Consider the following 144,179-nt stretch of genomic DNA (forward strand, 5'->3'; position numbering starts at 1 on the left):
AATAATTTAATATTACAAATAAATAAATAAACTAACATGTTCTATGTTTTAGTGACACCTAGCGGTTACTATACTAACTAGGTAAACTGCTGCACACTAATACACTCTAGCGGCGAGTTGGCGAACTGCGGCGCACTTTGGCTAGTGAGTAGTGACACCCATATCGATGATGGTGACATGACATGGTGTGACAGTGACACCTAGCTGCGCTGCAGGACCTCACTCACTCACTAACGAATAATACTGGTTTTGAGGTTAAAATGGTTGAATTATTCTGTTTTAGGCATATGTTTACGTTTTTTATAGTTTGTCAGGCAGTTTGTATTGTAAATTCAAGGATTCTAGAGAATGAACTAGGCGAAGTGATATTTGCAAATGTGGTAAGCACTTTTATGGTAGAAATGTCAATGTTTTTGTTTTGGAAATAGGCCTAGGCTAGGCTTCAGAGTAGGGCCCATGCATAGGCATATTAACAATGTGACAATTTGTGTGTGGTTTTTATTTTGTTCAGACTGATTAGCCTACAGTTTAGCATCACTAGATTTTCTATAACTTACCAACCCTAAAACTTACTGTAAGTTAGGCCTAGGCTACCCACTTCAAACTATCAGTAGGCTAGCCTAGGCCTATCAACTTAGGTACCGTGGTACGAGTTACAGCCTTATTGTCAAACTTAAGTTATGTATTCTTGATGATACCATGTTCCATTTCTTTCATGGGGGATAGAGTCACACTTGCGCCACAGGGATGTTTTGATACTTTGCTGTTAAAGGGAACATTCATTCATTATTATCAATATTTTCTCGATTGGCCTATACCTATCGATATTGTTGTTTATCCTTTACGATCCATTATCCTTCTGTTTTAATAATTTTCAACGCTTAGGCCTAGGCCTAACTTTAAAAAAATTGAAATTGACAACTGATCTTGTTTAGGCAAAAATAACCTAATATTTGGACTTAATATGTAAACTTATGTGGGGTCTGACTTAGGGGAGGTAGCCTACGATTGAGGTATTAGTTCAAAATTCCTCCGTGAACAGCGCTGTAGTAGAGAGCATTTTGGCAATGAAGGTTTACTAATCGCAAAAATAGTTCTGTTCATAAAATAAAATTATAAATGCCTCAAATTCAATTTTATAATTTTTTTATTATAAAATTAAACTTACTATCATAACCTAACCGAACTAACCAAACTTGCTGATACAGTAGAGTCCCGCAAACTCGGCACTCGATATAACCCGGCAGTCTGGATAACTCGGCCATCACCTGGCTCAGAAAATTAGTGATTTTTTTAGTCCGAGTTAAACATGGGCTCAAGTCAAAGCATTTGCAACTCGTGACAAGGATTTGTTGTACTATATCTGATGACTTAATACCTACTTGTAAAATAAATGTAAATAAATAAGGCAGCTAAAAGGAATAAAAATTGTATTGTTCTTATTTTTAACCCTAGTTCCCGATAACCCGGCATTTCACAAACTTGGCACCCTTCCAGTCCACATTACGCCGAGTTTGTGGGACTCTACTGTAATGAAATAATATAAATAGGCTAAAGTTTAGGCCTATTAATAGAACAAATAATTCTGTTCATTAAATAAAACTAGAAATTGCTCAATTAAAATTTTATAATGACTTCATAATAAAATTAAACTGTCATACCAAACCAAACCAAACTTGCTGATAATGAAAAAATCTTAGTCAAAAAGTTAGCACCACCAGCGGGATTCGAGCCCGGGACTGTCAGCATATCAGCCCGGCACGCTAACCACTAGACCACCGAGGTCGATGGCTTCAAACCGTATTGTTACGGTAATGGTGTTCCCTCAGCTAATGAGAAGCCCACAGCTTATTTATGTATTTATTTATTCATTCCAACGGATACACCATTTACAAAATAATATATTTAAGCACATGAGTAGAATGGAAAGATAAAAATTGCATTTGAAATAACGAGAAGCTGCATATAGGCTACCATTGAACAAAACATCATTGCAACAAAAAGTAATACAACAACATAGCAACGAACAACAATAACAGATAATAACATTAACAAAGTAAAATAACAACAAACAGACAACATGACAGATAACGGATAATAACAAAAAAATATTTAATATTAATTTGGATTTCAGAAAATGCATGTAGACTTTGAAAGTATAGCAACAACAGATATCTCCTGAAGATTTAACAATGTATTAAACTATGATGACAATAACTTCTACGTGAAACATTAACAACAATCAATCTATGAATGAATAACAAGAAATAACAGATTTTGGGACAAAACATACATCATCTACAAAACAGGCATAGCAAGGATAATGTTCGCGGTTTTTCTTCTGAAGGAGGACAACTGTTCGTTGAAGAAGTCAACTTTTGATCCTACTTCGTTTCCTTGACGCTGCAATCTTGTCAATCCACGATGAGCTTACGATGAGCTGTCATCGTAAGCTCATCTATACCTCCCCTGAGTAAATACCACTTATGTGGATTATGGAAATCAAACTGTTCTAAATTATGACTTTGAACCAAAAAGGTATGGTTTGTTTAGAACAGTTTTATTTCATTACTGTAGGCTATAACATTTTTTTAAATTGTTTGTTGATAAGTTACTGATCAATATTTATTTAGCCTATCGTAGTTGTCAGCTGATATGTTTCAATTTGTTAATATCGATAAGTTACTGTATAAGTTAATTTTACTTGCACTGTTTAAAGTAAAAATTAAGAACGCACATTCATAATAGCCTAGATTCAGATAACTTAACATAATATAGGGATTTGAGAATATCTAGTTGTTTAAAACTGCCGATTCATATAGGTTTTAGTTCCCAATCACATCTTTAGATAAATATTATTTGTTATAAAAATTACATAAAAAAAATCTTCAACTTACAGTATACATATTCAGTCAGTGGTAACTTAGGTTAGTTTTCAAATGGCGTACGTAAAACTTAATACTTTTTCTGTATTATTTGATCAGTAGTCATCATCAGTTTTTTTTCTTTGTAGGCCTACTGTGTTTATGCCATAGGCTATTTGGTTTGATTTTAAACATTGCTATGATTCTTTGTTTACAGTTACATCGTTATTTTGTAGTAACCATCATGGAAACCTTTGAGGCCAATGTAAAATTTAAAATCTTGAACTTACTTTTAAACTATATAGGCATTATCAAAAATTGAAATTGTTTTCTGCTTCACTTTGCTCCGCTTAATAATTTTGTTGTTGCAATAACATGATAAGTTATGTCTCGGTGATCACAAAAGATGCTCTTAATTTCATCACTATCACTGATCGCGATGATGATGTCTTTGCGACCCAGTGGTATTGTCAAAGGGCAAAACGAAAAAACCTACTAAGTTACTGTTTATTAGGCTTAAGTATTTATAAAAACATGTTTTACTGTATTTTATTAAACCATTAATGAATTATTTTTACAGCTCTTTAGGCATGGTGATAGAACGCCCATCGATCCATATCCAACAGATCCATTTAGAAACACTTCCTTCTGGCCAGTTGGATTTGGTCAATTAACAAATGTAAGTTTCAAGTTATTGCGGCTATTCAATAGCCTATGCTTAGAAATTATGAAGGCTTGATTTTTGCCAAATGATGTCACCAATATTAAAACCTAGATCAGGATCTATGACCCCCCCCCAGGGCCGGATCTACAAAATATGGGCCCCCCTGCAAAAGTCCTCCAAGGGCCCCTAGAGCTGGCATCAATAGGAGAGAGGCCTTATTTGCAGGAGGGGAGGGGGGAATGTTTAAAATATAAGTAGCTGAAACTGAATTTTAACGCTATTTTAAAAATAAAATATTAATTGTGTTTGTAAAAAGACATTTTTGTTAATATTCGTAATTTTGTAAATTTATGAACTTAAAATAACAGCAAACTTCAAATAAAGCTTTCTTATTCATATGTCAATAGGATTTCTTAGCCTTTCAACAAGCTTTACAAATTATAAAATACATATTGTACAAAAAAAGTAAAAGGTTTTTATATAAAAATGTTCAAGCATAGGTAAATAATAATGTAAAGTAGTAAACAAATGACTCAATTTAAACTTAGTTTCTTTTTTACCCTATCATTTCAAGATAGATAGGCCTACATACAAATCATGGTCCCAGAGGGTTGGGCAGGGGGGCCAGAGCCCCGGAGCCCTGGCCCGGTCAAATGTAAAATCTTTTCTGTCAAAGATTTTAGCATGGTTTTCCAGTTCACATAGTAATTTTTGAGAGGAATAAAGTTGCTACTATGAGCAAGAGAATTAATCAAACTATAATTCATTTTAGATATATTGTTAAATGCTTAAAAAAACGGCACGGAGGCGGCTAGACACTAAATCGGGAAAATAGGGGGCCCAGGATCACTCAGCCCAGGGGCCCGTGACGGCTCTTGCCGGCCCTGAGGTCATTAGATAACGCTACAGAGGTTAGTATAAGTCCCGCCTGTACTACAGACTTATTGCTCAGCTCAACTGATAGTTGACTAAGTTGACACTACATCCACGTCAATCGGACTGTAGTGGATCTGTGAATCGCGCACTGCAGCTGGTAAGCTGACAGACTGAGCTGAGCATACAGACTGAACTGAGCATACAGACTGAACTGACTGAAAGTGACAGTATTAAACCACAGATTAAGCTGTCTACGACGAGGTCCCGAGTTGTTGACGAGTAAAATCAGTAAGGTCTAAATTTACTTAATAGTTTTAACTTTTAGCTTTGATATTGACAATATTTGTCTGTCAAAACTAAACTTACTGTCCTATTCAATTATGTTCATATGCATTAAAATAATTTTAAATTTTATGAGCTCTTTGGGCCCCCCTGCTTTGCTTGGTTTCACGGTTCCTAGATCCGGCCCTGGACCCCCCCACTCCTACTTATGAAAGATGTTTTTGTTTGTGTTAAAGATCACAACAAGGTTTTCCTTAATATATTGAAATTTTTTTCAGTGCTGATAGTTCAAAATTCAAATTCAAATATATTTATTTGTGATAATACAACATCTTGGCCTCGCCAAGTTTACAAAACTTGTTGGCAAGGTACAATTGATTAAATTAAAAATTTTTTTCCCTTTTTAACAAATATAAATATTTCTAGCGCTACTAATTCCATGGCGGTTTGTGGCAGGCACCTATCTATACATAATAATGGCAGCAGAAATGTAAAATTCTAAATATAGTTTGAAAAATTGCTTTATCATCTATCTGATTTATAATCAATGCTATATTCCGAAGTCTTTGTTCTCCTGGTTCATAGACCAGAGGTTTCTAAAATATTGAAGAGGCAGTGTCTAACTGGAGAAAAAAAGTATATTCGTTTGTTTCTTGTTTCCTGAACATTTGATGAATTGAAACATAACCTCTCACTAAGAAAAGTTATGTCCATGCAGGCATTTATTTACACAAAGCGGAGGAAAATAAAAAAAACTAATATGTTTGAGAAGCTTTCTTTGACAGTTATCAATTATAATTATAATTATTATAAGAAAATTGTGAATCCCAAGCCTATTGAGTCCCAGAACACTGTCCATTTTATTCTGTCTCAATTGAAGCTCTAGTGTTTGGATTTGTAATAAAACACAATGAGCAATTGATGGCCCTCGTATGAATCGTGGTGGCTTAAACACTGGACATACTGCTCATGCTAGTATTCATTTAGTTTTCTCTAAAATAGTTACACTTTATACTCACCCTTTCTAATTTGCAATATTGTTAGTTTTCTTTCCTGTCTTAAATCATTCTCGAAGTAATGCTCCTGATAAATTCCTCATATTTTAAATTCCTAGAGGCCAAAGATTGCTCATTTAATATTTCCTGAAGTTTTATTATTGTATAATGTTTGTTTATCGTTACAATATTTTTTTGTTTTTTCATTGTTAGTTTGTTATTTTCTTTTATTGCATTATCTCTCTTGACTCAAAATATGTTTTTCCAGACTGGAAAAGAGCAACATTTTGAGTTGGGCCAGTGGTTGCGGAACAGATATGACGCTTTGTTGACGGAGCAGTATAGTCGAGACATGATCTACGTCAGAAGCACTGATGTTGACAGAACGTTGATGAGTGCTGAGTGTAACCTGGCAGGTCTGTATCCTCCCAAGGAAGCTCAAGTGTGGAATGAAAACATCAACTGGCAACCAATCCCTGTACACACCGTTCCTGATAAGTTTGACAATGTGAGTTAAAGTACTTTCACAGTGTGTACCAGTTACCAACCATATTGTGTCATTCAAAACGTTTGTTGGCAAATGATTAAAATCTAACCCACCTAGATAGAAATGCATAAATATTACCTTTTATTGGAAAAGAGTTGTGTGTGACCTATTTTTAGTGTTAAGATCCACCCAAATATATGATCTAAGATCTTTTATATAGGTATCTAATTTATTTGTTTACAAAACTTTATGCTCATTATTTTATAAATAATACGTAAAACTAAACTAGTTGTCTGATGTTCAAGTTGTTGGCGGCAAAAAAACCATGTCCAGCATATGAAGAAGAATTTAACAGGTTGATGCAAACCGAAGAAATGCAAGCATTGAACAACACTTTCATAGAAGTTTACAAAGTATTGAACCAAAATGCTGGTGAACAGGTTACTACTATTGAACGTATTGACTGGGTCTACAATACTCTTTGGGTTGAGGTACATTTCATATCTACTGAAATATTACATTAGGCCTATTATGAATAAAGTTATAAAATATCATGAGAGTTTAAAAATTAAAAAAAATCTATGTTTACAATAACAGTTACAAAAGTCACTTATCTATTGTTTACCTAAAGACTTTGTGTACCATACAAACTTTGTACATTATTTTACTTTCCATAACTCTCTTATCAGCGGTGGAAATATTTCATATCAATTCTTGAATAATATTAGCCCAAAATGATAAAAAGTCCAAACTGCTGTGTATATATACCAATAAAAGTGTTAGTGGGCATCAGGATGTAACATGTTAGGACTTCTTAAAACATTGAATCTTACATGATAATTAGTTGTTACCCACGGCCTTCACCCCGTTTAATAAAACTATTGATTGGTTAAGTTAACCTGAAGTAAACAAAATACAGTAAAAGAAACAAATAATCACACCTGATTTTAATAAGGTAATACATCAAAAGAATAACAAACAAATAAGTACAGCTGAGGTATTTTTAACATTATAAGTATATGAAAAGTTCCCTTTAGAAAGGAATTATGACCTTAAAGGGCAATTTATGACATAATGGATAGTGGATAATGGATTTGCGCAAGGTTTCTCGTCATGACGAACATTTTAAGTATATGGTTTATGGGTGTGTGACTTGCAGTTGTTTCAAAAGTTCATGGGTACTTTTGGCTTATACAGTATATAGATAACTAGGCCTATTTATATCTTTTTGTTTTTTGTCAAGTACTTGTTAATGTTTCAGACTTTGTACAATTTCTCGATACCAGAGTGGACCAAGTCTATTTTCCCTCATCCGATGGCAGAGGCTTCTAAATACAGCTTTGTACTACCTACTTGGACAAAGAAACTGGCTCGCCTCAAATCAGGTAGATAGTTTGAATATCAGTTATTAGATAATTTTAACTAGGTCGGTTGCAGGAATTAGTTCATGATAATGTTTATCTACAAGGTGAATAAAAAGCATCGTTAGTACATTTGTGACAAAACTGTTGGACTTCAACACTTATTGTGGTGTTAAAAAATATTTTTTAAATAATAGATGTTTAAAACTACAGAAATTAAACTACTAATTAGGACAAACAAGATTTTTGATTATACCTACCAGTAAAATCAAAACCTGCTCAGTAACCTATTTAGTATTTAATTTAACCAGCAGTTGATTAATAATGGTTTAAAAAAACAGTAAAGCACTACTGTTGTGCACTGTATGTTGGTTAGTCTATGGTAATAACTTATTTCCTATTTGAGAAATTTTCTAAAATGTATTGCTGTCTACTTTTACCTCTTAAAAATCTGCAGGTACAACCTGTCGGGTACGCCACTGTCTAGTTGTACCTCCGACTAGTTGTGCCTAGGTCCGAGGTACAACTAGACTGCGATACAAGACGCACATCCCTCTAAATCAGTTATTAAAACCATAATTGATCAAATATATAATTATATAAATTAAACAACAAGATATTATAAAACATTAAGCCATTCTTATTATGTAGTACCTAGGAACGTGACTAGTGTATTGGAGTGTAGCACTTCTTTCAAGGAAACCTGATTTCAAGTCCAGTTATTAGATAGTCTAGTCATTCAGCCTTGTGACAATAATGTGGGCATGGTGGTTTGAGGTTTTATTTATTTATATTTCAAGATGTAGGCTATTTAAAAGTATGTATTTCCGTTATTCATTCTACAAAAGATGTGGAAAAAACATATTATTTCCTTTATTCATTTAAAAAAAATCAAACAAAATGAAATCGGTGTAAAATACCTGCATTTATGCGATCTTGTTTGTAGCCGAGTTGTTACCGGTTTCAACTCACATTGGAGTCATCTTCAGGCAGTTAAGATGTCTTCTCGCTTCATTCCTACAAACAAGATCGCATAAATGCAGGTATTTTACACCAATTTATAGTATTTAAATGGGATCAGAAGGCTAAAATTCAATATAATGAAAATGAAATCACAAAATAATCCCAGAGCACAAAGAGTAACATAATGTTAATTAACAGCCAGTTAAATTACTCTTATGATGTTTCCACAGGTCTGTTGGTGAAGGAGATGATCACTAGTATGAAAGACAAGAAGGTAACCAAACCAAAACCCAAACGCAACTTGAACATGTACTCGGCTCATGATACAACAGTGTCCAACCTACTCCACACTCTGGGAGTGTATAACATGATCAACCCTCCATACACGGTGTGCTTCATGATGGAACTCAGGGTCAACTCTTCTGGCGACCATCTGGTCACGGTAGGTACTATCATCAACTCTTGGATACTGATGTAGACAGCCCATCTAAATGGACCAACTGTAGCCAATTTTAAAGTTTGGTTAAAAATTTGGTTCATATTAGAGTAGTTAGTATTTTAGGTACATCAGTGGCTCAATCCAGCTAGGTTATTTTTTTTTCTAAAAGTAGCTACAAATTTAGCATGGAATTGGAATGGTTAAAACTAGTAGCACACTGGGCAACTCTTGTGGAAGTGAAGAATGTGGTGCAGTAGAAGAATATCCACTGCTCCAGCAAACAATAATTGCATATTATATTATGGGAGTAAGCACTCCTGGAAACTCTCATAGATTGAAAACTAGCTGTCAAATCAGCGGAAGCTTTTGTTTTGTCGCCCCTTGCTTCTCTGGAGGTACTGCAGCGAAATTGGCCATGATGGTCGGACGACGGTGCTCTTTTTGGGACATTGTCTTATCGGGTCTTCTTTTGTGATCTCATCCCAGTTCCATCGGATCAAACTTCTGCAAGAGTTGCTAAATGTGTTAGAATGAATGAACGAATGAATATGAATGAATGAATAAAGTGCTTTATTTTAAAATAAACATTCCTCTCATAAACATAATCAAACACTTAATAAACAATGGTCTACGACCGTAAATGTGTTAAAGTCACTCTGGAGAGGCGGGAGGAAAAGCTCACTTTCCTTCTGCGTGAGTTGCCAGGTTTGCTACAACCTTGCATCTTTGCAGATGCCTACTGGTCAAGTATCTAGATTACATCTTACAACCCAAAGCTCTTTCACGTTGTATTAGATGGGTATAGGGCCGACATTTATCATTATAACTCTGCTCCCTTATTTTTGTGCTGAATAAAACTAATTAGAATAATTCCAGATGTTCTACCGCAACTCTAGCAGTGAGGACCCGTACTTGCTGACTCTGCCTGGATGTTCGGCTGCTTGTCCTCTAGATCAGTTCATCAAACTATTGGAGCCTGTCTCTCTAACAGTCACAGACTGGGAGAAAGAGTGTAAAGTGTCCATCTTCAGTTCCTACAGCATGCTGACCATTGTTGGTAAGTGTTTACACTGATTCACCACCAGTAAAAGTTGAAGTTTCTACTTAAACTAAGTTTAAAAGTGAGTACACTGTATTTGGCAAGAGTTTGAGGGAGATATGCTCTAAATGGTTCGTAGTTTAGTTATAAATTTGATAGGATACTCTATTAACAAATAAGAAAAAGAGTAAAGGAACACAACATTAAACTGCATATTTCACCTCTTCAAATACCTAAACCTTTTCAGGTAAACAAATGCAGTAAAAATTATATTTCAAGACTTATTTACACCAATGCACGGAAATAACTTCTTAGTTAACTGCAAAACCTAACAGCTGATGATAGATAACCCTGAGATAAAATCAATCAATCATGATCCTCCCAGCAGACAAATGCTCAACTAGTCTTATCATGAATAAAACCTAATTAACATACGTTGTATACCTGGAGGTGTTTTTATCATTGACCTTTGTAACGTTTCAAGGGGATTTAAACTAGGCCTATTGTTTTTTTTCTTTGGACATAGTTTCAAACTGAAAATTTGATTTATTCTGCTTTCATTACCAAACAAATAGCTACCATCCAAGCTTTACTAACATCCAATAAATCACCAGTTTCTCGATGAAAAGTGCCATCAGCCAAAAATATTAGTGCAACTAACATTTTTTTTTCAATTGGATTTTGGTGTCGGGAAATCCGTGCCTTGGAGTGAACACCTCAAATGACTCATTGATGGCATCTTTGGAACATTTAAATCTATCTTTAAATTCATCAAGTCATAAAAGGGTTTTAGTCATGATAACGAGCTGGTCCTATGCGAGGTAGTGGAGTGATGGTAATTGTTAACATAATACAGTATACATATTTCATAGTCATATTCAATACACACGGCGACCAGTAAGTAGCCTACAACACAAGACGGTGATATCACCGCGAACCGTACTCAACGACTGACGGTTTGCTTGATGTTTCCCACGGCAAAAAACTATTTTTGATAATTATGGTTTTAACTGTGGTATAACAATGGTTTAACTGTGGCTGATTAGTTATATGGTTATATTTATATTCTACGCATAATTTTGACATTTAAATTGTAATAGGTAACATGGGGTTTATCAGTAAAAATATCTTATGATACTACTTTGTTAGTGCATAATTTATCTGTCGTTTTAAGTTGTTTGATGATTTTTTCATGTTTTATGACCCTTTTTACCATTTTTACATATTTGTTTAATATGGTGTTGTGAGTAATGAAATTGTTCGGAATTTAATGAGGAACCATATTTAAACATTAGTTTTTACCAAATAAAAATTAAGGAGCTAACTAGATAAAACCGACATCATGTCACCTTAAACCTGCCTCCTACCAGGTCTGAGTTGGAGACCAAACATCATTGTTCTTTTGGGCCCGAACCATCTCATTTGGGCTCGGACTTGACTCGTGAACCCACCGGGACTAATGATCAGAAGCCGGGACTATCTGTAATTGGACTCGTGAACCCAACTTTTAAAACCGGGTTTTATCCCTGCACTAATTGTGTGCCGCCTATCAGTTTGGTCCGCGGCTTATATAGTCTCGACCTCGTGAACCCGATTTTTTAAGTCGCGGCCCAAATACCGGTTATTTCCGGATTCTGGGCTCGGACTACGATAGTCCCGAGCTCGTGAACCGCCCCTAAGGGGTAAATACAGATAATTATCTAATGTGACTCATTGTAGGTCATGACTAAGTCATTAGTTAAGCTAGTTAACATTGGCATAAAGAAATTATCCCAAAGTAGGTTATTGGAAACATATATTGCTTTTTGAAAATTTATATTAATTTGAAGTAGGCCTACTTACTTTGGATTAACTTCTCAAGGAAATGTTAATACCTTTAATACTTTACTTTAATAAAGACGATGATTTATTTGGGTAAACTTAAAGCATATAAGTGGCTTGTGCATGGATTAAATAGTATTCCAATTACAAGTGGGGTATTAATTTAATTAGTTTGTTGTCAACTCAACAAATTTTATCTGCTTTCCAAACTCATCAATTAATAATCCACCCATTCGAGTACTATGTTTGACGCAAACTTAATTTATTATCTTAACATGTGGATTTATACTATAAAGAATACTAGTGGCTTGTAGAGACACAAGTCTCTAAAACGCTCAAATGTAAAACAAATTATTGTAATATTTAAACAAACTCTGAATCAAATTATCTATGTGTCAGGATAGATATCCCAGTACAACCTATCTTTTGTTGAAAAAAACAATTTGTTGTTTGTCTTTTGTTGATGTTATTTACAATAAATAATTTGAATGAATAATTGCTGACAAATATTAATAATATAAATAAATACAAAATAAATTACTCCAGAGGCTCATTCAACTCTGCTAAAGGCAGCAAACATGTTTGTGAATAAATATTGCTTTACTTAGGTAGCTTTGGTCTTTTGGTTAGTGACAATAAAAAAAATCCCCGATTGAATTATTGGAAATTGTTTTTGCCAAATATGAAAAGGCAAATAAAGATGTTAAATACCTGTAGTAGGCCTACTGTCTGTGATCCTGGAATTTAGGTCAGCGACCCAGGTTTCGAACCTAAAGGTTCATTTTCAAGCTGGTTACCAGAGTTAAAAACACATAATCCTCTTCATAACTGTGGAGAGTCGTTATAACACACAAGACACGAAAACATTAAACATTAAACAAAATTGGCCAATTATAATACTGGTACGGTAGCGTGCGTGGAGTCATGACTCATCTTTTGCCGGCTACACCACGCACGCTACCGTACCAGTATTATAATTGGCCAATTTTGTTTAATGTTTAATGTTTTCGTGTTCGTGTCTTGTGTGTTATAACGACTCTCCACAGTTATGAAGAGGATTATGTGTTTTATATGATTTGTTTATATTTAAATCATATACTCAAGTTTCATTTTTTCATGCTTTTACGTTATTGTCGTGTTAAAGGAATAAACGACATAGAATAAATATTCTGTATAAATAATCAAAGAGTCCAAATTAAATCTAACTTCTGTTTTGTTTTTATTTTTAAATCATATGTTCAAGTTTATTTTAAATGATGTTGTTTTCTTTATATTTCTACACATTTTAAGGTTAAGGTTGTGTAAATATATACAACTAAAATAACCTATAAATGTTATTGGTTCTAAAATGGTGTATTTGCATTCCTTCGTAAGTAAATTTTTTTAGTGAAATGAAATGAATGAAATGTGTTTATTGTCCTTAGAATTTTCACAAATTATTGACAAAGTCATACAACTGCTAAGGTTTATAACATAGTCAGTTAATAAATACAGTAAGATACAATATAGCTAACTACATAAAATGAGACACTTTACAATACACATTTTAAATATTACAATTGAATAGGTAATCTTAATCTTAAGAAAAATTTGTGGCATTGAAAATAATGGAAGTGATTAAACCGCATAACCAACAAAATCCAACAGTAAATAATTTGGTCAATTCGCAAACTCTTAACTCTACTTAAAAATTAATACCAGACATTTCAAAAAATTCATTTAGAGAATAGAATGGGTTGTTCAAAAGCCATCTGTAGAATTTTGTTTTAAAAGTGTTTTCAGGATATTTTTGTATTAAATGTATTAGTTTGTTGTATATTTTTAGTGAGATTACAATATGGCTTTTAAGAGTTTTAGACAGTCTGAAAAAATCTATGGCAGCAACGCTTTTATTCCTAGTATAATGAACATGAGAAATTTGTTTGATTAAGTTGGGATTTTTTAGAACGTATGATACAGAGTCAAATAAATAAATGTTAATCACTGTTGGAATTTGTAGCTGAATGAACAGGGGTTTACAGTGTTCCTGTTGGGGTTCATAGGATATAATTCTAACCAACTTCTTTTGTAAGACTAGAATTTCCTCTATCCTACTGCAATTGCCGTAAAATATAATATTGTATCTAAAAATGGATTGAAAATAAGCAAAGTAGGCTGTTTTAATATAATTTTGATCTATACAATGTATTAGTTTAGTCATAAGACAAATTACCCTTGAAAGCTTAGAACTTATGTAATCAATATGAGGTCCCCAGGAAAGAGTCTTATCCAGATAAATACCAAGAAATTTCACGTTGTCTACATAGCCATCCAACATATTTAATTCACACGGTCTAAGGCGAAAAACAATTTTTTGAGTTTTATCTTTATTTAATGCAGTGAATATACAACGTAGAGTAATCATATTCGATCATACTTTTATAAAATCACCAGGGATTCAAGATGTTTTGGTATGTAGGCTGCTGGATATATATTCTTTTCATTATAAGTACTGTAATTAATATGAACGCCAGGGGAATACCACAAAGGCGGGGAACTGTTCATAGGAATGGCAGTGCGCGTAGGAGAGCAAGAGTAGATAATGACGAACTTAATCAAGATATGTTACAACCCCTTTTTAGGAGACCCATGGTAGACGAGAGAAATGTAAAGATCCATGATGCAGGATTACTGGACCAAGAGTGCATTCAATGTAGTGCTCTTCATTTTAGAGAAGAACTAACAAATAATCATTTTATGACATGTTGCCATAACGGACTTATTAACCTTCCTCAGTCAAAAACTAATGTAGAACTTGTTTGTTTGAAGAGAGCCCACAACTGTATAAATTCATTCGACAATGCAACAGTGCGATGGCTTTTGCTTATTTTTCAGCCAGTGAGAAAGATATTCCAGGAAAAGGACCATACTGTTTCAAAATTCAAGGACAGATTTATCGTTCAATCTCAGATTTGCTGCCTCAACATGATGAAGACCCCGTGTATGGCCAATTGTACATTATTGACACATCAACAGCAACAGAAATTCGTCAAAGGCGTCGAGAAAATAGTGACTTAAAACCTGAAATATTGTCAAAACCAGCTGAAATTCTATTAGAAAATCCATTTGCACAAATTTACAAAAGAGCTTCGGAAGAAATGGTTGTACAATGTGACAGTGAATTAGAACTTAGGTTTGTAGACAGAATAAATATGGATCGTCGTAGGTATAATAAGCCTACTGCAGATGAAATTGCAGGCGTCTTCAATTCATCTGAAGGCGAACCTCCAATGAATTTTTAAAATTCCAAACAGGGAACCTTTTATTTATTCTCATTAACCACAAGACCAAAGCTACCTTAGTAAACCAGTATTTATTCACAAACAATGATATGTTTGCTGCCTTTTCATGTTAAACCACTGGAGTGATTCAAATTATTTATTGAAAATGACATAAACAAAAGCAAACAAAGAAGAACAACAAACTGGTTTTTACACAAAAGATATGGTGTAGGGATGCCTATTCTGACACATAGATAATGTTATTCTGAGTTTGTTTAAATACCGGTATTGCAAAAAGTTGTTTTACATTTGAGCTTTTTAGGGGCTTATGTCCCTACAAGCCACTAGTTTACTTAAAAACACACAAGTTTGCAAATGCACAGTAAAACAATTGATTTAAACTTTCGAATAGCCTACGTTACTAAACAGTCTTAATTATTATAGGAAATGTTATGCCAAGTTTTATATAGTATACAGTACATTGCAGAATTGACTGGCAAATGAGTAATTCAAAATGTGATATTGCTTACTTGCTTGATGTTAAATCATGTCACGATCAGCTGTATTGAAGTAAACAAAAATCAGCAGTGAATGGCTTCTAAAGCAATTCTTATGTAGAGAACTTTACAATATATCTAATTTTGTGTTAAAATGTTTGGAATTTCACTACCTTTCCCACCGTCACGGGATTGGGACCTTTAATTTGAGCCCTCTTCCGTCGTTCTACGACTTCCCAGTCGCCCACAATTTTGACACCAAGAATTGACTTACGTAATTAATGTATAGATGATTGACCTAAAGTAGAATTTTTCAATCTTTGGGTGGTTTATACTAAGCTAAAAGTATTTCATCAAAAAACACGCTTTAATACCTTCCCTTTAGCATCAAACCTAAGCACTCCTTAAAAGTAATGCTATTTAAATATATATCTATAATATTAAAACGAAACAGGTTTTTTTTATTTCACGATTCTGAATCAACCACTTGACGGATTTTCATGATTTTTGTGTTGAAAGAAAGATAATTTTGAGAACTAGGGAATGTCGAAGCCATAATTTTAGTTTAGGGTTTCAGTTTTTTTAGAAATGAAGTTTTAATTTTTAAAAAGCCTAGCAGCCGACGCTAGCAATTTAAAGTATTTTCAATGCTGGTTTAACTAACAGCTGGTTTATAACTGTCATTGAAATGTTTATGTTACGAGTTGTTTGTTTACAAAAATATTTTTCGTTGGTTTTTGCTTACATACTATTTCACAGTGTTGGGAAGTAGCGCGCTACAAGTAGCGACGCTACAGTAGCGCGCTACTTTTTTTGTAGCGTTAGCTGTAGCGTCGCTACTTTTAAAATTTTGTAGCTTTAGCTGTAGCTAGCTACATTTTTAAAGTAGTTGTAGCGGAATTTTAGCTACTTTTCTCGCTACATTTACATTGTTTGAGATAGTGATTTTTACCATAACCTCAACCTTACGTGAAACAACATCTTTCAAACTGAGACTGAGATTTTCAAAACAATTAGGCCTACTTTCTTGGCTTCATACAGCTGGTTGCAGCCGTTTCATTCCCTATTACAACGTTGTGTGGACATGGAGACCATTTAATGAGTGTTATCCACAGTTTTAGCTCTCGTTTCCTTAATTTACTACTCTATGATTACTGTCAGATAAAATAAAATCGCTACATGCAGACGACGTTTAAACGTTACCGGTACCAGTGACAATACAAGCTATTGAACGCTTGCAAGTGATTGACAGGGAAATTAGTAATCAATTTAGTTTCTTTGTTATATTGATAGTGTTTTAACTAGGGTTTTAATGAAAACCAACACTTAACCTTAAAATAATGAGAAAGCTGGTCTATCAACCTTTGCTTCAGCCGTTGATTGTGGTTCATCATCACAAGCCCTCCTTGGTTAGATTACAAAGATTTTTCTAAGGTTTACTAAATTAACAAAGAGGAAATTACCTGATGAGATTTAAGATATGCCTAGACTACATGATAATTGTAACAAAAAAATCTCCATATGACATGAAACTTACATTTAAAAAATAGCATAGTTTGCTCCTGCTAACAGCTTTTGTATTGGACTATTCCTAGGCTATGCTAGGGCTTAAAACGAATACCAAGTTCAATTATTAGGAATATATCTGTTTAGTCCTTGCAAGAACAAAGCTACTATAGCCAACTTGTTACATAGCCAAGTAGGCCTACATGTTATTTTTACTTTACAAATTTCAACATATTTAAATTAAAAGCCGATTTCAGGATAAGTTGCTGAATACTGTTTTCTGTACCAACTAGGTTGAAGCACTTGCCCTATGCATAATGACAATAAAGGACGATTTCTTGACATTGAAAAGTGTTATTCATAGAGAACAAGTAACTTATCACTATGGTTAAAAGTTATAGCAATGTCGTTTTTAACATTAAAAGTAAAGAAAGGTAATAAACTCCAATTTCAATAGGCTATGCTCTGTAATACAAAAAAGTATTTTTAAATAATCGTTTTACAGTTTAAGTGGTCTTAATTGTTGATATAAGACATCTATAAATAAATCTATATTAAAGAAATAAAATGAGCTTTTAAAATATAGTTTGGTTGTATGTCCTTTGAACTTAATGAAATTTACATATAAGATGCTTATGCAATATTTAAAAATAAGTACTAAATATGATGGGACACCCAATTATTTGATGCTGTTGTTGTAATGTTAGTTTTATAATGCCGACAAATTAAATCAAATCTAGGAATAATTTGTTTTCCAAGTAATGTTAGATACAATACTGACATTTCTTGTTTAAATGTTTGTTCAATAAAAATGTTGTTGCAATTAATTTTACATTTACCTAATGTGCGTGGAATAAAAAGTAACGTCTTTGGAAAAGTAGCTAAAATTGTAGCTGTAGCTACATTTCATTGTAGCTGTAGTTGTAGCTAGCTACTTTTTCGGAACTGTAGCTGTAGCTGTAGCTAAGCTACTTTTTTGGAAATGTAGCAGTAGTTGTAGCTAGCTACATTTTAAAAGTAGCTTCCCCAACACTGCTATTTCACTTTAAAATGTAGGTAGTTTTCCCTTACCGTGAAGTATCTGCGTTATCAGGAAATGTGTTATTTTGAACTAAACATCTCAAACCCTTGCGTTTAATCAAGTTTTGTCGTAAATGCAATCTGTGTAAGTATTTAGTTTATGCATTGCAAATTTCAACTCATATTTGGGAAATATTTTATCAGCAGTTTATCACTTAATTGTTTTAGATATAAGCGGTTTACGTGTTGATACTTATTTTTCTGTATGTTTGAATGTGAGTATGTCGGCATACTAAAATTTTGGTTAGTAATGAAAGCGTCAATCGGTGTAGTAGGTCTCTATAAAACTGTTAAATAAACTGCAGGGTGCAGCAGAAACCAAAGTCGACTCATACCATACCAACTATCCCCGTAGTACTGATGATTCAGAAACTTGGGCACTGACCAAAGAACCGAAAAACCTTAATGATGGGTTAGATAATAAAGTGCAGAGAAAATATACAGACCAGTTCAAGATAACGGTCCGGAGGTCGAAATAAAAAAGAACAGAGAGCTAAGAGAAATGTGTTAACACCCAAATTTAGGGATGCTTTCCAGAAGTAGGTAAAGCTTGGATGGACAGGCTGTGCATAAACTTTAAAAAAGTGTATTCCAAGGAGTACCACACGATAGACGGGAAATATCAAGTTATGAAATGCATCCTCAGACTGGAATCTAAATTTTGAAGAGGCAGGTCATAGAAGAGAATCCTCATAAAAGTTTCAGTGGTCACGGAGGTAAAATAAGGTACGGTAAGTACATAAGTACTGTAGTAGGCCTACAGTATGCAATTTGAGGTGGCATGTAGCTACTCTCAAAACCAGTGTGAATCGGTCGCCAATCCCACTTCAAGATTTTTCAAATCGACACAAATGCTGTTTTAGGGTAAAATTATCTGATTTAAAAAACATATCGCCATATTTTAGGTCTATATTCGAATGTAATAAATAGGTGGTCACGTTACATTTGTTTATAAGGTGATCTACCCCATCAAAACTGCCAGCATTTGTGTCTATGCATGTAAACTAGATGTTCTGAATTATTCCGTTTTAGTTGACAACTCGATTCCCGTACGTAGGACGGGCCACCAGCTCGTTATAATAAAGAAGATAGTATGTCATAAGTGTGTCATTAAGGAAATATTATAGTGAAAATCTAATCAGGCTAATAGAATTTTATTTAGTCTGCAGGTTTGATGTGACGGAAGGGTTTTAAAAATATTTTTGTTTGGTAAGTTTGACCTGGAAATTTGTAATTTTGAAAAACCCAATTTTCCTTGAGATTTATATTTATGGCAATATTTGTTTATTTTTCAATTATACCTATTTTACTCTAATTCTTTCTAAATAGAATATAAATTAAATACATAGATATTGTTTTGATATGGATATTACCAGAGAAAGACCTCTCCATTATCTTGTATACCTTCACATTTCCTTTTCTCCACCATCTTTAATCTTACTCCTATTTTATCCACACCCCTCTTCATCTCATAAATGCTATCTTCTGTAAAAGACGCTAAAAGTCTTATCTAGGTCTCCCTCATTGTCTTCTACCAATAACCCAGAACTCTTTGTTCTCGCATTATTCGCACATGTCCTTTTCTACAATCACTTTAAACTGTCCTCAAGCACTGTACTTCTGATCCCTCCACTCTCCTCTTTACCTCTACTTTTACCTCTTAGTACCCTAAAAAAATCCCAACTCTTCAGCTTGTATTAATTACTTTCCATAACCATTTCTGTATATTCATTGCTTCCACCCCATAGGCAACTAATCTGTTAACATGTTAGCCTCAGCATCACATTTTTTTACAAATCAAAAGGTTAAATACCTGCTGTATTGTTTGTGATCCGTTTATTAATCTGTGACCAAGGTTTCGAACCTAAAGGTTCATTTTTTAGCTCATTAGCAACTTTGAATCACCGAAAGTACCTACAGCAGGTATTTAAAATTTTTATTTATAACTAACGTGTTTCATTTTACTATACCTCCCAAAGTAAAACTCTATATAATATCTACCTATCCTTAATCTTGCAGGATCGTCGATAGTGAAAGGATGCAAGATGCTGATTGGTTTTGTTGGTCGGCTGAGTCTGTTAAAGATTTTAGCTGGTGACGGAATTACATTTGGTAATACCTGCATGACAATATCAATTGTTCTATGGGTTGTATAACAATGGATTGCAATTGCTACTAACCGCAACACTTCACCATTTGTCAGGCCTTCAAATGATGCTTTAAAACAATCTTTTACTGTACCGTTTTATGACATTTTATTTACTGAAGCTAAATAACTTTTTGCTTTTTACATTAAAGATGTAAGAACTGTTATATTGTTACTATTATTATACTTTGAAGTTAGGTACTCGTATGATGAAGTATTGCATTGATTATTAATATTTTTCAAATTCCTATTTAATTTAGAAAAAAGATTATTTGTTTACTTTTTTGTTTGCACCGCTCGATTAGCAGACCTGACACCCCAAATCTCTTGTTGGGTAAATATTTGATCTGTTATGGCAATTCTTGTCACATTAAACTTTTTTGGTTTATACAGCTTTCTAATACTTAGTGTTACTCAATTAAATAATTCAGTTGTAGTGAATTTCTCATATAGGGAATAAGCTATTATTACCGTAGGTCTCATGGTAAGACCTAGACCCGGGACCGATTTACTTTTTCGAATAATAGGGGATTGTTTTCTTATAAATATTTACTTTTTCTTCATGGACTTCCTGTGGCTGATTTTCATTTGTTTCAAGACGAACTGTTGGGTCTATAATGAGACCGAAATCTTTCCCCTTGTCTATAACAATGATGTCACTCCGCCTCACAGAGCCCTCCTCTTCTATAGCCGTGACTTCTTCATAGACCTCGTAACTTTTCTTTCTGAATTGATCAGCTATGATTTTTCTGATCGTATGGTGGCGGGTATTCCGTAGAAGACTACTAAATGGGCACTTTCCAAAGACGTGGGCAAGAGTTTCAAGAATAAATTTCTCAGATACAGGACAATGCCTGCACTGGTTCCCGTCCCTGTATCTCCCATGAAGACTTCTAAGAGGAATAAGTATTGTTTGAACTCAGCTTCTGTGAGGCCACAACCTCTAGCCAAATTTTTATTGATCTTATTACATTCTTTGAAAAGAACCACCCCATTCCCTTTGTATGGAAGTTTACACCAATTTTGATACTCTAAGTCTCGTAAGGTTTCTCGCAGTATCTTGGGTTTTGATTCGATAAATTCAATACTTAAATTCAATTTTTCCAGGCAAAACCTAATTTCTTCATCAAATTGACGAATATTAAGTAAGTAGGGGTTTCCCGTTTGTTTTAATACGCGACATATGTTTATATGTTTGATTGATGGTTCCCACATTGATTTACATAACCCAATCCCTTTGTTTATAGTACTTGTATAAAACATAGAATTTGGCATGTTAATTGCATTAACATATGGCTTAGACAGTTCCATTTAATAGTATATTTCGTACCAAGGGCTCGTCTCGAACTTAAAAACTATCTCGAGCCGGCAAAACCATTTTGGTCCGTGGTACGAACGCTATTTTTCACCACACTATACCCTATTACCACTATTCACCACTATAATAATGCACACTGATAGTCAACACAACTACAACTTTAAGGTTATGTGAAGAAATAATTTGAGGAATCAGCAAAAATAAAAATAAATAGTTGCTAGGCAACGGTGACAATAACACAATACTATTGCAATGCTATGTATTTTGATTGTGTATTTAAAATGCATTCATGTTTAAGTAAGTAAGCGGACAGCTGATTTTGCGGCCCCGGCCTGTAAAAACCTGCTCGGTCCCCAATTTACGATGACAGCTGGCATCGCCAGCAAAACGTAACTTTCAGCCACCAATTAACGTATGTAATACAGCCATAAACATCATAGTGTGGTGAAAACAATGTTAAATAATGTTTAGCTTCAGGCAAAATCGTCATTTGTTTATGTTTATGATCCATACCGGGTCTTTTTTAGTTTAGGTAAGGAAAATATTATTTTGCTGATATTGACTCAGTTTTTTTTTTTTTTTTGTTTCAGTGTTGGTAGTTCTGGTTGTGCTAATCATCGTGCTGCTTGCCTTCGGAGTTATCTATTGGACGAGGAGGAAAAGAGCCACTTACTGGTATCGAAAACTTAAAACTGACAACCTCTAACCTCTATAAATACATCCTTAAAGTTTCCAAAACTATACCTTTAACTTTATCAAACATTTTACAGGCTAATTTAAAAAACAATATTTCTGTAACTGGGTGGACTATAAATTAAGACAAAGTTATAATTGTGGTTGGCAAACAAAAACAAACTATCTGTTGAGTAATGAAGTTTTATTAGACTTTGGATCTCAAAAAGATTACTGTTTTGTTTTTTGGAACAGTTTTACTTGTGGTTTCTTTGTAGGATAATACATTTTATAGAGCTATGCCTTGTTTCATAGGAGCTGCTTTTATGCTGAAAATTATATAGTTACTGTAAGTATCTTGTTCTGTCTATCGGGGCCTCTTGCACATTGTCACCATTTTGTTGGCCCATGCTGGTGATGGCATTCAGATCGAGTTTCAGCTCAAAACCGATTTTGTACCTAATATCTATATGTGGAATTCATACTTTTGTCGCATCATCCAGACTTTTTATGTTCAATGAAATAGATATTTTACTGGAATTCGTATTTCTTAAACTTAATGGGGTTATTCGTGTTACCATTTCTGAGCCAAAAAGGTAAACAGCCTGAGTTAATAGACTTTTAGTTTGACGAGATTGTACATTCCTAGATTATTTTGTTTCTACCACATATAGCCAGCATAGGCCCACAAATGTTGTTCTAAAATGTCAGTAGTATGCACAGATACTTTTGTGTTTCTTTTACATAATTTGGTTACCTTATACAATCAATATCCGAGATTAAATAAGGTTTGTATTTCATTACTTAAAGAACTTAATTAAAATATAATATTTTATACACTTTATTTTACCATAAACCAACGAATCTCACAAAAGACTGAAGACTATTTTTGTTGTTTTGAACATTTATTGTACAGTACAAAATGTGTCATTAATAGTTGCTAGTCTTTCTGTCTGAGGAAGATATAGATTTATATTAATTGAATAGCAAAGTGAGAAAAATATCAACATCTACTTTTTCTTCCATTCTTTAAACAGTACTAGCACATACCGTTACTTTTATCTCATTCCATGTTTGCTTATTTCAGTAAATTGGGATGAAATGTGCAATCGTTATTCGTATTTGTTCAATAGGAGGAAAGAGCAGACCTCTACTGTAAGTTTTGTATCATTGTTAATGTTACCATGATTGAAATGAGTTTGTAATAGGTGCATAGCCAGGATTGCAATTCAGACGAGCTACTACCGTACCTAATAACTGAAGGGAAATCTTAACTTGATTGCTGAGGGAATGTAAAATTGGTTTATTTCTGTTGATTTATAAACTGCAAATAACTTCTTAAATATTTTGGGAGTTGCTGGAGCCCCCTAAGTGACCCTGGCTATGTGCTTTGTTTGTGATTTGTTCGTAAATGTATAAAATATTTGTCTTTTTGTACTAACGATCCAAGTGTTTGTGATTTGGTGTTTTATTTTCTGACAAAACGATTTCTTTGACAGGAGGCACTCTCTCCACCGACCCTGGATCAATTAACCAACGGTAGTTCGAATTAACTGCTTCTGTTTGGGCAAAGTTATAAATTTATTTTTCCTCCCTGAATTTTAAAACTGGTTGATTTAACAAACGTTTTCTAGGAATATAGAGACGTTCATTCCCATAATTATTGCAATAATAATATAGAATTATATCTATTCAGGTACTGTATTGCTTTTTACTTTAAGGGAAAATTAAAATGACTTTACATGTTTACATAGTTGCCCGTTTTAACTGTCCTTTTTAGGTTATGTGATCTAGGTTCGCCCTTGTGAGGGTTGAGATAGTGTTGTGAGGATTTTCGACCAATCACTGTCCAAATGTGGTACCTACTGATTTTTAATATGTTTAGTACAGTTGTATTACACATGTAACACAGTAAAAATAACATTTAAGCTTAAAGATTAAGAAAAATTAACACTTTGTTTTACATTTTTAGGTATTATATAAAACGATTCTATAGTATTAAAAAATTGTGCGTTTTTATGTTATTGTTGTTTTTGTACTTGTACACTGTGGAGTCTAAACAGTAATAATCTTACCACTATGGTATAAAGTGACTTTTCTATCCGAGTTCAAGTGTAAAGCCGAGGTCAGAAAATGTGTGTATTATGCAATTGATAAATCAAACTATTGACAAGAATGCAACAATAAGCTACAACCGATCAAAACAATTGATATGACTTTCATCGAACATGATTAAATGGAGCTCTCATAGAGTGTGGTAATGTTTCAACTCTGCTGATAGAGATGCTGCATTACTCTTTTAGTTTGCATCATCAAAATGTTGGCGATTAATTATATTTTATTTTAATTCTTGATCTATCAATGGCTTAGGTGTGGATGTAATTTTGTAAAAATTAATTAGACATGAATTTGCTTTTAGAATGGCTGATGTTGATACCCTTCATTTGCTTCATCTTCTTGCCCTATAAAGTATACCTTTCGACGCTTGCAAGATGAAGGGGTGAAAGTACTTGCGCCCCTTCATCTTGCAAGCAAAGATTTGTCTGTGAATAATGCTATTCAACTGGCTAAGAGATTCTATGCAGCTGACCTGCATGTAATATGTCTAGTTTTTAAATGTTGATTTGTGTCGGTTTTGTGGTTAACCCTTTGACTGCTAGGCCTATAATTCATATTTTGTAAGACTTTTTTTGTTTGCCTTTTAATTCCATTACCTGTTGTTGAATTTTAACTGTATTGTTTTCACTGTTTTATTAATCTGGCTAATTTGGAATAATAGGTTAACAAATATATAACAAAGAAGAGTCTAAGTATTTGCAGTTTAATTTTTTTTAACTGTCTTTTCGTTATAAATTTCCAAGTTTTCTTATAAATTGTAATGTTCTGATAGCATTATTTTAAACCAAAATCTCATGAAATCCAAAGACATATAGTTTACAATGTAATATTGAATTTAATTTAACCTTGATTTAGTTTGATAAGGTTATTATAATATATCCTTTTTAGAAAAAAATCTGTTTGTCAGTAAAGCCACAGCAACACCATTTTTTATGCTCACTGTTGTGGTTCAGCTGAAAAATATAACCAATCTAAATAGTCTTAGACTAACTATTGCTGCTACCTAGTAACGCATTGAAAAAAACTAAATTGTAGCGCTGTCGGGTGCGCTATCTGTTAGCAATGGTTGACGTCAGCTTTAATACCAGTTTTTACTCCATTATCTCCAAGCACAAATAGCTGAGAATGCTAGTCACTTGGCCAGTGGCATTCGTTTGCTCGGGTTTGATTCCCGTCTTGTGTGGCAAATAATTGGTGACCTGTGTGTTTGTAGCGATATACTACAACTACTGGGGCATATTGAGGTGTTCATCATCCTTGGTTTAGACATACAACTCGAATCATCGGATTGGGCGAATATTTTAGCGTTTTAGCTAAGTGGTTGTTAGTGTATCCTATGAACATACAAGTCTCTAATGTCCGTTTTGCTACTTTTTGTTAAAATAACCTTCCTTATACCTTAAAGATTTTAGTAAACAACGATATAAAGTTCCATAGCACTCAAAGGGTTAACAGATTTAGAAACTGATCTGCGTTCTTTTGTGGATTGCCACTAACATGTGTTTTACAGTAGACCTCCTCTTAACCGACCCTAGGTTGTATAAATCGAAAGGTCGGTTAAAACCGGCAATCCCTAAAAACTTAAAAATTGAAGTCCTATTAATTTGGAACTATATAATCACTATTCTGAAGTTGTGCGTGTTAAATTTACAAAATAAACTACATGTATACATTTTTTTCTTAAGTATTAACGATAAAAAAGGCACAAATAAACTCAACACAGGTAAAAACAAATAATACTTTCAGTTGAATAAATTATATCCGTAGGCAAGAGTCTATAAAAATCCTTATTTTAATACCATAAATTGATTCTTTCCAAATTTATCATAATACAGTACATGACATGTGTACAAATCAAAGAGAAAAGCAACTACTTTGTTACGAGACAGGATGTTTATTTATAGCCTGAAACGTCCTGTGTAGAGTCTAGCTTATTGTTCCCATCGCCAAGCATGGGAGCTGAAATGCTGATTCCTAGAAAGTAGCGGTTAAACCGAACTGTTCTACAAACAAGGTCAGTTGTTGAAACAAACTGTAATATTTTACGAGCGAGTGCGGATAGTCCAATTATTATTGTGAGGTTGGTTAAGAGGGGTCCACTGTAATAATAGTTTGTATGAGCTTTCAAGGGTCTCAATTGTTCCGAGGGCTAAAATAACATTAAAACCCTTAAAATAGAATAATAATTATTGTAATTATTATTTTTTTCAATAAGATTACTTTTTACTTTAAGAAAATGTTATTGCTTTTTATATTATTCAATACTTTTTGTAGTTTTTTTATCCTATTTACATTTTTGTGACTGTTGCTTCTCTATGGCTATTTAATTTATGGACAAATTCTACACAAGACAGCTAAAATCAGTTGACCACTTGAATTTTGTTAAAATAGAATAATAATTATTGTAATTATAATTTTTTCCATAAGACTACTTTTTATTTTAAGAAAATGTTATTGCTTTTTATAATATTCAATACTTTTTGTAGTTTTTTTTATTTCAACTACAAAAACTACAACTAGGACAACCTTTTCAACTAGGAAATACTACAATATTTTTGTGTAGTATTTCCATAAAACCTAGTGCATTATCTTCCTAAAAACATTGGTTGCATTATTTGTTAAATGTTAGATTTAGAAAGTATCTGGGACTGTAGTGGCCAAATGTTATCTCTAATTGCTTGTTTGATTTTGGTTAGTGCTGTATATTTTTTCCAGATGTTTAAACATTGCAAAAAACATCCAAACATGCTATCGTTCCTACTCGTAATACTTGTACTTTATTTTTCTCATTCTCTTGTGTATTCTTTTTTTCAGACAAGAGTTACTGCAGCATCCTCATTTGGAATTGATAATTTTGGGATTGTATGGTCCGAATTGTTTTTACTGCCCATTACATTATTAACTTAAATATGTATTCTGTAGACCATAGAATGAAGTTAACTTATTGAAAGGAAAGGACCATTCCTATTATTTTAGCTTAATTTATAAATGTAAAAAACTTGTTGATATCTCATTGTTTGTTTCCATAAGTACTTCAGTCTTAATTACAATTGGAATGTTTTTATTGAAGAAATGGATAGGCCAGTTTCATTTTATAGTGTGAATGGTAGGATATTTCTCAAGTTTAAGGTTATATGTGTGACAAAGGAAAAATCTCCTTAATTTATTAAAAATGCAACCATAATAATGTTGTTAAAGATTAAATTAATTGTTACCTTCGCCTAAATAGCCAAATGAACATGATCCAAGGTGCTTATTCATTGTCGGTAGTTTCTGATATGTTAGAAGCTTGCAAACTATATTACAACTAATTCAAACTGTATTAAAGGTTTTATCATTATAAATCAAATGTTTACTATGTGAAGTTTACTTGTAATAGGACAGGGTAGCATTATTTTGTGCCTCATAATTTTTCTTACAAACAAAACTAATTGTATGGTTTTATAAATATTAACATGTTTTTTACAATTATTAATTTATACCATTGATTCAATTTTACACTCTTACCTATATGTTATGTTATATTTAAATACTTTATAGCTTATTTAGGTTTCTTTTATTCCTCAGGTTTTTCATGCAATACTACCTATATGTTTGAAAATCGCATTTAATTATATTTTGCTCAATCATTATTTTGCTATTGTGAATACAACTTGCTGATGTTGGTAAAACCACCAATATGTGATTTAGAGATCATGTGATATTTTCTTGTCCTTTTTTCATTATTTTAAATATGTAGAAAAATATAACAGATTGAATAAAAATTATTTTTATTAATTAATATACTAGTTGTAAACTATCCTCTTTTTACAATCTTACTTGTAGTTAACTGGATGTATTATGTACTTAAACTTATCTATTTATTAGGGATGGCCGAGATTGGATTTTTAGTTCGAGACGAGACGAGATTTTTTATTTCTCATAAAATTTCGAGACGGGATTTCCCTTCTCATACACAACAAGAAATGCACGTTCGGAATTTTTACCTGATTTTGTAACATTGTTAGATGACTGTTTAAATACAAAAATAATGATAATATGCAAGAATATTTACAATCTTTTATTAAAAAACATCAGCATAAAATTTTTTTATTAATCACGCCTAACTTATTAAAAATGCCTACGATTAGGAAACATAGTGATATCAGTTAGGATAGAGTTCAACTTATCCTAAAATAAAATAAATCATAAAATAAAATATTAATTTTTATAAAATAGTTACTTGTTTTGACTTTTTTATAGTAATAAAACATTCCTCACACTGCTAACTTCTCAAATGTTATTAAAATAATTAAAGTAATATTTACATTTGAAGAATTAATTAAATAAGAACGCCTTCGCAAACGCAACTACAACACGCTCCTGTATTGCGGGTATTGCATTGACTTTCTGCAGGCGTTTTAAATTTTTTTTTTTTTTTTTTTTTTTTTAATTCTCGTCTCGAAAAAAATCTCGGCCAAAAAGAAATCTTGTCTCGTGTAACGAGATTTAAAATTTCCCGAAATTTTGAGACTTGACCATCCCTACTATTTATCTATACTATTATAACATTGATGTGGTGTCTGTCTGGGCAGCTGTCACGACTAAAATACTAAACCGATACTGCCAAAATTAAGCTCAAAGATGTCATAGGCCTGTTCACTACCCTGAGTTCCTCTCGGGCTACGCCCCTTGGATGTTCAAAGTTTTCAGGCGAGCTTTAAAAAAAATAATAATAATTATTGGTCCCCATGGAAGCATGATAAAATTCACAATGTTTACCTTTGCGTTGACATTTAAACTTTATGATAGATTATTTATTTTAAATCAATTTCAATGATTATGAAACAGATTGTTCTTCCCGTTATAAAGCACGGGTACAGCCGCTATAAAGTGGGAGAGGTCTTAAATTAAAGGTCTTGACCCCAGGGACACGGGAAAAATAGCAGAATTCCCATAAAGTTACCAGAAAACGAGATATAAGGTAAAATGTTCTTCATAAGAATAGCATTAGAAGCCATTAACAGCAGTAAATACTGCTGAATTTTGTTAACTTCCTTCAATACAGCTGATCATGATATATCATTAAGCCAGTGGGTAATATTACAATTCGATTACTCATTTTCCAGTCAATTCTGCAATGTAATGTACACCATATAAAACTAGGGATAACGTTGCCTATAATAATCAAGACTTTTTAGTTACGTCTTAGAAAGTTAAAATCAATTGTTTTGTAGAGCAATTTGTAAACTTGTGTATAGAAGATGGCTCAAATCAAAGGAACTGAACTAAGAATGGCTGAAAAATAAATAAGGGTTTCTTCTGATTTGAATGTTATTGGTGTGTTGAAGGAATGTTTGACATGAAATAACCACATTGACTAAAAAATAAACGGTTAAAGATTAAATGGAAAACTTCTGTTTTGTTAGGATTTCAATACACATGTTAAAGAGATTTCAAAACATATATTAAAGATTTATTCTACACTTTTTTGTATATTTACTAACATTGTATAATTATTGTAGGGTTTAATCAATATTTTTTATGAAGTGGAATAACCTCAATGGCCACTCTTAGAAAACAACCTGGGAATAAAGATGAAATAGGTTCCTCCGTACAGGTATTTGATCATTAAGTAAGTACTATGACAAGTTCCAATGGGCGGAAAAAACAATATTGTTTGTAGGGAATTTTAACCAGGTACTGCCTGTTGCTCCAAGGAAAAAGTTTTCAAATAATGCCTAGCATGCACGGTAGTAAAGGGAGCATCCATTCATAACAGTAAAACTTAGAGGTAATTTCTGTTTCTTAAAACTAATCAAAAATATGCATGTCGAAGATGTAAGTCTGAAGTATGTCTGAAAAGTAATTTTGTGATTGGTTTCGATTACTGGGTAATGGAACCCTAACCAGTCACAAAATAGTAAGTAATCAGTGGTTGATTAAGCCCTTTTTTGATAGAATATGTAAAGTAAATCGCAAGGAATACCACCACATAAACTTACACTAGGCTAATAGTAGTTTTTTTAAATGTTGATCAGAAACAAATCTAGGGTTAAGTTTGGTCAAGTGGATGCCTTTACTTTACACTAATTTTATTAAACCATTACAAAAGTAGCATAAACTTAGAAATAATAACTGGGTCGGGTGCTAATTTAGCGGATTTGATCAAAAACTCAGGGTATCTCAACACCTCTTTATTTGCCTTTTCATATCTGACAAAGACAATTTCCAATATTTCAATATCATCATTAACTAAAAGACCAAATCCACCTAAGTAAACCAATATTTATTCACAAACATGCTTACTGCCTTTAGCAGGGTCAAACCTATGGATTCATTCAAATTATTTATTGAAAATAACATCAACAAAAGCAAACAAAGACAAACAACAAACTGTTTTTCACACAAAAGATATGTTGTACAAAAGAAATCTATCCTGACAAATAGTTATTTGATTCTGAGTTTATATATTACTGTACGATAATTTGTTTTACATTTGAGCTTTTTAGGGACCTATGTCCCTACAAGCCACTAGTTTAATCATATTCACTCATTCATTTTGGGAAAATCCGTTATGGCTTGCTGAATTACTGATGGTTTATTTCCTGATTTATTTTTGTGTTAACATTCAACATAAAAAAATGGACTAATTGATAAAACAGTTTTAGTTCCATATGATCTTTTAAAACTTAAAAAAAACTACTATGGTGTTGGTATTTTTATAAAATAGACCAACAGTATAGTTTAATTCCTGTGTGAAAAACTCTTATTGCTAGTAAATTATTTTTTCACAATAACAGTATATACTGCATTATACTACGATGATTATATCAAGACGAACCCCTTCTCCAAATTGTTTATATTTCATTACTTCAAAGTAAAACATCTTACATAACTTTACAGAAGAAGAATGTAGAGTATCGTACATAGCATCAAATGATTGTGGCCTCCGAGTCATAGAGTCACACTTAATTTGTTTGTCACACGATCCAGTATTGATCCCATTAACATTCTGATGCAATCAAAGTCAAGTTTTCTACGCAGGTCATCTAATTGTTGACCTAGGGTCAGAAGCTAAATAGTTGTAAAAGTTTCTTTCAATTCACCTTTTCCAAATTAGAACAATGCATTATTGAATTTTGGAATAATCAGTACACATACTGATTATAAATGGTTCTACCATACTTTTATAATAAAAAATGTGTATGAATTAGGACATAATGAGGGATGGGTTAAATAATATATACCTAACTCGCCATGTTAAACTTCCCTATCCCAAGCGTGATGTATACAATTTCCTTACTTCTCGAGTGATGTAAAGTTGAAAAAACTCACTCGGTGATGTAATGAAACCCATTTAAATAACATTGAGTGCTTAACTTAAAAAGTATACCTCTATGGAGCCAACGACGTTCAACGCTAGAAATCAGCTGTGCGCTTGAATGTCATTGTTATGCTTTTAAGTATTTTCCTAACCTAGCTTTTGTTTGTAAAAGAACGTTACTGTTAGATGATGAGTGAAATGGATAATGAAAAATATCGTACGTAACCCCATGTATATTGTCGGGTCAGGTAAAATCTTGTACGTTACACGTTACGCAAGAGCGTGTTTTCATCTCTTAGGGGAATTATGCAACTCGCTTCCGCTTGTTGCACAACATTCACCTGCGTGATGTAAAAACGCTCTTACTACACTTGTAAGGTAAATAGCTATTAAAACATGGGAGTAATTTATTGACAGTAAACCACATGATCTGTGCTTTTTAATCTTTTTGTTTACGTAGTTTTTTTTTCAAAACATTTTAACATATTTACATGACACAAGTAATCTTATCAACAAATATGGTAAGCGTCACCTGTCTCGTGTCTCCGAGTACTCGGTATTTTTAATGTTAAATGTCCGTCTATCAATGTGCGTTTTCGTGTGTGTTCTATGTACTTATTTATTAAATGACGACCTTTATATACGGAGATGAATAACGACGCCTTGTACGGCCTGATGATGATTCCCTGTGAATTAAAACTATAGTTGCCACAAGCAACATTTTTGATTACTGAATGCAGGTATTTAAATTTAAACCATTATAAACATGGTCAGGGTTGGAAATCCCTTCATACTCAATAAGCAGGTTTTTTAGAGGGGTCTCAAACTGGGAATGACTGTGTTATTAGAGGTGTAGGTATAAGGGAAATCATTCCATAAGTAACAAAAGCAGCATAGATAAAACATACTTCCTTAGTAGATTTGTCATCCTTAACAGGCTGATCCAATACACATTATGTTGTAAACTGTACTAGGCCTACTCTGGGAATGACGGGGAGCGAGCTGGCGTAGTGGTTAGAGCGCGTGACTTCAGTCCCTGAGGTCCCGGGTTCGATCCCTGCCAAGTCACCAATGGATTTTATCTAAGTGATAATGTGCCGCAACCCCTAGGTCTAGCCTGAAGTTATAATGTGAAAAACAATCCGAGGCTCATGCCTAGCGTCCTAGGACAAAAAAAAAAAAAACTTTGGGAATGACAAGTCCACAAATAGATCGAGTACACCTGCGAGAGCATTCCTCAGTCTACATTGAGGGTATTTACTGCTTCAAAGAATAGTTGTTGAATGTATGCTTACAGCTTTGAATATGTGCAAATTAAAAACTGTTCCTCTTGTAGTTAGCTAATTTGATGACCATTATCAAACCATTTGAGCTCCAGGGTAATAATTTATTTAATTATACTTATGTTACTTTCTCCCCCTAGGCCTACATAGTATACAGTATGGAGAAAGTATTGTTTTCGTCAACATTTTCGAGTTTGAGTTTTGAGTGGATATATCCGTTTTGGGCCCCCCTCTGAACCCAAAATAGTGTTTTTCAGAGTGATGTCCGTGTGAGTTTATGTCGATGTTACAGAGCAACAGACCACACTTGTTGTCCAATTTGATGAAATTTGGTACGTAGGTACTAATCTATTATATCTTCAGGCGTGTTTTCATTTTTTCCAAATTTTTATTTTTAATGATGATTTTTCCATAAAACATAAAATAACAAAATATTCTATTTTAGGAGAAAAACCTGTTTTGATTAAAATTTATGTGTTACGGACCTTATAATTCTAAACAAAAATAGTGCAACCCCTCATTGCTCTAACAATTACGGTTCAAAAGTTATTGCAGCTTTTGTGATTTATCCCTACAGAATATCATAGTCACTCCCACTGCTTACCTATGATGAAGGTTGTTTACAAGCTTATGGGAGAAAGTATGTGTCAGTTTGCTGATACGGTCTATTAAATTTTATTATTCCCTGATACAAACACAAAAAATTAAAATTGTCACAAAAAAGTATTAAATACACACTGTTAAGTTTCCATGTACCACGTTTTTATAGCTTACAGACGCAAATTCCTTCCATAGAATAATATAAATTCAAATTTATTTTAAAAATTGATATCTTACTACACATGGTAGTCTGCTGTAGAACAAAGAATAGTAGACATAACATTTTGCAAGTTTGTTTAAACCTAGTTATGATTAATGGTATAAAGATTTTTTCTTTTGATGTTAAAAGCAAGTTTTATGGCTGTCAAAGATATTAAATATGGTACTTGGTTTTCCAAATTGAATTTCTTCCAAAATTGCTAAACTTGTTTAGGAATCGTGAGGACCTCTTGAACCAATGAGTAGTCCATACACTTAAAATTTTGATATTGTATATTTTTCCAAATAATAGGAAATAGTTTTTTTTATATATTTTAACTTTTTCTTTTTAGACTTCCTTTGGCTGATTTTCATTGTCTCGAGACGAATAACCGTTTCAAATATTACAAGTAACGTCTTTTTTTTAAAAGAAAACTATTTGCACAGAAAACACTGATACAGTATAATCTCCTCGATAACAAGAGTTATGGGAATTATAAAATAAGACCTGTTATCAAGGTTGACATCTTACCGAGGTTTGCAATAACGTGTGATGAGGGGTAAATCAAATCAATTGGAAATTTGGAAATGCTACTTTTTAACAGGGTAGATTTGTTATCGAGGTTCTATATAAAAATTAACAGAAAAGTTAAAATAAAAATGTTATAAATTCACATTTGTAGCCTGTGTTGGATCAAAATAAAAAAATGTTGATGCCACATAAAACAAAAACAACCAACATTAAATCTAATTACTGATTTAAAAAAATATATATGCCGTATCAGATAAATAGTAAAAAAAATGTGGTTGGGAAAAAATATGGTAAGCGTCACCTGTCTCGTGTGTCCGAGTACTCGGTATTTTTAATGTTAAATATCCGTCCATCAATGTGCGTTTTCGTGTGTGTTCTATGTACTTATTTATTAAATGACGACCTTCATATACGGAGATGAATAACGACACCTTGTACGGCCTGAAGATGATTCCCTGTGAATTGAAACTATAGTTGCCACAAGCAACATTTTGGATTACTGAATGCAGGTATTTAAACCATTATAAACATGGTCAGGGTTGGAAATCCCTTCATACCGTCAATAAGCAAGTTTTTTAGAGGGGTCTCAAACTGGGAATGGCTGTGTTATTAGGGGTGTAGGTAGGTATAAGGGAAATCATTCCATAAGTAACAAAAACAGCATAGATAAAACATACTCCCTTAGTAGATTTGTCATCCTTAACAGGCTGATCCAATACACATTATGTTGTAAACTGTACTGATGTACTGATACTGTGGTAATGACAAGTCCACAAATAGATCAGGTACACCCGTGAGAGCATTCCTCAGTCTACATTGAGGGTAGGCCTATTTACTGCTTCAAAGAATAGTTGTTGAATGTATGCTTATTGCTTACCTTTGAATATTTGCAAATTAAAAACTGTTCCTCTTGTAGTTAGCTAATTTGATGACCATTATCAAACCATTTGAGCTCCAGGATAATAATTTATTCAATTATACCTATGTTACTTTCTCCCCCTAGGCCTACATATGGAGAAAGTATTGTTTTCGTCAACATTTTCGAGTTTGAGTTTTGAGTGGATATATCCGTTTTGGGCCCCCCCTGAACCCAAAATAGTGTTTTTCAGAGTGATGTCCTTGTGAGTTTATGTCGATGTTACAGAGCAACAGACCACACTTGTTGTCCAATTTGATGAAATTTGGTACGTAGGTACTAATCTATTATATCTCCAGGCGTGTTTTCGTTTTTTCCTAATTTTTATTTTTATTGAGGATTTTTCCATAAAAACCCATAAAATAACAAAATATTCTATTTTAAGAGAAAAACCTGTTTTGATTAAAATTTATGTGTTACGGGACGGACCTTATAATTCTAAAAAAAACTAGTGCAACCCCTCATTGCTGTACCGGTAACAATTACGGTTCAAAAGTTATTGCAACTTTTGTGATTTATCCCTACAGAATATCATAGTAACTCCCACTGCTTACCTATGATGAAGGTTGTTTACAAGCTTATGGGAGAAAGTATGTGTCAGTTTGCTGATACGGTCTATTAAATTTTATTACTCCCTGAAACAAACAAAAAATTAAAATTGTCACAAAAAAGTGGGTTACTGTAGTATTAAATACACACTGTTAAGTTTCCATGTACCACGTTTTCATAGCTTACAGACGCAAATTCCTTCCATAGAATAATATAAATTCAAATTTATTTTAAAAATTGATATCTTACTACACATGGTAGTCTGCTGTAGAACAAAGAATAGTAGACATAACATTTTACAAGTTTGTTTAAACCTAGTTATGATTATTGTTATAAAGATTTTTTCTTTTAATGTTATTAGAAAGTTTTATGGCTGTCAAAGATATTAAATATGGCACTTGGTTTTCCGAATTGAATTTCTTCCAAAATTGCTAAACTTGTTTAGGAATCGTGAGGACCTCTTGAACCAATGAGTAGTCCATACACTTCAAATTTTGATATTGTATATTTTTCCAAATAATAGGAGATAGTTTTCTTATATATTTTAACTTTTTCTTTATAAACTTCCTTTGGCTGATTTTCATTGTCTCGAGACGAATAACCGTTTCAAATATTACAAGTAAAGTCTTTTTTTTTAAAGAAAACTATTTGCACAGAAAACACTGATACAGTATAATCTCCTCGATAACAAGAGTTATGGGAATTATAAAATAAGACCTGTTATCAAGGTTGACATCTTACCGAGGTTTGCAATAACGTGTGATGAGGGGTAAATCAAATCAATTGGATATTTGAAAATGCTGCTTTTTAACAGTGGAGATTTGTTATCGAGGTTCTATATAAAAATAAACAGAAAAGTTAAAATAAAAATGTTATAAATTCACATTTGTAGCCTGTGTTAGATCAAAATATTTTTTTTTTTACCAAAAGTCAGTATCAGAGACAATAATTGTCTCTGATACTGACTTTTGGTAAAAAAAATCATTCTTATGTTAACTGATATTATAAAAATAAAACTTTCCCAACCACATTTTTTTACTATTTATCTGATACGGCATATATTTTTTTAATTATTAAAATTATATTAACTATAAAATTATAAAAATATTAATTATTAATTAATAAAAAACATTGGTTGGTAAATTTCTAAGCTTGCAAAAAAGAGCTGTAACCAACACCAAACAACCTAATAACCTTTAACTTTTAATGTAGCATATAGCAAAGACATTACAATGACTAACTTATGGCCTTCTATAAAAAAATCCACAATTTCTTCAAATATGTAATCAAAATACAGTATATTGATTCCCACATTTCCAAAATTAGCATATTTTTGTTAAATTAAATGTAAACAGATAAAGTATTTTCTTGTTTGAACTTATGATCCATTTGTATTGCAGTATACATAATAAGTTTTATTTATTTACTGGCCGTGAGCGCAGATATGCTTATCTTGAAGATCTACAGCGCAGTATTGTGGAAGGCCCGACCTGCCACTGCCATATATATATCACAGTGATCTTGTGATCACCTCAAAACTCTGTGATGGTTCCCTCATTCAACATTGTTGTGGTGCTTCTCGCCTCAGCTTCAGCGGAAACTTTCGACAACAACTTTGGTCAAGTTGTGTTCTCCCATGTGGTAGGTAAAATTTTAATTAAATAACTTTATTTCTTTATTTTTATTTATTTTATTTGTGTTTTTACACTATGTAATTTTTTAATGATTTTAATGATTTGAAACTCAAAATATCATCATTTCTCTCCAAACCATATTCTAGAGGTTAAAAAAAGAAATAATTTTGTATGTTGAAGTGTTGTTCTATGCCCAACAATTACGGAGATAATAAAAACAAATGTAAATTAAAAATTCCCATGTTTTTCTAACTGTTGTAGTTTGCTTGTTTATGGATATATTTTAACCAAGTTTTTAAACTATGTTTATTTAATACTAAGCTATCAACATTGCAATATAAAAATGCACCTCAATACGTTCCCTGTAGCAGCATACCTAACTACTCAACTAAATTAATGTTAAGTTACTTAAATAGGAAATAAATTTGACAATTTTTAGGGGATATTTTAGTAGAAATCCAACCAGGTAAATGGAAATTCACTAGGAATTTCAATCCTTCATTTTTTTCAGCAGGTTTGCTGCGGCAGGGTATTTTATATCTTTTTTTAAAAACGTTTATATGTTAGAACATGTTATTTTTGAAAAATTAGTGAAGCCCCTCTAAAGTAAGTAACTAAATATTTGTATTCTATGAATGAGATTTTATTTCTAAAAGATCCTTTACTTTCAGCTATTTCGACATGGAAGTAGAATGCCGCTGGAATTCTACCCAAATGATCCTTATAAAGACTCTTCAAACTGGCCTTTCAAAGTTGCTCAACTAACAGATGTGAGTAACTGTGGTGTTTTTGAATTTTAAGAACAATGTTTTAGGAGAATTATACACAAATTGTGAGTTTACTATACGTCCATTGCCTAAAATAATGGTCTAAAGCATTCATCCAACATTGATCATATTGTACCTAGTTTGTGAGAGAAACAAAATTTGCAAAGTATGTACCGGTATGTTAAAAATAAAACCGTGTTGGTGTTTATACCTCCCAAAGAGATATATTCATTCACATAAGGATACAATATCTTTCTTGAGATATGATGCACATAAGGCTACAAACAAATTGTTTTTGGCAAATCCAATGTTTTGATCAGCAAGAATAAAATCCATCTTAACTGTGTTATACCCTTTTGCCAGTACAACAGTAGGACGCATGTGAAACAAATCTCTCTAAACTTGAACGTTTGGTAACTTCAAATGCCTCATGATTGTTGTAGCGAACACCATCAACCTAGTTTCTGGATTAAGTTTTTTTTTGTTTTGTTTTTTTTTGTCCTAAGACACTAGGCACGTGCCTGGGATGGTTTTTCACATTACTTCAGTCTAGACCTAGGGGTTGCGGCATTATCACTTAGATAAAATCCATTGGTGATTTGGCGGGATTTGAACCCGGGACCCCCAGGGATCGAAGCCCCGTGCTCTAACCACTACACCAGCTCGCTCCCCAGTTTCTTGAGTAAAGTGAAGCAAGTAAATCTTAATTTCACAGACCCTCAATAGTTAGGAGGGAAGACTTCTTACAAGTGTTATGGAGGTCCATTTAATATTCAATACTTTTCCTCCAAACCTAACCTTTCAGTACTGAAAGTTGCTTATGTATAACCCTAAATTTTTGTAACAGATGGGCAAAAAGCAAGAGTTTGAGTTGGGACAGTGGCTGCGACGTAGATACGACTCGTTTATCAGTGACTTTTACAATCCAGAGGAGGTCTACGTTCAGAGCACGGACGTTGACCGTACATTGATGAGTGCAGAGTGTCTAATGGGAGGTCTATATCACTCGAACAAGACTGTACATAGTTGGGAACCAGTACCTATACATACGGTGCCTGGTCCCAGTGACTGTGTAAGTATATGAAAAAGTATGTGAAGGAAACGGTAGATACTTTATTTAAGCTGCTAACAGTATTTCGAACATATAACAGTATTAAACATTTGAATCATCTTATAGTCAACCCATTGGTGACCTGGACTTAGTACCAAAGTCAAGTTATATATCTTTAACAAACCTGTGGTTTCAATAAGGTAATATATTTTAATTATGTATGGACAGTTTCATACACCTTATAAAACATATTTTCTGATTTTATGAAAAATTTGTTGAACTAAATTATGAGATAGTTTTTCACAGCAAGGTGGGAAATTCTTAAAAAAATCAACAGAAGTGCATACAATTTGTACTCTATTATACTTATTAATTAATTAATTTATTTATTTATTAAACATCATCACATTACATCAATTATCTTGACAGGTGATTTGTCACAAAGTCTAATACTATACTACATTTTAAATAATAAAATAGCTTACAAAATAAATAAAGCAAACAATAAGCTACAAACCTATGGGAGAAGTAATATCTTTCAAATATACTCATCTTCCAGATATTCTTCTAACAAGTAAAATGCCCTCTCCAAAAGGAATTTTTTTGAAGATAGTTTAAATTTAGAAAATGAGGCAATGTTTTTAATCCCAGCAGGTAATTTATTGTAAATTTTTGGCCCCATATACTGAGGGGATAAATGAAAGATTTTAAGCCTATGTTGAACTGGTTTTATAATATTTTTGAATCTTGTGTTATGTGGATGAGATTGTTGACATTCCATGAATGTGTCGAAATCACTTTTAACCATTAATGCCAATTTGTAAATATAAGAGCTAAAATAGGTTAAAATTTTAAAATTAATAAATAAACCTGTACAATGTGTTCTACGGGAGACTCTGGCCATTAATCTTACAGCTCTTTTTTGGAGAATAAATATTTTTTTGGCCTGGCTTGATGAGCCCCATACAGCAATTCCATAATTCATAATCGATGAAAAATATTCGTGATATACTACTATTTGTGTTTCTAGATTAGTAGTATCCCGAATTATTGTGAGAACAAATGTTGCTGAGCGTAGTCTTTTTGATAGGTTTTTAATGTGTTTTGCCAATTTAGTTGTAAATCGATTTCTATTCCCAAATAATTTGTTGACTGTTGTGAATGAATTGTAGTTAAGTTTGTATTTACAATTATTTCTTGGTTAATATTGGATGCAGAAAACTGAATTAGTTGAGTTTTTGCCACATTCATGGACAGGTCATTTAGGGTACTGCAAACCAGTCCCCGAGGAGTTTAAGAAAATTAAATAATTAAAATATAATAACAAACAACCTATATCCTTGGTCGAAACTGGCACAAATGTTTCACAAGTGCTACCTCCAGATAGTACAACCTACCTCCACATAGCTCAATTTAGTACAAATAAAACGTCCAGTCAAATTTCTTACAGTGGCTCTCTACACCTATTGAATTAAATATATGTATTTGACAACATTCAAGTAAGTGAAGTGAATGATCATGTCTTAGTTTTTCAAGAATTTCTGAATCCTTCAACCAGAACTGACAGTTTTAAAGCTATACCCATGTAGCACAGATGGTTGGGCCAACGTTGGCCAACTGTGGGACAGTTGGTCGATGGTTGGTTGGAGCTTCCACAACCAACCAACCGTTGTCCAACTGTATATCTCGTAGTTGGGCCAACCAATATTTACAACTGTGGACCAACATTGGTTCATTGTTAATGAAATACATTAATATGCATTGCTGGGTATCATACATCAAGCCAACCGTTGTCCAACCGTTTTTCACTCCGTTGGACCAACAAAAGATACTTTTGTTGGACCAACGATGGTCCATAGTTGAGTTTACACGACTTTCATTCTCTGGGTCTAGCTTTCACAACATAATTATAATAAAATATCTGGTTTTACAATACCTTTATCAGTTCCAAAAGTTTCCAAAAGTTTTTGGAACTGATAAAGGTATTGTAAAACCAGATATTTGATATATTACAGTTCCGGGGCTACAACAATGAATTTTAATAATTATAATAATGCAAATATTTTTAAAATTAATATTCTTTAACTTATTTGCAACAATTTAAGGGGAAGAGTAATTAATCATATAACAGGCAATTATAATAGCATTAATAATCTAACGGTAATTAATTAATCCATATTCAAATACCAGTATCCTCTCTAACTCCAAAAAAAAAAAATAATAATAATAATAACTACTTATGATGCCTTAACAGATTAACAGAATCATATTATACTGTGTAGTATCAAAAATGTTTGAAGTATTGCGACCATTGCAACTGTCGGCTACTCTTTCACCACTTGAAAACTCTCTATATCAACAATCACAGATAGCTCAGTGGTAAAGTAAGAGGCTCATAAGTCGAAGGACCCGGGTTCGAGACCCGTCTGGGCCTAAAAATTGTGTTCTAGCTTTTTTTCAAAATTTGTTTTTATGAACTATTTAATCAATGTACTCAACTAATAATTATGCTTTTCGTACTAAATCTTTATTATTTTGTGTGAAATAAAACGGTTGGACAATGGTTGGCTGGAAAACAGTTTAAAGAGGTGACATTTCTACCGTTGGCCAACTGTGTGGCTCCACAATTTACCAACGTTGGCCCAACCATCTGTGCTACATGGGTATTTTGTTAATTTTCAATCTTTAAAATACCATAAATTGTTTTGGACATTATTGTAGCAGAAAACGTGCAAAAAACTGTTTAATATTTGTAAATACAAAATTAATTTGTAATTTTCCTACATTACATTCATGTCAACATTTACAAAATCAGAGAATATAAACACAAATGCATTAACAGAATGAATAAACATTTCACAAGCACATATCCTATTTTCTTTTATTACAGTAAACCAATTAATTATAAGATATGATGGGATCAAAAGAATAGTCCGAATAATAAATTGCAATAACTTAAATGTGCAATGCCACTCATGTACACAAAAAATATGTATCTTGAATAAAGTGAATTTGAATCTTGAATCTAGTGGGTAGAGTTAAAAAAATGATTATGCTTATTATCCTCCACTGAGACTGTTTATCACTTCTCTCTGCTAACAAGCATGAAATGCTGGTTTGGCATGTATTGTTTACTTACTAGATCATTAATATTAGGCGATTAGTTCCTCCAATTCAACTGTTGTTTTTCTGTTTAAGTCCTGAAACAAGCTGTTTAACATAATATTTCTATCTAAATAGATGGATTTCTATGGCTATTTCTATTTAATAGTATCACTGTCCAGTTTTGACATTGTATGTCAGGTGAATTAAATGTTTTCTCTGATGATTAAGATTTTCAATATGAATTGATTTTTTGTTTTTATACTATGTTTACATCCATAACCAGGGGTATTTTTAAAACCACTGGGTTTAGTCAAGACCACACTAAAAATAACAGGCCGTAATGCTCGTCAAGCATGACGTCAAGATAGAAGACGGCAATGACGTAGGTATTTATTTATTTATTTTCCAAGGAAAGATTAAAACAAGCAGCTGATCACAAATGGCAAACATTACGTCATTGCCGTCTTCTATCGTGACGTCATGCTTGGCGAGCATTACGGCCTGTTTTTTTTTGTGTGGCCTTGGTTTAGTAAATAAAATACCCATTGATATAGTAGCCTCTCTGATCCAAGTGGTGATGATTAAAATTAATTAATTGAGAATTATTAGTTTAATTTCATAAAAAAGCACAAAAACAATAGTTTAAAAGATACAAATTGTTATAAAGTGTTAAGAATATATAATATTATCTATTACCACCCTCATGAAGTAATTTAGTAACATATGAAAAACAGTTTGCAAACAAATATGGTGTTCCTTAAAACCACAATTAATATAACAAATTTGTTCTTGTAAAACATACTTAAGTGTTAGTGAATATCAAATTTTGTTGATCGTTGTTTTCAAATACTCCTCCTAATACCCAAATGTATGTTATTTCTTTTTAATTTCAAAAAATAACATTAGCTTATTCTATATTTTTTTAGTTATACTTATATGTTTTCTTACAATTACTTCATGAGCTAACAACAGATTTATTTATTTTTATGATGTTAGATGCTGGCAGCCACTGCGACGTGCCCTTGTCCTGCTTACAACATGGAGGTCGACAGAGTGCGCAACCTTCCTGAGGTTCAAGCCCTGGAGAACAAGTTCCAAGATATGTATGACTACGTGTCCAACCACACCGGCAACCAAGTGAGGGACTTTGGAGGCGCGATCAAAATCTACGACGCACTCTCCATAGAGGTTGGGTTTTGTTACATTTGGTGGCTTAAAGCATTGACTATAACAATAATAGAGCAGCATTTATACAAAACAATACAAAAAAACTACGAGTTTGGCTAAATTGGTGCACAATTTCTTTCAACTTTGAGGGCTGCTTATTTTCTTCCGAATGAAAATGTAACATTTGAAAAAATTGACAGTTCAACACAAGGACAATTTGTTGAAACCTAAAACAATGAAGTTAACCTAATACTTAAAGACGAGTTTAAGATTGAATAGTTTTATGAGCAATACTTTATAACACTTATAGGTACAATTTAAAAAATGAACTAATAATATGACTACAAAAGAGATAGAGCCTATTTGGATTTTGTAATTGTTTGTTGAGAAATCATCTGGAAGATCTGGATTCAGAATGGGTATTATTAGGTGATAACGTAGGCCTACCTAGTACCTATAACTATTTTATCACAAAAAGAAAAAATGTCTAAGTAAGATAAAGATACAAAAAGCTGCAAAGTTATGATTAAAATACTATTTTTTTTCTTCAAAGGACAGATCAGTTAAGATTGTGTTGTTCGAGACACTAGACAAAAATAAGCTTATATAGCGATGACCTTTGTTGTTTTAATCTTAATTGCAAATCTTCATGAGAAATTAACTATTTGCAATGGTGTTGGAACTGTAACTTAAGGTTAGATTGTTTTAGAAGAAGATAATATCAAATCAGTTCAACATTTTATATAAGTTCTTCAAATGTAAATTTAATTGAAGAGAATTTCCAAAGTTGGGTATTGATTTTAGTGTTTTTTTTTATATTTACTCATAAGATAAAAAAATATTTGATCAAAAATATGTTTTCTAAAAGAAAAAAAGATAAAAAGGCTATTACAAGGCTAACTATTTCTTGAGAAATTAACTTATCCCCTGTACAACATTTATCCTTACCTATCATAAACAAAAATAACCTAAAGTCCTCTTAATTGGAAATTATAGTCAAAATCAATCAAATATCAACTATTTACTAGTGACTATTTGCAGAGTCAAGAAAGTGAATTCTAACCACTGAGCTACCAAGGTGGTACATTTATTTGTTTTTTCGTTTTTAGGAGGAATACAACAAGACTATTCCAGAATGGGCCCGTTCTATTTATCCAGAACCCATCAGGACGGCTGCGTTGTACAGCTTTGTCCTTCCTACTTGGACCACACAACTTCAGAAGTTTAAAATAGGTTGGTGCAAAATAATAATGGTAATTTAATAAATAATTGTATACAGTCTTCTCAAAAAGGATACCGGTAACAGAGTAAGTTTTAAAACATTTACCTATTTCTCTTTATGGAGGAAAAGAAAATTGATATAAAAATGTATTTCTTGAATATAAATTTATAAAACACGATTTATGGTGTGTTTCTTTAAAGAAAAATGATATTAGAAGCAAACTAAAGCACTCATAATATTTTTCTAAAAAATCAACTTTGTTGTATTATCTTAAAACATATAATTTTTACTACCACATTGTACATGTGTTAAGCAATCAAAAAATTCACAGCAGGGCAAAGTCCTCACAATATTAAAGCTTTTGCACTAGAATGGTAAAATATTGGCTTTTACGATCCGGAAGACTACCTATTTTAGATAGTCTTGACTAGTCAGCTGTCCAGCTGTACTGGCTGGGGTCTTGGATAAGCTTACATTGGTTGTCCTTGTTAGGTACCAGTACGTCTGTACTGCTAAACATAAAAACACTCAATCACAGGGAAGGCCAGCAGCACTGGCCAAATCTTTATTTTCACACAATATGTTGTACGTTTTGATGTGTCATAATAGTCGTTTATGCAGCCATTAATTATATAATAGTACAATAGGCTATGTCAATATCAGACTCACAAAGTAATAAGCTCCCAGAGAAAATAAAATAAAAATAACATTATTTTTATCTTTTTCTTAACCAATACAAACAGGTTAATGGGCCAAACTAGTTGTAGGCATAACGTAGCTGATTTCTAAGCATTGGGGGAGTAAAAAATATTGTCTTGAAAAAATCTTTTAGAGTTCTCTTAAATTAGGTGAAATTTAAAGCTCTCAATGAGGCTGGGAGTTTGTTGAAAAACTGAATCTGCTTGTAATGATGGCTATTAATTGATTTATTGCCTAAATTGAGGTAATTTGGATTCTGCTTATTACTGGTATTGTATTTAAGTATTGAAGATATGTCCATAAATGAGAGTTGGCTTTCCTGTGTGCTGAGTAGAGACACTTTGAAACTAAAATAACTTCAAGCTGGTAGAATGAAACCACAACATGATTGCTGGAAAAACAGCCAGTGGTACAAGTGACATGAGCGGCAAGGAAAGTTGGTGTTAAGCCTTTTTAAGCCTTTTCCGCACTGTTAATGTAAAAAACACATCTTTAGCAGCAACTAACCAACTGAGAGCAAAGGGGTTAAAATTCTTAAAATAAAAGCCTCTAATTTATCGCTACAGAGTATTTAAAGTTGAATTTCAATTCAAACTCTGATATTAGCTACATTAGGATGTTTAGTACAGCGTGTTATGGTTTCCAGGACCCCTTCTCAAGGAGATGGTGGGACATTTCCAAGCAAAGCGCAGTGGATCCTTGTCACCAGATCGGAAGGTTTGGTTCTACTCCGCTCATGATGCAACCATTTCAGCTTTCCTCAACACTCTCAAAGTCTTTGATATTCACTTCCCTCCTTTCTCAGCCTGTGTTATTGTGGAACTGCGAAAAAAGAGTGAAGAATATTTTGTCACGGTAAGGAATAGTTTGATACATTTCAATTTCAAATTCATTTACTTATCAGACCACAAAAGCTTATTATTATTTATAATGTCCGTGCTTTGTAATGGAAATGACACTGAAGAGAAAAATTTGATTTTTAAATCTGTTGTATAAAAAAGCAACACATCCGCCCTTGGTTTCAGGAACATGCTATGATTTAATTTTCAAATTATTCGCTTCCTTAAAAGTTTATTTGGTTGAAAAACTTACATATAAAGTGAGTGGTAAAAAATAATCGCACAACATAGGGTACTGTACTAAAGCAAAAATAGTTTATATTCATTTTATGTCAAATTGATATGTTTTACCCTAACTACAGAACTGTACTGCATCAATGTAAATGAGAAATCAACAACATATAATACACAACAGTCATTGTTTTTAACCTTTCTATTGTTCATTGTATTAATTTACACCCTAGTTGTTGAGTAAAGAAACAGAGTTACAGATTTTTAAGGATTATTTTACATATTTCCCAGTGGCAAGAACTAGAATATTTAATTATTGAACAGTTGTTACCTTAGCCTTTGTTCTTGCAGAAAGATGTTAAAATCCTTCAATATATTTCGCCACAGTGTGTGGCATCATCAGGAAGACAAGAAGAACTATTTACACATTTTATATACGGCTCGCGTTCGCGAAGTCGCCACAACTTAAATGTCGGTATATATTTATTCCTTGTCACAGATAGTATTGGCCCTTTAAAATCAATGTTAAGTCTCCCAAGATTCAAGATTCAAATTGTCTTTATTCAATATATAACATATATAAAACATATATGTATCTGAATAGAGTCAAAATCTATATATAAATCATATACATTAAAACATAAATCTACGCAAATGTCCATTAAGAAAAGTAAATGGAAATTCAAATAAAATATTTTTTTTATCTACAAATTCTTGTAATGAATAAAAAGGATTTTTTATTAAAACATCTTTTTAAAGTTTTTTTGAATTTTTTGAAATTTCTCTCCTGCCGGATGCTTATTGGTAAATATTGTAACAATTTAAATCCTGCATAAGTGGTTTTCTTTGTATAATATTCTAATTTATGCTGAGACAATCTAATTTTTAACCTAGTATTGTAGTTATGCCTGGAATTGGAGGATGTTATTAGTTCCATTTGTTTCAAAAAGATGATGGTTTAAAGAATATATAAATTATACAAAGTTAAAATTTTCAATTTATGAAAAATATTCTTCACTGAGATGGTTTTCCATAATTTCATAACTGTGTGAATTGCTCTTTTTTGCTGTTTAAGTACTTTATCAAGATTTGTTTTTGTTGTTCCACCATAGACTGTGATTCAGTATGAAATGTGGGATTGAACTAATGAATAATAAATAATTTTTTAAGTTTCCAAATCACAGACTCTGGTTATCTATCTCAGAGCATAGATACCAGAAGATAATTTGTTTACAGGTTGTTGATGTGATCTTTCCTATCAGAGATTTTCATCAATGATTAAACCAAGAACTTTAGTTAGGCCCACTTGATCTATTCTATCTGATTTTAAGAAAATGTTTGGCTCAAATTTGACTTTTGATTGTTTGGTTGAAAATGGCATTAGGTTTGTTTTCTTTTTATTTACTAATAGATTTTTTTATTAAGTAATTTATAAGTTTATTCAGCCATTCTTAGTTCACTTCTTTTGATTTAACGTTATCCCTGGTTTTATATAGCATACAGATACAGTACATAGAATTGATTGGCAAATGAGTAATCCATATGTAATATTGCTTACTGGCTTAATGATAAATCACGATCAGCTGTATTGAAGTAAATAAAAATCAGCAGTGAATGGCTTCTAATGCTATTCTTATGGAGAACATTTTACGTTATATATAATTTTGTGTTAAAATGTTGGGAATTTCACTATTTTTCCTGCCATCTTTTCGCAAAAAATTGTCTTGCGTAATGAATACACAGATATACGTCCGTGAACGCGATAACTTGAGTAATTTTTGTCTGATTTTGATGAAATTAGGTTTAAAGGTGTAAGGCGGGATAAACTTGAATGGGTTTGCGAACGAGCATGATCGGACCATGGGAACAGGGTTTTATGGGGTAAAAAATGGCTTTTCTCATTTTTGACCTTCATAACACAAAATTTCCCAATTTCTCTCTAGTCCTTTTTAAAGAGCTTAAAAAAAAAAACAAATGATTTACTGTATCAAAGTATTTTTGTACGGTTATTGATAATGGAGAAAATTCAAAAAGAGTAAATTTAAAATTCCCAAGTTATTCTTAAGGAAAATATTGTAAAATTTTGAAGTTTGCATGTTTATTGATATATTTTGATCAAATTTTGCAAAATTTTTTTATTGTATACTAAGCTATTAATATTTTACAAAAAAACCCACATTAATAGTTTCCTTGTAGCAGCAAACTTAGGTACTCGTTAAATGTAATGTTAATATAAAGTTTACTCTTTCATAATCATCTATAATTAATATAGGACGTACAGCAATATATTTTGTTTAAGTTATTGAGCTTTTGGTATTTTATTTTCCCAGTTGGTCTACCGTAACAGCACAGTCAGTGAGCCCCAGCTGTTACCTATCAAGACCTGCAGCACTCTGTGTCCTCTAGACCAGTTTATCGGGCTGGTACACCCTCTGCTGCCTGACGACTGGGTTCAGGAGTGCCAACTGGTTGAGGAAATGACAGTAAATTATCTCTGGCTTTTTGGTGAGTAACACAAACACTCAAACAGTTACAATATTCTAACTTAACACTTTCAAGTGTGTGCTCTATGTTTATTTGGAAGTCGGAGCTAAATAGAGGAGTCCCAGCTTCACTAATAATTAGGTAATGCTGGCGTAAATAATTAGGTAAATACCCCCACTGTAGCAAACCTGCAGACCTTTTCATTTATCCAATTGGATTTTTACTAAAATAAAAATAGTTCCTTAAATATGCCAGATGAATTACCTATTTAAATAATTAGGTTCAAACAGTACAGTAGAACTGCTTTAATCCAAATCCCCGTAATCCAAACGCCTCATTGCTGTACTCTATACACAGTACAGTAGTTCTTTATTGTTTACTATACCTATTTATTCATATACGCACCGTAATTGTTTCTAATGTAATGTACAGTACTGTTTATTCACTATGTTTACTACTGAATTAAATAAAGACTGGACAGGGAAGAAAAAAAGTTTTCGTTTTTTTTGGATGGGGGAAATGTCAGTAGTAAAGTGTATAGTTAATAAATTTCATTTTTGTGTAGTCGCGAGTCACTTAGCATATAAATAATTTACCTTAATTACGTCCTGTTACTCATGTACCTCCTCTAGAGTGGATTTCTTCAGATCCTCGTCAAAAATATCAACTAATTATCACTCATATCGAGGTTGTCAAAATATTTATTACGAACAAAGACTGTTTAAATAGAACATAAAATTAAAAAATTTAACTACGACTGTGGCCTCAGATGTGCACTACATGATTGACACGTACGGACTGCCCTGTTCTGTTTAAACAATGTTCCTTTGTTTGTTCGTGATAAACGTTTTGACGACCTCAATATGAGTGATAATTACAGTAGTTAATATTCTTGAGAAGGGTCTGAAGAAGGCGACATTTTCGCCGTAAGGATTGTAATCCACCCTAGTGGAGGTAAAGGAGTCACAAGACGTAATAAAGGTGAATTAGCTTATTATTTAATAAATTTGCTGAATTTGATCGAAACAAGCTATATAAAAATAACATACAAGCAAACTTTTGTACAACAGTTTGGCTTCTCTCCATAACAATTGTATTAGAATTATAAATGTAGTTTTTTTATTTTTTTTTTTTTTTATTTTCTCAGTCACCCTTTATTGTACAACCCTTCTTTACAATACTTAATAATGAATAACACTTCTGAGTAAAAAACAAGCTACTATCAAAATGATTGATGATATTTACCATAAATCTTTACAAATTCTTACACTAACTGTAATGCTATAATTTCATAAACTTATGAGTATTAGTAAAATTTATTGATACAACAAAAATAATAATAACACACACCATACCACATAATTGTAAATGTTTGTTACAGCAATTGCAGCTGCAATTGTCTTTCTGATCTTGGTTACAACTCTTCTGATTGTTTACTGCAAAAAGCGGAAATGCTCCAGAACCTATCTGACAATGCCCTACCCTTACCAAGGCGGAGGTGTCAAAAACAACCCTTATCTTCATCAGGCTTTTACTTATAATTTGCCTAAGTAAAATCACACAGTCACAATATAATGTATTGTACGGATATGAATTAAGTTAAAATCCACTTCAAATCAATTTTTTTCTGATATCGACAATTTTGTTGTAAAAATCAAAATATCTTAACTTGACGAGTTAACTGTGATAAATTTGTTTACTTTTGAGGCCTGATCAAAAAGGCCTCTCTTTTCTAAAACTAAAATAATAACATAGGAAACTCCCTCTCATTTAGATGCATTTTTGTCTTTAAATGGTTCGGATGGCTGCATTTGACATTGATTGGCATTTGACTTGAGGACTTGCATGTACACACATTGCTTTTGTCATTAACCACAGAAACAAAGAATCCAAACCCTGTTATCTGAATAAATCTGAAGTAACTAGTTGGGTACCTATTGTATATTTGATTTGATAAAATCAGTTTATTTACTTTTCACACATTATGAGTGGTCTTGAAATTAAATGTATCTACATCCATTTTGGTTTAGGCTTTTGATGGTTTCAGATTTGTTTTCCTAAGGTGTCAAAGTGAGAGTGAGTTTTCTTGTTTTTAGTCATAGGTTACAGGGTCTAATTTAGTCTTAAGGAAAATACATTTTCACTCTGTTGTTAGTCATATTTTATTTATTTAACAATTCTTTTATAATAAAATGTCAAAAGTTATTTTCTTTATTGTTTCGAACCACAAAACCCAGTTAACAAGTTGACTCTGGCTATTTTAATACCAGTATTATGGTATTATAATGATTAAGTAAGTATTAGTTTAATATCTCAGAGACCATTTGGAAAAAGAACAACACTATTTTGTAAAATAATTTAAACATTTAATTAATATAAATATACAAAATACAATTTAATTTACATGAATGGACGGACACTTAAATTTTAGTACACTTGTTGTAATATAGGTAAGTGCACTTGGTTTAAAAAATAATCAAAGACAAAACATATTGATTAAAAATACATTTATCAAAATTTCAATTGTGGAATAATGAAAATATTTTGAGAAAACAATTTAATATAACTTACAAAACACTGTTTTATTCACAAGAATGGACGGAATACTTAAATTTAAGACACATCTTCTTAACAAGGAAAAAAGCTAAATATTTAATTTATATGTTAGAACCATATACACAACCAAGGAAAACCATTTAAAAAAAATCTAATTCGGAGGTAAAAAGTCTGCCTGTTTCTTTGTTTGTAAAAGAAAGACAGGAAAACAACATTTAATAGAAAAAAATACCAGCAATACTGTTTAGTAAAAAAATACATAAAATATTATTAATAAAAACTTAAGAAAATATATAAAGAAAGCAAATATAAAAAAATACAAATTATTTCAGGAGCAATACTATTATACTATGCATTTTCTTTTCCAATGTATATACATTTCCATATGTAGGTCTGTGCATGTAACAAATATAACAAAACACTAATTTACAAAAATAAGATGTATTCACTAATTGGTACACAAAGGAACACTTACACATTTAAAATTATGTGTATTTGTTTAATAATACTAATTTGAACCTACAGCAAATTAAATAATTAATGTGCGACTTGATGATAAATAATAGCATGTTATAATAGTTAACAACAATATTTCAATGGTTTGGGAATTCTGATGAACATAAATCAGAATTTGCTATTTAATACATAAATTGATACGTGGCACATATTATGCATTAGAAAATATGAGGATGAAAATACAAAACAGCTTAATTTACTTGCTCATTCAAATTGTACCAATCAACTTGAATTAAGACGAGTTAAGGTTATTCACAACTAGCCCGTTAATTTTATAATTTTTTTCTTTCTCAACCGGAGTTGATCTTCATATAAAATCTTAGACAATTATTAAATTATACTGTCTTATAAGTCCAACTTATCAGCTAATCATAAACACTTAATAAAACACTGTATTTTTGAAATATATTACCATTTTAAAACACTATAAAAATATAACTTATTAGGGCCTATTGTTCTAAATATAAGATTTAAAGATAATATTTCTGTTTGAATTAAAAACAAATTGTACTCAGTTTGTACTACTATACAAAAATTATAACAAATTCACAATTTTTTTACACCAGTGGTATTTACAAGAGGTCATGAGAGAATAAATGTTTACAAAAGGGATTCACAAAAATAACAAAACAATACAATATTTAGATAAACACTGCTAAAATGTGAGTCAATTAAAACATAATGTAAACCAATACATTGTGAGGTTAAATAGAACTAATGATTAAATTTAACATGCCCATAATGCAGTTTAATGATAGTGTAAGAGCATAACCCATAATACTCTATGGAAACATAATTACATAAATACAAGTTTTACAAATCACACATTTGACATTTAGAGCCCTAGGAGCTTGCTTGTGAATATGTAACAGACTGCAGCAGTACTGCAATATCTGCTTGATTCAGATATTATCTAGAATATTTTGAGTGGTAACAGATCACTAACCGTTTCAGATCTAAATCCAAATTCTCAGAAGTGTAAACAAGAAATGAAATGCATTGTGTAAAATTATAAATACATTAGTTTCTCTTAGAGTTTCAATCATTCACTTTGCCTATGCCTATTTATAAGCAAATAAATCAAGAAGGCACATACTAATAAAACAGAATTACTTTTGTAAATAATATACACACAATAAAACTAATGATCCTATTTTATTTTTGGGTAGCAGATACATTTGGCAAAAGTTAATCCGACTAATTAACATGTTTGACTCAAATATAGCCTACCTATTCAAAAAATTAAGACTTGCCTTAAAAGGTACGATGTTGAACTATATAAAAAACCTACAGTACATGAAGGCACTGAGTGCTGTCAGAGTGGCGATACTGGCTATGTTGCCAGAAACTGTGGTTGACCCGTTACAACCATCCTCCGCACAGTAACATTCTTCCCAATAGATTCCGTTTTCATAAACACCCCAGTTGCAGACACCTGTAACTCCAGTGTCAGCCACTGAAGCGCATCGTCGGATCACCTGTCTCCACCGACCATCCCCTGGAAAGAAACATTTAAGAATGATCATTCAAAACCGCCTCAATTTCATTTTCAATCCAGTACAGAACAATATTATGAATTATAGTTCACTTTCAGCCATTGTCATGAATGATGAACATTTTTAGCAAACCAGAAACCTCAGAATTTCGTTGACTAGGGTCCACCTTCAGTCACCATTGCTGGTTCAATCTTCCAGAAGTTTTTGTCAAAAGCTCTTTCCATTATGTTTTTTATACATTCTTAGGACAAACATGCATGAAGAAACCTAAGAACGGCCCTCAAGACTTGTACTTTAGGCAGATGTGGAAACGGTAGAGGTAGTCAGTAGGGCCTACAATAGTAGTATAGTTATAAGTCAAGAGCACAAAAAACTAGCTGCTACATAGCACAAATTTTGGTCGCTAATAAAATTAAAATAATAATTGTAATGAATACATAATAAAAAGTGACCATCGTTATGAATAAGAATTTGAAAGTTGTCCATGTGATGATACAAAAACACAGAATAGCCATTACAGTATAAGTAGTGTGGTACGTGGACAAGCCAAGAGTGACTGTAGTGATAGAATGTGTTTGGTGTTGAACCAGTAATGTTGACTTATTAGCCACAGACGGTAACACTAAGCTACTGTGTTCAGTAACTAGGTTCTTCTCTGGAGCAAAATTAAATTAGAACATCAAACTATCATGGTGAAATTTAGCACAAAATTTTATACTACATTATTAATGTTTCGATATCTAACTTAGGCCTAGCCTACTTTTGAAAAGTGACACTGATAAAACACTATAAATAATTACTCAACTCCCTTTCTAATTATGAAATCTCAATGAGGTGCATCTCATCCCATAGTTAGCAAATTTTGTTATATAGAGAAGGAACAATAGACTCACGATTGTTCAAAAGTGGATTAACCACACTGCATATGAGACGGGCCCAAAAAAATCTAAATGAAAAAATAAACAAGCAACAGCCAAGTTATTCAACATGACAGGATGCCCATCATGCAGGCAGACTATAGAGTTACGGTTGTTTACTTCACGAGTCACCAATTACCACCAATGAGTTCATTCAATTACTTTCCGTGGGTTTTAATTTTTGCCAAGCCTATCTATACATAGTCTCTCTAATATTTTTTTTTTTAAATAGGTGTGAATATGTGTGAAACAAAGGTAAAACCATATGTACACTGCATTTAAAATATTTTATTATTACCTAAACCTGTACTAAAGCATGTCAATGTTAGTTATTTCATGGGCATTTTAGGTTAGGTTTCCATTATCCACCATCACTTTACCATCATCCATTTATCATCATGGATGAACTGTTGATTCTATAACAAGCACAGAAACCGAGATTAAATTCCATTCATACAATTCGACGTTCCTGAGGGGAAACAATCAGGGAAAAAGTTTTAAAAACTAAAGTCAACAAAGAGTGGGAAGGGAGTGAATGTGCCTAACTTAGAAGACAAAAGAAAAATAATACCTACTTATAAAAAAGTTGAGCTGTGAAAATATGCATGAACACCAGAAGAAACGGACTAATATGCTCAATAAAGGCCATAACAAATAACTTATATTTTAAATTGTTGGGAAATCTAGTAGTAGTATCCATGCATTTTTTGAGTTTGAACAAGGCTAAGAGTTTTAACAAATTTGATAGAGACAGTGTCTTATAGGCCTAGTTTAGGGGCTACTTGATAAAATCGCATTGGTTAAGCATCAGTATACTTACAAATAAATCCTCGGGGGCCTTGTTGCGTTATCTTCATGCAAAAGGACCCTGGAGCAACAGTTTCGTCACTATTACAATCCACAGCTATGTGCCGGTCCTTCTGAAACTTCTCGTATGCGCCGCAGTTGTCCTCTCCCTTGGGATCTTGATGAGAAGAACACTGATAACAACGAACTGCATCGCCTGCAAAGAAATCACAACATGAGATTTGAGCCTGTCTGGAATCAATTAATTGGCAAGTTTACAAAATTACAACCTACAGTAGTATAAAATTCAACAAAATATTTCTACACTAAGGCCTATATTAAAATTATGCAATGGGTGAGCTAAGGGCTGGCTGGGCAATGCTAAGTAAAGAGTAAGTTACAGTAGGTAGGCCTTTGTATTGAGATACATAATTAGAAAGGGGGTTGAGTAGCCTACTGAGTAACTGTAATGTGTTTTTTCGGTATCACTACTTCAAAAGGCAAGCATTTATTAAATAGTATTTTGCAGTGTCTTACCCAGGGTTTTAATTAGACAAAAAAGTCTGGAGATAACATAAACTAACAACTCGGTTCATTATGACCTCCCATCCTAACATGAAATAAGGACTAGGTGCAAGTGGGCATGAAGCCCATATATATCCCCGTAGTGAGACGACATTCTCTTTAAAGAAAATATTATTGACTAATTATTCACTTAAGAAGTGTTTCTTTAGTCAATGATTTTAATCCACAATAGGCTATTGTTAAATCTTTCCCTCATTCACAAGTTTGCGAATTCAGAAAATTCCCCTCGATTCTGAACTATCCATTCATAAATGTACCGCTTTAGATTGTTCTAAGCTTAAAACGGAAGAACAAATATTCAGAACTATTCGAGGAAAAGATTGGTGAGGCTCCATATGTCTGCAATTTAACTCCTAAAGATAATGCTTGTCCAGTATTTTTAAAGCCAAGGATAGTTCCTTGCACTTCTAGATGAGGTTGAAGCTGAATTAGATCGGTTGGAAAATCTAAAAATTATTGAAAAAATGGACAACACACAATGGGAAGTCCTCTAGTCGTCGTTCCAAAGCCAGACGGGAAAGTGAGGCTATGCTTTGAATATAAGAGTACTATTAATTCACAGCTTGAAGAGACAAGATATAGCCTAGCTACTATAGCCTACCAGTCATAGATGAAATCTATATATATAAAATCCAATGTATGTTTGTTTGTTTGTTTGTCCTTTATGGACTCCGAAACTGCTCGACAGATTGTAATGAAACTTTCAGACATTATCTACTCTCGAGGAACCTATCTAATGAAAATGTTATCTTTTGGCATTAAAACGGCCCCAAGCGAATTTGCCAAGTTCATTGACACAGTGCTACAAGGACTTGAATACACCCTTGCTTATTTCAATGACATTATAATTTGGGGTTCCAAAAGGTTGCTTACTTGTTTGTCTCGTCTAGAAAAAGTTCAGTTTGCATGCCAACAAAGACAAAAGTAGATATTTTAAAGAGGAAATAACATATCTTGGTCACAAAATCAGCAAGCAAGGAATTCAAAAGAGCCTGAAGAGAGCGAAAGCTATTTTTAATACCCCTAGTCCTACCAATTTAGATAAGGTCATAACATTCATTGGCTATGTTCCATATTAGGCCTATTCAAAGTTTATTCCTAATGTATCAACCACTATGTATCCAATTTACCAACGCCTTAAAAGGAAAAAAAGGACGTTCCCAGTGGACAGAAGATTGTGAGAGAGCTGCTAATTAAAATCAAGGCAGCGATTGCTAGTTTCTAGTGATATATAAATCTATATAGGTTCCCATGGTCACATTCGTCGCAATAAATACCATTTGTTTTTTTAAGCTCTTTAAAAAGGTGTGAAAAGAAAAATTGATAAATTTTGTGTTTTAACCCTCCGAGTGTCATGCGTCGCTGCAGCGACGCGTAACGCACTTTGTATAGTGTCGTGCGTCGCTGCAGCGACTCGCGAACACTGTTTACGGCAAAGGCTCTATGACTAACTGAATCGGACTGTACTGGATTGAGTTAGGTATCGTTCTGTCCGTAATATTCTAAGCTTTCTGCAGAGGTCTGTCTCTAAGCACTATTCATTTTAGTTCCGAAAATATTGTAACAGACAGCTGACTGAGCTGACGTGCGTGTATTTGTAAACAGCTAGGTTACCCTCGGACCGATGACTGATGTGTTTTATTACGTTTATCATTGTTTTAGTGTTAAAAATCAAAAGTAGTGATATACGTGGTGCATTATAAGAAGATTTAAGTGGTTTTGAAGTGCTGGTTGATGATCCTGAAGAAGTAGGTAGTAATATTGATGTAAATTATCAGCCAGATTCCTAGCTATGGTTGGGCTATGCATTCTTAGCTAAACGCTATGTACTGAAATCTGTTTTTTGCCCATAACTTTTTTATTTGCAAATCTACTTCCTTATATTATTATAGATTTGTAATCCTCATAAAATTTAGAACAAAGTGGCTATTTTCAAATATTTATAGGCCTATAATTTATACAATTTCATTGAGCGCAAACTTATTTTTTTTGAAAATTTTCGAAATTATACATTTTTTTACCTAAAAAAATTTTTTTTTTTTAAATCTTCCTTATGTTTTATATATAATATTGAAGCCCAAGATTTTCCAAACAAAATGGTATATAGAACAGTATAATTAACATTGTTTTTAAGCTTCTCAGATCAGTTTTAATAAAACCTTGCAAATGAGCAAAAAATAGGCTGACATTAAGGCCAAAACACGTGACACTCGGAGGGTTAAGGGTTAAAAATGAGAAAACCCAATTTTCACCCCATAAAAGCCCCCTTTGAACCCCGTTCCCATAGTCCGATCATGCTGCTTCGCGATCTCATTCAAGTTTATCCCGCCTTACACCTTCAAACCATTTTGTCAAAATCTGACAAAAATTACTCAAGTTATCGTCTGGATGGACACACACACATATATATCTATACTTACCACTTACCATCTTTTTTGTACATTTACCGTCTTGTGAGTAACAGTATAAGCATAAATATATGTTTTAAGTGTTAAGAAGACCTTTCTTTTATTTACTTTCCATAAATATATAACTTATATATATATATATAAAGTTGAACAATGGTGTTTTTGGCCTGTGGGGACATAAAAATGGAAAATTAAATCGGTCCCCGGGCCTATGTAAGTCTTACCATGAGACCTACGGCAACAGCTACTTCCCTATAGGGAAATTCGCTAAAACCCCAGAAAATTGGACAAAACTTGTAATGCAAGGTAATCTTGCATAAAAACACCTAGGCCTATATTATCCTTGAAGAATTCAGCCATAAAAATCGACATAACATAGGCCTAACAGTAATTGAAATTGTTCATAATAACGATTTCATACTTACTAGTCGATATTAAAATGCATGATACCAGGCATACAGTGAACGCAGTATATCTTAAATTGTGTTTCATTTTTGTAGAGAAACAAAATAATATGTGTTTAATAATATAACAAAACGTAAGTAACTGACACTACTATTGAAAGTAAACAGAAACACCAAACAGTCCAACAGCCCAACCCACTTTTACAAGGCAGACAACATCACGGGAATTAATCGAATCGTGTTTCAGGATCAGGATACTGTATAATATACATAAAAATACACGGCTAAGCTGAGAGAAAAATCTAATTTTATAACAACATTATATAGAGATATGCCGTATCTTATAAACATGTCATATAAGTGTGTTAAATATAAAGGTTCTATAAGCTTGTGCACGGCCACAATTGCTGATTGTATATGTTACACTCAATCTCCGAATTCGGACAATGTCCGAAATTTCTACCCACTCCGCGATGTGGATAGTGTGAATTACCCACGTCGCGGAGTGAGCATTTTATTTCGGACATTGGCCGAAACGAAATGCCCAGACCGCGTTGTGGGTAAACTGATTTACACAAACGCCGAAGTCAAAACCTTCTTCGGCGATTGAGCAAATTCAAAATACCCACAACGCGATGTGAGCAAGAGGGATTGCCCACGTCGGGTTGTGGGTATTTCTAGTTTGCGCAAACACCGACTGGTAGTTTATAAACTACCGTATACCCATAACTCTACATAAAATCCACAATCACTAGGTAAAATAAATAAAATTTATGTTTGTGATTATAATTATGTATAAATAGCATTTTAGAAAATACAAGAAAACAGCAAATTACCGAATGGGAACAAATACAAAAAGGTCCATTACACATACATTGAAATTATGTTTTTCCGTTTTACAAAAATAGGAGTAGCCCTCAAACGCCGATTATCACACAGTTCTAGTTACATCTTTCTTTTACTTATTGGCACAAGAGGTGCTGCCATGACATTTAGAATTGCATTTTACGTTTGACTTAATACATTTAAATGATTAACTCAAACAGTTCTTCTTGCAACCACATCTTATAAAACCTTGTTTTTTTTTTAAGAGGTGGTCGCCAATCTTTTAACCTCTGATTTGCCCGTCCACATTGGCCTCTGACGTCTTGATTGGCTCGTTCGACAGACCAAAACAATATCTCACAAGAGGTAATCACTGAACATATATTAACTTGATCACGTGCGTATCACTACAGGACAGCGACAGTAAAGAAAACACAATGCAGGTGCAGGTCTGTCCATCCTAATCGTAGATAGTGCAAATGGTGGGGATGACATGCCTAAACGTAAATTCGGCGTTTGCACAAACTAGAAATACCCACAACCCGACGTGGGCAATCCCTCTTGCTCACATCGCGTTGTGGGTATTTTAGATTTGCTCAATCGCCGAAGAACGTTATGACTTCGGCATTTGAGTAAATCAATTTACCCACAACGCGGTCTGGGCATTTCACTTTGGCCAATGTCCGAATAAAATGCTCACTCCGCGACGTGGGTATTTCACACTATCCACATCGCGGAGTGGGTACAAATTTCGGACATTGTCCGAATTCGGAGATTGAGTGTAACATATACATAATTGCTAGCAGCTATATCCGTGCCTTGCATCGGAGCGGGGTGCGGGGTCAGTATGCAAAAGAAACAATGTTGGGTCTTTGAAAATGTCTTAAAAATGGTTTCACTCCTACCATTTAATTATAAGTAACGAAATTGGACTGAATTAATTAACTTGATAATAGTACGTTTGTGTTTACTCGATTGTGAACACTTATTTAATTAGGCTACCTAGGCACTGAGCTATAATTCTAACTGGAGGTAGCCATGAATGTCAAAGATGCGTGTCCCCAGCGGCGGGCGTCGTGTTTGCGTGAGGCGGGTGTCATAAGAAGCCATGTTATTGCTATGACAAGAAAACTCACTGCTATACCAACCTAGTTATAAGAAGCATGTTATTGCTATGATAAGAAAACCCACTGCTATACCAACCTAACAAAATCAGTGACACGCTTTTGACAGACTTCTGCCATGGCAGTGCTACCTCCGGTTATAATTTTAGCTCAGTGTACCTAGGATACAAAACCAACGATAGATTTTAAAGTACGTATTATAATAGTATAATTTTCTAACATATTTTAGTGAAATCATAATCAAGCAAATTGTGGCAAAAGCTGTGGCAGGGTTCCTTCCATCATGGTTATTACTATTACTAGGTGTACGATGCGGTTGTCTGCTTGCATTATTGAGCGGAGCTGGCTTAATCCAATACTTTTCTAAAGTCAATGGTACATATGTTCCTGGTAAATGAGATTAAATACTTGCAGATCCAATACTTAAATACTTTTTCAATGAAATGGTGACCATACAAAGTAGGTATTTTAAGCCAAGTATGAATGGAGATGAGTGTAGGATGAGTGTAGGATGAGTGGTGCCATTTTGTAGTCTTTATGTTAGTGACTATAAGGTTATAAAGTTATAAGGCTGACATATTCCTTAGACCAAGTCCCCACTAGAAAACTAGTGGGGCCTTGCTTAGACACAGCTGTTAATTAATAGCTCATACAGCTAATGGCAACCAAGGGACGTTTATAGTGAAATCCGAACCCCGAACCACATTTTTGCCTTGGTATACGAATTTGCATGAACCAAGTCTATGTTTTATCTGGTTATTATATTAAATGTCTACTTGCAGTAATGTCAATGATACATTTGGTTCGCATAATGGTTACGGAGAAAATTAAAAAAAATGTAAACTTTGAATTCCCATGTTATTCTTATAAACTGTTGTAGTTTTGCTTATTTTGATCAAATTTGGAAAACACACTCATTTCTTACAAAACTATTGACATTTTACAAAAAAAAAAATCAATTTTTTACCCTCCCTGCTGCAGCAAACTTAAGTACTCGTTAAATTAGTTCTTAAATAGGGAATAAATGTGATATTTTTAAGGAGGTATTTTAGTATACTAGCTAGTCTGCAGGATTGCTGTGGCGGGGGTATTTTCTTATTTAAGAAACAATTTTGGTTTCAAACTAAAGCTTATAATGTCCTCTTTGGGCATACCAATTTTTGTCTTAACTCACGGCAGTTTTCATTTACCTAAGTGTTTTATCAAAGCTTGTCGTAAAAATCACATTTTCAGAAAAGGGAACTCTTGTCGGCCTATTTGTAAGATATTTTGTTCTCTGTAAACTGAACTTTGTTGTAGTTCTCTAAATTTCCATTAGAATGCATTAGAGTTCATTTTTCGGCCTAAAAGTCTGTTTATAAAGTGAATATTAGAAATGGGACCATCTTTTCGTTAAGGGGAAATAACTTTGAGCGACAAGAGATACCTTTTCTCAAACCGTGCAGAGTTGCAAAATGATTTATTTCAACCGTTTACATCTTCAGTTCGATATTTTAACCGATACCGTCGTTAAATGAGGTATAGTATAACCATCGAAAAAAACCCGAATTTCGATATTGCGTCGACCTTAATTACTTATATTGGCCGTACTGAAAATTTTGCATTGCCGACAAGAGGTCCCTTTTCGCTTTCCACATCACATAGATTGTCTGTACGAAATGTATGAATGGTAATACCACTTTTCATAATGTCACTTATTTTTATGGGGTGCATAGAGTAATTTTTCAATTTAAAGGTGTTTGAGGTAGGCGTGGCATGGGAACGTGAGTGACCAACCCTGGCGGTGGCGGATGTCAGTTACTTACTAAATTTAATCATTTAATGTCAACTGTCAAACGAGTAAACGAAACGACCGATATAAGAGCTGTTATTGTTTACCAAACCTATTATTTGTGTTTCATCCGTAGCCTAGCCTGACCGAAAATTAACTAACAGTTATGGCTCTCTTCAGGACTTTATCTCTTATAACAGTTGTGTCTGCGGTTTACTTTTTTCACGAAGGTGAGTTTACTAAATAAAATAATGTGTTCCTATCCTAGGCCTACTCAAAACATAGGACGTTTTGGCTAGACGTAGTTTTCCCATGATCGAGTTTTATCTCTACCTTACTTCTCTGTGTGTTTAACCTAAGAAAATCTGCACATTTAAAAGAGTGGGAGGTCTGTTCCTATCCTAGGCCTACTCAAAACATAGGCCTCTGACGTTTTGGCTAGACGTAAATTTCCCATGATCGAGTTTTATCTCTACCTTACTTCTCGGTGTGTTTAACCTAAGAAAATCTGCACATTTAAAAGAGTGGGAGGTCTGAACCTGGGTACAGTTTCTTAACTGGGCTATGCTAATATCAATTGAAACTATTGAATTGAAAATATTGAATAATAATCAATATTTTTAAATATATCTATTACTAAGTTAGCTGTAACCCGCGGGCTTTGCCCCGTTTAACTTCTTAATTTTCAAGATTATCTCGTTCGCATGGCTCAATCACGTCCTGGTTGAAGTTTGTTCGCTACGCTCACTCACCTTTAGGTTGGAGCTCGTTCGCTACACTCACTCACCTTTAGGTTGGAGCTCGTTCGCTGCGCTCACTTGCCTTCGGGTTGGCTCGTTCGCTACGCTAACTCGCCTCCAGGTTGAAGTTCGTTCGCTACGCTCACTCACCTTTTGGTTGCAAATTAGCTGTTGTCATAAATGTAAAAGAAATAATAGTGCTGCACCCTGTTGGTAATCCTTGTAACTTTATAGCCAAAGTTACTTTTTTATCCTTTGAACATCATAGAACAGAACCAACTTGTTTAATTGAAACAGCTGTTAAGATTCAATAATTCCATTTCTCATAAGGTTAACATGGGAAACTCCAGAGCCACAGGGGCGGAGCCCAAAAGGATTTTTGAAATAAGAATATGCCTATATGTTAATCGGGAATGTGAGCTATCATCATGCCAAATTTCAGCCCAATCCGGCCAGTATTTTTCGCGTTCACTTGTCACAAACATACATCCATACATCCATCCATACATCCAAACTTTCTCATTTATAATATTAGTAGGACTAGCTGTAACCCGCGGGCTTTGCCCCGTTTAACTTCTTAATTTTCAAGATAATCTCGTTCGCATGGCTCAATCACGTCCTGGTTGGAGCTCGTTCGCTACACTCACTCACCTTTAGGTTGGAGCTCGTTCGCTGCGCTCACTTGCCTTCGGGTTGGCTCGTTCGCTACGCTAACTCGCCTCCAGGTTGAAGTTCGTTCGCTACGCTCACTCACCTTTTGGTTGCAAATTAGCTGTTGTCATAAATGTAAAAGAAATAATAGTGCTGCACCCTGTTGGTAATCCTTGTAACTTTATAGCCAAAGTTACTTTTTTATCCTTTGAACATCATAGAACAGAACCAACTTGTTTAATTGAAACAGCTGTTAAGATTCAATAATTCCATTTCTCATAAGGTTAACATGGGAAACTCCAGAGCCACAGGGGCGGAGCCCAAAAGGATTTTTGAAATAAGAATATGCCTATATGTTAATAGGGAATGTGAGCTATCATCATGCCAAATTTCAGCCCAATCCGGCCAGTATTTTTCGCGTTCACTTGTCACAAACATACATCCATACATCCATCCATACATCCAAACTTTCTCATTTATAATATTAGTAGGACTAGCTGTAACCCGCGGGCTTTGCCCCGTTTAACTTCTTAATTTTCAAGATAATCTCGTTCGCATGGCTCAATCACGTCCTGGTTGAAGTTTGTTTGCTACGCTCACTCACCCTTTAGGTTGGACCACCTTTAGGTTGGAGATTAGCATAGCCCAGTTAAGAAACTGTACCCCTGAACTCATTTCGAATAGACCAATAGGCAATAATTAGGCTAACTGAAAATAACTTGTGTGAACCTGGCAATAACTTGGCAATAAGTAGTGCACGCGCCCGCTAAAATCTATTGCTGGCCGTTTTGTGGAAAAATACGTCCGCGAGCCATATTACCGATGATGCCAACAGATAGAGGACACTTTAACGGGTACCCGACAGTATCAACATCATGTACCTGGGGGATTTGTTATGGGGGGTAAAACCAGCAATAAGTAGTGCGCGTGCCCGATAAAATCTATTGCGGATAACACGTCCGCGAGCAATATTAATGATGATGCCAACAGATAGAGGACACTTTAACGGACACCACAGTATCAACATCATGTACCTGGGGGATTTTTTATGGGGGGTAAAACCAGCAATAAGTTGTGCACGCGCCCGATAAAATCTATTGCTGGCCGTATTGGGGAAAAATACGTCCGCGAGCAATATTACCGATGATGCCAACAGATAGAGGACACTTTAACGGACACGACAGTATCAACATCATGTACCTGGGGGATTTGTTATGGGGAGTAAAACCAGCAATAAGTTGTGCGCGTGCCCGATAAAATCTATTGCCTACCTTATTGCAGAAAAATACATCCGCGAGCAATATTACCGATGATGCCAACAGATAGAGGACACTTTAACGGACACGACAGTATCAACATAATGTACCTGGGGGATTTGTTATGGGGGGTAAAATCAGCAATAAGTTGTGCGCGTGCCCGATAAAATCTATTGCCTGCCGTATTGCAGAAAAATACGTCCGCGAGCAATGTTACCGATGATGCCAACAGATAGAGGACACTTTAACGGACATGACAGTATCAACATAATGTACCTGGGGGATTTTTTATGGGGGGTAAAACCAGCATTAAGAAGTGTGCGCGCCAGATAAAATTTATTGCTGGCCGTATTGCGGAAAAATACGTCCGCGAGCAATATTAACGATGATGCCAACAGATAGAGGACACTTCAACGGACACAACAGCATCAACATAATGTACCTGGGGTTTTCGCGAGCAATATTACCGATGATGCCAACAGATAGAGGACACTTTAACGGACACAACAGTATCAACATAATGTACCTGGGGGTTTTGTTATGGTGGGGAAAACCAGTAATAAGTAGTTGCGGTGCGGGCGCCCGATAAAATCTATTGCTGGCCGTATTGCGGAAAAATACGTCCGCGAGCAATATTACCGATGATGCCAATAGATAGAGGACACTAACGGACATGACAGTATCAACATAATGTACCTAATTTTAATGTGCAATTAATTTTTAAGTAGGCCTATTATTAATAATAATACTAATGTGTAATTTTATTTAAGCCTAAGAGGATATTCCGCTGCAATCATCACAAAGTTAATACAGTAGAGGTTTCCTGCTAAAAATGGGAGCCCTTCGGCTAACATTCTCGTTCACCGTTTGTAGGAATCATCTTGTGGGAATTCTTTATTATAGGCTAATAACCTTAAAAAAACTGCCCATTTCTTCTAATTGGTGGCGTTCTATGACTTTTCTATGTTTCCATAGTTTGAAAATCCGTTCTTTCAAGAATTGCTCAAGAAATACAACAGCATTGTGTCAATTCATTTTTCTTATTTGGTGAAATGTATCAAATTGTGTAGCTTAGGCTTTCTCGATTTTTTCCCAATTTTAAATAGTAAATATTTAATTTCCACCAAATCAGTAAATCTTTACATTGAATTGCAAAAATAAATATTATGAGTAATTGAATTATCCAGCTGATAATAATGTAAACAAGGATGTTGACGTTTTGACAGAAGACGACAGTTATAACAACAACAATTTGACGAGTGCAGTTTGAATGTTCCGTGTTCCGTTCTGATACCAATTCTGCTGTCCCGGGCGCGGTGGTGGGGGGTCTGGGTCCTCCATGGACGGTCTCGTTTGCTCAATCACCGAATAATGTTTTAACTTCGGCATTTGAGTAAATCAGTTTACCCACAACGTCTGGGCATTTCGCTTCGGCCAATGTCTGAATAAAATGCTTACTCCACGACGTGGGTATTTCACACTGTCCAGATCGCGTAGTGGGTATTTGGACAATGTGCAAATTAGAAGTTTGAGTGTAACATATATACCGTACAATATTTACCATTATTGTAAATTGCTTGGATCATCTTTAAAAATATGACAGACAAATGGTAGCCTGCTCTTTGCAACAAACATTGTGAGGGAATTCCTATCGCACAGGGTTAATTTACTTTACTTAAGTTAACTATAACTCTGTAATTAAAGCAATTATTACTGAGACCGAGAGTCACTTTCATGTTTGCATTATTTACTTTTTAATGTAATTTAATTTATGTTATCGTTATTATTAATTTACTTAAAAAAGCAAGCATTCAAGTTTTTCTCTGGAACTGAACTTTTTGGTACTCTTTTCAATATGGATAGCCTTTGGATTACCAATAGGCTTTAGCCTATTGTATATATAGGGTATATATAGGGTTTAGATATTTGTGTTTTTACCAATTATATTTTTTGTAGCTAATATTTTTAAAATTTCATTACCGGTACCGCTTAAATTATTTGACGGCTAAATAAAGGCGGAATCGGGGATAAAGGTCCCCAATATCTATAACAATCTGTTTAAATTTAGTAAGGATTAGGTTTAGCTTTATCTAGGACAAATATTAGGCTATTTACAATAATACAAACACATTCAACAACATTATAATTGGTTTCTCACTGAGATTGTTTACCAGGCCCTATGAGCTCAAAATATTTGCTTTCTTTCAGGATTTGGTATTAAATGCTGGGTTTGTCGATCAGACTCCGATCCTAAGTGTGGGGATCCATTTGATAACTCTTCAGTACCCATCATAGATTGTAAACAAGAGAAAGATCTTGAGCATATTCCAGGAGTTCGCCCTACTATGTGCAGGAAAATTCGACAAAAAGGTATGTTGGCTCAATGTTTATACAGGGTGAAACGACATGATTCTAACTCCATCTGATTGGGGTTGTGGGGTTATGAGAGTACTGGTTTAAAAGCACAAGTGGAAGTTTCAATAGACAAGGAGAGTTGGACCAGTGTTCCTGATAATTCTATAAAGTAGCCTATGTACGGTTGGGGAGGGATCAGTTAAGTTTCTATTAACCAGGCTGTATGCTAGTCCAGTAGTCTTGCAGTCTGAGATATTGATTTTTAAGTATAGGTCTATTGAAACTGTCATGCCACTGTGTATCTAAACCGTCCAATCAGTTGTGTCGTTTTGCATCCGAGTAATTTTTGTAACCATTATGATTGAGAAAGGTTATGTCATGATTATCTAACCAAACCTCACTCCGCGATCGCTAAATATGTACTCTATTTTTATTTATTTCCAAACTTCTCTCTTAGTCATCCACTAGCAGGCAGTTTCACCTGGCACTAGAGATTACAGCATTGAGCCGGATTTGTAAATTTTGAAATTTCATAAATAGTTGATACCTTGATTGAAGTTTTCAAATATGACAACTTATGAACTATGTCAATTAGTTGACCTATATTTCAGTGAATGGAGAGTGGCGATACTTCAGAAGTTGCGCTTATCTTGGAGAGCCTGGGATACAGGGGGACGAGCGCTTCTGTTTGATGCGCACAGGCACCTACAACATCTGGATGGAGTACTGCACCTGTAATACTAAAGACGGCTGCAACACAGGTTCATTGACAGCTCTCTCTTCTCTCGCAGCATTTGTTTTTGTACTCGTTACATTATTTAGGTAGGCCTAAGCAATAGAAAGTTACAATCTAATACAAGTCTGATTGTTGGCTTACGAGGTTGAACAAGTTAGGTTTCTTAAGTCTCAAAAGTAATAAGTAGTGATGGGCTGATTCCAGAATTGGTTGATTCCAAACCCGATTCTAGAACATTGGTTTTGATTCTCAATTTCGCACCTAATACTGATACCTTTATAAATACATTTAAAAAAACATAAGTACTTCTCTATATCCCTACAAATAAAGGAGCATGTTATTGATATTTAATCTTTAAGAGTCCTTGTAGGCTAGGGGCCATCTTGGATAATTTCCAACAGCTGGTGAAGAGTTATCGCTTAAAAATATTTTTCAAACACCAAATTAATTATTATTTAAATATCTAGTACACTGTAAGATTAGAAAAGTTTTGAATTGTTCTCCAAGGGAGTCCATGGAAGCTAACGGCCATCTTGGATTTGCCCGCCATAAGAGCAATGTTAATTTTTAGTTAATTTCAAATAGTCGCTGTAGAGTTATTTACCATCTCAAAATATATTTTCTTTCAAACACCAGTGTCATTTTGAAGTAAATATCTCTGAGTACACTGTAAGATTATACACTTTCTTTATAGTTTTATAATTGTTTGACGACTTAGAACGTCTAAGCTCCAAGGACTCTAAATTTGTACAATAAGATTTAACTGCATTGTTAAAATTACATCTAGATTAGGTTAGCCTATAAGGAAAATAAGATAACTTCATAAAGACACGCATCATATTTTATTGAATTGAAACAACAAACACCGGTTTAGGTTAATCAATATCACTTAAATTACTTAAAGAATCACAAAGGAGTTCGTCACATCAGTCAAACGGAGATCATAACTCATTTTTTAACAATTCACTATTCACGCGTACAGCAATCAACAACATCCCCATTCCCAAACTCACGATAACTGCTTCAGTTCAATCAGAGAGAAACAACATATAACGATAAGAATACATGACTAAACGAGCACCGTGTGATTGACCACGCAACTTAGTGCCTACAAACTCGCCCGATTTGGGCAGGTGACACTTATACACATCAGAAAACCCAACCAATATGGGGTTGGCGACACTTAGAGGGTTAAAGGAACAACCATTGATTGTATTTACTCACAAAGTGTGTTTTTAGTCAATGATATAGGTAAATTTATCTGCTCATGAAATGTACACATCAAACCTATCACAAGTTAGAAACACAAGTTAAACTAGTACCATTGACCATATACTGTACACTTTGTGTGAATTATATTATATATTCAATGCTTGTGGCAACATTGCTCTCGATCTGACAACATGGTTACAAGTGATAAGTCCCTATCATTTAACTTTGTTCTACTAGTTGTTAGTTGATCACGCGATTTGTTGTGAAATGCAAAGGCATACTATTTTTTATTATAAAACGAATGTGAGCTAATGAACATGGAATTATTTATTAGCTGACTTCAGAGTATTCCAAATTAACTATGATGTACCACTCTTTACAACCGTCAATGTTAGTTGAGTTTTGCATCATGATTAACCTTCTTTTTTAGAATCGGTATCAAGTACAATGAAGCAAAGTTCGAGTATCAGGGATTCTTTGATACTGCTGGTGTAGGAGGTATCGAGAACTGGAATAACGCCCATCCCTAGTAATTAGGTTATATCTGATTTGATTTCAATTGATTTTTTTTTCAATTTTGATTCCAATTTTTTTGTATATACGGAGGCTAGTTTAAAATCAGGACACTTAAAATGTGGTTGATTGATTGATTCATTGATTGTCCCTTAGTTGCCATTAGCTGTATGGGCTATTAATTAACAGCTGTGTCTAAGGAATGTCGGCCTTAGTCACTAACAAGACTACAAGATTGCGCCACTCATCCTACACTCATCTCCATTCATACTTGGCTTAAAATACCTACTATGTATGGTCGCCATTTCATAAAAAAGTATTTAAAGTACTTATTGGTTTTACATTTGCTTTCATGAAACATTTTTCCAAAGTTTTGACCAATTTTAGAATAAAAATGTACGTAGTTGAGTCACCGGCAGAGTGCTCTGGATGTAAATTACTTATTTCCATCATATACGCAATACCAATAATTAAATCAAGCCGAACTGCAAGGGTAACTGATGGTAAACGAATGCGTCTTGTGCTTGTGTAAATTACATCTACTATCACAGTAACAACTAAGGGAAAACTATAAATAAAATCTAACTTAGAACTTAGACTGCAGCCCAACTTGTGAGTGACTGATGCAACTAGATGTTCTTGATAATAAAATAGCTACAGGTGGTCTACATAGATCTGATGTCTCCATCTACCTGTATCCAAAATTTAATGATAATACCTACCTAACTCATCAACAATTAGTAAGTATATGTGGTTAATTTGAAGTATATTTTATTCATGAATCTCTCTTGAAAAAGCAGCTATCCCTTGATATTTTTTCTATTATTAATTATTTTGCAAAGAACAAAGTGTGTTCATGTTTAATATCATAGGTGTTAGTATTTATTGATAGATATTTAGTGGATTTCAGATCAACTTAGCTTTGGATGTTTAGTCAGTCCAATATAGCAAATCATTGTATTAATATGCTTATGTCAATAATAAGCAGCAATCAATTAGCTGCTATATTATTAAACATTCCGCCCAATCTGTATTTAATCTGTGAGATACTTAAAGATATTATAAATGTTATTTAACTTTATTTTACTAAGCTTTTATGAATGCACAAGTACAAACAGTTTGCCTTATCAGCCAAAAATAATGTCTGCGTTTTGTACAGTTACTTTTATTCCATAGTTAACTGAAGCCATGTTATATGTTGTGCTTATTGCTGTAAAATGTAGTTTATAGTCAATTTATTGTTAGTATTAATTATAAAACCATGTTTATGGCAACAAGTTTTGATCGTGTTAAGTAATTAGACTTTAAACAATATAATTTATACTGATTAACTGTTTTCCACTTTAACACGTTAAGTGCGGTCGCGGGATGGCCGGCCGCGGAAACTGTAAATGTGCTGTGTGGTTGAGTCCACAAAAACATTTTAATTTATTAGTTTCATCCAAATGAGAGGTATATTATAGCATGTACTGTCAGTTGTTGTGGACCTAGTTTTACAAGAACGCAATAGATAGCAGTACTAAACAAAACTGCTAGCAGGCTCTCAGTATTGCCAAATGGAGGGAAAAAGCAGGGGCAAAAAACCCAGATACACCATAAACAAATATAGAAAAAAAGGCGTTAAGTACAATTTTGAGGTTAGGTTCCTTCCACAATGCTTCACTACAGTAACTCAATTTCAATTTCAGCTATTCAATTTTTTTTAGGATTTGTTTATTATCCTATTCCACTTCTCTAAATCCAAGCCAAAACCACATACTACATTAAATTTTGAGTGGTCTCCTTCACTGATAAAATAGTCGGATCTGGAAACGAATCATACTGATTGAAGTATAAAGTTGGCACAATAATCGGCAATCGGACACAACATTCCCCAGGCAAGGCTGAGCTCAGACTGAAGCAAGGTTGTTGGCATTTGAGGAGTATGACACTTCCTGCCCTGTCTCAGTGGTGCCAGTACCGCGAACCGGTGAGAATTCCTGCACTGCATGCTTAACGTGTTAAACATTATTTCCTGTTAATGTTAAAGGTTGAATTTACCTTACGTATGCTTCTACATTTTTGCATTTAAAGAAAAACTCACTCTCTGAAATTCGCTTGTAATTAGCAATATTAACATCCATCTAAGTCATTAATAACACTTCTAAAGTACTGATAAATCCAAACAAACTACTGTACAATCCTAAACTGTTCAAAGAAGCAATGAATACTTTCTTATAAACAATGAATAACGAGGGACAGAAGGTTGAACGTCATTAATGAGCCAAGCAGTTGTTTTGAATTTGTTTTTGGTGAGCGAGAATTGAAAATAACTTATAATACCTGAGATTTGTTTAAATCAACCTTTAAACACGATTGGTAAACTAGAGAAGCATATGCAAGCTAAGGAATACATATTTAACAATGCTGTAAATGTTACCAGAAGTATAATGGTTGGTACCTAAGACTCTTATCTCATGGAATGTCATAATTTTTTTCTAAAACAGTTCTACTATTTATACACAGATTTGTGTTTAGAGCTACAAATATTTCTCACAGTGCCTTTATTACCTAAATTGTTCCGAACTAAGAATTTCAATTTAGAGTGAGATTTTTCAACAGAATGTACATTTTTTCCCATTTGTGATAGAACTAGCTTTTATTCTGGAGTTTTAAGAAATCCAATCCACATTATTGTAAAACACATTGATGACAATCTAGCAAATTTATGTCTTTTTATCTTTGTAATTAATTATATAGATACAGAATATAAGCTTTAGAAATACTTACAAAATGAAGTATCCTAGGCACTGTATTTTTGCACAAGTTTTTCCACAAAAATATACTTAATCAATTGTTCATTCTTATTCATTAGTGTTATGTTATCCAGCCGTAGTGTAAATTTTATTGTTAAAACTTCATCATCAGCAAGGTAATAAGTGTATCAGGTAGGCTAGTTACAAGGTTGTGTTAACTATGCACAATTTTGAATACTGAAATAGTCTAGCGTATAGTAGAGACAGTGAAATTAATATCTGGGGCCAAATATGCAAATAATCCGTCCACATCACACACAAGTCAGTATATATATTGATTGTTTTTATTGACGAGAGTTATATAAATAGTTAATCAAAATATCGATTTTACATTATGTTAGATAGGCCTGCCTTGAAATAGTGTTTAAATTTACTTCAATTTTAAGGAACTAGATTTCACTGTGAAGTGACTTCAATAAAGTTAAAGTTAAGTTTTGCCAATTAATATTATAACTAAATTTATAAGGATCATAGTGGTGCACTACTATACACAGTAGTGGTGCATTGAGATACTCACTTAACTCAAATGTAATAGAAAACGTAACATGAGTACTACCTGTCGTCAACATTATCCATTTTAATGGTGGAAAGCCATGCTTAAAATTGTTGAAAAAATAAGACAGCATTCTATTAGTTATTATAGTTTTTACTTTATAGTTTTACTTTATAGTTATCATATCAAATGTCATTGTATAAACAATAAAGTTTGTGTTAACTGTCCATGTGAATAAATGTATGTTCTTTTTTACTTATTTTTAAAGAGTAGTGTCATTGACTATACACAGAATAGTGTATAGTCAATGGTAGTGTTTAATCTGTCATGTTATTATATTAGTATGTGTAATTTTTAGTTGTTTATTAGCAACATTTATTGTAAGACTTTGCCTTTTTGCAAGTTAATTCTGTGCCTTTTGATAACATTATATAACATTTTTAGACTGCATTTGATAAGTTATGTTGTATATTGATAGTTGTGATTATATTGTAAAATATGTGTACAGAATGTCAAATTTGTGTTTGTAATTTTAAAATAAAGTAAAACATTTTTACTGCACAATTTGTTTGTCTTGGAGTTCTAGTACTTATTTGATAAATTTGAATTCAAAAAATATTTGTTTGGGATTGAAAAGCATTTTTTAGCTTTGAGTATGGTAAATTTTCCAGTCAGTTTTGCAAAAGGCTAAAACACTGCTAAAAGCTGTCATCAAAGCTACGTCTCCCTCAGATTCACCCACCGCAACATTGCTAATATTTCATTAATTTAGTTTAAACTGAATCACTGATTGACTACTCTTTAACTTGACCGTGTAGGTTATTTACAAATTATTTTAGTATACAATAATCTAAACACAAGTCCTTCCCAGGCTGAGGCTCTCAACAGCTGTGTCCACCGTTAGGGGAATAAGGCCCTGATTTGTGGGTCTATGTTGGTGTGGGGCCTGGGGTGGACGCCCCCCCTTGGTATGCCACTGACCATAACCAAGCTATAGGCTACTTGCCAACTTGCACAAAAGGCAAATGTGACTGTAGACAAAATACCAAGACTGAAAAAGGCTAATGATAAAAAAAAAACAAAGCTTATATTTAACTACTCCTGGCATGAGCAGAATCGTTCTAAAACTCATTGTAAAATAAGTGAAGGATTTGTGGCGAAATGCGGTAGGACGGATGTTTATTAGGATACCTGGGCCCAATCTTGCTGCCCATCCACTGCTAAATCACACACATTTCAAGTTGCTACTCGAACCTTTTTTAAGCAAACGTAATAACATCGTCAAAGTGCACAATAATACCTTAGCTGCCTATTACAGCCAGCTTTTATGTTTAATTACTTTTTATTTAATAAATAGCGAACAGAGATTTAACTAGATATTTGGACTAATAGAATTATATATCTACAAGTATCTAGAATTTGAATATGAAACATTGTGAATTAGACCACAACCAACTTGGCAACCTAATTACATAATTAATCAAATTCTCATTGCCCTAGTCTACACCCTTTCCCAACCCCTATAACTGTATCTACTCATTCTAATAATACTCATCGATACAGAGACGCCAATCCCAGGGGTGCTTCCACTAGACTGCTGACTACTCGTGGTGCGTTCTTTCGGCGAATTTTGGTGTGCGCGCACATATAACTAAAGGCCTGGTTCCACAGGATGCGGAATCTCCGCCGTGCGGTGCGATTTTTTCCGCTGCGGAATTAAAACGTTACTGGTTTAATGGAGTTCCCATGTATGCGGTTCCACTGACTTGCGATTCCGCATCCCGAAATTTCCGTTCCGCATGGCGGAGAAATCATACTGGTCTGAGAGCAGTAGAAGTGCGGATTCCGCGAGCGGAGAAGAGCCATCAAATATTGTGACCGTGCAGTTTCATTGACTTGTGCTGTAAAAAGAGTTATAGATGAACGATTATAAAGTAACACCTATAATCGCAACACCGATTTTCAACAAACTTACTGTTAAAATAAATTATTATAATACATTTAACATAAACTGTCGAAAATGGTAGACCTGACGAACAATTATCCTGAGATGTTTGGGTATCAAGTGTTAAACGGGATCTCGTGATTGAAACGCCTTAAATTTTGTTAAATAAATAGCAAAAGGCCCCTTCACTGTCTCGATTCTTAAATATGTCACTTCAATCACTGTGACTTGACGCTAACAAAGATAAAAGATCGACAACATCATCATCAATGGCATCATATAGCATCAAAGCCAAAAGGGCTTTCCTCTTTCTATCCATACTCGTCGCTAGTTTGGACAGAACTGAATATCCGCAACGTTATTTTCACAGTCTGTAGAACCACCCCTCTAGATTTTTCGCTGCGTAATTTTCCGTTGTGAAAAATTATGCACCGCATGGCGGAGATTCCGCATCCTGTGGAACCATAGCTCTCTGACTGTCTCGAGTCGTCTCGGTGATTTCACACCTGTACGAGTGCTCCGCTTGTTGTAGTAGTGACGCTACAGATTTGATTTGTTAGCCTCGAGATCACGCTTAAATGATGAAATTCACAATTTTTCTGTTGATTTGATTTACCCACTTGTCTCTTTTTGTCAAACAATACAATAATACCACCTGATATCACTACTGCTGCTGCTGGAATCATCAAACCAAGATAACTGCATGAAAATCCAGATTCACACCACGGGACAGTCGAAGCTGATATCTTTCAATATATTGACGGTAATAACAATAAACGTGGCCGCTATAGCATCCGCGGCTGTGTGAATTGGCGCATTGCTAAGGCTTGCATGGCTTTTATCCAGCCATGCACACCTCGTGGAGTTGGGAAAGGCCTTTTGTGAAATGTCAATAGATTGTTCCACTGGGACTAAGATGTGATTTGATCCCTTGATCTAAATCCGTCTGCTGGACAGAGAGACAACACTTGTCCTTTAATCAGACATAACAATCTACTGCGCAGTAATTACTTGTAAACCTTTCATCTTAGAAATGTGAACCTTCTCTCCTTGGTTACAGCATGTGTCAGGTTGGCACAGGTACAGTATTCAGCTGCTCTTATAGTCGAGTAATGCTCACAAAAAACAATTGTAGGTAAAGGTTTTGGATTCCAGAATCTCAGAATAGTAAATCTAAGGTAAATGATGTGTTTAAATTGAAATGGATTTGTTTATAAGTCCAACATTAAAATTGAGATTAACATTACAGTACAACATTAACATTTCGCATTGATTCATGCACTTCCAGCTTGCATAATCCTTCAAATGTTAGGATAGTTCCAGTTTTAACAATAAGCAAATCTGAAGACGTACTTGTAATTTTCATCCTTATATATTTTTCAGAACAGTACCAATTAAATAGGTACATACATTGGTTTTCAGCTCATTGTAAATTCACAACAGGTTTCTCCGCTTCTTCAACCACCTTAAGACTATTATTTTAATTGCGTTCTATTGTGTTGCCTTTTTTGTACAAATAAATGTATATCTTTTTATAAAAAAGCATGCCTAGCTTAAAATTATTGTCAGTAGTTTTATGACGAGATAAATATAAATTTTTAAATCTCTTATAATCTTTATAAAACTTTTAACCATGCAATTTCTTATGATCTATGTATCATTTAGCATTTAGTTTGTCCCGACACCGGACAAACTAACCCCGTGTGCATTGCCAAAGCTTTCAACTTATCCAGTAAAATTGTGAAACTGATGTCAAGAAGGTTTCTATCTTCTTCCTGTTTCAATATAGACACAAGATGCTGTGCTTCATTCTTTTAAAGCTTACATGTTAAACTCATAAGAATTATTTCATTGATTGGATGCTATAAAAACAGTAAGATAATTTATTACAAGATTTAAATTTTCTTTTATAATATTGTAAATGATTTGAATTTTACTCAACCACTAACCTTATAAAAATAAATTAAATAGATTATATTTTAGCGGAGTAGGCACTCTTGCTTTATAGTTTTTTATAAAATAAAGTATGGACTTGCACATTAAAGTATCAATTCTATTTAGTGGAACTATAGTACATTTAATGTAGATGAATATTATTAGCACAAAAGAAAAGACAACTTTATTACAAATTTACAAACCATAATTTCATTTTGCATAAGTTTATCCTCCAAACATGATATAAAGAAATAAATAATACCAAAATGCATTTATACTTATCACTAACATATATACAAAGGACGGAATACTGATATAAGGTTTTGTCAAAATTACAATTTGAATGTTATAAGCTTAATTTATTTACAAAGCTCAAAACTCATATTTGGTTAAAAAATATGTTATCATTAGACAAAAAACAAATATTAATATAAATCATCTTTGAGTTGAATCAAGTTGATGATAAATACATTATTTTAACTTATACTCTTCTATTTAACTGTAAATGTGTTTCTTTGATGATAAATCATACATATTATATGGTAGAATTCTAAATCAACTAACTTAAGCTATCTTACATATTGTTTGAAAATAAAAAAAAAAATAGCATAATCGCTTATTTAATATAAAGCTTTATGAAAACGCATTACAAGTAAATTCTTTTTTTACTATTAAAATGTATTTGGTAGTGAAAGCAGATGTTTCAGTGTCAATTTTCATACAAATGTACATTGTATTTACATGTGTAACAAACATTTACAGATAAAATGTAACTTAATATTTAACCGGATACCTGTCCCTTAAATGTATACTATTATGCAAACTAAAAATCTTAAACTCAAACTTGAATGTCACCATCAAAATCTTTCCGTTACCTGGGGGGGAATGGATACAAAATTTTTACTTCATAAACTCTTGTAAATTTAATATTTAACATCTACTGCATGTCGTAAAATATCATCACAATAAATAATGTTATGTAAAGTAAATAATTATAAAAGAAGCATGAATTAAACCAAATCTTGCTTGAAAAAAATCTTTTGGTACATTCTTTTATCAATTGAAGTAATTAAAGTGTATTTTTAAATTTTTTTTCTACAGTATACACTTTCTTTATATAGGTTCATTGCAAACGCTGGGCCATCTATAAGGCTGCGGCCACACGAGCGTTTTTTCACGCACAAACGCAGCGTGAAAACACGCGAAAAATTAAAGTAGCATTGAAACAAATGGGCGCCCGCTACTGCGGGAAAACACATTGCGTGTGGCATACCTCATTTCATTTAATGCTGCTCATATTACTTGCGTTTTTTCACGCTGCGTTCTTGTGTGAAAAAACGCCTGTGTGGCCGTAGCCTTAATATTTACTTAAATAATTGTATATCAAAAAGTTAATTTAATTTCATCCAAAACATGAAAAAAGAGTTATATATTAAATTTAACGCCTAAATTATTACAATCTCTGTGATATATTGCAGTTATTTTTGGGTGGTTTGTTCCATTAAAGTTTTATTGTAACTGGATTGCTCCCAAAATGTTATTTATCAAATAAAAATATTGAAACCATCAACTGGTAGGTCCGGTGTTAAAAGACAGTAACAGTAAGAATGAACACCATCATGGTAAAACATTGCATTGAAAAAAAATTAATAAAACATTAGAAAATAAATTGAGATGTTGGAAACAGAAATATGATCTATGATTGGAATATTAAAAAATAAATAATCAAAATTTGTTTTGACAGTCCCTTGAAGTTTTACGTTATTAATAAAATTATTTTTGAATAGAAAAGGGTGCAAAACCTCACATTGGAACTTTAACATGGATCATCAGTATTCCACAGATACTCTCAGTTGAAAGCAATCCAGTTCTTATACAGTATCTAAAGATGGTAACAATGATCTTCAGTTGTCAGCAGTCAGATATCTACTGACGGAGATTGCTGCGAAGAGAGGAAGAAGACCGTGCATTGCTGCAGAGATTGATAGAGAATCTGCGGAGTTACAAGAGTCTGTGTTACAGGTGCTGCAGTATTCGACCTTGACAAAACAAATTACAATTTTACCTATTGCTGTTACATATATTTTTTAAAGTTGGATTTTAGTTAACCGATCAACAAAGTGAAGCAACATAAATATACGAGTATATTTATTTCACATCTATATTGTACTTGTAAGGGTTTTCACGGATTATATACATAAAATAGGCAAATCATATGAAAGAGTTATACATTACTGATGATTCTATTGTAAAGGTTAAAAAGCCAGTTATATTATGTGTGTCCCAGGGGCGTCACACAAAACATATTGGTGGGGGAGACACTTGGTATTTCCCAATTTATTGTACACGGATTTCCCAACTATATTTCACGAATTTCCCAACTCTTTATTATAAGGATTACCCAACTTGATTTGGTACCGTTCTCAAATTTCTCAACTATATTACAAGGATTTCCCAACTAATTAATATAAAGTTTTAACAGTAAGAAGGCTATTTTACCTTTAAATTATCTTTTTAGCTACATACACCAATATAACAAGATGTGAAGGTTTCTCCCACATTATTGAGTTGACTGTCAATCTTCATTTTTGATTGTGTCTGAAGTGTCTCAACAAATGTTAACAATGTAGGTCTACTGATCAATAATACATTGAGTTTATATCCTTTTAATTTTTTGTTTATAAAAACTCAGGGGATACAGTAACGTGCAGCTCAGAAAGAAACTTCCCTTAAAACCTTGAATTAATGTAGCCTATACTACAGGTACGGTACATACTATACTATAGTTACTCAACATACTGTATGAAAATTCCAACAATTTTACTTAAATTTTTAGTCTACCTAAGGATTAAGGGTAGATGTCTGCTTGGTTAGAGAATAAATCTTTGTAAAACCTAGAGCGTAAATGAGCTATGCACTGAATACAGGTATGGCAATGTAATCATTTGCATGCAGTGGTAGGAAAATATATGTTTTGCCAAAGTGCAGTAAAAACAGCTGTTTTAATACATACATGGTGAGTCTAAGTGACCCTTTTACTCCCTAGGGAGTAATGAGCCTTTTTAGTACCTAGGGAGTAAAATCACAAATTTATACAGTAGACCTTTCTAGTTCCACAGACACCGGTTGACAAGGTTGAATCAGCTTCCTTCTGGCTGTTTGGCTAGCAACTATTACCTCCCATCCCATCTATATTTTACCTTAGCGTATGAGCTGACGGAATTTTCTGAGCAAGGTCCACTGCCATAGTCGTCCGTCTCCCAGGTACAAGAGCGAACCGTGATCAGTTCATTGTTTACTGAAACATGTCAGTTGGTTTAAAACATTTTTGATATAAGGTTGTGTAAATAAATTATTATTTGGTACTTAATTACGTAAACAATATTGATTTTCGAATCTCCTTTGCTCCATATTGATTTTGATTTTAGCACAAAGAGAGCATTATGAGATGGAGTATAAAGATGTAGCTTTATACTCGATCTCATAGTGAAAATACCCTTCATGTAATTTTTTTATTCAAGTAAAGATGTTGATACATCTTATTTTAACCAACATATTGAACTTATTGATATCTTTTTTTATAACAGCCTCTAAGCAGTGACTCATACAGGTTGGTGTGGAAGTCTAAGAAAGGTCAAAACACTGTAAGAATAGCCTAATTACCACTCCCTCATGACAACCCAGTGTTCAATGGTCCGACTTTTATTCTATCCAGAGCACTATAATGTAAAGGAATGGACATTCAGGTTTGGAAGTATCTGATCTTTAAAAGGTTTTCTTGCTTTAAGTATTGGTATTAGTATTCGAAAGACAGTTTAATTTTCTATATTTTCAGTGATGATAGAATATTTTATCATTACCTAAAATTAAGGCCAATTCTAAAATGCAGGTAGCCTATTTAAAGTGCTAGTTTGTTTCATTTTCTGCAAGGATAACTATCTGATCATTGTATATTTTTTTGTTATGTAGGTTTGTATTTAGGAGAATTTTTGAATCTCTGTACTACAAAAAATTAATATAGTTTACCGTATACATTGTTTCCTTCTTTAAAAGTCTTAAAATTATTATAAATGTGGTACAAGTGTTGGCAAATAAGAAACAAAGTAAAACAAAAATGTTAACGTAAAGTTTGTTTTCAACCCTAACGAATATGCCTATAATATATTCTTTAGAGTGAAATGCAAATTTGTCAAAGTGTTACTTGTAAGGTTGAAAGCAAAGTAAATTAACATTGTAAAATATGTTTTTGTTCTTGTAGTGGGACAGCATTGGAAAATGAAAAATGGTAATATTCTGTGGTTCATGACATGTCAAATGGTTACTGAGCCAAGAAGAGGCACCCAAGGTTACGTTAAGGTTAACACAACCTTCAAGGTATAAGTTGTTTAACAAGTTGAGTTGTGGTTGAAACTTTTCTTCCAACTCTCTTAAATAAAATTAATAATAGGTACCCACACTTTAACTGTACTATTTACTCAGCCATTGGATATATTGATATATATTATATTGGTGTTGAATTTAGTAAATTTGATTTAAATTTTTGTATTACAGTAGTATGTCATCTTGTAATTCTTTTTGTAACCTAGTACCAAAAAGACTTTGAAACCTGATTTAAAAGTAAAGCCTCAAATACTATACATACAAAAAAAAATACTTTCATATTTTAGTTATTTTTATTTTATGAGGCCTTTTGCCATTTATGTTAGCATTGCCAGACACATAACAAAAACTGCGGAAGGTTTTGTGCCGTGTTTGACGATGGGGAAAGGCCTCATAAAATACAAATTACTAAAATATTGGTGTAGTATTTTTTTTATGTATTGCAAATATTACCAGTTTTTAATTTAAGACACAAATTGTATATTAAATCATTATATACTTTGGCAGCCCAAACTTGATTGAGAATCCTTACTTGAATTAAGTTGTTATGAATCTTCTTTGAAATCTTGCTGAGTTAAGGGTTTTTATCCCTACCAACAAAACAATAATTAAATTTCCGGTATTACAACAAAGTTAGGTATTCTTTTCTCAGTCCCAAATGATCAGCTGACCAGAGCACATCCAAATTTTACTTGATTCTTATGTTATCCACGCCTACTTCTGAAAACCCCTAATTTCCCCATTATATTCAAACTTTAATCTGTTAAACATTCTCCTCACCTCTCTGTTTTGTCTTCTTGCACATGGCGATGGACTGCAGGTAGGGGCTCTGGGCTCTCTCCCTGTCACAGTCTATCACTGCCAGATGGGTCATGTTGAAGGGGTCTCCACATCGACGGTCCACGTCTGAAGAACACACCCAGCATCTGATGCTCTCTCCTGGCAAAAGTTAAGATTGGTATGAAGTTACAACTAATTTTAATGTATCAAAGAGCCAGTATACTTATGCATTTGAACCCCCAACATCAAGTCACCATACACCTACTGTGGATGTGTGGTGTTTTTAACACTTCATGTAGAAATTAGATACATTTTATGCAAGTAAGTCAGTGGGACTGGAGTGATTAAATAGTGCAGGTGGTCACTAATCACTCCATTGAGATAAAATGGGTTGAAACTGCTTCAGCTTGTCTAGTTATTTGGATCCTGGGGGAACTTTGTAGGGATGTAAAAAAAACAAAAAGTTTAGTCGTGAAATAGTTATTTGTGTAACTAGTGGGTGAAGTAGCACTTTGCTGCACATTAGAGAAATGTTTAGCACGAGCTGTAGGCGAGTGTGGAAAGTTTCTCGAGTGCAGCAAAGGCAGTTTGCACTCGTGTTACACATTATTTTTTCCTACAGTTACTATAAATCATATATATAATTAGTCTTTCTTGTCTTGTAAACACTGTACAACACGTTTTTAAGTTAGGTTAAATCCAAACATTGAACGATGGGAAACGCTGCACCAGCTGATCGTAGTCGTAATATCTTTAAGTGTTCCCAACTTATTTTCAAGCGTACACGGATTAAGTGCATAAAAGCACGCTGTTGTGTTGTTTGGTTGGAATACTGGTGTTCGCCAAAGTAAGGCTTTCTGTTCTGTACTATAATCTGTGCAAGGAAGCCCACTTTATTTATTTTATAGTGCCACACTAGACACTAGACATTTAAATAATGAAAAATAAATTCTCGCAATAGAAAAAATCCCAGACAAGGAAGAGGCAATCAGTGGTATTACTATTATCTGTCAAGATAATAAACTAAGGGTTGCAGGCCAAAGGTTAATTGGTTAATATTGGCTCTTAGTAGCCCAGTGTTCCATTATTGACTACTTAATGACTCATTGCAAGAAATGGTTGGGTGAATGGGCTGATAAGTTTTTAGTGATCCAATGACCCTGTTCTACTTCTCCAGTAATCAATCACATTTGCATTTTTCTATACAAACTATGATCTATAGGAATAGATATTAGATAATACAAATGCAGGAGTATGTTAAGCTATGGAGGTTGGAATAAATATCAAATAAAAATATAGTTCTTTAACCTTGTACACCCAAAAAGTAGAATATTTTCCCAGAAACGTAACAATGTTGTAATGGTTCATAAATTAAATTTTGGAAAACTATAATTTTTTTTCTTTATTTTTGGAGAAAATTTTGGTTAGAACAAGAAAAGTGAAAGAATAGATCAGAGAATAACATGAGAAACAGTCAAGGTTACCAAGTGTTTACTGCAGTAGCTGTGTGCGTGTGTTTACCTGTGTGTGTGTGAGTGTCCGGACTCAAAGTCCTTGTGTTTCTGTGATTATGTGACGTCCATTGTTGTGGTGGCGAGTATCGTGTCAAAGTTGGCACACCTGTTTCCGGTAAGGTGGCATCACTGTAACCTGTTCCGGTTTTTGCGCGACACACTCTAATGCTACTGGAATAAATAGGTGAGGTAAATAAGATGCGTATTAGGAGTTTTGTACACGCAGATCTATAACATTGAACTGTAAAAGGTGGTAAATAAACGGTAAATAAAAAATTATGGACAAAAAAAAGTAGTGTTGGTAAATAAACAGGAGAACCATACACTGCTTCTATTCTGACGATTGAATAAATTCAAATAAACTTAAATTTAGTCCAAATAATTACGCTAGGGCATATTATGAGCATCACGTCAGTAATAGCTCACAAGCAGCTAGATTTTGTGTAGATAAATATATTTGTTTGCATTGGATTTAATTTCAACACAAATTTTATTTTTATACCAGTTTCAGTAGGCTACATTTTACTGAAAGTAAAAATAATGAATTGATTGTCCTCTCCTTTTCTTCGAAGAAGCGTTAAACGTAATGATTACTACAATCAATTTCAAGCCCCTCATAAAGTTGGGTAAACCAAATTTCTGTGAAGTGATGATGTACGGCGTGGCATTGCAATTTGGGCAAAATGCAAGAAATCAGTCTTGACACGGTTATGAAACCCTTCAGCCAGTGGAGCTGCAAGTGACTCAGCTCAGCCCTTGGACATTGGATACGCTCTCTCCTGGAACATTGGAACGGAACTGTGGACTTGGACGTGAGGGAGGACTGCGCAAGTCTGAGGCAACGAATTGGCGGGAACCAGGCAACATATTGGCGGGAACGTAAAAAAACCCAAGTAATTTACTTGTCACTCAAGAATGTTGTAACTTTGTGGAATTGGAATGACGAAAATTCCCAAAAGGTTTGTCAGCATTTGTCTCACCAAACATAAAGTGTTTTCATTCTATTCGTAAATCTGAATCATATGTGTCCGTTAGCACGAAAGTCGAGCAAAAATGATCCGATTTCGATGAAATTTGGTATAAACGTGTAAACCTACATTTATTCGAACGAGTTCGCGAATCAGCATGATCTGACCATGGTAACGGGGGTTTATGGGGGGTTTTATGGGGGTATAGATTTTTTTTTTCATTTTTGACCCTAAAAACAAAAAAAAATTCGATTTCCTTCTAAACCATCATGTCGAGCATAAAAAATAAATAATTTAGTATAGTGAAGCGCTGATTATGCCTAACGGTTACGGAGAAAATTAAAAAAAAATATAATTTCAAATTCCCATGTTATTCTTATGGAGAAAATGAATACTGTTGTAGTTTACTTGTTAATGGATATGTGTTGATAAAATTTGGCAAATTTATTTAATTCATCATATACTATTGACGTATGGTAATGAAAGAAAAAACACTTTTTACCTTCCCCGTAGCAGCTCGTAGAAGCACTCGTTAAATCTAATGTTATTTAAATTTGGATTAAATATGTCTTATTTATGGAAATATTTGAGTAAAAATGTAATAAGACTAGTTGAAATTCGCTTAGTCTGCAGGTTTGCTGCTACTGGGTATTTTTCAATCTACTTAAAACTTTACATATGTAAAAATCCTCATAATTGGTGACGTAATTGGAGCTTAGGTGCCGTGATTTGAGTTGCTGTACGTTTTTGAATACGGGCAGGATGAATAGTTAGCTATAAATATATTAATATATATTAAGAAAAGAATAGGCCCTAAATTACTTTCCTGGACCACCCCATAATCGACAGGCATAGGATCACTGTCTGTACCACAAATTGTAACAAATTGAGCTCTGTTTGAAAGATAACTCTTGAACCATTCCAAAGCACTGCCGCAAACTCCAATTGTTTTTAACTTGTTGAGCAGTTTTAAACGATCTACGGAATCAAATGCTTTTTTGAGGTCAAGAAATATTAATATAGAACGTTTTTTGCTGGAAATGGTATCGTACAACTCTTTGTTTACATCAAAAAGAATATCTGAAATATTTTTGTCGTGACGGAATCCGTACTGACGCTCACTGAGAATGTTATTTAAATGGAGGTAAGCAACCAATTGATCTTTGACAGCCTTTTCAATTATCTTAGTAAAAATACTCAACAATGAGATTAGGCGAACATTGTTGATTTCGTTGGATTTATATAATGGAAAGACTTTAGCCAATTTGTAACAATCAGGAAAAGTTCCTGAAGTTATGCTTAAATTAACAATGTGCAAAAGTGGAAAGCAGAGGATATGAAAATTTGCTTTAAGGACATCGGCCGAAATACCATTGTAACCAGGCGCGGAACCACCCCGCAGGCCGCAGACGTAGCGTTGTAAGTCGTGTGGATGGTCGGTTGAAGCGTAAACGTCGTGTCGAGTTGGTAGTCACAGTCATCAACCAATAGGGCCCCACTTGGGTCTAGTTTACTGGCCAGTGAGCTACCGACGTTAGAGAAAAAAATATTGAAATCATCTGCGACTTGTTTATACAATGTTGTAGATAACTGAGTGTTTGATGTAAGTTTATCTATTGGAAACGAAATCTTTTCTATTTATTCTGCCGGCCAGTTCATTGACCAATCTCCAAAACAGCTTAGGGTTATCAGAGGCTTCGTTTAATTTTTGTCGGTAATAATTTTGTTTAGTTTGCTTCAGTTCTTCACTAAGGTTTTGTTTAAATTCTTTATAAAAATTGATAAGCTCAACATTAAAGGGTTGTTTTTTAACTCTTTTACTTAATTTATCCCTCACTCTTATTTGTTTAATCAGTTCTATGGAAATCCATGGTTTGAGTTTTTTAGCTCTAGTTTATCTATTAATAATGGTTTTAGTAGCAGATTTCACTGAATTAATAACAATTCTATTAAAATAATTAGAACAAAAATGTATGTCATCATCACATTGAACAATGGGGTCCCAGTTGGAGTTAGTGAGGTTATGTGACAGTAGTGTATGGTCCAGGTACGTGTGAGCACAGAAAACGTACTACGTTTTCTGTGGTGTGAGGCACTGTGTCAGTGAGAGAAGTGTTAGTGTGTGGTGTGTTTGAGGAAATAGTGAGACCAGTGCTGTAGTGATCTGTCATAGAGCCGTCTGGATCACAGCTGATTTGACCTGAGAAATGTTTTTGTGTTTAATGCAAATGTGATCCAGACAGCTTGCTGTGTTGTTAGTTACTCGCGTCGGCTTATCAACAGGAAACCCATCCCCAAAAATACATCTAAATATAGTTCTGAAGTTTCATTTATTCGAAGAAGGTCTATATTAATATCACCAAGGAATATACACGTTTGATTTCTATTTAATGCTTTCATGTATCTCTCCAGTTCACCAATGAGATTAATTGGATCACTGTCGAAGGTTCGGTAAATGGCTAGCATAAATGGAAAGGCTTTCCGCAGTGCGTGAAATCCAACGCAAGTCCAAGTTTAAGCAGTCTTGAAAGTGTCTCTTTACGTTTTCTTAAAACTGGTTTTAAGAGGTTTGTGGTTTCCTTCGCCTTACTGGGAAAGTATTAAGCAAAGCAAGGTACAATACGAGAATGGACTTTACTGATGCATTTCAAGTGCGGCAAACTCAAGACATCGCTGCCTTCACAGTCGGTCGCGCTACCGAGCCACTGAATCAGCAAACTCGACTTTTGTTTGTTATGTTATTAACTATTTATCGTCCGTCATATGGTAATGCGAAAAGTAATGGTTCTCAGGGCTTTCTTCGCATTTCTAATTGACAATGAAAAGCTTTCACTGTTTCTATTATGTCGAGCAGCCAATGGAAAATTTGTCTCCGATTTCTCTGTTGCAATGCCAATTTACTGAAGCGAAACATCAAGATTCAAATTACATCTGTGATAGTTTGTAGAAAGTAAGTGAATGGGGGTTTCTGCAATACAGAAGGTAGAAGTCAACGTTAGTTTTTAAAAATATTTTAATTTGTTTTTGTGTTTAGTTTGAAAACCAATAAACAGAAGAATTTGATTGTATTGTAATTGTATTAGATCTATTGTCTAATAATACAAACTCAACATTTCAAGTTAAAATAATATGTAATAAAAATTGTATCTCTATATTTTTATCTAACCAAATAGAGGATATTATAAATTTAGTCTTCGAGTAAAAGGCAGTAAATAAACGCTGTTCGCCACTGACGAGCACGAGAAAAACAAAATAGCTTTTTACAAAGCATTCAGTTTTAAGATCGCCTCCCTAATTAAAATTAAATTATTTATTATTTAGACCTAATAGGTTTTTGCGTTTCACAATAAATTATTTCTCATTTAAATTATTAGTTTAAGCTGTATTTTTAACTTCTTATCTTTTAAAAATATGATAACTCGGGATTATATATTTATTAAACTGTACATAGATTATTCCAGAAGTAAAAATTCTGAAAAATAAACTAGGTACAGTATTAAAGTAAACAATTCTTTTTTTCAAATGTATTTTTGGGAACATTGTATTTAAAATATGAAAAGTGTGTTTTACTAAATACTAAAGCAAGCCCCGTGGTCGAAAATTCGACAAAAAGTATTTATTGTGTAACATCTCTAGGCCTGTAAATAAAACATGTGTTTGGAATTTCCTTAATTTGTTTTGATTTTCTGTTAATCGCCTATTATTTCATTGCTATATCGGCACCAGCATGGCAACCCATAAGGCCCATGTAAATTTTTAGGATTTTAGGATTTGTATATTCAATTTTATATTATATAGAGGTCATCCAGTGGGCGAAAACTCGACCAAAAATAATGTAATGTTACAGACTTCTCTATTTTCACCCACACTGTAAATGAAACATGTAATGATTGTGTAGCAGTCTTCCATTTGTTTTGATTTTCTGTTTAAATATCGTTGTTATTTCGTCACCAGCATGGTAACCCATTAGGTCCAAGTAATTTTTAAAATTTGAAATTAATTTGTTGTGCTTATTTTTGAGCCTATTTTAATTTATAAAGATATTCTGCACATCTAGGCAAATATCTCTCTAACAGTATGCGTAGATTTTTATGGAGAATGTTGTAAAATGTTCTAGTTTGCTTGTTTATGATTATATTTTGATTAAACTTGGCAAATTTATTGATTTTATACTTTACTATAATTATTTTACTTAAAACACATTTTATTAGTTTCCCTGTAGCAGCAAACCTAGGTACTCGTTAATTCGAATGTTATTTAAATAGATTAATTGAAAATCATGCCAGGCAAATGGAAATTAGCTTAGACGGCAGGTTTGCTGCGGCGGGGGCATTTTAATAGATAAGATATGTCTCTCACCTGATCTAACGAAGAGTACAAGCAGAGCGACAGAAGACAACAGGAAAGCTCGCAAGTAAGCCATGGTAAGTCACTGTCTCACTCAACTAACTGACTAACTCACTGGAGTCGAGAATGATAGTCAGTACACCATGGTAGGGGGAGGTGGGGGGGGGGGGGTAAGTGAAGTACAACAATGGTCCCCCCTCCCTTCCCCACAACAGCTGCGTCACTCGCAAAGCATTGTTGCGAAACTTGTTTATATCAGACCTGAAACATTGATTTTCACGACTTTTTGCTTGTTAATAACTGGTATCATGGAACGTCGCGTTATTTTTTATTGTTCATAAGTAAAAAATATGATAATAGAGATATGGTACTATTTTGTATGGCTTTTTGTGGACTTGTATGGTGATTTTAACCATGCCTTGCAACAGGTGACAAAGCTAATCTGTTTGACTGGTTGGTTGTTAATTAAATATTACAAGACAAATTAATCTAAATTACAGATATTACTAAAAATGTTGATTCTTTCAATATATATGTTGGATGCCTGCTCCATCTTCGAATTCTCGAGCAGATCTCCATTTTTTCGAGATCTTCTCAGACACATGCTTGTTGCCTTTAAAATTGAGCAAGTCAGTATCGTTCTTATCCAATTAACTACTAGGCTGTACGGCTTAACCCATTTTTCTGACAATTTTTCAGCTAATGCTCTTATTAGTGTTTGAAAATCATTGCCTAGGATTCCGCAGACTGATGTTATCAAAGGGGTGAAAGAGGCATTATGGCTCTCACAGGCTGACATATACTTTCTTTTCTTTTCTTCTTCTGCTTTATTTATGACATTGTCATGAGTTTGGTTGCTTGTTAATTACTTATCAGGGAACTTATCCTAGTATCACAATACCTATTGAATATAGAAACACAATTAATTGTATTGCAGTGTTTAGCCCGGTTTTAATAGTATAGCGTTTTGTCTAAGTTACTTATTGAATAGTCTTGTTTATTTGTTACTTGAAACCTGTTTTATACACATTTTTTGGACCGGTGGTTTTAGAAATGAAATAAAAATAATAACAATCTAAATTTATTATTCTAAGTAGATGCTGCCCTCACAGAAGAATTATTTGACGTAATGTACAAATTAAATTAATACAACTAATACAGTAACATTTTTCGATTTGCTAAGTGATTTTGATTACATTTTGCGCAAATAAAATAGTCTTGTTTTTAAACTCATTTCGTAAATATTATAAAAATAGCGCTTATCCATTAGGACTATATACGTAATTGCAAAATACTGTGTTAATTAATATCTTTCCTAAGTTACATAGAGGATTAAAACACAACAAAGAGGAAAGTAGTTTGATTGTTAAAACTTGACTGTAAGCCACCTTAACATGAAAATGTACTTTTCAGACAAGGCTCTATCTTGAAATTACAAGTGACTCATTCGATCGTCTCATTCCGGTACTTTCAATGGATCTACAGAACTAAATTACATTTTCAACCATTATTGTTCTATAATCGTAAATACGTTTTAATTGTTTTTTCAATGGACTGTTATCCTACAAAACCTGTAATAACCACAATTCTCAGCTTTCAAAAGTAGTTTATTACTATCAGTAATAAATTATATATGGAGCAAGCTTTTGGAGATTAACCTATAAAAAAGCTTCGTAAAGCAAGTAAGCTATAAACAAAAACAGTTGATTATCTGTAACAACTGACCGAAAAGTTGTTAATGTCGAATAGCTCGATCGATTTTGCCTAACAGTTTTTGTTGTTATTAAATCCTGCTTATACACACTCTGTGATGTTGTGTTTAATTTAGATTTTTTTTAAATCAAAACTCAAGAATCGGACTCGAGCACTTGACACAAACTTCGCATTTCACAGTTGGAAAATACTTGTCAAAATGACTATTCATACACACATCAGGTATACCAGGATTGCAAAAAAATAATGACAATGGCTCTCAAAACATGTATATTAGCACAAAGCTACAAGGTGACCAATGAAATTATATTTTGAATTCGGTGATAGAAGTCCCACCACTACCAATATCTAACTTTCCAGGTCCCAGATTCACCTGGGCTCGTGCACCTCCCAAAGCACCTCTTCCGTAACGCACGTCACCATAATCGCCCATTGTCGACCGTTTTTGTGCAGGAGAAATTAGAACAGTTAAGTTGGTCACTCGAGTGACTTCATGCAGCTAGGGGCCCCAATAATGCTAGTTATTAAATGGCATATCTCCCAATCACGTACATAGGAATTAGGAATGTACGTTTTTCTTGTAATGTAGTCCTCGACAATTTTTAAAACAAGTTTAAAAAATGGACATAATTGTTTAGTGAATTCATCTGGTCATTATCATAGCCTAAACTTGGTTATAGTTACTACTTGATAAATATTGAATTGTGTTGTTTTAAAATGCATACATTAATTTAATTACACTAAACAACATTTTTTTAATCAGTGACAACATTGGACTTTATTCAACAAATCAAACTATTTTGAGAAGACTATTTTTAAATTTTACTGATAAATTGGCTCTTTACAGTCAAAAGTTTGAAGTCTACTTATTGTAACAAGTACTCATCCATTTTTTAAGTGGCCCTATGCGACGTAATTATCTATCACGTTGTACAACATCTTAAAATGTAAAGTGTTATTTTACATTTTAAGAATTGCATTGATTTCCCCTGAATATTTGAAAAGATTTTTCCAGAAGAAGGGAAATCACAAAAGAGGATAACTTATTCATAATACCAGATGGAAATGTATAAATGTATAATGGATAAGAAGAAATGAGCAAGGCCCGTAACTTTTGATGTCCCTCAAGAATCACTACTTGGTACTATTTTCTTTGTTGCTATTGATTATGTAATCTATATATAAATAGGCAAGCATGTTTCTTTAAAACCTTTTTTCTCACTTCGTGTGCATCGCAGGTAAAATCTACGCATACTGTTAGAAAGATATTTACCTGTAGATGTGCAGAATCCTTTTATACATTAAAATAGGCTAAAAAAAGCACAACAAATAAATGAATTAAAATTTAAAAAAATACATGGGCCTAATGGGTTACCATGCTGGTGTCGAAATAACAACAATAATTAAACAGCAACTCAAAACAAATGGAAGACTGCTACACAATCATCACATGTTTGATTTACATCTGGGGTGAAAATAGAGAAGTCTGTACATTACGTTATTTTTGGTCGAGTTTTCGACCACTGAATGACCTCTATATAATATATACTAATTTAAAATTAATTTCGACGAGTTGACACCTTTGCTAGTCCCAATAAATTAGAGATCTACTTAGCGACAAGTGACATGGTTTTTGTAATTAACAGCGATTATCTGAGGAAGGAGCGGAAAGTCCTTGGGTTTACCGTCCTGCGTACTGCGTCCTGGCGCGCTCCACTGGACCGACACAGACGTTCTTGTCTCTTTAGATCCGTCCTAAAAGGAAACTAATTACATTCTTGGTGAGTAAACACATTTTAATAACTATTCAATGGAACGAATATACAATATTCAAACGAAAACTGTTAGTATATTGGTTCCTAAACTACGCTGTGTAAAATGTGGCAGAGTTTAAGCGAAGATAAAACAACAAACGAGAACGTCGAGAACCACATAATGAGACGACTACAATATAAAAATATAACCAAATGATGGAAATATCCTACCACTAATATAAATGAGAAAGTTTGGATGTATGGATGTATACGTATGTTTGTGGCAAGTAAACGCGAAAAATACTGGTCGGATTGGGCTGAAATTTAATGTGATGATAGCTCACATTCCCAATTAACATATAGACGCACTCTTATCGCAAAAGTCCTTTCGGGCTCCGCCCCAGTGGCTCTAGAGTTTCCCATGTTGACCTTATGAGTAATCACATTTAAAAGGAGTAAAATAGTTTCGTCAGCTGTTTCAAATACACAAGTTGGTTTCTATGGTATTAAATAGCATTAATAAGTTATAAGGTTTACTAACAGGGTGTAACTATTTTATACAACAAATGTAAAGACCTCTTCCCGTTGCAAAGCACAGGTACAACAGCTAGTACTTAATATGGCGAGTTTTCCACACTAACTTTCACCTCAATAGGGGTATATATCTATTATACACTGAGACGAATTTACATTTCAAATGAATGATATTGATCATACTTTTCAGCCCAAAGATTATAGTGTCCACCTTCTCATAACACCTTAAGGTGGGTCAATTCTGTACATAGACAGCATGTTGTCACTAGGTTATAATTTATAAATGTTTATCAGGCATTTCGATTATATCTTGTCCTTTTAGGTTCCATTCCATCGGATGCAGCTTCAGATCCAAAACTACGTGAAACTTGTGTTATGCTAATTAGTAATGGACAGTTTCTTCAGGAAACCTTATAAGAATAATATCCGGGCAGGAGGGTAAAACTGTTTTTTTTTTGTAAAATGTTAATAGTTAGTAAGAAATAAAAACATTTTCCAAATTTGATCAAAATATGTTCATAAACAAGCAAACTACAACAGTTTACTTATTCTCCATAATAATAACATAAAAATTTTGTATTTACAATTTTTTTTATTTTTTTTTTATTTTTTTTTTAATTTTCTCCGTAACCATTAGGCGCATAATAACGCTTCAATATACTAAATTATTTGTTTTTTAAGCTCTACAAAATGGTTCGGGAATAAATTGTTAAATTTTATGTTTTTTGGGTCAAAAATTGGAAAACCCTATTTTTACACCATAAAACCCCCGTAAACCCCCGTTCCTATAGTCCGATGCTGGTTCGCGAACTCGTTCGAGTAAATGTAGGTTTACACGTTTATACGAAATCTCATTCAAATCGGATCATGTTTGCTCGAGTTATCGTGCTAACGGACACACATATTTATAAATATATATATGAATTTGAACGGATGGTATTTTTAGCCTCTAGGGACCTCAAAACGAAAACAAATCGGTCCCGCGTCCAGGTCTTACCATGAATTCTATGGTAATAGCTTATTCCCTATATGGGAAATTCGCTAAAAGAGATCGATGTTAACAATTTAAAAGATGAAAAATACAAAACATCGTGTCACCAATGGACATCTTTAATAGGTTTTAAAAATCAGGCTTACAATGCTAAAAAGTTCAAAGCCTCTGACGATTTGAATTTTAGGAACACTAGTAGAGGCGGGCGTTGCTCCGGCACTCCTGTCTTTGTAGAGATAATTATTACCATTGTCACTGCCATAGGTGGCATTGGCAAGCACGAATAGCAACATTAATATTGATGGCGAATTTTCCAACAAAGTTTGATGTGTAGATGAACCAAACAATACCTAGCTGTCACTCGTAGACTGTCTGACAGAAGGTGAGGGAGAAAAGTCTCATAATAAAAAAGTAGAAAGGTTTGTCATCCCTGCGAATAATTCGGACAGCTACCTGATATCACAGTGGTTCAATTAGTGCTAGTCTTTTATTTGGACAAATAAAAAGTGTGGGAAAAGGGTTTCTGTTGTTATAAACTACTGTTAATCCTCAAATGTGTTACTACATAACCATACATTAGTTGGTGGTATCGATTAGCTTATGCTGTGTAAAACAAATGTTAAACTAAATTAGCTGAGTCTGAAAAATTGCAATGATTTGTTTAAAGTTCATTTTTGGTGATGGAGGGTCTATTGCAGACATTTTCCCGGAACACATTTTTGTAGATGCGTTGTAAAAATTGTTGTTTTTTACCAATTGTGATTGAAAATATCCGCAATAATCCCTCGAGTTATTATTTATTATAATAATGAAGCTTAAAATATCATCTTGAAGTAAAACTCAACATGAGGACTGAAATTGAGAAAGAATACACCATTGCTCATGGATATTAAATGTAGACATACCAACTAACCCAGCTGTAGTAAAATGTTTCATTTAGTCCCATGGCACACACCACCTAGGTCGTTCTATCGCAGAATAAGAGCTGAGAGTGGCTTCCCTCTACTCTGTGGTGCTACGGCACGATTTTGTTTGCCGTAGAGGCTTACGACCAAATTCATATGGCCAACAGACTGCGGTCTTAAGGTTTACGTTTTTGTAACAAAACTCAATTGTTTTCAATCTGTGTGGATATTACACCATTTGACGAGGCATTTTTCTTTTTCCTTGTCAAAATGAGCCAGAGGCTTATTTTTACTGCAAAGAAACACTATGGGATGGGGTAACATTTGATGACTTGAAGATTAATAGGTAATAGGTTTCGTTTCTGTAAATTTACGATGAATAAAGATTACCTTGGCATCCTGCTGGACAATGTAAGAGATGCAATTCTGGATGATCCTAGTGAATGGTTTATTAGCTATAATTTTGAATTTTCTAAGCTAATTTAGAATTACTGACAGCCAGTTAGTAGCTGTAGATATCTCCGATATGCAACCTAACAACAACAGCCAATTATTTATGTGATACGGGCCTATGGTTCAAAGATATCGGTCAGACTAAGGTCAGACTACGGGTTGTGTTGGTTTTCTGACACGGCCAGATTTTATTTTATTATGATTTCCTGTCCAAGGGGTTGACCCTTATTTGTGGCGCGAGTGGGTTTGGAGCTCTGACACGACACGAGGCCGCAGCTTTTAACAGTCTAGTACAAAAGTATGTTCCTGTCAAAGCGAACTAATCCCAAGTACTATAATACACATTGGATAATCGTCTTTGACTCCGCTTTACTCAACGGAAAGGAGGCTATGTATTAATCACTACAATTATAGTTAACAGAGGTCGACTGTGAGGAAGAATCACGAGATCTTAAGTTCATTCAAATAAAAACAGAACTGTAATTTCCATCTCAATAAAACATACATTCTTTGTTTTGAACCAACTTGAACTTCTATACTACAATACTACAATGCTTGATCCAGATAAACATATTTTTATACTTTTACAATTACAAAAGGACATTATAGTTTTCTATTAGAGAAATAGGATATCGGTCAAGAACTATAGAAACGGAGGGAAACGAGGAAGAGGAAACTGAGCGAGGCGGCCTTCTGATGATGATCAAACGTTTCAAACGAGAACGGCTGATCAAAACAATCTGTCGTAGGCTACGAGAAACATCTGGACACGGCTGAGTAGAGCACGGACAGATCAACGCCCCTTTACTGTTTAGTTTAGTATGTTTGGAAATCACTTTAATACAAATCCGACACACAAATTAGGAAAAAAAATACGTTTCTCGTAGATTACCTGTTGAATTAGCCAGAGTCGACATTTGCGTAAGAATTAATCGAGGACAGCCCAGTCAAGTTTCAAATATTCGAAAAGTATTTAAACCTTTCTTAGGAGTATGATTGAGCCGTCAACTGTTGGCCTGTAAACGAGAGCTCGAAATATTTAATTTATAAACTACATTTGTTGGTCCATTCAAATACAAGTACTTAACAAACCTGCATTCCACAGAATACACGATATTTTGATAAAAGTACTGTAATAAAAATTTTAGTTCATGATTTACTGTACACATGTAGTGATGCTATTGTAGTAAACAGTAGCATATAGCATATTCTTCCTCTGTTATGATTTAAGCCTACCACAATTTTCTTTGTTGCCCATACGGTTTTGATACTAAAATAAGTTGAATCTATACTTTTAACATCTCACGCATATTACTCCTCAACTAGTTAAGACAATATCTAAAAGTGAATTCTACTATCTAACATCTAGGTGTGAATTTTTATTTAACACATTCACTCCCATGTAGAGAAAAGCCATACATACGACGGCTAGAACTGGACCTGTTAAATCTTATGTTAATCATGAAATCTAGAACCGCAAAACTTGTTAATATAAAATTAATTGTATCAAGACATCTGCTTAGTAAGTCTCTGATTTCACAGCATCTTTTAATCTAGTTCTTCATACAAGAACCTTTCCTTCAGACGGACAGTCGTATACTTTGAGTATCACGTACATTTTATAATCCCTACCGACCCTACCCCCATAACAAAAGTGGTAAACAGTGCAAGTAAGTCTACTTTCACTCTGTCAGCCTACTACGCTGGACGCCCCCCACAGACCTGGCTATAAGAAATAAACACCAGTGGCTGAGGTAATTGTCCATGTCAAGTGAATTAACCCTAGTTACGCCCACCGTCTTTGTGACTCTGGTCTTCCGGCAGACCACCCCCCCCCCCCTCCTCTAATGTCTCAGACCATTAATTAACAATCATTTCAACAAAGGAAACTTAAAAATCCAATCTCCCGGCCCTTGTTAATTTCTACAGACTCTATCACAAGTTTTAAGTATGGATTTTGCATCTAGAAATGTTAAACAGTGTTTACGAATCGATGTCTTTGGATACAACTCACGAATCACGTAAATTAATCCACGGATGTTTGAACATAAAGCGGTATGGATCATAAGTATAAACAAATGACGTCACTGGCCTGAAAGTAAACATGTTTGTATTATTATTAAATAGAACTGTCAAAATAACCCCCTCGCAGCAAACCTGCAGACTAAGCAAATTTCCATCTACCTGATTAGATTTTCAATTAAATCTACGAGGGATGTTTTTTAAGTAAGTACCGTTTTTTAAATTTCTCCGTTCCAGCGCTGCGATTGGCATTTTCGACATTTGCGCTGTGTATGGGCATCTATTGGTAAGCCCTATCCGGAAATTCGAGAAAAATCGGCCATGTTTACATCCGGTTTCGAGCATTCAAAATGGTGCCTCCAATTGAGACTGCCCCCGACTGTAAAGTGCGCGCTGTAACTAGATTTTTAAGTGCTGAAGGTGTGAAAGACATTGAAAATCGTCGAAAGATTAGTGAAATGTATGGCAAGAACATTATCAGTGACGGAATGGTACGCAAGTAGGTAAGGGCATTTAAAGGCGGCCCCACCAACGTTCATGATGAGCAACGCACTGGGTACGGGGACAGTAATGACGCCACCCAGTGCGTTACTCATCATGAACGTTGGTGGGGTCATATTTAAATGCCCTTGCCCACTTGCGTACCATTATGTCACTGATAATGTTCTCACCATACATGTCAGTAATCTGTCGATGATTTTCAATGTCTTTCACACCTTCAGCACTTAAAAATCTAGTTACAGCGCGCACTTCACAGTCGGCGGCAGTCTCAATTGGTGGCACCATTTTGAATGCTCGAAACCGGATGTAAACATGGCCGATTTTTCTTGAATTTCCGGCTAGGGCTTACCAATAGATGCCTATATAAAGCGCAAACGTCGAAAATGTCAATCGCAGCGATGAAACGGAGAAATTAAAAAACGACACTTACTTAAAAACATGCCTCGTTCAATATCATTAGGTTTAATGAGTACCTAGGTTTGCTGCTACAGAAATTCACATCTAAAGGTTCCGACAGAAAATACATTTAGGTTTCTGGTTTTACCGAATTTCCCACAAGGCCGTAGGTCTCATGGTAAGACCTGGACCCGGGACCGATTTCCTTTATGGTTTTGATGACCCCAGAGGCCAAAAACACCATCCGTTCAAATTCATATACAGTATACATATACAGGGTGTTTCGAAACTCCGTGAGAGACACATTATTCGTGTCCGAGGGAGTATGATTTGTTGGTTATTTGTGTTATGACCCTATTACCAGGTACATTTATGCAAAGGAAATTAAAGTTCTATCCTTTTTGTCTTTTGTAACTTTTTTATAAATCCTATTGGTTTTCAGTTATTTAGCTTTGCAAAAATTAAAACGGCCGCTATTTTAAAATTATACGTAGAAACTTGATGCTTTGTAAAAAATAGTTCCTATTAGTCATCATACACGTACCAAGTTTTAAGTTGGCACCTTAAGTAGTTTCAAAGTTATGGGCAGTTATGTAAAGAATACATACACACCGACATACGTAAATCGAAGCGAGATGGGCATAGTTAATGTAATATTTTTGTTTGGTTTAGACCTAAGGAACATGTCCACGGAGTTTCGGGAGAAAGTTCCGTAACATCCTGTATACTATGTGTGTGTGTCCGAAGCATGATAATTTGAACATAAAATTATTTGATTTCGATGGAATTTGGTTCAAACGTGTAAACCTACGTTTATTCGAACGAGTTCGCGAACAGGCGTGATCGGACCATGTTATGAAAAATATATTTAATGGAAAATCAAATCAGGCTAATGGAAATTCGCTTAGTCTGAAGGTTTGCTGTGGCTGGGGCTTTTAAAACTATATAAGAATAAAGAAATGCACCCTCGAACAATAACAAATAAATACACTTTATTGCTTTGCCTTACGATTATGTATATAGCCTTCAACATCTGCTTCTTATGCCAGATTCACTTCTTCGACCTAGCACTTGCCCATCTGTCGATTCGCACTTGTAGATATTTATCATCGCTTTCTTCCACCTCTTGACATTTATCAAATGACGTTTTAGGAAGTGCTGATTTCTTAGCAACAGCCAACGGTTCATCAGTTTTTGTTGGCTTGCTCTTTAGGACTGTGGACTTTAATGGTTTTGAAGTCTTGATATTAACGACCGGTTCTTTTGTTACTGGTGGTTTTTGTTTCAAGGCATGCGTTGGCTTGCTTTTTATGACACGGATGGTTCTGGGTGAAGTTGCTTTGGAATCATCTTCAGTTTTCACATCTGAACTGTCAGTGTTTATTTGAGTCTTCATGTTTTGAATTAGTGATTCAACATATGCTTGAAGTTTGGCATCTTCTAAAGAACTCCAAAAACCAGATTTCTTCGTTTGAAAATCGCCCATTTCAAACTGTTCTGAAAGCCCATCTGTGTGTTGAACGGACTTTGATTCAGTAGTTGAAAAGTTCGATACTTGCGTACATTTGCTTTTAGTTGCTACATGCGATGTCGATAAACGAGACTGAGAAAGATCAACAGGTAAAGATAAGCTATCGTCACCCTGGGAACCATTTTGGTCCAGAGACTGTTCTGATGGTGAATCAAACTGATCATAAATCTTCCTGTAATGTTTTTGTTTTGGCACAATAACCGGACCATCCTTCCGAATTATTCCTGCTACTGAGTTTTTGATTTTTATCGAAGACATTTTCTCCACAAAATCAGGCCTATGCAAAATTGTTCTGCTTGGCTTTTCCTCTATGTCTATTTCTGTAAAATCTTCGTCATCAAGGTTTAGTCTGCTTCTCATTCTGCTAATGATAGTTTCAATGTTGGTTTCATCGATTTTTCCTTGCTTCACTACAGCTTCGCTTAACACTTTCTTGACAGTACCAAATACTTGCTGTTGCATACGAGATTCTGTCCGTGAACAATGTGATGTTTTAGGTCGTGGTTTCAGGCTGAAATGCGATGGAATAATCTCGTTTTGGCTGTTTTCATCATAAAGTGAATGTCTCTTGCTGATGACATTACATTTTTCCTTTTCTATCAGAGATCTAGGAGATGGTTTAGGTGCCTGTTTTCTCTCACTACCTCTTCCAGCTGTTTTCCGCGATTGTTGATCAGCTGTTCCACATTCCTTCATAGTGGTTGGAATAGTTTGGATCCTCACTTTAGGCGATCGTATTCGGCTGAATGAAGTGTTGGTGTACCGCTCACTGATTGTGTTATCTTTGTGGGATTTTGTTGGCGACTTTTTTACTGGAACATTTTGGAAAATCATATTTTAAGGATAAATAAGTTAATATAGGGTGCATAATTATTTTGTTGATCATTTTTACTTTTTGTTATTTCTAATATTTTGTGTACGGTATTTAAAAGTTTTATAATGTACATAATAAATATTTTATCTTCCGATCCTTTTTTGGCTTTATTTTTTTGCATATGAACTAGGACTCGTCAGTGTATAACACTTTAAAAATTCATCAAGTAAGTTATTTGAGTCGCCTACATATTTATTCTGCGTCTTGCTAAACCTTTTTTGAGCTAACTTGGGTATCTTTTAAACGACATTACCTGTTTGTGAAGCTGCCTTGGGTCGCTCTAAAGGTCTCATTGGTCTCGGAATACTGGTACTCTATCAACACAATAGTTTTGTTAAATTAATTATTTACCTATTATAACATGTTAACATGTTTAGTCAGCAGTTAAGGTTACTAACAAACATCTAAAGTTTCTGACAGAAAATTCATATGCGTTTATAATGGTTTTTAGTTAAAAAGTTGGTAAATGATTAAAAGATAAAACCCCGTTCTAAAATAAGAAAACACAGATTATATAACCTTATTGTAAGTGTGTGTGTTGTGGTGGGAGAATCATAACATAGTATCGACAGTAGGTTACAGCGCTCGTCTATCAAAAGGTCGCTAGACCGATCCTGAGAGTCTGTGGCTTTTTGATGCTTTGAAACTAGATCTATAGATGTTATAATAGTGACCATTAGACTTTGATTCAATGCTCCTGGATAATGAAACCGCTGGTCTTAGTCACAGATCATCTCACACCATTCTACACTCAACCTTTATTCATACTTAGGTTATAATACGCTCCTAGGGGCGTCCCTATTGTCAATGATTGATAGTTGATTAACAATAATAGTACACTGATAGTGATATTAAGCCAAATAAAAAAGATGTTATTGTTTAAAAGACGAAGCCTAAATGTTTGTATTTCCTCCCGAACAAAGTTGTAAAATATTCTCGCTGCATGAATTTGAATTTGGCTGATTGGGTTTTAGCTAAAATATTTCCATAAACAAATCATACCTATTTATTTCCCTTTTACCAAAACATTATGTTTTAACGAGTAGCCTACTTGGGTTTGCTGCTACGAGAAAGGTATGACGTTTTTGATAAATATTAATAATACATAATGAGATTATTAAATTTGCCAAATTTTTTTTTCTACATAAGAATAACATTGGAATTTTAAAAGTGCAGTTTTGGGATATTTTCTCTGTTTCCTTTAATTTTACGATAATGATTAAACAAAAAAATGGTTATGGTATTCACATGGCTGTAACTGAAATTGGGCAATTCCAAGTTTTAAGCGTAAGCATGTTGAAAAAATATTTGTTGAAGAAAAAAACATCAATACCTTATAACGACCCGGTCCCATGATCTGATCTTGCTGGTTCTCGAACTAATTCAAGTTTATTCATTTTGCTACACCTTCATGCTAAATTCATCAAAACTCGACGAATATTACTAGAGTGGTTGTGTTCACGGACATATAAAACAATTCTAACCAAGTATGAAATTTAAAAATTTATACGAATAGTGTTTTTGGCCCCTGAGAACATCGAAATGAAAAAAGTAAGTCGGTCCCGGGTCTATTAGGTCTTTCCTTGCTGTCTACGGTAATAGCTTCTTCCCTATATGGAAATGCGCTAAAAGCGGTATTTGTAGTAAATATTTTGATATTTTGGTTTGTTCTCATGTGTGTATTACTTTTTGCCGCATAAGAATATTTGGCACAGGTTGTAGGCGTGTTTCTCTCTACCCATTATTACTTTAGATTACTTTTAATTAAAACAAAATGTTTACCCTTATCCGAGTTCTCGGAGCGGGCTGAGGTGTTATACACCCATCTTCTGGCTGCAGTAAAAGGTATTTAGACATTTTCACCTGAAATAACATTAATTTTGAATTGTAACAATAATTATAGGCCTATAACATGATAAAATAACAGATCCATCTAATATTTCAAAGTCATCAAAATAAAAAAAAAAATGGCGGGTTTGTGGTTTGGACGGGGTTTACTAGTTTTACTCATAATAGGTTTGTATAATTTCTACAAGAACCATATTAACGTGATTTAGAAAGCAATAATTTAAATCGGAACTATCTAAGCAAACCTTTAAGTTTAATCCCAGCACAGATTAATATTGTAAGAAAAATATATTTTTCTAATTATTCTTTTACTTCTTAAACTTTGTCTATCAAATAAATGTAACTAAATGTTCAAAGGTCTAAGAATATGGAAGATAAACGAAGCTGAAAAATAGCAGTATTAATTTTTGTATATTTGTAATGTGCTTATTTAAAATACGATAACCAAAGGAATCTAAATCATTGTTTTCAAAACTTCATAAATCCTTATTTGCTTACGTTATTTTCAATAGTTTTTATTTGACTACAATCTTTATAATATTTGGGTTAATTTAGCTTCCACACTTTGTTTATTATTGTATTATTTTTTGTTTTATTGCCTGTGATTTTAGAAGGTATTTTCGGGTCTTTTCCAGAGAAGAGCCGCCACTATTTAAACTGGAAAACCCACAGTAAGTTAGTTTATAACTTAAATCACACGGTTTTTTTAAAATCTACTAAACAGAAATCCTCACAACAATCAACAATAACAAAAACCATCGAGTCTTTTTTTTAATGTTCAGGGGGCCAATACAGACGTCTCTCCAGATTGCTTCAAATATATTATTGTCTATTTCTACGACAACTGAACCTGACTTTCAATAGGCACAATCCGTATGGTTATTCATCTATGACTCTCTCAATACCAGGTACTCATTGGAAAACAATTTAATCGTGTAGGGAAAATTTAAATAATGGCAGCCCTTTTCTAAAAAGACAGGGTATTTTTGTAAAGAAACTGCCCAAACACCGTTACAATTATGCGTAATCGTTGCAGGCTTTGTTGCAAGCAAAATAAATTAAACAGAATTGTAAAATGTGCTATAACTGATTACCATAAGTCTATGTTACCTGCTCGTATATGGTCAAATTGTACAAATAATTTTGAGTCTTGACAATGGGTGACTTTGTGTTGTTTGTGTTTAAGCACTCAAATTTTGAATGGAATAGTGTTACTATGCAACATAACACATTTTAACAGAAACAAACTTGTGGTTATTAAAGTTTGCACGTTTACTGAGTGACTGTCGACTGCCGAATGTGGTTGGAGGGGGGGCTACCGGGGGGCTTGGGGTGTGTGGGGCACCCCCCAATGAAGTAGGAGGGTCTGGGCCTATTCCCCCGGGAAAATTTGGAATTTTGTAATTAGCAAGTGGGCATTAAAAAAATTAAACTGTGACGACTGCATTAATGAATTTTAAAACTCTGTAGACTACGGCCATATCCTCCTAAAAGCCGTTTGGTGACTTTCTAAAGCCATTTCTAACGTGTAAAACTGATTGCAAAACCCTCTCGGTTCCCCATTTATTTGTAGACAATTTTAAAATTAACTATGAGATTGCATTCCTTAATCTCAAAACATATTGTAGGCTACGGACATATCCTCCTAAAAGCTGTTTACTGACTTTCTAAAGCAATTATTAATGCCTATATCTGTGTCCCGTTATTTGTCTTTGTTATGAGCAAGTACCGTTAACATAAAAAAATTAAACTATGACGAATTTGCATTCGTGAATTTCAAAACATAAGCCTACTGTAGACTACGAAGCCATATTTCCTAAAATCAGTTTCTGAGTCCAATTGTCCTACCCCCCCCCCCCATTTAACCTGTTATATGTCATGCAAGCAAGTAGAGACGTTTTTTAACCTTACATGTTTATCCATTTCATAGAGCTGTCACAATGTGTATAGTATCAAATTCAGTAATAACATTGACTATATAAACTTAAACACTTGTGTTTGTATAGCCAATGTCAATGGTAATAGGCTACTGGTGCTACCGCTTTATTTTTATTTATTTTTCCAAGGTCCAAGGGGGGGGCTTTAGCCCCTGTAGCCCCCCCCCTGGAACCGCCATTGGGTGTGTGGCAAGTTTTGGCGGATACGTTTCTCGTAGCAAACGAGGTAAAGACTGGCCGTAATTTAACGTCGGTCAAGTTTTCCTCGTGATTGGTGATTTGGTGGTATTTGAGCCCGGGATCTTTAGAGACTGATGAAGTCCCACAGTCCTACCACCAGACCAGGCCCAGCAATGCTGGACTCAGGCGAGCTCAATGTTCCCGGACTACTAAAAATCTCCTGCTTCCTGCTTTGATCTCGGATGGCTAAAATCCCTTACTTCTACTCCTAGATCTAGAGGGAACTAGCGTGGAACCTTTTAGCGCATATTACTTCGGGCTAGGCTTTTTATATTCCATTTGTACTTTACTTCTCATTTTCTTCTGAAGGCTAAGTCCGATCGAGATCAACCTTCTTCGCCCCAAGAAAAGCCCAAGCCGAAGCCAGGTCCCATCTCCAACACTCCATAACCCTGACCTATTGGCTAACCACGACCACGGATTTTCTAAATCTAAAAACAATCAATTTAGTTAATTGAACTCGGTATAAAGTGGCTAGACACATTAAACAACCGATGTGATTTGAATTTAAAAAAAAAATTTGAATTTAATTTATTGGGCAATATTAATGTAGTACACTAGTACGGTAGAGTAATTAGTTGTCAGTCCTACTAATAATATTTGACTAAAAACTCGGCTTTTGTACAGTCAATATTATACTTTTTACAAATCCATTTCTTAACACGAATTCGTTAAAGGCACACTTGTATGGTAGCCCGCGTTAATGGAAAATAATCTATACAGGGTTGAGGTTTAAATGAGCCCCTCTACTTTTTTCAACATTTCTTAATTAAGATATCAACTCCGGACTACGTCAGATCACTGTGGAGTAGTAAGTACTTCATTTTTACTGGGTATACATTTTTGACCACCATCTTGGATCCTCCATATTGGATACAAAGTTTTTTTTATGTAAAGGTAGGGTTACGCTGATTACAATGCCACAATTTGTTTTTTTAAAGCTTGATACATTCTAAAATTATAAGGACTTTATTACTTAATTTTTAAACGTCCGCCATCTTGGATCCGCCAATTTGAAATGTGATAAATTATTTTAAATATGAAGGTGGTGTTGTGACCCATAATTTTGAATTACTGTTTTGTGCTGAACTCAATGTCACAATCCGTTTTTCATTTTCACATTTTGTTTTTGAAATATTGATATTTGAAATGAAATAATGGTAATATTTAATCAAGAAAGCTTGATCACAAAAAACTGATTGTGGCATTGAGTTCAGCATAAAAAAGTAATTCAAAATGATGGGTCACAATACCACCTTCATATTTAAAATAATTTATCACATTTTCAAAATGGCGGATCCAAGATGGCAGAAAAAATACATCCGTCATAACCAAGTGAAAATGACTGGATGGTGTATACTTATCTTTATCCATGCACTATTTTGAGATTATATGGTCTTAGTGTAAATACACAATGTTAAAATGGGCTAAAAATAAAGTTATAAAAAGTTCTCATAACTTTAGAATGGATCAAGATTTTTAAAAACAGATTGCAGCATCGTAGACGAAAAATCTAGTTTGAAACGATGGGTCACAACTCACAACCCTACCTTTAAGTTTGAGAAAAACCTGTATCCGATATGGTGGATCCATATCCATATCAAAAACCTATTTATAAGTTATTGCCATAGATCTCTATATAATACGACCGTAATTGTGAAATTGTTGTATTATTTAGAGATCTATGGTTATTGCACGTTAAATCCTGCGTTATTTTGAAACATTATATAAATTGTGTTTGATAGTAAATAAATACTCACTTATTCACATCTTTTCAAGCTATAATCATAGATAAAACACACTCCTCCATGTTACCTCCCAAGTTACCAACCGGTAATTATTGAGGTACTCCCAAGTTACCTCTTATTATTTAGACAATGAACATTGAAATTTTATGTTCTGCTCCACTGACAATGTCAATGCATGTTTTAAATGTCCATGATCAATAAATGATTTGATTTGATTTGATTTGATTTGATTTATCTATGATGAAGTACTTACTACTCTACAATGATCTGACGTGGTCCGGAGTTGATATCCTAAAAATGTAAGAAATGTAGAAAAAATAGGGGGGGGAGGGGAAACTCATTTAAAACTCACCCTATATTGTAATAATAATTATTTATTAAATTGTATTGATTAAAAATTTTGTTTTCCTATCTATGGAAAAGAAATTTTATTATAGCTTTTTGATAATCAATGGTCTAAACGTGAATCGATGTTTTAATACTGGGCTTCAAACTACTTATAGTCTACTACCTGTATTAAAACTTTTTATAGCTTCTCTCACTCTGTTATGGCAACACTGAAAAAAAGAACATATGTTTACTGTTGATGTTCGTGTTCGTGTACGTGTCCCCGTGTCCGTCCGCTCTCCCTACCTCACCACAACAACTGGAACTTTTGCACTTAGTCTTTAGATTGTTGATAAATTTGCTGATATTGGCTCAAGCTCAAACCTACTTAGACAATGGATATAATTAATTCCATTCCAACTCATATGGTAAGTAAATTAAATTATTTTTTCCTGTTGCAATAAGTTAGTTATTTGTTGTTGACGCTCGTCTTAGGTTAGGTTGTTCTGTATCGGGTAACTGAGAAGATTTTCAAATTACTGTAAGTACGGTAATACGTTTTTGTGAATAGAACACGATTAGGAATAGGATAGGAACGATAAATCAGTAATACAATAAATGGCAGGAACCAACCTTAGGTTAATCACAGGTTACTTTTAGACATTTTGCTCTGCTCAGGCCACTAGGACTTAAGCTAAGTTTTACCTCTAGGCTAATACATGGACGCTAAGATGTTCATAATTTTTTTTAAAACCTATTAATTTACCGTATGGTTATTTATTGATGGTAGGCCTAGATACTAAAAGGCGAAACTTTGGTAGGCCTAACCCACTCTAACAAATAGGCTAAAAAAAAAAACACAGAGGATACACGTCCGGTAACCAGACGTGGATTAGGCGTCCGGTAGTGACGTCACCGGGTTGTGGGGTCCCGGAACGCCATTACCACAACGATACGATGTGCGGCCAGCGTTGTACGTGGTGTAGTGGATAGAGTGCTCGGCTGATATCCAAGAGGTCCCTGGTTCGAAACCCATCGATTTCTTTAACTTTTTGTCACAGGTTTTGCTTTGAATGTAGGCCTAATTTCTTCTTAACTGTACATCTTTTGTTAGAATTTTTGGCATTTATAATTTTATGTTCTGAAGAGAATTGAACCTTCATTTGATTTTTTTCATTATCAGCAAGTTTGGTTGGTTAGGTTAGGTTATGACAGTAACTGCCGGATGCCTAATCCACGTCTGGTTACCGGACGCGTATCCTCTGCGAAAAAAAAAAAAAAAAAAATATGTTAACTTATCAGTAGACAGCGATTATCACACAGGGGCGGCTCCAGAATCTAACTTCAGGGTAGCAAATGGTGGTCTGAGGATTCCACCCGAGGAACATGCTTAGCTTTAAACATGTGTTAGGCTATAGACTCCGTTTTACTAGCAACTGTTACACTTTTTCCTTCAAAGAAATCATGCTTTATCACACGTTGTAACACCGCCAACCTTTTATTTATGTCACTTTTCATGAGATTGTGTAAATAGATTCATCCCAATTTGCCAATTAATTAGGCCTACCTACATTTATCAGAAACTCAATGGACTAGAGGTTGTAGACTACTTCAGGGACTGGCCATCTCTTGATCAAGCATAAATGTGATTATCAATTCTGCTAGTAAACATATTTTATGTTACATTATTCAAAATGAAAAGCAAAACGTATAAGTTAAATATAAAGCACAAAATTTTTTTAGTGGGCCAATCATTTACGGTATTTGGTAGCCCCTTGGTATGCTTAGACTATAAAAAATAGCCTAATACAGTATCAGAGTTCATTTTCCTACTACTGGATATTGAAAATTTTAATAATAAAATAAGCAGTTACCTTGTTCAATATCCTTTTGTGCTATTTGATGACGACCGGTTTCGTGACAACAATCACATCATCAGGTCAATCCTCGTAGAACGATTCGTTAATACATAAAGTTTTTACCGAACACAAGACGAAAACACATTGTATTTACAAGATATTTACACGGAACGCATCGCGATGGTTTCTCCGTGTAAATATCTTGTAAATACAATGTGTTTTCGTCTTGTGTTCGGTAAAAACTTTATGTATTAACGAATCGTTCTACGAGGATTGACCTGATGATGTGATTGTTGTCACGAAACCGGTCGTCATCAAATAGCACAAAAGGATATTGAACAAGGTAACTGCTTATTTTATTATTAATACAGTATTATGAACTATTTAAATACTGTATTTAATAAGAATGGTGGGACATGGGGCATGAAATTAGGAAAAGATTGTTTAGGTTTTAATATCATCATTTTTTAATTTTATAATAGTTATTCACTCATTCACCCCAAGAATGGATTACAAAACAAAGTCTAATCTTCTATCCCTCCTTCCACAGAGTATGGTACATAAAACTAAACGTATAAAAATTACAAATTATAACTAAGGATCGTTTATTGCTCATACTAAGTTAGATAGCCTAAGTTACCAAAAACTAAATCTCTGGGGTGGGTTGGGGAAGAAGTTATGCCCTATTGCCCCCGCCTCTGGAGCCGCTCTAGCGAGCTATCAGTAATAGAGGGCGATTGTAAAAATTGGTGACTACGTACTTCACTAATCATATCTCATACAATGCTTTATTGATAGGCTACAGTAGAGTAAGTTAACTGATGTACAAAGAGTGAGAGTGGACAAACCACTGAGCTAGATATTAAGTCTAGCATAGCCTACCTAGACCTATCCGGAGGTAGGCTAACTACTTTTTAGAAATTTAGGCCTACCTACTTCAAATGTGCTGTTGGTTTGAAGTTACGTTATTATTTCTTTTATGTACAAATCATTCAGTGTTACCACATGACCAAAATAAAATCTCATTTGCTGGATCAAGAATATTCAATTTAACTGAAGTTTAATCCCAACTGAATGTCAAGAACAATCCTCCTTTTATTTAATGCTTGCATTTTTTAAATAGTAATTTGAAGTGTTTTTCTTAGGATTATAATTGGCGACAGGTGAAATCTACTCCTCGGGACCGAGGCCAGTCCGGATAACGGATTTTCCGGTTAAATGGACGTCCCCAAAGACTCGTTAAAATGGACCGTTTAAATGCATACTGTATACAGTAGTTGACTTAAATTTAGGAGAGCTTTGTGTTTAGAAGCAAGATCACTGGTCTCAAATCTTTCCAACGAGAACAGTCGTTTCAGTACCGCCCACTTCCTGCCGATATAGTCCGGTTAAACCGATGTGCTGATAAAAATTGTCTGTTAAAGAGATGTAATTTCTGCTGAGTGTAGTCTGGTTAAATCGATGTCCGGTTAAAAGGTGTCCGGTTAAAAGGTGTCCGGGTAAGAGGGAGTCTACCGTACTTTATAGAATCTAGGCTTAGTATTTTTTTCCCAAATGTTATAATAACAGGTGGGAAGTTATTAAAGACACATCCTAAAAATTGTATAGCCTACATAACAATTTGAGAAAACGGTGTTTTAACTTCTGAAGACTCTGAAACAAAATGTACTTAGCTAATCAGTCCCTAACCTAGGTCTTACCACTCATATTTATAGCTAAAGCTATTCCCTATTGGGAATTTCATTTATGAAGAGGTTTTTAAGATGGATTAGTTATGATATGTCTAATACCTTAGTTTTGTTTCAGGACTTTGATGGACAGAAAAGAGCAGAACGTCTTTCAAGAATTATCATAACCTTGTTTGGTGTAAGTATAAAAAGCCATTTTTAGTACTACAGGTGAACCTAAAAAATCTGACTACACGGTACTTGTTAGAAATGTATAATTAAGTTGAATTATAAGGGCTAGCAACTAGTTAAACTACTTTTTATTGTTAGGAATACATGATACAATTGAGAAATATTTACTCTGATATGAATCTTAACCGAAAATTATGAATGTAAAAACTAGGTCTCTGGTCTGGCTGCTTACCATTATTTAGCTGAAAATTCTATGTCAAACAATACAATGTTCAATATTATGTCTAAACCAAGGATTATCAACAACTCACTATGCCCCAGTGGTTGTAGTTCATGCTACAAACACACAGGTCACCAATTATTTGCCATACAGGACGGGAATCAAACCCGAGCAAACGAATGCCACTTGCCAAGTGACACGCCCTAGCCTTCTCGGCTATCTGTGCTTGTAGACTGAGGAGTCAAAAACTGGTATTTAAGCTGACGCCAACCATTGCGAACACATAGCGCTACAGCAGGTTGTTCAATGCATTACAAGGTAGCAGTACGTTGGACTATTTAGATGATATTTTTCAGTTTTACCACAACAGTGATCATCAATTGTGTTACTGATGCTTTGCTCCAAAAAAGTATTTTTCCTAAAATGGTCGTATTATAATAACATCAAACTAAATCAAGGTTAAATTCAATATTCAAAACTGTCTTTTGATTTTATGAGATTTTGGTTTCAAACAATGCTATCAGAACATAAAAATTTATAAGAAAACTTGGAAATTTACAAGAAAAACAAAGTTTTATTTAATGTTTACAACAAATACCCGGACTTTTCTTTGTCATATATTTGTTATTGTCTTACTATTCCAAATTAGCCTAACTTATAAAATAGTGACAACAATACAGTTACAATTCATCAGGTAATGGAATTAAAACGCAAACAAAACAGTCTTACGAAATACGAATTATTGGCCTAGCACTGAAAGGGTATAAGTTAAATAGACTTTGTATATTGTCTATAAAGATTTGACAAAAGTTGGAATAAAAGATATAAAGTTAGAATTCTCAGACAGAATTTAAATCCCGCAGAGGAGAATTGTTTTCTCAAATTATGTATAATCTGACTAATGTTTATGATGCTGTAAAAAAGCCTATTTAACTGTCGGGTTGGCTGTATTGACACATAGGCCTAAGTAAAAAGTAAGAACGTGTAAATTCAACATGAACCTTTTAGGCCAATATGTTAAGAATACCATTTAACACGTTCACTGCTGACGACTCCGATCTGAGTCATGCCTTACTGGCACAGCAAGCACGCGACTCTGGTCGGAGTCGTAGTGCAGTGCTACACAAGTTTTTCTACTGTGACCTCTGCATTTATCAGGGATCAACTAAACTATGTCAGCATATTGTGCTAGTCCTATACTTTAATTTGCTGTAAGTTGGGTTTAGGTTGGTATTAAAATTTCCCGTATAATCCCGCCTGGCAACGCTTTTTGTTTTCGGTGATTTTCTCTCTCATTCTTGCCTTGGTATTAACGAATTGGTCTAATTATCTGGATGGTACTGCGAATAGTCGTAGTACTCACTAGTGCAGACGTTAATCAGCACCAGGGAGTATCGCATCCACAGTGCATCTGATCTAGAGATCAGATGCACTGTGGATGCGATACGAGGTCACGAACTGTGGATATTTATAGAGCTATAAATATCCACAGTTCGTGACCTCCTAGTAGCTTGATTACAGGACGACGCCAACATCCCAGTCTCCTGTAATTAATTTTACTTCTAAAACCATTTCTCAAGATGTAATCTTATACTGTTTTTACAGGCAGTTGGTCTAGTCTGGGGTTACATTATTCAGCAGTTTTCGCAGACTGTGTACATCGTAGGAGCAGGCTTCGCTCTAGCCGCCATTGTAAGTATTAGGTTGAATAAATTAAAAAAGACCATATCAAAAGGATTCAACATAACAATCGGTCCTGTCACTTGGTCTGGAACTGTTAAATGTGTTTGAGTACTTGCAGACATGATAGAGGGTAAGAAGGGGATGCAACATGATGGGCAGCGCATGCAAAGAAGGTTTTTTTGACCTTGCTTGCCCTTGTCATGAGGCAATATTCTGTATCTTACTTTACAATTTAAACCCACTCAGGTGTTTCATTGTTGTTTTGTGTCTTGTTAGAAGGTAGGCTAATACAATGCAGTTCCATTCAAACTCAAGGAAACTTTGCTGTGTCAGTTACACTGAAGTTATCTTGCATCTTCTTGTGTTGGGCCCTTTTTATGTGTTGTGCGCAATATCTATTTTTGTGTCTAGTATCATAATCTCTAACAACTTTTGATCATTGATTTTTTAGGCAGACACTTAAGTAACCATTTATAACACAATCATGCCACATCTTATTGATATAATGTAAAAAATATTTAATTAGCTTAAAGCCTTATTTAATGTTTAGGTAACAATTCCTCCATGGCCGATGTACCGCAGGAAACCTCTGCAGTGGCAGAAACCCAGGACTGAGGGTGAGGGAGAATCACATCAGAAAACAAAAAAGAAAAAGTAACTTTCTCCAACTTTGTCAAAAAGATTTTTTTATTGTTTTGGGGTTGTATTTTCTTATTTCTGACTTGATGAAAGGTAATCCTATTTAACACAAAACATATTCTGCTATTGTCACATTTATGAATGTTAAACATTATTTCATGATTATTTAATAATAATTACAATAGTCCTATCTTTTATTGCGTTCTCCAGTGTCCGCACTTCACTTTGGGTTTGGTTACTTAGGATTACTTCATGTCGTGGATTAAATTAATTTTCTCTACTTCTCAAAAGACTTATATTATCCTAGGTAATTTGTGTGATAATGGTACACTTGTTGTTGAAATGTATAAAATGGTCATTGCACTTATAACGTTTTAAGTTATTAAGTACATTATTATGCTCTGTTGTTTTACTTCAGTATTAAACTCAAATTTGTAAAAAGTCTTTTGGTTTTTCTTAAGCAGCCAATTTGTTAAAATAATATGAAAAATACCATCAAATATTCTTAACCCTGCTGTAGGCTTACAGCCCTAACTCTGTTGTGCAGCTTTTTGAAAGAGGGGATTGAGCTCCCGAAGCTTATAATCCAGAGTCAGGTTGTTCATTGCACATCTATATTAGTTGGTGTCCTTAGATACCATCTGTGGCCAGGCTCCTGGTAAGTGCCTGCAGTCTACTATCCCTTGACTCAGGCCCGCTGTTAACATCTGATGCGATGTGGGCCCAAGAGGTAGTTGCGCTCCTCCTCCTCCACGCCGACATTAATTTGAATCATAAAATGAAAATAGGCAGTTTACAAGTTGCATGGGCATCTGCAATATAACAACCATAAGGCTCGTTATATTGTGTATACTTTTGATTCTAAAAAAAATTACACGCATAGTAAAGTAAAAACAAAAACGTAATCCACCAATGAAATATATAATAAGTTGAATTTTTACTTACATACACATTTATATTTCCAATTTATATTTGCATTTATATGTAAAACTTGTAAAAAAGATTGAATTAAAAAAAGTGAGATGTAATTGCAAACATTTAAAACTCTTAACAGCCAACACCTCAAATTACTGGGTTTTCCTATTTTTTTTTTTTTTGTAAACTCATCATCTTAAGTTCAGTTTTCAGGTATACATCACTTTCTGTTCAAATGATCATTATGCCTAAATGATTTTAATGATACTGTAGGCTACATATTTTAAGAACTTTTTGTAACGCTTTTTCACTGTCCTACATTTTGCCACCCTCTTTCTAAACTCACTGCCTCTTGGATTTCTGCTTATTTTGCAGGAGAAGGGTGTGATATTACAATTTTAAATAGAACTCGTCAAACGTAAATACAATCATAAGCAAGAACACTACAGCAACTTTATTCGCTAACGAATTGATAATTTGTTTATGATCTGATTTCACAAAAGGAATTTACATTGGTAAGTGATGAAAATATGACATAAAAAATTAATAGCCCACATATAAATATGAGGGAGAACAAGTAGCAACATAATAATATCGCTACCTTTTATTAGTATCTTCACATAGGCATATTAAATGCAATCAGTGGCAGTGATGAGTCAAGCGTGGGAACTGAAGTGAGGAGAATTGTACTCTGGAGCAGTTTAAAATATTTTCCAAATATTTTGCAAAAAAAAAAACTTGTGCCCCCATTTATAGCCTTGGTAAAATTTATTACCTTGACCAGGAAAAAGCAATCAAACATTGAAATTTGTTTAGAACCAAATCCAAAAATTGATATTTTTATTTTTTACTATAGGCCTACTTGAACAATTGAGTGGGTTCTACAGCAGCTCCAAGGGAGAAACAATGCGCCGTTTATTCACAATTTGATAGTAATGGATAAGTATTTAGCTCCAATATAAGGGTTATTGAATTATTCTCCCAAGTGGAGATGTTTAGGGATAATCTAAGTATAACTACAACGAAAAACGAATTTAAACTATAAAATAATCAAATGTATTTCTCATTAATGTTTTCATGACAAGGAACCATATTGGACAACAAAACAGACAGCTGATAGTAAAAACAACATTCACGTCATCTGAAGTATGACAATTACAAATAAATAATAAAGGCAGGCATTTCCAACACTTTCCCTTATTTGCATAGTCATGCCGAGAGTCCGAGATTTTCTTGCAGAACTTCGTATAAGCTGCGTTGAGACGTCAAACTGCCGTAGAACCATCTTCTCAACAGCTGAGATGGACAATATTGATCGAACGACCTCCAGACGAGCAACCGGGCTGAAGGTTTCGGCATAATCAATACCAGGTCTTTGCGCACATCCTTTGATTACCAATCTCGCTCGATATTTGTCAACACTTCCATCAGGATTGCGCATGTAGTTGAGGGATTGCCGTAATCATATGGAACCTCAACCTCTCTAAGACTATCAAGGACAACGTTAAACCCTTGTAGGCTTGAACACACCGATCTAAAAGCAAACTCAACTCAAAGTACTTCATCAACTTGAATAGACATTTTTGATCGCCTGCTGTTGCCCTCGTAATGCATTTAACTTGTACATAAATTCTACATACTCCCTAATTTAATTCAATAAGACAGTGTGTAAAGTGTGCATCCACTTTGGAGGGTATTTCAAACTGAATATGAAATAAGAGTAGGTGTGGTAGAATGGAGTGTGAGATGCTAAGCCGCTTTAACATTTTTTTTATGTCTCAACAATTTATTAAATCTGTCAATTGACAAAGAATTTTATAGGAGCTGACCCCAACAGCAGAAACCTAATTATAGAATGCTATTGATATGTGTTACGAGTGTCGATTTTTCTTCATACCATTATTGGCAACTTGGACAAAACAAATGGCTGCAAATAGTTGCGGACTTAGAAATAGCATTCAGGGAAGTAAATAGCATAGGGGCTGGTGTCAGATTTGAATAAGCTTGCATGGCCGCAACTGGAGCTCGTTGAAGACCTTAAATTGTTGACAATCGTTGTATTAAGAGTAAGTGAGCTCATCCCTCGCTCAAAATCACAACATGCTACTATGGACACCATGAGAACCAAAATGATGGTTGAAAACGATGTCATCAGTAAGACTTTTAAACCTTTATTAGACTTTTCCTTCACCATCAGATTCCGTCTTAAGCCACCATGCAAGCAAGTTGTATGTTAATGCTGACGCCACCGTGTTCCGCTCACCATATATGCCTGCATACCATGAGGGACGATTTGCTTCAGTCAATGACTCCATGGTGTCTACTTTTGGGGAAAACTGGGAACCCTTCAGGAATTTTATATTACCTTGAAATATCCTGGATAACTCCAGGAATTAACCCAAATATCCGGTAATCTGAATCTCGGTCATCGGAAACATTGGTGTAACTAAAGACCCATCACTGGAGATGCTGCTATCGCAAGACAAGAATAGCGGTGTAGCCAAGAGAGCAAGATATGCTCACAGATGTAGCTGTTTCGGGGAGATGATGACCAGTGTTGCCGACTGCTAGATGTTGCCGATGCTCACGGATGTTGCAGTTATTGGGGGTGACAATTATTGATGTCACTGAGATTGCATGGAATGCTCATGGTTGTTGTCGGGATCGCAAGACAAGAACAGGGGTGTCGCTAAGACAGCAAAAAAAGCTCACGGTTGTTCCACCTATCACGGAAAACGATTACTGGTGTCCCCGAACTGCAAGATATAGTTACGATTGTTGCCGCATTGGGGTAGAGAATTTTCTGTGTCGCTTTCCCTACCTACCAGTAAAATTATGTTTGAATATGCTGTATAAAATATTATTCCTTTGTAAAGTTTTGTTTCAAAGCTAAAGTACATTTTTTAATACAGCAGTTCAATGTATTTTGTGATAAAAATTATGATTTCTAAAAAAAAACGAGTGACTCCAGCACAAGCTCACGCATCTGATTTTTATGTTTTCAATCTCCATAATGACACACACTAGATATTTCCCACTCACATCTCTCTCCAGCAATCCCCTGATTTTCTCATACAGTACTACTACTGCCGACCATATTCCCGCTTCCTCAGCCTCATAGGACCAGACTCCTCGTGTTTCCCTAATCGCCCCTTTTAAGTGGTACGGCTCCTGCAGTAGTGGTACCTTCTGATTCAATACTTCGTCCACCACCTGCCTCGTGACTTCCATACACCTCCCCACATTCCATTGTCTAAAATTGATCATTTTGGCTTAATGACCCTAAGTAGCACTTTTCAGCCCTCTGATAGACTTCACATCTTGCATATAGTACTGTGTGATTTGCCACTCTTCCTTCCTTTGCGTAGTTGACACACTTTTTGTCCTCTTGTCTGGCCTTACACTCCTCCCACTTGTGATTTTGCACAGAATCCGCAAGTTTGTTTTCCTGTGCAGCTCTTGCCCACGTGCCCATATACATTGCACTTAAAACATCTAACCATGTCCATGTATTGCCTCTAACCTTACATCGTTTCCATCCATAATACAGCCTTTCCCTCTCCATTCACCATCTCAAAATAGTCGGACTGACTTCGACAGCCCAGTTCTCAAACCTCTCCTTCCTTCTTCCTGCTCCCGGGACCTGTCCCTCTCTTTTCTGCTTAATTTTTCTCCTAATCTTAATTGCTCTGAGGAATTCTTCCTCCTTCGTACCATACTCCTTGACATTTTTGTCCCATATTTCCTTCATCACCTCTTGCTCACTGTTTCCATAGACAAATAGAATAAATATAGATCGTCAGCTGTGCTGCGGTTAGCATAAGTTTTGGCGTCCACCGCTAGGTTTGCCGTGTAGTTACGGCGCACACCGCTGCAGCGTCTGCTGGTCGCATATGGCTCCTGCGCTCCCCACCTGCAGCTGTGTGCGCCGTAACTACACGTCAAACCCTAGCGGTGGGCGCCGGAACCTTCCTTTGACAGTCTATATTTATTCTATTTGTCTATGCTGTTTCCTACTTCTATGTCATAGATCAACACCATTGGGTACCTTTTCTTGCCCTCTCTCATCTCCTACCCTTCATTCTTTAATCTTTCATTCTCCTGCAGCTTCTTTGCATCCTCCCTACTATTCACCTCTATGACCACTCCTCGTCTCATCTTAATTATATTCAACGTTTACCCCTAGGCTTATTTCTCACAAACATCGTCTTCACTTCTTCTGGGTCACATCCTTGTTTCATCAGCACAATCTAACTTCTAACCTTTCTCTCACTTTCAATTTTCTCCCTCACTTTCTTACTCCCACTTGTCACCAGCGCATAGCTCTTCTGCCCGCTTCTCTCCACACTATTTTCACTAGATCCAAGCGCCTTCACCACCTCCTCTATTACTTCCTTCCTTTCTAGGGGTCTTCCCCTCATTTCGGCGTTTTCTACCTCTAGCTCCGTTAAGGTTTTCTCTATGGCTTGCGTCATTACCTTGTGCTTGGCAAGGTGCACTTTCCCTTTTCTTAACTTGATCACCATACGCTCCCTCTGATTTTGCATTTGTTCCAGGTAGTTCGATATATTTTCTAATTTAGACCCTCGTATGCACTCTTCGGCCTATAGGTCTTCCTCATCATCCTCTGTATTTGTATTTATATTTTTCTTTAATTCGCCTTCCTTTTCCTTAGGGCTTGCCTTCCTTTTCTTTTTGTTACCTTCCCTTGCTGGTTCCCTGTCCATCTCGCTACCTTCCGCAGTTTCTTCTTGACTTTGTGCTTCTATCGTCTTTCTGCCTACCGGCGACTTCTCTAAACTCTGCCTCCTACTATGCTTCTCTAGCATTTCCCTCTCAAACTCCTCCCTCTCACTTCTCTGTTCTTCACTCTCCTCTGATTTCGCACTCTCGCCTACACTTTTATCTCCGACTTTAGTTTTTTGCGTTGTTGTCATTTTGCCAATCAAAATGGCCTCTTGGCATCTGATCGGGGACTTGGTCCTTGGGACCCACCAGGAATATTTTTCTCTTGAGTACTCATGACACTTTTGCAGTTGGCTCCTCTGGTGGGGCTGCCACATTAGAGGAAATGGGCCACACCCCTTAGAATAGTAAGATTTAAGAAAGAAAAGGTACCCGTTCCCCTCGGATCCTCTAATATGTCGGACCCAGAAGATATACAAGAAGAGTGTGACCAGAACACTTGTGGTGACGGGCTAACCACAGGTTGAATCCTGCCGTTCACCCGGCCACAAGCTTAGGCCAGGAAAGATAGAAAGATTTGGGAACCCATCTTCGAAAGGAAAGTTGACTCCGGGCCCCGAAGAGGGAAGAGAGCCATGCCCGAGTTAGTAGTGTTGCCACTGAAGATAGGCATGACCCAGCTAGGGTACCCCTTTGACGCCACCCACGAACTCACAAGCGTGAGCCCCTGCAGTATTTTTTTTTGGTTTTGTTTGCTATTTAAAAGAAAACTTACTGACATTAGTAATTATACTGGCTACAATGTTGGTATCATAAAACCAATATTATCAATGGTGGGCGAATATACATATGGACATCTTTATGCAGCTATGGGTAAGTGGGGAAACATTTTTTGAGCACATTAAAAAATGGCCAGCTTCTGATATGATCAAATATTTACAAAATGTTATTATATCAAAATTTTATTACCAGCCTGAGTAATTCCATTAGTTACTTAAGCTTTTGGTTGGGTCTTTTAAGCTAATCGAAAATCATGATTTTTATTAGTTTTAAAATAACTTCTGTAATACCAGTACTTGACGAATGCTTGATGTCGAGCAACAGGCGCACTAGTAATAACAAAACCATCTCCATGTATTAAATCCCTACTGTATTTTTATGAGGTAACATTGGAGTTGGCTTACATGTTTTGACTGAATTTGATGAAAATCTGACAATTTGCATAACTGTTATCTTTATCTATAGAAAATACACAATTTCAGCAAATTTCCTACATAAGGAATAATCTATTACCGTAGGTAAGAAGACCTAGCACCGGAATTGATTTACTGTTTTGCTTAGAGATATCCAGAAGCGAAAAAAAAAACTATCAGTTCAAATTTGTGTGCGTCCGTTATCACGATAACTTGAGTAAAAATGGTCCGATTTTGATGAAAACTGGTATAAGTGTGTAAATGTAAAAAATCAAAAATATGAAAACTATGTTTTTATAGCTATAATTCAGCATGATAAAATTCTCTAATCTAATTCGGTCTGTCTTCTAAGTAGCAGGACCGCAGGGCCATATTTTTCAGTAAAATAAATTTCACAATTTCTGATGGATCACCATTGTCATAGTTTGCGATTTGATTTCCTCACTTCAGTATAGGTTTCTAGTTTCAGTAACCCGTTAAACACTTTCCCTCTCAGATTCAACCTGGAAAAATTCACCAGCTTTTGAGAATTGCCTAAGAATTCCAAAGTAATTATTCTTATGTAAGCAAATTAGTAATGATAAACAAATAATATAAATATGGAGAATCTTGACCATAAAACACACTAAATAAGCTATTTAGTTTGCCTTTTAATAGTGGAAACTCGTAAACACACAGAAAGTTCTCCCTCCTCTGAGATACTTATCGGGTTTTGTCCACAACTACTGAGGTTATCACATAGCCTTCAGCAATATTTGGAATTTTTATTCCATTGTCAAGCACAGCAACCTGTATGCAATATTAAATTTTTAGATAGACGCCAAAACACCAGGGTGCACTTAATTTAACTCGATGATGAGTATGAAATGGATGATGATAAAAGCCCAATGAACATAAGTGGATTCAGTTTTGAACCATTAAAAGTTGTCTTACTGACTTTTCTTCAATTGGTATGACTTTAGTGTATAGTAGAATCCATTGGTAGACCTAAATATAATATGGGGTCATCAGTAAAGGAATGCAAGACCAGCGTGGCAGTCACTGTTTGCCAGATTGTAATTGGTTCTTGTCGATTTACAGAGCCAAGCTGAATCAGGCATTCGAGGAATCTGAATTAATTAGGCAGCTCGAGTGTAGCCAATTGCAGCAATATCACAGCTGTTGAATTCCCGCCGTGGCGGCTGTAAATGGCCATGGAGTACAGCAGCTACTAATTTGTCGATATGTAAGATAGTGTAATGGAGCGAAACATTGCATTTGTTAGTATAGTTTGTTGCTGGTCTTGTTTTGATAAGTAATATAACAATCTTAAAATCAAAACAATCTTCATAAAACAGTTTTTTAGTAACATAGTTGACAACAAATTATTGCTTATATGGTTATCCTGCACTTATATTAGCCTCTGAAATCCGTGCTTTAGAGTAAAATGGAAACAAATATACATACAAGTGTGTCGAAACTGGTCCCACACGGACCACTGATCTTTGACAATCAATTATTTTTCAAGCATGGTATACAGTATGAACAAATGTATTACAATTGTACATTAGCAGTTTTTTTAAAACAAACTTCCCAATCGATCTTGGCTAACGTAAGGTAAGATTCGTTACCTTTCGTTTCTTTATATTACCACCATGATGTAATGTCGTAAGATTTCCATATACTGTAATAACGACAAAATCAAAAATCTTGGCTAAGGTAAGGTAAGATTCGTTGCCTTTCGTTAAATTACCACCATGATGTAATGTCGTAAGATTTCCATATAATTACGAAATTTAAAATGTTGGCTTTTAACCCACTTGTAAGGTGGTTTTTCTTAAACCTACAGCGAAAAATAGCTTTTTTTTAGATAGACTCACAGATTTTACTTGAGAATTGGATCTCTACTTCTGTCCAAATATTAAAACACAGCTCCTGCTTATACACGACGCAACCTGCGTGCAAGTATAAACTGCAAGTGGCCGCCTACCTATTACAGGCGCTTTCAAAACACTCGTGTTGCTGCAGGCTAGCATACAAACAACGGAATAAATTAATTGGAATGTTTTAAGTGCTTAAGTAAAGGCTCTTAAAATTAGATTTCCCGTATGAAAAAGATCTTTACCTATACTATGATGGGTAAACACATATTATAAACACAGCTTTTTCGCCTCTCAGTATCCTCCATATTAACTTTCGTTAAGATGTTGGCAACATAAATTGTTAAATATATATTATCATGTGTTATAGGATGAATTTGGTAGGCTATTAATGCTGGCACCAAGGTTATTAAAATCAAATAAGAATATACTGAGTCCCGGATTGAACTTCTAAGAGGGGAAATTCGCTAGTAAATCAGACATGTTTAAGGTAATATTTGAGTACAAATCCAATCGTTCCTTGTGTCTGTAGGATTGCTGTGGCGGCGGTACTGTATATCAAAATGCTAAGTTACTTTAATTGTATATTGAAGAAAAGGAAATTTAGCATAAAAGTGTGTAAATGCATTTTTAAAGATTAAAATATAAATTTAATATAGATTACTATATAAAACATCCAGCATTTGTGTATATTTATTAACATTACGCATTCTATTTAACAGTCTAATCATGATACAAAACGTTTTACAAATATTAAAATCACTGCATGAACATCATTACACAGAAACATTACTGTATATCTGACTGAAATTTCACCAAACGTAATACTGACACCAACTACAAAAAATGTGGGTTTAGTTTAAATAAATAAAACATTCACAATACTTATTGAAATTCCGATCATAGGTTAAATTGAAATTATTATAATCAATTAATAAAATGGGTTATTGCAAGTCAATTAAAAAATGGCAATCATTGTACCATTGATTATAATAAACAAGGTATGTACAATTATTGACTATAAAATCTCAAGATTCAAAACCTGATGTGAGGTAATATTCATCATAAAAACTAAATGTTAACAATTTAAGTTAAATGTTAGTTATAACATTCTGAAAATAAAACTAATACATCGGAGTGAATTTTTGTTTTCATAGAACCAATTTAATTTAGCTCAATTATTCAATCAACACACTTATTGAGAAGCAGTAAATATTATATGTTAATTAAACTAGCTGCTGTACCCACAACACTGACTGAGCTGAGCTAAACACTGGCTGATACGACAATGAAGAGAAAATATTGATGTTTAAATCTGTTGTATAAAATAGTTACACATCCACCTTTGATTTCAGGGACAAAATTTCATTGGACCTCTTAGTTTGAAAAATATCTTTCTTTCAAGCTAGGCTAACTTATAAAGGCTTCCTAGTGAAAATTAAATGAGGTGCTGATGCATGTATGAAAATGCTGCAACATACGATTTTATTTTCAAATTATACGCTTACTTAAAAGTTTACTTAGTTGAAAAAACCTACATATAATAATTTGATGGGTAAAAAATTATTGCACAACATAGTGTAGGCCTACTGTATAAAGTAAAAAAACAGGATTTTACATAAAATAGACAGGCCTATGTTGTACCCTACCTACTGAACTTCTGTCAGGAATCATTACCTGCAATTCACTATGTTAATATCACGGTAAGCAAAAATCAAATAATGGAAAACTTATATTACATATTTTAAGAAAGCCAACCCTCATTGCAAAGCACGGGTACAGTAGCTAGTATACCAATAAGTTACAGTGTTCTCATAATCATAAAACTTAAGAATCTTGGGAGCAGAACCTGTTTAACTTCTGCTCTTTGAACTGTCATATATTTAAAGCTGACTTCAATCAATATATTTGTTTATACAAATTAAATTCTCAAATTAATATCTCTGAAAATGAATGAAAACAATGAGATATGCACCATAATAGCGTGATGGATCCGCCATAGAGCAACCGAGGTGAGTAGACAATATCATGAATTATTATGAGGGAATGAACATTGTAGGGGCTCGAGAACATTGAAGATACGAAGTCGGGGAAGATGGAAAACATCTACAGTGTGTAAAAAATGTCTCCCCCCCCCTATTTATTTTTTTTATTTTTTAAAATAATGAAATATCGTTTGGGGAGTGATAGTAACATAACGTGAAGTTTCTTTTGACATAGTTAAAATTTTTGAATTCCCCCCCTAAATGGGGGGTAAGGGGGGTAACTCAAAATTTTTAAATGTAAACCCCTAGCTTGTGACACCTCATTTGAAAGAGCATTAAAAAACTAGGTAAATGGTGAAAACTAGAAATTTCTATCTAATTTATAACCGGAATTACAGCCAAAAACGCTCAAAATTACAATATTTTTGGGAAACTCAAAATTGTAATTATTGCATACACCCTTTGAGTGACCCCTCATTTGAAAGAGCAATAAAAATCAGGCTTATGTTATTAAATTAAAAAACTGTTACTTCCTACAGCCAAAAATTTCTTACAGCTAATAAATTATTATTTTAATAAAATCTTTTATTTCTTTATTATTGCAAAAGTGCAAAATAACATCTTTTGAAAAAAAGTGAAAATGAAATGTATTGGTTATCCACAACAGAGCAAGTACAAACTAAAAATTTAAGGTTATTACAATAAGAAATTTTCGTGAACATGAGTTTGTTTCATTAGATGACCTTTGCTCAGCCGGTTTTCCCTGTTTGCCCTGGCATGGGTTTCCTCAACTCATTCTGTCAATGAGCTGTTACAGACAGGTCTAGGTCAGTACTGCAGCATAAATTCAATTTCTATTTAATAATAACAATTATGTAACTATTTGATAACTGTAAAGACTTTTTTGTTCATTAAAATTCTCTAAGGTTAATAATTAATTGTTAGTTTGTTGCTATTTAGTTAGTCAGGTTTTTTAATTTAGTTTCTTTATTCAATAGTTAGTTTTTTGTTAAAAGTTTATTAGAAATTTTTAATAATGGCTCGAAGCAAAGACGATAAGGTGGAAATGGTTTTAACTTTTGGTGCCTCGAATGAAAACTACCACGAGACAGAAAGGAGATTCAACGAAGCACATCCTGATCGACCAGTGTGTCGAAAATATTTGAGGGAACTAATTGGCAAGTTCAGACGAACTGGATCCGTAGCTAATGCTCCAAAATCAGGCCGAACATCTTTAGACGAAGAAACACAATTTGAAGTTGTGGCAGAATTTGTAGAGGATCCTCAGCAGTCGACTCGATCAGTTGCTACACTGTGTGACTTATCCCATCAAACAGTTCGAAATATTTTAAAGAAAAATAAATTTCACGCTTATAAATTTAAACTTGTCCATGCATTAAACGACGATGATCCAGACCGTCGACTTCAATTTTGCGAAGAAATGGAAGAACTAATCAAAGCTAATCCACATTTCGTGTATAATGTAGCTTTTTCAGACGAATGCACTTTTTTTGTTAATGGAACTGTCAATAAACATAACTGCAGATACTGGGATACTGCAAACCCCCATGTTTACCGGGAATCCTCAACGCAGTACCCAGAAAAATTAAATGTATGGGCTGGGATGTTGGGTAATCATATCCTAGGACCATTTTTCATCGATGGCAACCTCAATGGAGAACATTATTTGCAAATGCTTCAAGAGTCGGTTTTTCCAGCCATAGTGGAAGTTATTGCACAACATCCACATGAGTTTGATGAAGATATTGTTCACTTCCAGCAGGATGGCGCTCCCCCTCATTTTCATCGACAGGTCCGAGCATTTCTAAATACACAACTGAATGGTCAGTGGATTGGCAGGCGTGGCCGGATAGAATGGCCAGCACGGTCCCCCGATCTAACACCTTTGGATTTTTTTCTATGGGGGTTTATTAAATCGACAATTTATAAAACTCCCGTACAGAATATTGAAGACTTGAGACACAGGATTGTTGAAGCCTGCAGAAAAATCACTGAGGAAACATTCCATAACGTGAGGGAAGAGTTCACGTCTCGTTTATTTTACTGTCAGGAAGTAGGAGGACTTCAGTTTGAACATTTGCTGTGAATTTATTTGGTGAACACAACATCGCTACTGTTATTTCGCACTTAAGGTTAGTTTGTTAGTAAAAATCATAAAAAACCATCTAATTACCTGTTAGAAATTATTAATCCTTATCATTGGCCTGATTTTTATTTATCTTTCAAATGAGGGATCACTCAAAGGGTGTATGCAATAATTACATTTTTGAGTTTCCCAAAAATATCGTATTTTGAGCGTTTTTGGCTGTAATTCCGGTTAGAAATTAGATAGAAATTTCTAGTTTTCACCATTTACCTAGTTTTTTAATGTTCTTTCAAATGAGGTGTCACAAGCTAGGGGTTTACATTTAAAAATTTTGAGTTACCCCCCTTACCCCCCATTTAGGGGGGGAATTCAAAAATTTTAACTATGTCAAAAGAAACTTCACGTTATGTTACTATCACTCCCCAAACGATATTTCATTATTTTAAAAAATAAAAAAATAAATAGGGGGGGGGAGACATTTTTTACACACTGTAGATGAACAGAGACAATTTGAATTTGTGATAGAAGAGAACCAACATGAGGGTCTGTGACCTACGGAATAAGAAGAAAGGAGTAACGATATAAATTAAGAAGTTGCATGAGGTATCATAAACGCTAATCCAGTAGGCTAATAATATGTTCGTAATAATATTAATCTTGTTGTGTATTTTTTGTCATTCTTTAAAATGTAGTCAAGAAGAAATTAGGTTTTAATGCCCACCAATCGATAAATACAGCAATAATTTAGAACAGTGATAAAACCTGTATTCTTAAAATCCCTCTTAAAAATCGTAAAATTTAGTCCGTTTTATCCTCAATCATGCAAAATGTACCATGGCAAACTACAATAAATTATACAAGAATCATCAGGTTTTAAAACATTTTATTGACGTTAATGTTAAACAAATACGGATATAAAATATATCAACAGAAATGAGAACTCTTAAATTTTTCATAGATACCCCTACAAGTGCTCAATGTGCCGCCCATTAGCCGTGGAGCAAGTTTCCAATCTATGCTGTAAATTGTCCCATACACCGGCTAGCATCGCAAGGATGATTGATTCTACGGCATTGTGAATTCGTTCACGGAGCTCTTGAAGTGTTTGAGACATTGACAGTATAAAAACTTTGTATTTTACATAGCCCCATGGAAAAAAATCACAAAATCACAAAAAAGATCAGGAGATCTACGGGGCCATGAAGGGTCAAGTCATCATCGTTACATCTGCCAATCCACCTCAGTTTTAAAAGAACTCTTGCGCCACGACTGCTTTTACATTTTAATACACTTCCAGAGTCCTTTAACTGGCGATACCACGTTAAAATGCTTTGGTGTGTAGTAGGAATCCGTCTAAAATGACTCTGAAACTCATGCTGGACGGTTATTAAAGATAAACTTGAGTCACAATGAAAACACATTTTTTTTCTTGAAGTGTAATTATTTTGAAAATTATGCAAACACGTCCAAGAAAAAACCAAGTCTGATTATTGAACAGCTGATTATAAAACTTGGAAACATGCTTTTTAAGCACATGTTTCTATAATATCAATGCGAGACAAGAATTGGGTGAGGTACATGCCATTAAAACCTGATGATTCTTGTATAAACGCCCTGTATTTACTTTAATTTTTAAACATTATTTTCAGGCCAAATTATATTTTATCAGTATTTCTACTGAAAAAATAATTACAAATGTAGTTAATACCGAAACTTCTCAATAGAGCTACAACTTTTGTTTCGCCATGACGTAAGGCAGTAAAGATGTAGTGTTGAATTAATATTTTGAACTATCAAGTACTATGTATGTTAATTAGGTCAAAATGGATGCCCAGGCAAAACTACATTCCGTGGTAACACTTGCTGGTACTAATTTACTTATTGATGACCCTAGAGGCCAAACAAAGTTGTGTTCAAATTTATATATTTTTTTTAATTTGTCTCCGTTATTTTATTGGGAAAATGGTATTTCCCATTTGAGACTTCAAAAACCCATATTTCGTACCGTAATTAGTTCTGAAACCATTTGGCAAGCTTAAAAAATACAAACAATTAAGCATGAGTAGTGCTTATTCAAGTATATTGAGGAGTTTTTATGTGCTTACTGGTTAAGGAGATAATATAATAACTGCATATTTAAAATTCCTTTGTTTTTTAAAAGTCAACACTGTTATTTGCCTGTTTATGTTCCAATATTTAATTAAAGTTTGTGCAAATCGATTGATTTCTTACTAAACTACTAACATTTTACAAAAAAGCCTGTCTTCCATTTTGAGCAAACCTAGGTACTCGTTAATCTCGATGTTTATTTATTTATTTGTTTACGGTATAACACCATTTTTACAAGGGTTGAAATTACAGGGTTGACATGCTGATACAGATACAATATTGAAAGATTGAGATTAGATGAACGAAAAGTGATAAAAGAGTGAAAGTGAAATGTGAAATACAATTGCTTAGCCTAATTAAATTTTCTTCCCTTCTGCCTTTTCTCATGCTTTTTTCCATTTTTTGTTGTTTTGCATAATTTATTGACAGCCAGATAAGAGACTAACATTACATGCAATAGAAAAGACTTGGTTGAGTAGCAAGCATAACAATGATGTTATTGAAATAGGGAAACATACTGTGATCCTGACGTATACGTTATTCTTTGTTATAGATGTTATGTTATGTAAACAATATTTTTTTTAAAATCCAAAGATGCGCATAGACATTCGCTTAGTCTGCAGGTTTGCTCTAGTAGGGGTACTGTATTTACTGGAAACATCTATCAGTGCCTTTCCCACCAACTATGCTTACAAAACCATGACTATGCTATGGCTTACAAAACTGTAAGATAGGAAAATTACACGAATTAATCTCGATTAATGTTTTATCATTTAGGTTTAATATATTTGGCTGCATAAAAATAGTCGGTTATGTGAGACTTGCAAGGGCGTGGTTCTGGGCTTTTAAAATCGTACTCTTACAGATAGGAATTTGGTGTAGGTAGTTATAAAATGCCTACTTGCAGGGAACCACACAAGAAGCTTACCACTGCACGTTGCGCACGACTATGCTTATAATGAGTACAGTATACCATATGGCAACGTTTACGTTGTAACGCCTGGCGTCTGCGTAACAACCTCCATATATATAAAACTCTTGATAGTCCTCATGTGGTTGCACTCAAAATGTATGTAATTTGAGAGTATGTATTCAGCTGCATATATTGCTTTTGTAAAAACTACATCCTTAATATTTGTCTACGCTAACTACTTGTCTAAACACTGATTGACTGGTTGTTTCTCGCACTCTTCGTGTCTCGTCCTGGTTCTCATCAATTAAGCGACTGGTGACCGCCGGCGATCACGACTAGCTGCTGTATCGCATGACAGTCCGGACACTGGAGGTCGATGGTTCGATCTGCAGCTTCCCACAGACCAGAGGAAAACTGCACGCGTGGAAAAGGTCAATGATATCGGTCGCTGGTCATGGGAAATCCATGTTTAACTTAGGTAACGGAACTTGATAGCTGCTCAGGTATGCTATTTTGGAATTGATTGCGGACATTTCGCCTTGTGATTAGTAAAAAAGCAAAGTACCTTGACGTTTTAAGATCCGAAATCTGATCCAGTATATGTATGGGTGAGTGTAAGCTGTACAAACAAGACAAAACAAGAGTATCGTACATGTATGCTGCCAAAGCTTGAAAATCATCAAATGAATACCGTAGTACACTGTATAGATGGAAAATATGAAACAATAAACTCCTGAAAGTAAATTAAGACCGCCAAGAAAGGAGTGCGCTTGAGTTTGTTTATGAAGATTATGAATTAACTCCCAATGAAAGAAAATAGTGATTACTTTTTCTAGTTAGTTTTGTTTAGTTATATTTTTAAAGTTAGATTTTTATAGTAAAATTTGTTAATGATGGTTACATTGAAGTTGTCTAGGTCAGGTGACTGGACGTTACGCAGTAGGTACGCAAGCTTTCGAAGCGACGAATCTGCTTTGCTGAAAAGAAATTCCAAAAACTACCTATAAATTGTAACCACTTAAGTGAAAATATTCCAACAAATTATCCGTACTTCCTGCTGATGAATAAAGAATACAAACCGAAAACACAATCTTGATTAGAAAAAACTAGTTCAAATCAGGCTGAGTAATTTCCATAACAGCTGTAAGCGCTGTTATGAGGTCTATTAAGGACACCTAGGAGACAATTAGGTTCATTAAACGGTGACTTGTCTATCTCGAGTGATAGTATCGCAGATGTCACGATTCTTACTTCCGGCGAAGGCAACACTTCTACTTCCGGTGGTTGTAGTGTCGGTGTTGGTTAATCCCGTGTAGACTTTGGTGGTCGATCGGAAGTCAGTTGGTAGTAGGCGAACGGTAGGCTATAGTGGGTAAGTGGCAGTAGGTTGGTGTAGGCATTTTGGTAATGTTAAAAAGAATAAACGTTTCTTGATTTGCTCTAAATAAACAGATTGAACGAAAAGAAGAGTTTTAATATCCTTTTGTGAAAGGACCAAAATGCTGCGTATTTTAATCTGTATATGAATGAAGGACGAACATAAAATGGAACAAGATGTTACTGTTACTTGTTACTGACTGTTACTGATGGCTCTACACAGTTAGTACCAACTATTCAAAGCTTAACAATCAAAGACAGCTGGGTCCCCAGCTACAATCTCTCTGATTATTGTAACTTAAACCACTCAGTATTATCTAATCTTCTCTAACATCACTCGAACTACATCTGAGGTAGATTTGGTGTATTCAGATGTAAAATTACCTTAAACTCCCCTAAGCGTGTCCTTTCAAAAATTAAACTTCCCACGCATCAGCCAGCAGTCCCCTGGGGTCTTGGTCCCGGCAGCCTCAGCAGCCCTAGACAGCGCGGCAGCAGGACACGGTAGCCGAGCCGGTCACCGTCAGTAGCACAGTAGCCTTTATTATTATAATACGCTAGCGTGTCTCACGCGGTCGGCTCGCGGCGGGCGCTGCCTGCACCACTTTAAAATTCCACTCTAATCGGACCGACACTCCCCCACGGCTTGAGGGCGCGGGCCCCAAACTATGGGAAATCGCCAAAACGCTGTGAGAAACCGAATCTGGGTCGCATGAAAGTGATCAGAACTGCCATCGGAGAATCTCGTCGAATAGAAACAAAATGGAAGCTTAATAAATAATGTATGAACTGTAATTGTAAACCACAAATGTTAAGCAATCAAGGGTTGTTGAGCTATTGCATGTTGTGGACATGTTTGTAATGTACACAGCTAAAGACAACTCTTAATTTATTTATATAAATTGGTTTAAATACCTGCTTCTATGTAATCCAATAGTTGCAAGGTCACGCAACTAGTTTCAAATTCATGAAGAAGTCATCTTCAGGCGTCCAGTGGATGTCAAAAATCACGTCATCAGAAGGTCGTCGTTACACTTAATGTACATTTTTTACGTAACTTGTTCGTGTTCGTGTGCGTGTTTGTGAGTAAATGTACAATGTGTGTTCGACGACATTCTGACGAAATGATTTTGACATCCACTGGACGCCTGAAGATGACTTCTTCATGAAGGTGAAACTAGTTGCGTGACCTTGCAACTATTGGATTACATAGAATTAGGTATTTAAACCAATTTATATATTCCACGTAATCCGGAGGCTAACGTAAAAAACTGAAATTATCTGTACGGTTATGCAAAAGGACTGTATATTCGTGTTTACTATCTACGCATTTTTATCTAACCTACTTGAAACTATTTTAACTAAATATATAACTACGCATTTGTACACTATTGCTCCTTGGTATTAAAAGCAAAGAATTAAGTTCAAATCATAGAAGTTACTCTAAAATAAGGGAAACCATTTTGTTGACAGCGCAGTCAAACGTCACTAACACAAAATAGGATTTCGCTTTCAGAAGTTTCCTCGCACTTGATTTATCATCCTTACTATCATGCTTATCATGCTAAAACATAACAGAAGGTAACATGTGTAAGTTAATATCATGCATGAGCATGAGACTTCAGGTACGAGTATAACGATACAATCGTTCAAAGTCCAGATGGAGTTGATAAAACTCCATACATAGGCTAAGCGTCAACGTGTTATATACAGTTTCATGTAAACCCTATGCTTGCAGTCTTACAAACTAAGTTACACAATCGTGACGCAGGCACAATAACGTCAACGTGACGCGTAGCAACGCAACGTAACTAGCTCTCATTGATTAGACTTGAACGCCGGGTCGTACTGAAGGCGCCCTCTCAGCTACACGCCCAGCTACTTGACGTTACATTGTAATGATATTACTATTACCTTCACCCAAGAGGCTTGCCAGACAGACGCAACTGTAATCTAGGCTTATTACTAATAAAATGAATACAAAAATGCAAATTCTTTGGAGTGCTATGCCGCTATGCACCTGGTATATGCCGTTGCAATTAGACAGTTTATTGTCTGAGATATTTTACTGATTTAGAACTCAGAAATATGGTAGGTCTACCATTTTTAATATTTGTATTGTTGTATTTACCTTGCAGCTATATGCAGGCTTATTGTCACAACTGTTTTACTGATGCATAAATTACAAATGGTAGGCCAATCTCTTGACCTTTTAGTTGCTAGTCTACGCCAATGTCATTTGTGCATGATGGAATCACAAACACTTTAGGGAAGTGGTGCCAACCCCCAAAATATTTATGGATACGTTCTTAGTATCTTAACAATTTCAAAATTGTAACAGTTTGTAATTTCATATAAAACGATACAATTTTTGTAACTAGACCAGAATATTATCATACGGAATATTGCAAATAAAAATTTGCCCGAAATATACAAGTTTAAAAAATTTTAGTAGTTTGTGAAGGCTATGTTAGAACCGTTGTAGGAGATTTTGATTGGTATCCAGCATGCTTAATTTAAGACAGAACGGGAGAAACCCATTTTCCTCATGTACATGTATTGAAAACGACATCACCCATAATGCAATTAATTAAGGTAATTGGTAGGTTAGTTGCCAATTTAGTTTGTTAAGGCTTGTGCGTCACTTATTGGCGACAACAGATTAACACTGTTTGTTTGATTAAAGGAAGATGTTGTGGAAATTGACTCTAAATACAAATAAAGTTATAGCTTTTGTGTAACTCAATTAGTTTTACTTACTTAGCTGCTACACGCTATTCTACTATACAAAAAATAAAAACCAATATCGCAATGAATTTAGGAAACATGTTATTCTACGCAGAATATGTTAAAAATAACTTTGATAAAGTAGAGTAACAAATTATAATTTTTACAAAAATAACAGACTTTATCTTTTGTTTTGTGGAGATTAACTCTAGATTTATTAAATCTAGAGGAATTTTAGTCACATTCTAGACTAAATATCGCCGAGCAAGAATAGTCTCAAGTTTCGTTTTCCCGCATAAATAAATTACCCTGCTATTTTACAAACTATCGCTAAATAAAAATAATAAAACCCAATTTTGTACCAACCTCAGACAGAGTGTCTTATAACCACATATAAATGATCTCAAGTCCACCGCCGCTGCGCCGCTCTGATCGCACGTGATTATTTCGCTTGTTAACTCAGATGAATGTCTGATAAATCGGACTACTTCTTCGACTTCAACAGAATCGCCACAAAAACCCGCGTCTTCTGGGACCATATTCCGACGATTAAATAATATCAAGAACAAGGGTTGCCCCAGGACCTGATGAGATTCATAGTTGAATATTTATTCATTTTATAGCTACAAAAACCCTGGGAAACAGCTCCTGTACGCTTTCATGTTAAATTAGATGGACGAAGCCTTGGGCGACAGCGGCGGCGGAGGCCTCACTCGGTATAATCCAACAAGGGAGGGCTAACAAATACTTATTTGAGTTTCTATTTAGTAAATGGGTTGTTGAGTTTCTATGTAGGGTTATTGGTGGTGACCTGTGTGTTGATTTTTCCTATTATTATTTTTTATCAGGAACGCCTCTATTGGGAAAATACCTCAGGCCAGTACCGTGCTCAGCTCAGGACCGTGCTTCGCTCGGAGTAAACATCGTTTGTATAATTAAAGAGTATTCTGTTTTCTGTGGTATTGATACACATGTTTTATAAATTTGTCTGGACTATCTTACAGGGTGAACCAGTGATATATTGGACTTGTTTGCATCTATGAATGTTTTACATATCAATCAACATGTTATTTTTGCAACCAAAATGACCGAAAAGTTTAGATGAAATATATGAAAATATACTTCGATTATTGTCTGCAACAAGTACCTGATTTCCCCGCCCAGATTATACGTTAACAAAACCACTATGCACATTTGTAAAATAAAATGTATGTTTATTTTATTTGTTTTTTCGTGTTTCTGCATAGCTATTTAACCAAATAAAAACATCCAGTTCTTAATAATTGTTTATCTTGTAGTTAAACAAGCAAACAGAAAAAATAAAAATAATGTTTTACACTACAAAGAAAATAAACACAATGAGTCACCATCAGCCCACTCCAAATGTTACCATCATGCACATAAAACACACAACTGGAATATTTGATTTAATTCGTAAAAATGGAATAGGAAGTCCACTTGCACTAGTCTAAGTCAATTATTTCAGTACATCCTACTGTTAATGTAAGGGTGAACATCTAGCAACATTTAGGCACTGTTTGCAGGCAAACGTGGTTTTTTAAGCGTAGCAACACTTGTGACAAACTTTAATATTGACTTTATATATCGCGTTCAACCGCATCGAACACAAAGGGTCCAAATTATACCAAAATCGCAAACACCGCCCCCGCGGGGAGGTCGACGACCCATATCGCAAGCTACGGTAATCGATGGGAGCTGATCGACCCGGTAAAATATCGACAATCGAGAGCCATTACTGGCCATAAGTCAGGTGGTAATTTGCCAAGTCCACACCTCGATGTGTTAGTTATCGCAGACACGGGAACCGACTTTCAGCTGATTTAGCCGCGATGTTTTAGAACCAAATTACACGATTGCCTTCCTCGGTTTCGTCACAGCCCCTTTGTGAGACGGTTGGAGTAAGTTTATTTTAGAGTTTTAGAAACAAGAATATTTTGATAAAGGAAAAATGATAAAAGAAGTTTTGTGTCCCTAGAAAAATAAAGACGAGTTTACTTAAGTCGTGCTTTTGTAGTTTTCTAAAACCCTATTTGAAAGTTTAAAATCAATACTAGTATGATTGCTGCTTCTTTTAGGAATTTGCGAGACGAAATTCTTACCCTTAGGACGATGATACCAATATAGTTGCATAAGTATACGATGAAAACTGATTTTATGCTCATAAATATGTTATGTGTGTATTTGAGAGAAATTACCAGGAATTAGTCATAACGTTGACTGCTAACCTTATAGGCAAGTTATCCGAAGAAGACATTATTAGTATCACAAAAAAAGAAACAAGTACAACTAAGCATCAGTAAAGCTCAGCCCTATAGATCGGAGGGCAGTAGGATTACAACCCTCGATCACCTGTAACGGTGCCTTCACCCCTTCAGACCATGTTAAGGCAACATTCCAACGCAAATCCGACACCAACCCTTAACCCCTTCAGCTCAATAAAACAATCCCCTAGGCAACGTGATACAAGTTTTTTAACCCTTCAAAAACGCCGAAGTTTTTTGCTCCGTCGGGGGCGGTGGCCTACTTCTCGCGGCGTATTCGATATCATTCACGATAAAAGAATAAAATTAACCCTAACTCAGGCTATCGAGGAATTCAAAATTTGAATGAGAAAAGATTACATTCTTTTGTAATTTAGAATCAAACGTATAAACACTATTCCTTTTCTTCTTTCGCTTGACTTGGGGCTTTGAAGTAATCTTGGAGATTTTGAAACTAGATATCATGGGTACTAAGCATATCTATACTTATTTAATACGCAAGCACGATTTTTGTGACAATTACTCCTCCGAAACTACTGAACCGATTGACACGTTTTTGTTGTCATTGGAAAGAGCGTAACTTGAAGTTGTGCAGGAAACTTTCTTTTTAGGTAAATAATTAGAGAGTGAGGCCCTAGGGCCCTTTAAAGTTTCGTATTCCTCCATAAGATTAACATGGGAAACAAACATTGTTTTGAAACTCCAGCTGTTGTCAGAAATTAAATATTAAATTATTCGTTTCCATGGAAGCATGAGAAAATTCACAATGTTTACATTTGCTTTGACATTTTATTGTAAACAACCAGAACTGTCAAATTTCTACTTCACAAATTCCGACAGCTGATCCAAAAAAACGTATTTTCCTTTGACCATGTAAAACAACTATTTTTTAATCTTAAACTTTTGGATAGATTATTTATTATAAATCTATTTCAATGATTATGAAACAGATTTTTCCCGTTGCGAAGCAAAAATTAATAGTGAGAAGAAGAGCATATGTAAAACAGTCAATGTGTAAATTATCTATGTTGTATTAAAAATGTGTTTAGTTTTGGATGTTGGTTTGTGTTGAATGATATCGGTTATTAGTTATTGCATTTTTATTCTAAGGATTTGGCATATGAGTAAGCCTATGATAAATAACACCATTTCAGAGTTCTGCCAGTTTTTGCCTAACTCTATCCTGTAGAGTTTAAAGTAGCCTACACCTTATTGTCTACATATTGGCTAAACAACTTAGGTACGGTACTTTATAAAAGCTGACAGCCTTTTTACGTTAACTTAATGTAAGCTTACCTTTTCCCGTACATGGGAAGATTGATTGTTAAAAATTAACCCTTTAAACTGGAATAGGACTGTCATGTAAATAGTGAGTATTTCCTTTAGTTAATAATCTTATAGTTGACTCTTTTAAAATCATCAGAAATTATGACTGTTATTAGTTTTTAAACAAGTTATTTGTTTATAAATAACTCCTGTACTTCTTTGCAATTGCTCGATTTCGAGCAACATGTACACTAGTATGATTTATTTTGCTTGTTTTCAAGGAATTCAAATACAATATGACAAATTCAAGGGTTGTGAATGCAGACGCCTCGGTCACTTATCCAACACAGTGCTACATCCAATCCATATAGCAATGAAACAAATATTTAGGCGTTTCCAAGATTCAGGAATTGTAATTGTAGGGCTAAATCTTGTATTGGAATTCCGTAAGCGTATACAACTTCAGATCATATATTGCAAATATTTTCCCTTATAAGTTTGCTTTGAAATTTATGGATCAGACATCGATATCGAAACAAACTACTTTTGTCACTGAATAATCGTTTCACTCTCAGTTTTCATTTGTATACTTTACGCTCAAGGTGTTAAATAGAGTAAAATTTCCCCAGAAAATTAATAAAACTCTAGTATTTGATGTTATTGGTAGTGCAGAGCTGTAAAGTTCTCAATAGTCATGCTTGGTAGTTCAATGTTTACAAACAATCCAAAATTAAATAAATACCTGTGCCGCAGCAAACCTTCAGACTAAGTGAATTTCCATTTCCTAATTGGGTTTTACTTAAATATCACCATTAAATTGTCATATTTATTCCCTAGGCCTATTAAAATAACTAGTTTAATGAGTACTTAGGTTTGCTGCTACAGGGAAGGTAACAAAGTGGTTTTATAGTTGAATAATAATAGTACAGAATAAAATAAATAAATTTTCAAAATTTTATCAAAAGTATCCATAAACAAGCAAACTACAACCGTTTATAAATTCTCCATAATTTACAGTTTTTTTTTTTAAATTTTCGCCTTTGTTTTTGAATCTCTACAAAATGGTTTGAAAAGATTGTATGTTTCAGAGTCAAACATGGGAAAACCCATTTTTACCTTCTAAATCCCCCCTTATAAACCTTGTTCCCTTATTAGTCCAATCATGCCGGTTCATGAACTCGTTCGAAAAAAAAGTAGGTTTACACGTTTATACCAAATTTAATCAAATTGGATCATTTTTGGTCGAGTTATCGTGATAACGTACACATATATAAACTATAAATATAAATTGGTCCTGGGACCAGGTCCTACCTAGAGACCTACGGTAATAGCTTATTACCTGTATGGGAAATTCACTAAAATGCAAATGGTCCACTTAAAATGTTACATTAAAAACATGGTAACTTTATAACATGACTGACACTCTTTCTAGGGCGTAAGTTACGTTGCCAGCTTCATTGGCCTGGAGATGAAAAGGAGGAATTGCCACTGGAGGCTGAAGAAAAAGGTGGATAAATGCTGAAGTAGTTTAAAACAAATCAAATGATTTATTGGTGTGAGCTGAGGAAGACTATGCAGAAAGTTGGAAGGTCAAAAGATTGGGAAGAACATTGGCAAGTACTTTTACTAAAGTATTGTAGGCAGATTAAAAAGCAAGCAAACCAGCTAGGAGGAGTCAAGCATTTACCTTCACTACCCGAGGCAGGAGCTTAACTCTCTGAGAATCTCATGTGTGTCTTAAGTTTTATAATTATTTATTGCCCGCACAAAATCTGCTGATCCTAGAAATAAAACTATGGGGTTTTAATGTCATTACTTAAATGTTTTTGATTTGTATATGTTTAAATTCTGACGTCTTCATCTCACCACTTATTCCTCTACGTCACACTCGCACACTTTGCTTCTCAAACTCATCACGCAGCCGGTGACGTAATGTTCGCACCTTTGCCCCTCGAGGCTCGACTATCATCGCAGATAGCCATATTAATTCAGTTATTCATCTCCGCGCTATATCGCACCTAATGAATCGCGCAGCTGCTAGAAGCGCTCTATAATCAGCTGGCGAGTGTGAAGTGTGAAGTGTGAGCCAGATAGGATCATTACACAGGCCATGCCTCACCCGAGACAACAAGATTTGGGAAGCGAGCGAGTGTTTATTTATTGGGCGAGGGCGCCTATTACCGCTCGGGCGCTCACCGCTGGCAAAGTGTCGGTCCAGTCACAGTATGCTTATGTGAGATGACAGTGAGGGCCGTTCAGAAAGTCTTTTGAATTTGTTTACTTTCAAATTCAAATAGATGTATCAATAATGTAATATAAGCATGACCTATGTAAGATTATAAAAGATGTTGGAGAGGTCCAATTGACAGTAATACGGTTGTTATTTTTATTTATACGAAATTACACATTTTCCTGGTTTCAAGATGCAGTTACTTATTCAACAGAACGTTTGACAGGCAAGTTTGCATCTCATTCTGTGTATATATTACAAAGTTATTGTAACAGTTATACTGTATACTAAATGATTAATCCATGACAAATCATTTTAATATACTACAATTATAAAAATGCTAATCGAGTAAAATACGTGAAGGGTTTTTTCTTTCGTGAAATGATTTATTTAATTCCTGTGAGAATTAGACGTAGGCCCGCTGAGTGGAGCGGCAGCCGACACCGTCAGTGAGATGAAGAGATTGCCAAAGAGTCATCATTGAGTAGAAAACTTTACCGCTTATCAGATAGTTTGGACGAGATGATCCACACATTCGTATTATGCATATTTTGCGCAGCATGTAGGTAACTGGTAGCACTGGTACTGTACTGGTCAAAGGTGCCTGTTGGCTGGTAGCTGGTTTTCGGATGCTGGTAGGTGGGAGGTGGCCTGGTACTGTACTGGTCAATGGTGCCTGTTGGCTGGTAGCTGGTAGCTGGTAGTCGGATGCTGGTAGGTGGGAGGTGGCCTGGTACTGTACCGGTCAATGTTGCCTGATGGCTGGTAGCTGGTAGTCGGATGCTGGTAGGTGGGAGGTGGCCGGGTATAATTAGACGTAGGCCCGCTGAGTGGAGCGGCGGCCGACACCGTCAGTGAGATGGTACTGTACTGGTCAATGGTGCCTGTTGGCTGGTAGCTGGTAGTCGGATGCTGGTAGGTGGGAGGTGGCCGGGTACTGTACTGGTCAATGGTGCCTGTTGGCTGGTAGCTGGTAGCTGGATGCTGGTAGGTGGGAGGTGGCCTGGTATAATTAGACGTAGGCCCGCTGAGTGGAGCGGCGGCCGACACCGTCAGTGAGATGGTACTGTACTGGTCAATGGTGCCTGTTGGCTGGTAGCTGGTAGCTGGTAGTCGGATGCTGGTAGGTGGGAGGTGGCCGGGTATAATTAGACGTAGGCCCGCTGAGTGGAGCGGCGGCCGACACCGTCAGTGAGATGGTACTGTACTGGTCAATGGTGCCTGTTGGCTGGTAGCTGGTAGTCGGATGCTGGTAGGTCGGGTATAATTAGACGTAGGCCCGCTGAGTGGAGCGGCGGCCGACACCGTCAGTGAGATGGTACTGTACTGGTCAATGGTGCCTGTTGGCTGGTAGCTGGTAGGTGGGAGGTGGCCTGGTATAATTAGACGTAGGCCCGCTGAGTGGAGCGGCGGCCGACACCGTCAGTGAGATGGTACTGTACTGGTCAATGGTGCCTGTTAGCTGGTAGCTGGTAGTCGGATGCTGGTAGGTGGGAGGTGGCCTGGTATAGTACTGGTCAATGGTGCCTGTTGGCTGGTAGCTGGTAGTCGGATGCTGGTAGGTGGGAGGTGGCCTGGTACTGTACTGGTCAATGGTGCCTGTTGGCTGGTAGCTGGTAGTCGGATGCTGGTAGGTCGGGTATAATTAGACGTAGGCCCGCTGAGTGGAGCGGCGGCCGACACCGTCAGTGAGATGAAGAGATTGCCAAAGAGGCAGCATTGTTTGCCAAGAGCTCTTGAGAGGTTTCATAATTACTCAAGACATTCCGGCGAGCTACAGCTACTGGAGACCCTCTGGCCTACATCACGTGTGGTCTTGTGTCTCACCCTGTAAATGTTTAGTGTTTGCATCTGTTGTTGATACTGCAAGTAGACTTTTCATATTACTGTGAAAACTTAGGTTATTTGACGTTTTTTTAACGGCTGTGGTAAAGTTTGAGTACACAGATATCGTATAAGAGCTCTTCACCCTTTAGGAGTAAATTTAATTCAAGGGGTTTTAAATTAGATGACCATAGTAAAATGATTATATATGTAAGTGTGTTTTACCCTTTGGGCAAGTACTAGTTTATACAGATATAGTTTAATTAAGTTAATAATTTTTGCTAAAGGGAAAACGATCAATAAATCATAGACATTAAAATTCTACCTATATAGGCTACTATTTATATCGGGCAGAATCGTATCATAAATCTGTTTTCAACTGGTCTACACTTCATGAGGGAGTTTACTAACTCGATTTTTACAAAGGTAGATTTAAACTTGAACTACACATTTTGTACACTCATTACTCTACTAATGTCTAAAATACTTATGTTAGTTGAAAATGCAAACACGAAAACCCCTATAAGTAGACACAGACGTGTTTCGACGCTTTTGGCCGTTTGATAATGCATTTTCCGGCGGTTCAGATTCCACCTTGAGCTGCACCGATTTAGAAAACAAAGAAAAGCCCGATCTTTCAGACGACGAGGACTTCTATGCATTTAAGAAAGCCCAGCACAAAAATCCGTATGGTTCGAGTGTAATAATCATAGAGGAAAGATTAGGCATGTTCGGACTCTTTAATACAGACCAACCGCTCGCGTCAAAGTAATACCATGACGTAAAACAAGAACTCCATTGAACCTCGAGTACAAGCGGCTCAGGCAAGATCGTGGTCTAAGACAAAGACTCATTGATGGCATCCGCCGAATCACGAAGACTGAAGAGAAAGGCGAGGATGAAGAGGATATGTGATCTCTTTTGATGTTCTGCGAACCCAGTCTCAGATTGAGCTGAAGGCTACTTACCAGCAAATAAGACGAAATATTATCAACTGTGGGGTTTTATTCAAAATGTAGTGTATTAATGTGGCTCGATGATATTATGAGATGTATATTTATGAGATGAGTCTATAGCTGGTATTTAAATTTAACCAATTCCTTAATAATTCCTTAAGTTAACCAATCCTTAATACTACACCTCCACAGGATTGTGACTACAATAGAATAGCCACACCTAACTTCCATAAACAAATGAGTACTGTATTTGGTATTGATACTCAGCAGTGGCATATTAGAAGGAGGATAATATTTTATTTGTTGACATGGCTGAATTTGTACTGTATTACATATATGGCAAGTAGTGAAATAGAAGATTGTGTGTATTTAAATCTAGAAATCATTTCTCATGTTGAGCAAACACTGTTAACTTCCTCATTGATTTATGTCAAGTTATTATAATAAAAATCTCTGGATGAAAAATAGATAAAAAAGAATGGTATATTTCATCACAAGGGCGTAAAGTGAGCCTTTTTGACCCAAGATCGAGTTTTACGAGGCGAAGTGGAGGTCGAAGAATGAGCCAGGGTTGAAAAGACACTTTCTGCCCATGCGATGAACTATATTTTCGTCATATTGCACAATTATTTGAACAAACCATGTTACAAAACAGAAATAGTTTTAATTTAAAAATAACCTTTCGCAACTACTTCTAACTTGTTTTCAAATTAATTTGCTAATGCAAACAAGCAGCTTTTTCAATGCCACTTAAGATCCACAACAAATGCATTCAAACGGCTGTTTTTGGTTTTACCTGCAGTATGACGAAAAACTATTTAACTAGTATAGTATCTGGCGTACATTTTTTACTGTTTGCTATAACTTCTTGTCACTTAAAAAACTCCGAAACTAATTTACCAAATAAAACTATAACATTGTGTAACTATTGCTTTTCACTTGATAGTAATCAATTGTAAAACATATGCCAAATGCACTCAAACAAGACAGTACATTTTAATCGTCATCAAAGCTCGCTGAAACATTAGCCATAATTGATACGGATTTAACAATAATAAGGATTTGGCATTAGGCTATCAATTAATGATGATATCACTCTGACAAAAGGTTGACGTTATTAAGTAAAAGACCTTGGGTAAAAACCAATGCTGTTAAATTATAAAAATCATACTTGCTGTATCTAAAGTGAATGCTATAACGTTTCTCAAACAACCTTGGCAGGAACGAAGCAACGATCTAGTCAAATTCCGACACATATCAACAGCAGCGCCACCTACGAGCTGCAATTATAATTTATACCAATCTCGCCGACCAGCTTTCGTCGGGTTTTTGGGATCCTCAAAAATGACCCGCAGCTTCAAAGTGCCGCCGCTTAGCCTGAACAGTTTCCGTCGATTCAGATTGTTTTCAAACTCGGTGGCATGTTCGCAAGCGCAATAATCGTTTGAAAGCGTTTTAATTTTCTGTTATTCCTTCTGATTTGAGCCGGCTTCGGTCTGGCCTGTCGCCGGGGGGTCTGAGGTTTACTCTTCTAGCTTCAGTTGTATTCTCTTAACTCTTCAGGAAAATTGAATTCAGTTGTAGTAGACTCATTGAGCACATAAGATGAAGCAATTTTTTGAACACCCTGGAACCACCTGTTCATATATGTAATTTTAGTAAGTGTAAAAATTGGAAATGTCATTGAAACCATTATGTGTGTTTCTGTTTCAATAGTTATCATTGTTTGCAAATTAATTTTTGTTCACAAAACTGCCAAGTTATCAAATAGCTCCATTATACAGATATTTTGCAGATAAATACGACATGGATTGATTTCGTAAGGGTTTGGAGGAGGATAAAATATTATATATCACTCTGATCTTAGTCAGTAACAAAGCTGCAAAGATCTGCCCACTCTATTCTACACTCATCCTGCACTCATATTTGGGTTTAAATACACAGGTGGCGTCCCCATCTTAATGATTGAACGTCAATTGAAAATCTATATTTATAAAAGTGGAAGTTTGTATATATATTTGAACGTTATGGACTCCGAAACCGCTCGACAAATTGTAATGAAACTTTCAGGCATTATTAAGCATTATTCAAGGATGGTTTGTGTGAAGTTTGGTGCAGATCCGTCAAAAGGGCTCCGCCCCAGTGGCTCTGGAGTTTCCCATGTGAACCTTATAGAATCTTAACAGCTGTTTCAACTAAACAATTTGATTCTGTGATGATCAACAGCATTAAAAGGTTGCAAGATGTACCAACAGGGCGCAGCACTATTAATTGTCTAAATTTACGCGTATGACAACAGTTGCTAATTTCAACCAAGCAGCTGTGATACAAAATTAGAACTGTCAAAGTAGGATTGTTTACAGTTATGTTTATGTTTTTAATTTAATAAATAGTTGTTGATATTGTGTGAATAAGGAGTTTTAGATTAACATAACCAATCAATAGTTTTATTTATACTTCTTATAAAGTCAAACGGGTTGAAGCCTGTATATGTGTATGGGAAGAAAGAATTTCGTTCTTGCCAATAATGGTTTTGGGCTTGTCCACTGTCCAGTGTTTCAGAATCGAACATTTATCCTTATCCTCGAAAAGGTTTACCTATGTACACCAAGTAATTGCTCACATGACTCGGCTGGAGCGCAGTTCAGGACACATTAACAAGCTATAAATTCATTGCATGGTAGGCTACTGTATTAGTTTGAACACATTGCTGACAGTGACATGAGATGTTTGTAGG

At 34.6% G+C, this 144,179-nt stretch overlaps 7 protein-coding genes across 7 annotated transcripts in view; 3 read left to right on the forward strand and 4 right to left on the reverse strand.

The window, feature by feature from the left end:
- The first annotated feature begins 217 nt into the window (after nucleotides 1-217).
- Nucleotides 218-51,176, forward strand: LOC128988438 (uncharacterized). The gene is made up of 17 exons (XM_054409715.1): nucleotides 218-380; nucleotides 3,445-3,543; nucleotides 5,950-6,189; nucleotides 6,474-6,659; nucleotides 7,430-7,553; nucleotides 8,723-8,934; nucleotides 9,808-9,988; nucleotides 20,154-20,246; nucleotides 22,189-22,301; nucleotides 37,300-37,413; nucleotides 38,078-38,176; nucleotides 39,021-39,245; nucleotides 43,326-43,517; nucleotides 44,606-44,729; nucleotides 46,064-46,272; nucleotides 48,818-48,992; nucleotides 50,353-51,176. The coding sequence occupies exons 1-17, from the start codon at nucleotides 261-263 to the stop codon at nucleotides 50,523-50,525; spliced, it is 2,679 nt and encodes an 892-aa protein (XP_054265690.1). The 5' UTR covers nucleotides 218-260; the 3' UTR covers nucleotides 50,526-51,176.
- LOC128988344 (uncharacterized) lies at nucleotides 51,123-58,816 on the reverse strand. The gene is made up of 3 exons (XM_054409548.1): nucleotides 58,661-58,816; nucleotides 55,277-55,459; nucleotides 51,123-53,541 (listed from the first exon to the last, which is right to left on the reverse strand). Exons 1-3 carry the CDS (start codon nucleotides 58,725-58,727, stop codon nucleotides 53,318-53,320), a joined length of 474 nt encoding a protein of 157 aa, XP_054265523.1. The 5' UTR covers nucleotides 58,728-58,816; the 3' UTR covers nucleotides 51,123-53,317.
- A 3,547-nt stretch (nucleotides 58,817-62,363) lies between these two features.
- LOC128989485 (uncharacterized) lies at nucleotides 62,364-73,674 on the forward strand. The gene is made up of 3 exons (XM_054411379.1): nucleotides 62,364-62,589; nucleotides 67,215-67,376; nucleotides 67,973-73,674. Exons 1-3 carry the CDS (start codon nucleotides 62,526-62,528, stop codon nucleotides 68,185-68,187), a joined length of 441 nt encoding a protein of 146 aa, XP_054267354.1. The 5' UTR covers nucleotides 62,364-62,525; the 3' UTR covers nucleotides 68,188-73,674.
- A 3,412-nt stretch (nucleotides 73,675-77,086) lies between these two features.
- LOC128989484 (uncharacterized) lies at nucleotides 77,087-89,116 on the reverse strand. Its single transcript, XM_054411378.1, has 4 exons — nucleotides 88,992-89,116; nucleotides 82,151-82,309; nucleotides 80,191-80,288; nucleotides 77,087-79,029 (listed from the first exon to the last, which is right to left on the reverse strand). The coding sequence occupies exons 1-4, from the start codon at nucleotides 89,053-89,055 to the stop codon at nucleotides 78,895-78,897; spliced, it is 456 nt and encodes a 151-aa protein (XP_054267353.1). The 5' UTR covers nucleotides 89,056-89,116; the 3' UTR covers nucleotides 77,087-78,894.
- A 10,102-nt stretch (nucleotides 89,117-99,218) lies between these two features.
- LOC128990555 (uncharacterized) lies at nucleotides 99,219-102,510 on the reverse strand. The gene is made up of 3 exons (XM_054412969.1): nucleotides 102,436-102,510; nucleotides 100,907-100,967; nucleotides 99,219-100,591 (listed from the first exon to the last, which is right to left on the reverse strand). Exons 1-3 carry the CDS (start codon nucleotides 102,508-102,510, stop codon nucleotides 99,300-99,302), a joined length of 1,428 nt encoding a protein of 475 aa, XP_054268944.1. The 3' UTR covers nucleotides 99,219-99,299.
- Nucleotides 102,511-107,050: 4,540 nt separating this feature from the next.
- Nucleotides 107,051-113,205, forward strand: LOC128990404 (signal peptidase complex subunit 1-like). Its single transcript, XM_054412752.1, has 4 exons — nucleotides 107,051-107,181; nucleotides 110,419-110,478; nucleotides 112,297-112,383; nucleotides 112,925-113,205. The coding sequence occupies exons 1-4, from the start codon at nucleotides 107,149-107,151 to the stop codon at nucleotides 113,030-113,032; spliced, it is 288 nt and encodes a 95-aa protein (XP_054268727.1). The 5' UTR covers nucleotides 107,051-107,148; the 3' UTR covers nucleotides 113,033-113,205.
- Nucleotides 113,206-139,328: 26,123 nt separating this feature from the next.
- LOC128988445 (uncharacterized) overlaps nucleotides 139,329-144,179 on the reverse strand; it is a 4,930-nt gene continuing 79 nt past the window's right edge. Inside the window, exons 1-3 of the mRNA XM_054409732.1 lie at nucleotides 144,158-144,179; nucleotides 140,003-140,275; nucleotides 139,329-139,782 (exon numbers count right to left, since the gene is read on the reverse strand). The exon at nucleotides 144,158-144,179 is cut by the window's right edge and continues 79 nt beyond it. Coding sequence (XP_054265707.1) covers nucleotides 139,329-139,782; nucleotides 140,003-140,275; nucleotides 144,158-144,179 — 749 coding nt within the window. The remainder of the gene's footprint in view (nucleotides 139,783-140,002; nucleotides 140,276-144,157) is intronic.

Source organism: Macrosteles quadrilineatus, unplaced genomic scaffold (assembly GCF_028750875.1).
Source record: "Macrosteles quadrilineatus isolate MER2022 unplaced genomic scaffold, UCM_ALF_1.0 Scaffold_3__2_contigs__length_128488019, whole genome shotgun sequence".
NCBI lineage: Eukaryota > Metazoa > Arthropoda > Insecta > Hemiptera > Cicadellidae > Macrosteles > Macrosteles quadrilineatus.

Excerpts from the sequence above, each read along its gene's own strand:
- LOC128989484 (XM_054411378.1), bottom strand. The coding sequence starts at position 89,055 with ATGGCTTACTTGCGAGCTTTCCTGTTGTCTTCTGTCGCTCTGCTTGTA. Across the intron at positions 80,289-82,150 it reads CAAGAAGACAAAACAGAGAG|TAAACAATGAACTGATCACG; the intron begins GTGAGGAGAATG and ends GACATGTTTCAG. Across the intron at positions 79,030-80,190 it reads CCGTCAGCTCATACGCTAAG|GTCGAATACTGCAGCACCTG; the intron begins GTAAAATATAGA and ends TGTTTTGTCAAG.
- LOC128988344 (XM_054409548.1), bottom strand. The coding sequence starts at position 58,727 with ATGAAACACAATTTAAGATATACTGCGTTCACTGTATGCCTGGTATCA. Across the intron at positions 55,460-58,660 it reads ATGCATTTTAATATCGACTA|GCGATGCAGTTCGTTGTTAT; the intron begins GTAAGTATGAAA and ends ATTTCTTTGCAG. Across the intron at positions 53,542-55,276 it reads AGGCCCCCGAGGATTTATTT|GGGATGGTCGGTGGAGACAG; the intron begins GTAAGTATACTG and ends GTTTCTTTCCAG.
- LOC128989485 (XM_054411379.1), top strand. The coding sequence starts at position 62,526 with ATGGCTCTCTTCAGGACTTTATCTCTTATAACAGTTGTGTCTGCGGTT. Across the intron at positions 62,590-67,214 it reads GGTTTACTTTTTTCACGAAG|GATTTGGTATTAAATGCTGG; the intron begins GTGAGTTTACTA and ends GCTTTCTTTCAG. Across the intron at positions 67,377-67,972 it reads CAGGAAAATTCGACAAAAAG|TGAATGGAGAGTGGCGATAC; the intron begins GTATGTTGGCTC and ends CCTATATTTCAG.
- LOC128988438 (XM_054409715.1), top strand. The coding sequence starts at position 261 with ATGGTTGAATTATTCTGTTTTAGGCATATGTTTACGTTTTTTATAGTT. Across the intron at positions 8,935-9,807 it reads CTGGCGACCATCTGGTCACG|ATGTTCTACCGCAACTCTAG; the intron begins GTAGGTACTATC and ends GAATAATTCCAG. Across the intron at positions 43,518-44,605 it reads ACGACGCACTCTCCATAGAG|GAGGAATACAACAAGACTAT; the intron begins GTTGGGTTTTGT and ends TTTCGTTTTTAG.
- LOC128990404 (XM_054412752.1), top strand. The coding sequence starts at position 107,149 with ATGGATATAATTAATTCCATTCCAACTCATATG. Across the intron at positions 110,479-112,296 it reads TTATCATAACCTTGTTTGGT|GCAGTTGGTCTAGTCTGGGG; the intron begins GTAAGTATAAAA and ends CTGTTTTTACAG. Across the intron at positions 112,384-112,924 it reads GCTTCGCTCTAGCCGCCATT|GTAACAATTCCTCCATGGCC; the intron begins GTAAGTATTAGG and ends TTTAATGTTTAG.
- LOC128990555 (XM_054412969.1), bottom strand. The coding sequence starts at position 102,510 with ATGTCTAAATACCTTTTACTGCAGCCAGAAGATGGGTGTATAACACCT. Across the intron at positions 100,968-102,435 it reads CTCCGAGAACTCGGATAAGG|AGTACCAGTATTCCGAGACC; the intron begins GTAAACATTTTG and ends TTGTGTTGATAG. Across the intron at positions 100,592-100,906 it reads CAAGGCAGCTTCACAAACAG|TAAAAAAGTCGCCAACAAAA; the intron begins GTAATGTCGTTT and ends AAAATGTTCCAG.